This window comes from Pantherophis guttatus, chromosome 5 (assembly GCF_059756535.1).
Source record: "Pantherophis guttatus breed Tessera chromosome 5, ASM5975653v1, whole genome shotgun sequence".
Classification (NCBI taxonomy): Eukaryota; Metazoa; Chordata; class Lepidosauria; order Squamata; family Colubridae; genus Pantherophis; species Pantherophis guttatus.
Genome location: NC_142067.1, coordinates 2,529,205 through 2,671,233, shown reverse-complemented (window position 1 = coordinate 2,671,233; position 142,029 = coordinate 2,529,205). Strand labels below are relative to the sequence as shown.

General features: G+C 45.1%; 4 protein-coding genes across 7 annotated transcripts; 1 reads left to right on the top strand and 3 right to left on the bottom strand.

The window, feature by feature from the left end:
- Positions 1-259: 259 nt before the first annotated feature.
- LOC117678065 (dicarboxylate carrier UCP2) lies at positions 260-17,667 on the bottom strand. Its single transcript, XM_034438764.3, has 8 exons — positions 17,504-17,667; positions 13,154-13,311; positions 9,742-9,981; positions 6,891-7,098; positions 5,015-5,209; positions 3,425-3,526; positions 3,125-3,305; positions 260-1,279 (listed from the first exon to the last, which is right to left on the bottom strand). The coding sequence occupies exons 3-8, from the start codon at positions 9,865-9,867 to the stop codon at positions 1,165-1,167; spliced, it is 927 nt and encodes a 308-aa protein (XP_034294655.2). The 5' UTR covers positions 9,868-9,981; positions 13,154-13,311; positions 17,504-17,667; the 3' UTR covers positions 260-1,164.
- A 3,841-nt stretch (positions 17,668-21,508) lies between these two features.
- On the bottom strand, positions 21,509-32,096 carry UCP3 (uncoupling protein 3). The gene is made up of 9 exons (XM_087895722.1): positions 31,960-32,096; positions 30,523-31,188; positions 29,077-29,310; positions 28,274-28,484; positions 26,893-27,090; positions 26,242-26,343; positions 25,453-25,633; positions 22,679-23,216; positions 21,509-21,697 (listed from the first exon to the last, which is right to left on the bottom strand). Exons 3-8 carry the CDS (start codon positions 29,200-29,202, stop codon positions 23,102-23,104), a joined length of 933 nt encoding a protein of 310 aa, XP_087751848.1. The 5' UTR covers positions 29,203-29,310; positions 30,523-31,188; positions 31,960-32,096; the 3' UTR covers positions 21,509-21,697; positions 22,679-23,101.
- A 702-nt stretch (positions 32,097-32,798) lies between these two features.
- Positions 32,799-115,125, bottom strand: C2CD3 (C2 domain containing 3 centriole elongation regulator). Of its 4 annotated transcripts, none has more exons than XM_060682724.2 (33): positions 114,933-115,125; positions 110,795-111,064; positions 109,683-109,840; positions 108,451-108,635; positions 105,765-105,991; positions 104,920-105,052; positions 102,161-102,271; positions 101,176-101,320; positions 99,526-99,680; positions 97,746-97,973; positions 96,764-96,876; positions 95,495-95,613; positions 94,647-94,769; positions 92,092-92,562; positions 90,011-90,162; positions 87,747-87,990; positions 85,490-85,673; positions 81,817-82,003; positions 79,964-80,136; positions 78,696-78,819; positions 77,122-77,390; positions 75,210-75,287; positions 73,378-74,004; positions 70,449-70,748; positions 64,341-64,479; positions 63,000-63,064; positions 61,362-61,549; positions 60,427-60,527; positions 57,048-57,191; positions 55,618-55,820; positions 50,112-51,057; positions 45,039-45,144; positions 32,799-32,927 (listed from the first exon to the last, which is right to left on the bottom strand). In XM_060682724.2, exons 1-33 carry the CDS (start codon positions 114,991-114,993, stop codon positions 32,919-32,921), a joined length of 6,738 nt encoding a protein of 2,245 aa, XP_060538707.2. In that variant the 5' UTR covers positions 114,994-115,125; the 3' UTR covers positions 32,799-32,918. The 4 variants fall into 4 exon arrangements, with proteins under 4 accessions (XP_060538707.2, XP_060538705.2, XP_060538706.2 ...); XM_060682722.2 differs by lacking the exon at positions 32,799-32,927 and adding an exon at positions 35,880-36,222; XM_060682723.2 differs by lacking the exon at positions 32,799-32,927 and adding an exon at positions 41,647-41,804.
- A 957-nt stretch (positions 115,126-116,082) lies between these two features.
- PPME1 (protein phosphatase methylesterase 1) lies at positions 116,083-140,599 on the top strand. Its single transcript, XM_087895720.1, has 14 exons — positions 116,083-116,358; positions 118,894-118,988; positions 121,339-121,430; positions 125,422-125,479; positions 126,976-127,027; positions 127,240-127,394; positions 127,504-127,594; positions 129,280-129,345; positions 130,822-130,960; positions 132,927-133,056; positions 134,230-134,274; positions 137,138-137,202; positions 138,826-138,893; positions 139,505-140,599. The coding sequence occupies exons 1-14, from the start codon at positions 116,258-116,260 to the stop codon at positions 139,518-139,520; spliced, it is 1,173 nt and encodes a 390-aa protein (XP_087751846.1). The 5' UTR covers positions 116,083-116,257; the 3' UTR covers positions 139,521-140,599.
- Positions 140,600-142,029: the final 1,430 nt, after the last annotated feature.

The window sequence follows — 142,029 nt, the reverse complement described above, 5'->3', positions numbered from 1 at the left end:
TTATAAAACGGAGCAAAACTCAAGTTAACAAAGGTCTCGCTTAACGACAGAAATCCTGGACTCAATTGTGGTCGTAAGTAGCAGCAGCTGAGTCGGCCATATCTTGCAAACTCAGCTAAGGCTGTGAAACTATCTTACTCCACAGATACTACATGAGCGGTCACAAGGAATTAAATTGTGCCACACCGACACCAAAAGACACACACATACACAAAACCCAGATTGACTTCAGCTCTTAAGACAGAGAACAAAAGCAGGGTTCTTTGCTTGAGCTTTATTTAAAAAAAAAAAGATTTGACATTCGTAGCGCATATTTTTCTTTTTTAAAAAAAAAATCAACGCAACATCACAAATAATTTCACAGCAGGCTCGCCCATGGAAAAAAGTGCCATTTTTCTTTTCCCCCAAAAAAATCTGCAGTGGAACAAAAGTGCAGTTAATCCAGATCATCCTTCAATCAGCTCTGTCAAAGACAATAGTTTAAAAGTGGGAAAATCTGGATTCGAGCTTCTTGGCAAATTCTCGGGGTCTGAATTCAGCTTTGTAATGCGAGTTAAGGGGTTTACAAGCCAAGCAGCAACACATTTTAGGCTGCGGCCCCCTCCCCAAATGCCAGCAATTTGGAGACGGTTGCCATTTTTTAAAGACACCTGGGAGACTTAGCAAGCTTTGGAAAAATGGATTCTTTCCCAATTCCGAAAAGGGAACTGATTCAATTTAATTAAAGGGGCCAAGCTAAGCCTTTTGGGACGGCTTGAAGTCGAGTGTGCAAGTGGAACAAAATTCATCCCGTTTGTGTTTTAAGGGGTGTGCAAACTGGTTAGGACAGAAGTTAAGTAAGACTTCAGGTAACATTCTGTAAGATAAGCGCGCGGGGGGGGAATCTTCGATTCTGCAGCGTGTTTAAAAAGCATCCTCTTCCAAACTTTAGCAGGCGTTAAAATTGATGATTGGTCCAGCAAAGATAAATTACTTTTAAAAAAGACAGCAGGAATATTTGCAGATCCTGAAGCAGCAGCTACAGCCAGACCGAGACGTGTAAGCGTAAAACATTTTAAAATGGGGAAATCCACAAGAGTTTTAGAAATCGCGCAGGTCAGGAGAACGGAGGGAACGGATGGATAGGATTGGAGCAAAAGTTTAAACTCTGCCTCGCCGGTCGGCTCAGGATGGGGTCCCCCATGATGCCCGGGCTGCCATCAGGGCACGTTTTAGCTGTTCATAAGTCACAAACATCACCACGTTCCAGGATCCCAACCGAAGGAAGGAAGGTGTAAAGCTACGAGGGAGAAAAAAAAGAAGGAAAATAATTTGCTTAGGGAAATCAGTAGGATGATTTTAAAGCAGCTTTAAGATGGGTGGACTTCAACTCCCAGAATCCCCCAGCCAGCCAGATTCTTTTCCATTTCAACAATTTTCTGGGAAACAATATTAAAAACAGCATAGAGGGGCTCCTGCCACATTCAGCAAATTAATTGCCCCCTTCTTCAGTTATATTAAATAACTGCCCTCTTTTACTGATTGTTCAAGGTTACAATGGCACTGAAAAAGTGACTTAAGGCCATTTTTCACACTTATAAACTGTTGTAGCATCTCCTGTTGGCCACACAGGACCAAAATTTGGACACTTAATTTAATTTATTTATTTAATTTATTTATTTATCAAATTTCTAATTCAATTTAATTTAATATTTAAATTTATATACCGCCCTTCTCCCGAAGGACTCAGGGCGGTGAACATCAAATACAAAATTTAAAAACAATTTAAAAATAAATAAATAAAAACTCGGCAACTGGCATGTACTTATGACGGTTGCAGTGTCCTGAGGTCACGTAAATCACCTTTTGGGACCTCCTGACAGGCAAAGGCAATGGGGAAGCCAGATTCACCTCACAATCGTGTTACTAACAACAACTGCAGTTCCTCACTTAACAGCTGTGACAAGAAAGGTTGTAAAATGTGGGCAAACTCACTTAACAAATATCTCACTTAGCAATAAAATTTTGGGCTCTTGTTTATTTTTTGTAAGCCACCCAGTCTCATAAAGAATTTTTATGAGAAAGCCCTGTGAAGCGGTATATGTCTAAGTGCTATTGTTATTGCTATTGCTATATAGAGGATAGATAGACAGAGGTAGGTAGGTAGGTAGGTAGGTAGGTAGGTAGGTAGGTAGGTAGGTAGGTGGATGGATGGATGGATGGATGGATGGATGGATGGATGGATAATTAGATATGACAGATGATAGAAGAAAGAGATGGATGGATGGATGGATGATAAATAAGATGATGGATGGATAGATGGTAGGTAGGTAGATGATCAGAGGTGGGTTTCAGCAGGTTCTGACCAGTTCCGGAGAACCGGTAGCGGAAATTTTGAGTAGTTCAGAGAACCGGTAGTAAAAATTCTGACTGGCTCCGTCCCCATCTATTCTCTGCCTCCCAAGTCCCAGCTGATCGGGAGGAAATGGGGATTTTGCAGTATCCTTCCCCTGGATTGGGGAGGGAATGGAGATTTTACAGTATCGTTCCCATGCCACGCCCACCAAACCATGCCACACCCACCATGCCACGCCCACAGAACCGGTAGTAAATTTTTTTGAAACCCACCACTGTAGATGATAGATAGATAGATAGTTGATTGATAGAGACATGATAGAGAGAGATAGAGGGAGGGAGGGAGATGTATGACAGAAATACATGATAGAACGAGAGAAAGATGATAGACATATATATGAGAGAAAGAGATGATAGCAGATGGATGGATGGATGATAGATGATAGAAAGTTGATGGATGGATGGATAGAAAGACAGACAAACAGAAAGACAGATAAATAGATGATGGTTGGATAGATAGAGATGATGGATGGATAGGTAGGTGATAGAGAGATGTATGATAGAGATACATGAAAGAAAGATAGAGAGATAGATGATAAGAGAGACAGACCGATATATATGAGAGAAAGAGAGAGAGAAAGATGATAGCTGATGGATGGATGATAGATGATAGAAAGATGATGGATAGATAGAAATGATAGATAGATACATAGACAGACCGATTGTGATTGTAAATCGAGGACTACCTGTAACTAGTCTAGCTACTCCCTTGAGAAGACGGCTGACTCACCCCTTGTAGAAAGCCAGAGGTCCTTCGTCCCGGAGCATCCTGAGGGCACAACTCCCAGCGTTCCTGTACTGGCCGGGAGGAGAGTTCATGTACCTGGTTTTCACCACGTCAACCGGAGAGGCGATGATGGTGGTGCAGAAGCCGGCTCCGAAGGCGGAGAGAAAGTGGCAGGGGATGTCGTCTGCGGGAGGGGACGCAAAGAGGGTTCAAAGCAGGGGTCTCCAACCTCGGCAACTTTTAAGCCTGGCGGACTTCAACTCCCAGAATTCCCCAGCCAGCTTTGCTGTCTATCTTTCTCACCTGTCATGAGACGGGAGTTGAGCAGGGTATCCTTGATGATGTCGTAGGTCACCAGTTCGGCGCAATTCACGATGGCGTTTCGGGATACGTTGGGAAGTGTCCCTAATTTTTTTGGGAGGGGGGAAAAAAAGAGAGATTGTGAAAAAGGGGAAGCCGGCATCCTTTTGGAGATTCAACAGGCCATGTGCAGAGTGTTTGATCACGTTCTGCCCCAGCGACGGACTCCAAAGATTGTTAATTAACTTTCTTAACAGCCTACAAGAATCCAAAGAATAAATAATCGTAATCTTACTATGGTTGGCAGAAAGGCCAGAAGCAATTTGCAGAGAATCCAGACGCGAAGGAGAGTGAACTAAAGTTGTTCCCTACAAATTGCTTCAGTCGGCATTCCTCCTTAAATAGGCTAAGGGAGTGGCCAATTAGCCCCAAGCCTTACTCTCGAGGAGAACTCTTCCTAAGGAGCCACTCCTGCCTTTTGGCAGCTCTGCGCGCCCGTGCATCAAGAAGAGGCTCCTCCTCTTCTTCCTCTTCACTTATGGGACCTTCTGGAGGTTCTGAAGGCCCTGGCTGAGTCCCAGCCTCTGGCACCACATCTTCTCCAGCCTCCTCACTGTCGGACTCGAGTGCCAGCTGCACAGGCTGCTGGCGCAGCACCACACCAGCCTCCTCGCTGTCGGAATCGGCTACTAGCTGCACAGGCCGCTGACGGGCCACAACAGGTCGATGACCGGAGGGCTAAAGGTCCGTAGAGATTCTCCGTCATTCAGATCACGGTTGACACAAAGATGTTTTTTTCTGGAGGCAACTGGACTTTCTGATTTTCCTTTGAAGACTTTTCGCTTCTCATCCAAGAAGCTTCTTCAGCTCTGACTGGATGGAGGGGAAATTGAAGGATTGATACTCCTTGCAGACAGTTGGTCATTTGCATCCTTTTAGAGCAGTGTTTCTCAACCTTGGAAGCTTGAAGATGGGTGGACTTCAACTCCCAGAATCCCCCAGCCAGCACTGCTGGCTGGGGGATTCTGGGAGTTGAAGTCCACCCATCTTCAAGCTACCAAGGTTGAGAAATACTGTTTTAGAGAGTCGTTGAGGCCACTTGGAGGTTTCTCTGTGTCCTCAGGGTCCCCCGAGTGGTGCAAATGGGTGTGGAGGCTTCTTGGAACGTCCGAAACATCCTGAGAAAGCACAACTCCACAACACAATCCTTTCAGCACTTCCAAGAAGACTTCACACCCCATTTGCACCGCTCAGGTGACCCCGAGGAAAACAGACAAACCTCCAAGTGGCCTCAACGACCCTCTAAAAGGAGGCAAATGACCAGCTTTATCTGCAAGGAGTAGAAATCCTTCCATTCTTCACCATCCGGTCAGAGCTGAGGAAGCTTCTTGGATGAGAAGTGAAACATCTTCAAAAACAAAACAAAACAGAAAGTTCAGTTGCCTCCTGAAAAAAAACACACTTTGGGGACAACAGTGACCTGGATGATGGAGAATCTCTACAGACCTTTAGCAATACAATTGGGGATGAAGACCCTTGGAATGGGGCGGGAGGAGGAATGGACTTCCAGAGGAAAAATTGCCCCTTACCCACCTTTCCATAGGCCTCGGACTCCTTCTTCCTTGGCAATGGTCTTGTAAGCATGCAAAGTGCCTTGGTAGCGCCGGCCAGCATCTGTCCGGATCTGGGCCTGGAATCGGACTTTGACCACGTCCGTGGGCTGAGCCACCATGACTGCCATCGCCCCCGTGGTGCAACCCGCAAGGAGCCGGCTGCCCACACTGGCATCTGGCCAAAGTCAGGAAGAGAGAGAGAGAGAGAGAGAGAGCAGTTCACCAGCAGTTCACCGTCGGCACTGTTAAACCTCCTTCCAGAAATTAACCCATTGTTCTGGCAAGGAAGACTGACAACGGAATAATACCCTGGCCAAATTTTACTACAGGAAGTCCTCAACTTACGACAGTTCACTTACTGGCCATTTGAAGTGACGGTGGCACTGGGAAAAAAAAGGGACTTATGACCTTTTCTCACACTTACGACCGTCGCAGCATCCCCACAGTCACGTGAGCAAAATTCAGACTGACTCGTATTTATGACTGTTGCAGCATCCCGGGGGCACGCAATTCCCTTTTGCGACCTTCCAACATGCACAGTCAAGAGGGAAGCGCGATTCACTTAACATTCAGTGATTCACTTAACAACAGTGGCAAAAGAAGCCTGGATAGCTCAACAGACAGAAGCACTGTAATTTAACACCAGCTGTCTGCAATTACTGTAAGTTCGAATCTCGCCAGGCTCAAGGTTGACTCAGCCTTCCATCCTTTCTAAGGTAGGTAAATTGAGGACCCAGTTTGTGGGGGCAATAAGATGACTTTGTATAAAATATACAAAAGTATGAAGGCTGTTGCTTAACGCATTGTAAGCCGCCCTGAGTCTTCGGAGAAGGGCGGCATATAAATCAAATTAAAAAAAAAAAAGGGTCGTAAAACACCAAGAGCCTTAGTGGCGCAGCGGACTAAAGTGCTGTTAAGTAGCACTTAGCTGCCAGCTGCCTGCAATTACTGCGAGTTCAAATCTCACCAGGCTCAAGGTTGACTCAGCCTTCCATCCTTCCGAGGTAGGTAAAATGAGGACCCGGTTTGTGGGGGCAATAAACTGACTTTGTATAAAAAAGAACACCGCTTAGGGGGGGCCAAAAGCCCTACTAAGCAGATATATATAAAAGAATGAAGGCTATTGCTTAACGCATTGTAAGCCGCCCTGAGTCTCCGGAGAAGGGCGGCATATTTAATTTAATAAATAAATAAATAATAAATAAAAACGGGACCAAACTCACTTAACCGCTGTCTTTGCTTATCAACCTAATTTTTGTGTTCAATTGTAGTTGTAAGTCAAGAACGACTAATATATCACAGCAAAGAAGTTAGAAAGGAGAGAGGAGGAGAGGCTAGGAAGAGGAGAGGGAGGGAGAGGAATGGAAGAAAGGAGAGGAGGAAGGGAAGGGGACAGGAGTAGGAGTGAAGGTGAGAAGGGGAAAAAGAAGAGAGAAGTGGGGGAAAGGAAAAAGAAGTAGGATGAGGTAGGAGAGGAGGAAGGAGAAAGGAGAAGAGGAGGGAGGGAAGGGAAAGAAAGGAGGAGAAGAAGAAGGTTTGTTGTGGAATGAGGGAAGAAAGAGAAGAAGAGCAACTCCGAATGCAATTAAAATGTCTTATTTTAATGCTTTCTTTAAGGGAAACATGTATAAGTAGGATTTATTATGTATAAGAAAATGTACACTTTCTATTATGTGGGGAGGGGGAAAGGGTGGGGGGGAGAAAATTGCTTGTATTTCTTATAAAACTTTTCAATAAAATAATAAAAAAAAAGAACGACTTGCATTCCCAAACTCAGCTGGGGAGGGAAATCTGCCCCACCAGTGCCTGCCCAGCAGGCTTCTTGGCACCCCGCCTTGTCCCCGATGCCAACTTACGTTCTGAGCCTTTGGTGTAGAAATGTTTCACCGAGTCGTAGAGCCCGATCCGGACCGAAGCGAAGCTCATCTGGCGCTGAAGACCGGCTACCAACCCGTTGTAGAGACTTTTGGGGCCCTCGTTCTTCACCATCGTGGCCATGGTGCCAAAGACGCCCCTGTACTGTGCCATTTTGGGGGTGACATGGGGCTTTTTCTCTCCTTGGATCTGAATAGGAAGAAATGGTAGAACAATGAGGTTGGAAGGGACCTTGGAGGTCTTCTAGTCCAGCCCCTACTCAAGCAGGAGACCCCACAAACAATTTAGGCGAATAGTTCTCCAACCTCTCCTTGAAAACCTCCATTGATGGAGCACTCAAAAACGTCTGAAGGACGAAGGGCCCCGAAAACAGGAATTACGACCCGCAGCTGCCATGACTGAGCAATGATGATTGAGATCAATCCATGACTGAGATTTTGAGCTAGATGTCTCCATCCCTTGCAGGCAGGCGTGTCCAACCAGCAGCCCTTCTCAACCAGAGGAGGAGGAGTCAAGTGAGGGTCTAGCTTGGAATCCTTGCATAGCCACAAGCTTGAGCTCCCCCCAAGATCCATGAAGGCTTATCTGGTTGTTTCCAGAGGAAACAACAAAAACAAGCAGTCCGTGCAAATTCTTGTAATATGTACGGCAAAGAGTAAAGTTACTGACTTTTGATATTCACAAGAAACTACAGGTAGGCCTCGAGCTAACTTACAATTTGTTTAGTGACCGTTCAATGTTACGACGGCACCAAAAAACATGACTTATGACCCTTTTTCATACTTAACGTCTGTTGTAGCATCCCCATGGTGGCATGATCAAAATTCAAACGCTCGACAACTGATTCATATTTATGACGGATGCAGAGTCCCGGGGTCCCATGATCCCCTTTTGCGACCTTCTAACCAGCCAGTGGGGGAAGCCAGATTCACTTAACAAACGTGTCACTAACTTAACGACTGCAGCGTTTCACTTAACAACCATGGCAAGAAAGGTCATAAAATTGGGACTAAACTCGCTTAAAATTGAGTTTAACTCACTTGTTAAACTCACTTAACAACTGTCTCACTTAGCCACAGAAACGTTGGATTCAATTGTGGTCTTAAGTCTAGGACTACCTGTATGTATGGCAAACAATAAAGTTACCAACTTTAGCTATTCACAAGAAACTATGATATTACCTGATCCAAGAATTTCCCAGCCGGCGTCAGTTTTCTGCAACCTGATGCCTCCTGAAGATGTTGTAGACAGCATCTCCCCTTTTAAAGGACCAGGTTGGAGAAGGCCAAACCTAGTTGACCCTTGAGGTTGAGAGTTAATCCTGGCTTGTAGCAAACACCATCACTCTGCTAAACAACTACCGTATTTTTTGGAGTATAAGACACACCTTTTTCCCCCTTAAAAGGAGGTGAAAATTTAGGTGCGTCTTATACAATGAATGTAGCCCCGCCCACCCACTGGCCCCCACCCTTTGGCCTCTGCCTCGCAGCAGTTACCTCTTTGCAAGCAAACAGCAAGAAGAAACAGCTCCTTTCAGCTTCAGCACAGCCTAATTAGCACAAATTGATTGGATCAGCCTCCCGACTCTCAGCTGTTTTGCTCTCAGCTGTTTTGCACAGGGCTCTGCTGCTTGCTGCAAAGAGGTAAATTGCTGGGAGCAGATTTTTTTTTCCCCTTGTGCTAATCAAGCTATGCTGAAAACGAAAATGAAAGTAAAGCAGGCTGTTTGCTGCAAGGAGGCAAAATTGCTCAGAGGCAGATTTCTTTTTCTTCTTTTCCTCACCAAAAAAGGTAGGTGCGTCTTATACTCTGAAAAATACAGTAATTCCCACAACACTGTCAAACTTCGTAGTAGGGCTATATTACTATTATTATTATTCTCATCTCTCTCACTTATTACCTATTTCGTTAGCTTCTTAGGACTCTAACTTGGTTGCGTGTATCTTACGATCGATATTGTTTTATTTAGTATCCTGGTATGATTTATGTCGATTGCTTATTTGGTATCCTATCTCTGAGTGCTATAGTATCCTCTGGTTTATGATTAATGTATTTTATGATTGTGATCATGATTTATCACTTGTATGACCTACAGGGGTCGGCAACCGTGGCTCTGGAGCCGCATGTGGCTCTTTCATCCTTTTGCTGCGGCTCCCTGTTGCCGGTCGGCTCCACAATTGATAGAGTTTTCGGTTAGGACAGGGAGAGGAAAAAGGATGCCGTGCTAGGAGGAAACTCTATGATGGGGCTTCCGGTCGGTTCCAGAATTGAACGGGGGGCTTCCGGTTAGGACATTTGTGGCTCTTTGAGTGCTTAAGGTTGCCGACCCCTGGATTACACTGAGAGCTCGTGTGAATTCATCATAAGTGTACAATAAACAATTCTGTTTCTGTTTCTGTTTCTGTTGTTTCTGTTGTTTCTGTTGTTTCTGTTGTTTCTGTTGTTTCTGTCTGTTGTTTCTGTCTGTTGTTTCTGTTTCTGTTTCTGTTTCTGTTTCTGTTTCTGTTTCTGTTTCTGTTTCTGTTTCTGTTTCTGTTTCTGTTTCTGTTTCTGTTTCTGTTTCTGTTTCTGTTTCTGTTTCTGTTTCTGTTTCTGTTTCTGTTTCTGTTTCTGTTTCTGTTTCTGTTCCTGTTCCTGTTCCTGTTCCTGTTCCTGTTCCTGTTCCTGTTTCGGTTCCGGTTCCGGTTCCGGTTCCGTTCTGTTTCTGTTCTGTTCTGTTTCTGTTTCTGTTTCTGTTTCTGTTTTCTCCTTCCTTCTTTTTCCTCTCTCCTCCTCCACTCCACTCCATTCTTTGGAAAGCCAAACAGCACAAGACATCATCAGGTAACTCACCTGCAACCGGACTTTAGCCGTGTCCAGGGGGAAGGTGATCAGGTCGGCGATGCAGGCCGCCGTCCCGGCTCCCAAAAACTTCACCGTTGCCGTTGGAGGGATATCGGAGGGCTTGAATCCAACCATGGTGACAGGCTCGGGAGGGTTTTAGGCAGAGAGGACGGAGCGAAGGGTTCGAAAGCAGCCAGCAAAAGCAGCCGTAGAGCGTGGGAACCGAAAGACCAGAGGAAGGAGCTCGGTCTATACGGAGGAGAAAAATAAGAAAATTCATTGTTTGAAGTGTGATCAACGCAGGCGAACCCTAAAATTCACTACTGTATCTTCTGGGGAGTTCATGGATTGGGGTACAGTTCTCGACTTATAACAGCTCATTTAGTGACCATTCGAAGTTACAACGCCACTGAAAAAAGTTTACTTATTTATTTATTTATATATTGGTTCGATTTATATGCCGCCCTTCTCCGGAGACTCAGGGCGGCTTACAATGCTTTTAAGCAATAGCCTTCATACTTTTGTATATACCTGTTTAGTAGGGCGGTGTTCTTTTTTATACAAAGTCAGCTTATTGCCCCCACAATCCGGGTCCTCAATTTACCTACCTCGGAAGGATGGAAGGCTGAGTCAACCTTGAGCCTGGTGAGATTTGAACTCGCAGTAATTGCAGGCAGCTGGCAGCTAAGTGCTACTTAACAGCACTTTAGTCCACTGCACCACCAAGGCTCTTCTAAGGCTATTGCCCTTCCTTCCTTCCTTCCTTCCTTCCTTCCTTCCTTCCTTCCTTCCTTCCTTCCTTCCTTCCTTCCTTCCTTCCTTCCTTCTCTCCCAGTGGTTAGAATAGAGTATTGCAGGCTAACTCTGCCCATTGCCAGGAGTTGACTTCCATCCTTCCAAGGTTGCTAAAATGAGGACCCAGATTGTTGGGGGAAAGAAGCTGACTCTGTAAACCGCTTAGAGAGGGCTGGAAAGCACTGTGAAGCGGTATATACATCTTAAGTGCTATTTATTGTTTGTTTATTTATTTATTGGTTCGATTTATATGCCGCCTTTCTCCGGAGACTCTGGGCGGCTTACAACGCGTTAAGCAATAGCCTTCATACTTTTGTATATATACTTGCTTAATTAGTAGGGCTTTCGCCCCCCCCCCCCAGCGGTGTTCTTTTTTATACAAAGTCAGCTTATTGCCCCCACAATCCGGGTCCTCATTTTACCGACCTCGGAAGGATGGAAGGCTGAGTCAACCTTGAGCCTGGTGAGATTTGAACTCGCAGTAATTGCAGGCAGCTGGTGCTACTTAACAGCGCTTTAGTCTGCTGCGCCACCAAGGCTCATACTTAGGACCGTTTTACACACTTATGACCATTGCAGGATTCCCCCATGGTCACGTGATCAAAGGCTTGGCAACTGACTCCTATTTATGACGGTTGCAGTGTCCTGGGGTCATGTGATCCCCTTTTGAGGCCCTTTGACAAGCGAGAAGCCAGATTCACTTAATAACCGGGTCGCTAACTTATCAACCGCAGTGATTCGCTTAACAACAATGGCAAGAAAGGACGTCAAACGGGGCAAAACTCACTTAACAAATATCTCACTTAGCCGCGGAAATGTTCGGCTCCGTTGCGGTTGTAAATTGAGGACTACCTGTTCTTTGCTTGCCGGAAGTCGGCTGGGAAGATTACACGTGGCAGGTCCCGGGATCCTGGGAACACTATACACGCTGGTTGCCAAAACCTGAATTTTGTTCCCATGACCATAGAGACGGTGTGGTAGTCATAAGTGCGAGGAATGGCTGCGAGGCACTTTTTTCAGTGCCGTTGTAACTTTGAATGGCCACTAAACAAACGGTTGTAAGTCAAGGACTACCTGTATTACTCTTTGTGCTGAATGGAGACCCCCAAGACTGCTGTGTGCAGCCCAACATCTTTCTGACTGGGAATGATGGGGGATGGAACTCTAGCACCTGCATATCGGCCAATCAATCAATCAGAATAGAACTGGAAGGGACCTTGGAGGTCCACCAGTCCAACCCCCTGCTCAAGCAGGAGACCCAAGACCTGTTTTCACCCTCCCCAGGCTCCTAGAAAGACTCTAGAGCCTGGGACGGCGAAAAATGGGCCTACTGGGCCCACCGGTAGCCGTCGCGTTCCAAAAGCGGGAGGAACACAGGGGTTGCGCGTGTGTGTGCCCACAGCCATAATTCAATGCCCCCCGCGCATGTGCATGCAACTCCCCCCACTTTTGGCACGCGATGGCAAAAAGGTTACCGGTGGGCCCAGTAGGCCCGTTTTTCGCCCTCCCCAGGCTCTAGAGGTTTTCTAGGAATCTGGGGAGGGCAAAAATAGCCTTCCCCACCTCCCCGGAGGCCCTCTGGAGGCCGGAAACGACTCGTTTCCCGACTTCCGGTGGGCCCGGAAGGCCCAAAAATCAGGTGGCCGGTGCGAGCAGCGCTGGCTGGGGGATTCTGGGAGTTGAAGTCCACCCATCTTCAAGCTACCAAGGTTGAGAAACACTGCAATAGAGGAAGCCAGATTCGTTTAACAACTGCATGACTCACTTAACAACCCTGGCAAAAAAAAAAAAAAGCTCATTAAAACGGGATAAAACTCACCAACTGCCTTGCTTTAAAAAAGTAAATCCCATTTTTTCAATCTGACAAGCTATGCTTGAGGATGTAAACTTTGGCTGAGGGGTGACATTTTATTAACGTGAAATAATTGCTTAGCTGTGTAAATCTTGGGCTCCGTTGTGGTCGTAAGAACCACCTGTATCGAGCCACATTAGAGTTACTTTCTTTTTCTTTTTTTTTTGAACGTAACATTTTTAAGTTCATTTTATTTAATAATAAAATATAAACATTTTTAACTAAACGTCGTACCATACAGTTCAAAAGAGACGTATTTTCACAAGCAGGTAATAGGACAACGTAACTTAAAGTATGAAGAACTCTTTATCTAAATTAGTGCAATCAAGTCATTGCTGTGATTTTTCCCTCCTGCAATAGAAGAGCCAGTAGTCTCTCCTTACTGTAAACTCTCTGCCTTTTTCTTTTTGCATATTTTGTTTTATTTTTAAACATAACAAAACATAAAACAATCATCATCCATTACAATCTCAGAAAGTGTGTCGATCGGTTAAAAAAATTTGTGCTTAATCCCATATCCACAATTTACAAATTATTTAATTTCCTCTTATTTGACCATTTTATATATCCCTATATGTTTATTCTCATTTAACAATTATTTAATAAAAGTTTGACTCCCATGAAAAAAAAAGGAAAAAGGAAAAAAAAAAGAATACTTCTTATATTTTATCATTACATTAATTTCATATTTCAGACTTTATTTCCATGCCTTATTAATTTAGGCATTGATAGGGTTACCTGTTCAGGATTCGGAAAAAAAACCCCCAGAATTACCTTATTCAAGTATGTCAGGATCGCTCGATCGGTTGGATCAAGCTTCTCTAAAGGTTTCCCATTTGTCAAATTGATTCGACACCAATTCAGCCGAACTCCCTCGATGTGCCATAGAAACAGAGTCAGAAAGGGGACACCGAATAATCATAATATTTATCCTGCAGAAATAAAAGGATAAAGGAAAATACCTGAATATAGCAGACTATTATTTACTGTTCGTTATGACTGATGATTAATGATTGTGACTTTTTCTTTTTCTTTTTAATTTGATTTATATGCCGCCCTTCTCCGGAGACTCAGGGCGGCTTACAATGCGTTAAGCAATAGCTTTCATTCTTTTTTGTATATTTATACAAAGTCAGCTTATTGCCCCCACAAACTGGGTCCTCATTTCACCTACCTTAGAAAGGATGGAAGCCTGAGTCAACCTTGAGCCTTGGAGAGATTCGAACCTGCAGTAATTGCAGGCAGCTGGTGTTAATAACAGGGTGTTTTAGACCACTGTACTACCAAAGCTCATGATTTCCAGATTCAAGAAGAGATTGGACTGACATCTGTCAGAAATGGTGTAGGGTCTCCTACTGGGGCAGAGGGTTGGACTAGATGACCTACAAGGTCCCTTCCAACTCTGTTAATCTGAAATCGGTGTTTTTAAGACAGGTGGACTTCAACTCCCAGAATTCCCCATGGCTGGCTGGGGAATTCTGGGAATTGAAGTCTACACATCTTAAAGTTACTAAGATCGAAAAAAAAACCAGTGCCTTAGATTGAACATTTATTTTATTTATTTATTTTATCTCAAATTTATATACCGCACCTTCTCCCGAGGGACTCAGGGCGGTGTACAGCCAGATAAAAACATACAATACAAACATTAAAAACAATTAAAAGGATATATATTAATCTGGGAGATCCTTAAGAGTCTTGGTGGCGCAGCAGACTAAAGTGCTGTTAACTAGCACCAGCTGCCTGCAATTACTGCGAGTTCGAATCTCCCCAGGCTCAAGGTTGACTCAGCCTTCCATCCTTCCGAGGTCGGTAAAATGAGGACCCGGTTTGTGGGGGCAATAAGCTGACTTTGTATAAAAAAGAACACCGCTTGGGGGGACCGAAAGCCCTACTAAGCAGGTATATACAAAAGGATGAAGGCTATTGCTTAACGCATTGTAAGCCGCCTTGAGTCTCCGGAGAAGGGCGGCATATAAATCGAACCAATAAATAAATAAATAAATCCTGGGAGATCTTGGGAGATCTCAGCAAAGACTCATTTTTTTGACCAGCTGTGATTTGCATCACACCAACAATTTTTGCTACACATTATGACACTCAGCAATTTCCCAGAGACAGAACCAGCTGGCACCAGACCGGAGGAAAACAGAAACTAAACAAACAAACAAAAAAGATCCTTTTTAATAAAACCAGACATTGCCAAGATCGCACCAGATTTGGGGCAGCAGCCAAGCAACACTCCAAAATAATAATAAAAAAATTTAGGCAAACTAGAAAAGGAGGCTGGCAGGTAGACGTAACTTCTTCTGAAGTGAAAAATCCTTCCTTCCTTCCTTCCCCCATTCCTGATTTTATAGGTGCTCCCTAGGAAATCCTGCTTGCCTCAATTTTACCCAGTTTTTGCAATTCGCAGCAAGTTGGAACTACCTACTTACAGGTACTCCTCGACTTACAACAGTTCGTTTAGTGACCATTCAAAGTTACAACGGCACTGAAAAAAGTGATTTAGGATCATTCTTTTCACACTTACGGCCATTGCAGCCTCCCTATGGCCACGCGATCAAAATTCAAAGGCTTGGCCACTGACTCATATTTATGACGGATGCAGTGTCCGCGTGTCACCTTTTGCGACCTTCTAAGAAGCAAAGGCAACGGGGAGGCCAGATTCACTTAACAACCAGGCTACTCACGGCCACAATTCACTTAGCAACTGTGGCAAGAAAGGTGGTAAAATGAGGCAAAACTCAACTTAACAAATGTCTCACTTAACGACAGAAATGTTGGCCTCAAGTTGTGGTCATAAGACGAGTGGGAGAAAGTAGTTTGCTGGTCATCTGTAGGAAACCACAGCGCTTAAAACACAAATTTGCAAAATGGAAGAAAACGCTATTGGCCTTGGTTACAAAAAACCTGCTCAATTTCCCCCCCCCCGAATATTTTAATTATTTTTCCAAACGGTATCCGATAACTTGCATTAATACAAACCCAAAGACCCAAAGAGAGAGCTTATAAAAAATACAAGATTTACTGCAATGTAAATAGAAAAAACAGCCCCTCTACATTTGAACGTTTATCATACATAAAAAACACACCAAATTATAATTGATTACTATTTTATTTATTTATTATTTAAATTTCTATACCGCCCTTCTCCTTTCGGACTCAGGGCGGTGAACAGCCCAAAATAAAACATTTGTACGCAAAAGTTAAAATAGTTTTAAAATAATTAAATAAAGTTTGGCCCATAATTTAAAACATTTCAATTAAAATCAGTATCAATTTTAAAAACCAATATAAAATCAGGCCAGCCCGGCTAACTGAAAGAAATGAAGGTACTATTTACTATTAAGGTAAACCACAAACTCCACCCACATTGGATAAAATTGCTTCTAAAATCCCATTAATTTATCTGTGATTGTTTTTTTTTTTTTTTCCTAAGGTGGGAACTGAAGAGGCCTTTCTAATAATCCACAGCTGCTGGGTTCTTCAATGTCCTGATCAGATGGACCATAAATAACTTTAACCCTCAATCCCCAATTTGTAGAGCAGTGCAATTAACTTATCGGCTTTATTTATTTTAAAAACTGCTTAAACACACACCAAGTATGCTTTTAAACCAAAGAGCAACGTCTTTGGAATTTGAATCCGATTCTTGGAGGTACCCAACAGGTAAACCCGAGATCTTGCTATGCAGCGGCTGGAGATAAACTCAGACAAGCCACGGTTTATTTTAAAGATGGCTTATTGGCCAAACCAGGAAGTTGGGCTCACCCATCACCTCAAAACAGGTAAGCATCATCAAATGGCCCAGTTCACATCTCAACACTGACCCCAAACATTTGTGGGCTAATAAGGAGGAAGAACCCCCCAAAAGAGACAGCAAGGAAGGACTCAAAATGCTGAAGAACAGGCTAGCAAGGCTCCCTGGACCAGAAACCGTGGGCTGCATTCACACAACACATTTAGCCTGGTTACGAAAACTAACCCATTTTGTGGCATGGAGGAATGCCCAAACCACTCAAAGAAGATGCATCCCTCCAATCCCCCAAAGCTTGAAAAGAAACCAAGTTAAAACAAACCAAGTTTTGGACAGCTGGGTGAATGCATCTTTCTTGCCGTCATCTAACCTGGTTCAGCAGGTTGTCTGAAGGCAGCTTCCTTCCTGCGGGAACGATCAGCCCAAAGACCACCTAGGAATGAAATGGGACCAGGGTCTCCTGCTTGAGCAAAGGGTTGGACTAGAAGACCTCCAAGGTCCCCTTTCCGTCTCTATTCTGATTGATATTACAGCCGGGACAGGGAAGGTGGGGCATTGCGGTCGGCCCTTGGAGCCAAAGCGGAGACCCCAGCCCCAATTGCCAGGCAGTGGGGGGGGGCGAAGAGAGGTCAGACTAGAAGACCTCCAAGGTCCCCTTCTGTCTCTATTCTGATTGATGTTACAGCCTGGGCAGGGAAGGTGGGGCATTGCAGTTGGCCCTTGGAGCCAAAGTGGAGACCCCAGCCCCAATTGCCAGCAGTGGGTGGGTGAAGAGGGGTTGGATAGAAGACCTCCAAAGTCCCTTTTTGGCTCTATTCTGATTGATATTACACCTGGACGGGAAAGGTGAGGCATTGCAGTCGGCCCTTTGAGCCGAAGCAGAGACCCCAGCCCCAATTGCCAGGCAGTGGCTGGGCGAATGAATGAGGGGTTGGACTAGGAGACCTCTAAGGACTCTATTCAGGTTGATATTACAGCCTGGGCAGGGAAGGTGGAGCATTGAGCCAAAGCAAAGACCCCAGCCCCAATTGCCAGGCAGTGGGGGGGGGGCGAAGAGAGGTTGGACTAGAAGACCTCCAAGGTCCCTTTCCGGCTCTATTCTGATTGATATTACAGCCTGGGCGGGGAAGGTGGGGCATTGCGGTCGGCCCTTTGAGCCAAAGTGGAGACCCCAGCCCCAAATTCCCGGGCAGCGGGTGGGCGAAGGAGCGGGGGGCTGAAAAGCAAGAGGCGACCCCCGGGAGAAGCGGAGGGAGCGACCCTCCTTCCCCGGGGAAAAAGGCGCAGGAGAGCCCTAGATGGCAAGGGGGTGGGTGGGAGGAGGAGAAGGGCAGGCGAAGCCCCCTCCCCAACCAGAGACTCACCTGCGATGGCGAGGGAAGGGAAGGGGAAGCGAAGCGAGGCGGGCAGCGGAGAAGGCAGGCAGGCAGGCAGGCAGGAGGGACGAGCGAGCGAGCGAGGAAGAGCCGTGCGGGGCCAGCCTTTATAGCGGCCGGCCGGGGCCTCGCCCCCCACCCACCCCCAGCCTCGCCCGCCCCCGGCCGGCCCCCGCAGCCCTTTGCCAAGGACGGGCTGCCTTCCCACCACCAGCGGAACCCGGTCCTCGCTTGCGGCTGCCAGATTTCCCCCGGTCGTCTGGATTGAGGGCTCCGGAGCAGACTCCGGGGTGGGGAGGGGGTGGGGAAGGGGCGGCTGAAAGAATTGGGGGGGGGGGACACACAAAGAACTCTGCATCATGGAGATCCCGCATCTCCCATCTTGGTCTGGAAGTGGTACTACAGGGTTTCCTCTCTGAGCAGGGGGGTGGAGGAGGAGACCTCTGCTCTGATTGATTGATTGATTGATTGATTGATTGATTGATTGATTGATTGGGGTCTCCTGCTTGAGCAGGGAGTTGGACTGGTGGATCTCCAAGGTCCCTTCTCTTCTCTTCTCTTCTCTTCTCTTCTCTTCTCTTCTCCTCTCCTCTCCTCTCCTCTCCTCTCCCCTTTCCTTCCCTTCCCTTCCCTTCCCTTCTTTCCTTTCCTTTCCTTTCCTTTCCTTTCCTTTCCTTTCCTCTCCTCTCCTCTCCTCTCCTCTCTTCTCTTCTCTTCTCTTCCCTTCCCTTCCCTTATTCTATTCTATTCTATTCTATTTTCTCTTCTCTTCTTCTATTTTCTTTTCTTTTTTCTTTTTTCTTTCTTTCTTTCCTTCTCTTCTCTTCTCTTCCATTCTTTCTTCTCTTCTCTTCCATTCTTTCCTTTCTTTCCTTCTCTTTCCTTCTTTCTTTTTCTTTCCTTTCCTTTCCTTTCCTTTCCTTTCCTTTCCTTTCCTTCTCTTCTCTTCTCTTCTTTCTCTTCTCTTCTCTTCCCTTCCCTTCCCTTCTTTCCACTCTTCTCTTTATTCTTCTCTTCTCTCGTCTCCTCTCCTCTCTCTTCTCTCTTCTGTTTTCTGTTTTCTATTTTCTTTTCTGTCTTCTATTTTCTCTTCTCTCTTCTATTTTCCCTTCCAATTCATTCTCTCCAGTCTACAACACAATCCGTTCAGCAGTTCCAAGGAGGCTCCATACCCATTTGCCCCACTCAGGTGACCCTGAGGACACAGGTAAACCTCCAAGTAGCCTCAAGGACTCTCCAAAAGGACGCAAATGACCAGCTGTCTGCAAGGAGCATCAATCCTTCCGTTCCCCACCATCCAGTCAGAGCTGAGGAAGCTTCTTGGAGGAGAAGCGAAACGTCTTCAAAGAAAAAACCAGAAAGTCCAGCTGCCTCTTGAAAAAAAAAGCATCTTTGGGGACAACCTGACCTTGGATGATGGAGAATAATCTCCATTGACAAAGAAATCTACAAGGAACGCCTGGAAGAACCGACCACGCGTGGTGTGATGCGGGAATGAGGGTTTGGGAAGTCTGACCCGTGTTGTGTGAACTCAGCTGTGTACCTGGAACCCAGGTTCATAGCAACATCCAGAGTATGCAGCAATCCATCCAGATGTGAGGACAATCCACCTTCGCTCTGGGCCCTGTAGGGTGGGGGACTACAATGCCAGTAATCCCCTGGCTGTCTTAAGTTGCAGCCCTGATGGGGCGAGGCAGAGGGGGGCCGAGGTCCCCAGATTCTCGAGGGCAGCGGTCTTGGGCTACTAAGCCACCAATTGTGGTTTAGAAACCCCAGAGCAGCATTGGAGAACTTTGGTTGAGAACCCTTTTAGATAAGAACGGGGGGGGGCTGAATTGTCACAGCTGTGAGGGGGGGCGGCGACAATGATGTCACAGGCACAGAATGATGTCATGATGCATTTGCTAGCATTCCCTTGTGTTGTGTGTTGTGTATTTAGAACAGTTGCGGCATCCCAGGGTCATGTGATCCGCTTTTGCGACCGTCTGACAAGTGAAATTATTTAAGGACCGTGTGATTCATTTAACGACGACGGTGGTTCACGTAACAAACCTGGCAAAACAGGTCATAAAATCAGCCGTGGCTCACTTAAAAACTGCCTGCCTTAGCCGCAGAAATTCTGGTCGTAAGTCGAGGACTCCCTGTTCGCCTCTTTCAGCTGCCAGATTCCAGGAGGCTGTTTCACCTGCCTTCCCAAGGTGTGTTGAGAGTAAAAGCAGAGAACCCAGACCAGCATAATTCAGATAATTTTGTCTGGTGGTGAAGGCACCAGGCGAGAAAGCAGGAGCCTCTGAGTTCTAGTTCTGCTTAGATATGAAAGTCGGCTGGGTGACTTTGAGCCAATCACCAGGAAATGGTGAGTTCTAGTCCCACCTTAGCAGTGAAAGCCAGTTGGGTGATTTTGGGCCAATCACCAGGAAACAGTGAGTTCAAGTCCCTTCCTTCCTTCCTTCCTTCCTTCCTTCCTTCCTTCCTTCCTTCCTTCCTTCCTTCCTTCCTTCCCATTCTAATCTTCCTACTTCCTTCTTCTCATCCCTATCTTCCTTCCCTCCTTTCATTCTTTCCCTCCTTCTCATTCCCATCGTCCTTCCTTCCTTCCTTCCTTCCTTCCTTCCTTCCTTCCCATTCCAATCTTCCTTCCTTTCTTCTTCTCATTCCGATCTTCCTTCCTTCCCTCCTTCTCATTCCCATCTTCCTTCCCTCCTTTCATTCTTTCCCTCCTTCTCATTCCCATCGTCCTTCCTTCCTTCCTTCCTTCTTTCCCATTCCAATCTTCCTATCTTCCTTCTTCTCATTCCTATCTTCCTTCCCTCCTTTCATTCTTTCCCTCCTTCTCATTCCCATCATCCTTCCTTCCTTCCTTCCTTCCTTCCTTCCCCTTCTCCTCCCTCTCTTCTCCTCTCCCCCTTTCCTTCTCCCCCCCCTCAAAAGCCAGCTAGGTGACTTTGAGCCAATCACCAGGGGACAGTGAGTTCAAGTCCCTTCCTTCCTTCCTTCCTTCCTTCCTTCCTTCCTTCCTTCCTTCCTTCCTTCCTTCCTTCCTTCCTTCCTTCCTCCCTCCCTCCCTCCCTCCCTCCCATTCCCATCTTCCTACCTTCCTTCCCTCTTTCTCACTCCCATCTTCCTTCCTTCTTATTCCCATCTTCCTTCCTTCCTTCCCTCCTTCTCATTCCCATCTTCTTTACTTCCTTACACCCTCCCTCTCTCCCTCCCTCCCTCTTCTCCTTCCTCTCTTCCCCTCTCCCCCCCTCTTCCTTCTCCCCCCCCCCCTTGAAAGCCAGCTGGGTGACTTTGGGCCAATCACCAGGACACAGAGAAATTTTGGGCTCATCTGTTGTCGTAAGTTGAGGACTAACCGTATTGTACCACAAATAGCCGTGCCAACCAAATTTTAAATCGTATCCTTCCAATTCCTGTAGCCATCTATTTCTTAAAGCCGCCCACTCTTTCAGCCATGCTCAACAATAAGCTGCAGAATACAGTTTCAAATCTAGACGTCCAAACTCTCCTGTTTCTTTAGAATCCTGCAGCAATTTAGTTCTCCATTTCTTGCCTTGCCAGACAAATTTAGAAATATCTTTTTACCCTTGCTTAAGAGCTACATCAGTCATCAAGTGTGATCGGGAATAAAAATAGCATTCTAGGTAAAACATTCATCTTAATCGCAGACGTTCTTCCCAACAATGACGATGGCAGTTTTCCCCATCTCTACATATTTTTTTTTAAACTTCATTCCATACCATAACACAATAATTTTGAAACAACGTACAATTCACATTTTTAAGGTAATGTCCTTTTTCTCAATGTTAAAACCAGATTTATTCATTAGCTCGTCTTGACCCTCTGTAGCCATTTTGCAATAAATATCTTTGGTCTTGTTTGTTAATCATAAAACCTGTGTCAAAAAAATTATATAAATTGTGACTTCTGTTTATAAGAATTGTTCTGAGTAAGCGGCTGATTAAAGTGATACTGATATAAATCTCAGAGATATTTGCATTTTTTAAAAAGTTTATTGAAAGAATACTGGAGACAAGGCAAAGGGCTTTGATTTCATCCCTGAAAGTCTGTTGTGGGAGGAAGCCCTTAGTTTCCCCATGTAATTTATTAGAATTTATTTTTATGGCAGAATTCCCTAGCAGGATTTCAGAAAATAGGCTCTCTTTTTCACCGGTTCCTTCACTAGAAAAAAAAAAGCAGAAAGGAAGAAGGTTTAGTCACAGCAGTCTAAAGTTATACATAATTTTTTTTAAAAAAAATGTTCCAACAAAATAAACAGCAAGTCAATAAATACTTAGGATATTCTGATGAACCAAAACTTGAAATGTTTCAAGCTTCACTGCATTAGAAAATTACAGAAAACCTAAAGCAGCCCTTACTTCTTTATTTTTCATTTAATGTTATCGGAGTAGGAAGAGCAATAATAAGCTAAGTGCTACCAACCACCCTTCTTAGAGAAAAAATGACCAAGAGGATTATTTTTACTTTAAAAAAAAAAAACATGGTAGAGGCTGACTGGGGAGAAAATGCTTCACTGTTGCTTCCATTATTTTCTATGCGGGAAAAAAAGACACACAAATACTTTCAACTTGGGGAATCCAGACTTGCAACGTTTTTGTACCGTTTTGTAATTGATCAGTTTCAGAATTTCATTTTCACCCTTTGCAGAAAAACAGAAGCATTTTTTTCCCTTGCTACCTCAAACAGACTTATGCAGAAGATGTTAACTTTATCACAAGGCCTTTTAGACCCCTGGCAATTGAATTTGTTTCTTCTATTTTGCTTCTTAATACGCAACTATAATTTTTAAATGTGTGTGTGTGTATGTAGTGGCTTTTTCACTGCGTTTTCTTGGGTGTGCAAAGCTATTCCATTGAACAACCTTTGCAAATTGTTACTGAGTTGGGGAAACACCAACCCTGATGGTGCAGAGCCTCATGCCCCCCCCCCATCCCACCCCAAAAATTGCTTTTCCACCTTGGCAACTTGTGGACTTCAACTCCCAGAATTCCCTAGCCAGAATGCTTTTAAGGCAGGGAATTCTGGGAGTTGAAGTCCGCCCGTCTTCCAGCGGCCAACTTTCAAAAACACTGCTTTAACATGTTTCAGAAACACGGATCAAGCTAGGGATCGGGTGGTTTTGTGGCATTTTACAATCCTTACCTCTCGGAATCCATTCGCGTGATATGTGATCCACATCTGGGGTGGCAAGGATACGCAATCCATGTCCAGTTGTGGCTTGTTTATAGGATAATAAGTTTTCTTGCAGTGCCTGAAGTCTCATGGAAGTTTTAAAGAAGAGATTGGGCAACCCTTTGTCTGAAATGGTGTAGGGTTTCCTGCCTAAGCAGGGGGTTGGACTAGAAGACCTCCAAGGGTCCCTTCCCACTCTGTCATTCTATTCTATTCATGCCTTACAGGGCACAGCATTCGTAGCAATTAATATAATTGATAAGTACGCTTGCCATCACAGCAAGAACTGTTTGCAGAAAGTCCTTTGGTTAAAATCTCTCCTTTCCGTGTCTCTCTTCAAGGAGAGACGGTTGCCCCAAATCGGATCAGGTCTGCCGGAGGTGACGCCGAACTTCAGTAGGGGGCTCCCCAAGAAACCTGGGCCAAAACCATCAACCTTTTCAGCTGCTCGTAAGACACAAACATCACCACGTTCCAGGACCCCAGCCGTAAGAAAGAAGGGATGAAGCTGGAAAAACGAGAAAAAAGGAATTTAAATGGCTGGTGCCCGAGACAATGCAGAAGTTTCTTAATCTTTATCTTTTATCTTTTATTAGATTTGTATACCGCCCTTCTCCTTTCGGACTCAGGGCGGTGAACAGCCAAAATAAAAATATTTGTACACAAGTTAAAATAATTTTTAAAAATAATTTAAATGAAACGTGGCCCATAATTTAAAACATTTCAATTAAAAATCAGTATCAAAGGTTAAAACAAACATGGAATCAGGCCAGCCCGGCTAACTGAAAAAAGTAAGTTTTTAGGGCTTCTGTGCTCAGAAGCTCAAAAAAAACCCCAAAACCCCCAATAGGGTAGCCACAAAATTGTGTGTTTGATGTGCCATCTCCTTCTTTAACTTCAGTAGCGTGGTGGATTTCGGATCAGGAGGTCACGGTTGATATTTTGACTCTTTGGATCCCTGCTGAAGATGCTCTTTCTTCTCAAAAGTGTAATTTTGACTCATGGCTGGCCACGAGAGACATATAACCTTAAGAAAGGTCGTAGAATGGAGCAGAACTCGCTTAGCAACCGTCTCACTTAGCAACAGCAGAAAGTTTGGGCTCCATGGTAGTTGTAAATCGAGGACTATCTGCATTGCCCTGAAATTGCCAATCAAAACCCACACCAGAGTGTCCACAAAATGCAGTCAAAATGTCCAGATGGAGGCCGCAACGTTCCTCCTAAAATGGATGGAGCTTTGATCGCACCATGTTGGGTCCCCATCATGGCATTTTGACTGTACCCTGAATCCCCACCATCCCCAAACTCTCTCCCCCCCCGCCCCCCATAGAGGTCTGTAGAGATTCTCCGTCCTCCAGGTCAAGTGTCAGGTTCCGATGTCGTCTCAAATAAATTGCATTTCCAAACAAATAGTCTTTGATGAAATCTTTCATTTATTGAGTACAATGATCTGTCCCCAACTTCATCGTAGCCGACACTGACCCTCTGACCCCCAAACCCTTCCCTTTCCATTCCCCAATTCTCAGCGTCTCATTGGCCATCTTCCAAGTCACTCTCCCCATCTCTACTACTTCAACTCACAGGAATGTCCCCCCTCCCATCCCATCTCCTAGGGGATATTATCTGCAGGGAAAATAAGTAGGTGAAAAGTCAAGGGTCTTCTTCTTTGCATCCTTTTTAGAGAGTCGCTGAGGCCACTTGGAGGCTGATCTGTGTCCTCGGGGTCACCTGAGGGGTTGCAAATGGTTCCTGTAGTCTGCAATTTTTTTTTCCTCTGGAAATCCTTTCTGACTCCCACCACATTCAAAGGGTCTTCATCCCAAATGGTATAGCTAAAAGACCTTGAGGATTCCGACAAACCTCCAGGTGGCCTCAACGACCCTCTAAAAAGGATGCAAATGACCAGTTGTCCGCGAGGAATATAAATCCTTCCATCCTCCTCCATCCAAGTCAGAGCTGAAGAAGCTCCTTGGATGAGAAGCGAAATGTCTTCAACAGAAAAAAATAGAAAGTCCTGAAAAAAAAGGCCCTTTAGAGAAGAGGAGCAGAAAGTCTTATTCTGCCCACTCAGCACATTGTCCAACCTTGTTGTCATTGACCACAGAAGAAGAGGAGGAGAAGGAGGTCAGGTGGACTTCAAGGAATTACGGGTAGTCCTCGACTTACGTCCAAAATTTCTGTCGTTAAGCGAAACGTTTGTTAAGTGAGTTTTGCCCCCTTTTCTTGCCACAGGGGTTAAGTGAATCCCTGCAGATGTTTCTAACCCAGTTGTTAAGTGAGCCTCCCTTCCCCACTAACTTTGCTTAGAACAGTGTTTCTCAACCTTGGTAGCTTGAAGATGGGTGGACTTCAACTCCCAGAATCCCCCAGCCAGCAGCGCTGGCTGGGGGATTCTGGGAGTTGAAGTCCACCCATCTTCAAGCTTCCAAGGTTGAGAAACACTGGCTTAAAAGATCACAAAAGAAGATCACATGGGAACTCCAGGACACCGCAACCATCATAAATACGAGTCAGTTGCCAAGCTTCTGAATTTGATCACGTGACCACGGGGATGTAAGTGTGAAAAACCATCCTAAGTCACTTTTGTCAGTGCTGTTGTGACTTTGGTCACTAAACAAACGGGTTGTAAGTCAAGGACTAGCTGTCTCTCCCTCTGTCCCCCCAGGTGGGTCTCTCGGGGACCCCGAGGACGGATGGGGAGGACAAAGGGACCCTCCTCTTGGTGAGGGGAACAAGTGACTCACCCTTTGTAGAAAGCATTTGGTCCTTCCTTCACCACCATGGTCAACATGCAGCTCAAGGCGTTCTTGTATTGTCCGGCACGGGAGTTCATGTACCGTGTTTTGACCACGTCCACCGGAGACGCCACCACCGTCGCGCAGAAACCGGCTCCGAACGCAGCGACAAAGTGGCACGGGAAATTGTCTGGGGAGAGAAGGGAGGAGAAGACCCTTAGGATGACGGGCATCAAGAATCTGGATAGAAGGTGCTCCTTCTCTCCAAATATGCTTCTTCAGAAAACATTTACAGATGAACAGAGTTGGAAGGGTCCTTGTGTCAGCGTTCCAGTGCTGGCATATGAAAGGAGAGGAGAAGCTTGAACTTTTGCCTACTTAATTCCTTTGAAGATTCTGTTTCCTCGGAGATGGGAGGAGGGGGGACATTCCTGTGATCTGTATCCTGAAATAAGTGCTTGGCCTTATTGCCATGTGCTCAAAAGCCCAATTGGGCTTATTATCAGGAGGTGTCTTATTTTGGGGGAAACAGGGTATCTATCTATCTATCTATCTATCTATCTATCTATCTATCTATCTATCTATCTTGTTTTCCCGAAAATAAGACCCTGTCTTATATTTTTTGGAACCCTGAAATAAGCGCTCGGCCTTATTGCCATGCGCTCAAAAGTCCGATTGGGCTTATTATCAGGGGATGTCTTATTTTTGGGGGAAACAGGGTAAACAAAGCCGTCCCTAAAAGAGGACTGCCTGTAATGCAGAATTTCCCCCCTCCCAATTTTTCTCTGGTTCCCTTACCTGTCATCAGGTGATACTTCAGCAGGATTTCCTTGATGAGGTCGTAGGTCACCATCTCCCCACAGTTGACAATGGCATTGCGAGTGATGTTGGGAAACGTCCCTGCCAGGAAGGGAAGGAAATGTTGGTTAATTGGGTGGAAAAAAATGAAGGTTTTGGATTCAAAAATTGCTTTGGGAAAAGAACAGATGCGAAGAGGCACCTTTCTTTCTTTTTTTCTTTTCTTTTTTTTTGTAAACAAGTTTTATTAGAATTTTTCTTTCATCATACATATTTTAGGAACAGAGTGTTGACTGAGTCACATCTTAAACATAATAATCTTTATAATCTATTCTAATCTTTCCATCTCTTTTATATAATCCTTTATCACAAATTAATCATTTGTCACCGTATCTTATTATTTCAGCTTCTGCCATGTTGTTCTTTTTTTCCCAATCCATTTTACATCATGTCTCTGTTTCCTATTTCAGCCATAAATGTTCTCTTTCCATACTTCTTTATCTTATTTTCTTCTTAATACATGAACAATACCACTATCCGCCCTTAATTCCCAATCTCTTACAATGACATCAATTAATTATCTTATTTCTCTGTTGCTAAATACAGTATATTTCTCAAATTCCCCATCCTACTTTTTAACATTTCAGGTACCTTTCCAGAGTCCTCGGACCCCTTCTTCCCGGGCGATCGTTCGATAGGCATCTACGGTCCCGTTGTACCTCTTGGGAGTCCCCACCAGCTGGATGTGGGCTTGGAAACGGACTTTCACCACGTCCGTAGGTTGGGCGCACGTCACTGCCATGGCGCCGGTGGTACAGCCGGCAAGGAGGCGGGTGAAAATGCTGGTATCTGAGATGTGACGAGGGAGGAAGATGAAGGAAAAAGGATACATGAACCTCCTCGAAGAGCACGGAGGTGGCTTTGGACAAGATACGCGGAAGCCGATAGTAAAACCTGAGCTTAGTCCGGGAACACAGGGAAGGGTGAGAAAGAAACTCAAGATGCCCTTCCTTGAGTCTCTTTGGTATAAGAGGGAGGGGAACTCCCTCAGGCTTTGGAGGTCTTGCTATTAGCACCCAGAGCTATAAGGTAGTTTATTTTTGGTGGACTCCTTGTTTCCTGGCTTGGCCTACTCCGAAGGGCTGAGGGTGTTAGTGAGAAATTAGAGAAGGGGTTCCTTGGTGATGTGGTTGATTAAGCTCTTGACCCTGTTTGTGAGGGGGGGAGGAGGAGGAGGAAGAGAAGAAGGAGAAGGTGGAGGTGAGAATAGGAAGAGGAGGAGGAGAAGGAGAAGAAGAGAAGATGGCGGAGGAGGAGGAGGAAGAAGGGGAGGAGATGGGATGAGGAAGAGAAGAAGGAGAAAGAGGAAGAGAAGGAGAAAGAGATGATAGATGAGAATAGGAAAAGAAGCAGAAGGAGGAGAAGATGGAGGAGGAGGAGGAAGAAGAAGGGGAGGAGATGGCGATGAGGAAGAGAAGAAGGAGAAAGAGGAAGAGAAGAAGAGAAGGAGAAAGAGATGATAGATGAGAATAGGAAAAGAAGCAGAAGGAGGAGAAGAGGAGGAGAAGATGGAGGAGGAGGAAGAGGAAGGGGAGGAGGAGGTGATGAGTAAGAGAAGGAGAAAGAGAAGAAGAGAAGGAGAAAGAGACGATAGATGAGAATAGGAAAAAAAGCAGAAGGAGGAGAAGAGGAGGAGAAGATGGAGGAGGAGGAAGAGGAAGGGGAGGAGGAGGTGATGAGTAAGAGAAGAAGGAGAAAGAGAAGAAGAGAAGGAGAAAGAGACGATAGATGAGAACAGGAAAAGAAGGAGAAGGGGAGAAGAGGAGAAGATGAGAATAGGAAGAGAAGGAGAAGAAGAGGAGAAGATAGAGGGGAGGAGATGGGAGGAGGATGAGGATGAAAAGGAGAAGAGAAGAAGAGGAGGAGATGAGAATAGGAAGAGACAGAAGAAGAGGAGGAGGAGGAGAAGGGACGAAGAGGACAACAAAGAGGAAGAGGAGGAGAAGACACTTATGCTAGCCTCCAGACTTACGCTCGGAGCCCTTGGGCGTGTAGAGCTCCTTCACCGAGTCGTAGAGCCCGATCCGGACCGAGGCGAAGCTCATCTGGCGCTGAAGACCGGCTACCAACCCGTTGTAGAGACTCTTGGGCCCTTCCATCTTCACCATGGTGGTGATGGTACCCAGGACGCCCTTATATTTCACTTGTCTGCTTGCCTTGCAAGTCCTCGATTCCCCCTGAATCTGAGAGGAGAAATGGAGATTGTGTGGCGTTATCATCCTGGCATTGCTCTAAACCAGAGATTCTCAACTTTGGCAAGGTTAAGACGTGCGGACTTCAACTCCCAGAATTCCCCAGCCAGCATGGTTCCTTTTACACTCCACAGTCCCTACTCGATGGCATAGCTCTCTCTCTCTCTCCTTTGGCCACCTCCAAGGGTGCATTTTTTCAAAAGGCAACTGGATTTTCTTTGTTTTTCCTTGAAGATGTTTCGCTTCTCATCCAAGAAGCTTCTTTGGTTCTGGATGAATGCTGGAGGATGGAAGGATTTATACCAGTGGTGGGTTTCACATTTTGTTACCACTGATTCGCCCTGCGCATTTGCGCGCACCTTCCTTGCATGCACCCGGCCTTCCGTGCATATGCTTTGCTCGGGCGCGTGCCTTTCACGCATGCCCCCAGCCTCAAAAGCGTGCCTAAATTGGACAGTATAGCGCTGGGGCAGGTGGTTAGGCCCACCCACAATCTCCGCTACCGGCTGAATGCCACCTCTGATTTATACTCTTTGCAATCACCGTCTCCTTTAGTGACGGTGCCATTCTGATTGGGACCTACCTGGAGCCGGACTTTGGCTGTGTCCAAGGGAAAGGTGCAGAGGTCAGCAATGCAGGCGGCTGTGCCAGCGCTGAGGAATTTGATGGGTGCCGACGGTGGGATCTCGGAGGGCTTGAGACCAACCATCTTTCTCGGCAAACGACAATCTCCACTCCAGAAATCTTCCTTTGGCTGCGACCTATAATTTGTGAGGGTTGCCACAGAAACAGCTCCAGCCTTGAGGAAGGAATGAACCTAGGAGAAAAAATAAAAAATAAAAATTAAAACCGATCACAAGAACCGCTAAGGTTACTACGATGGGTATCGTTTACGTTGGACTGAGATCTAATCCGAAGAGTTTAATCCATGCCAGCTGAACCGATAGGAAGATACCGAGCAAGATGCCTGTGTGCAGTAACAGTGGATCCATCCGATCTTGTGGTAGAGGAGCGCAGAGACGATCTTGTGGAAAATACAGATAGTCCTCGACTTACAACGGTTCATTTAGTGACGGTTCGATGTTATAATGATGAAAAAATATAGAATAGAAGAATAGAATAGAAAATAGAATAGAATAGAATAGAATAGAATAGAATAGAATAGAATAGAATAGAATAGAGGGAGGGAAGGAAGAAAGGAGAGGAGAGAGGGAAGGGAGGGGAGGGGAAGAGAGGAGAGAAAAGAGAAGGGAAGGGAAGAGAAGAGAAGAGAAAAGGAGAGGAGAGAAGAGAATATGAAAATAAGAATAGAATAGAATAGAATAGAATAGAATAGAATAGAATAGAATAGAATAGAATAGAATAGAATAGAATAGAATAGAATAGAATAGAATAGAATAGGAGGTAGGGAAGGAAGGAAGGAAGGAGAGGAGAGAGGGAAGGGTGGGGAGGGGAGGAGAGAAAAGGGAAGGGAAGGGAAGAGAAAAGGAGAGGAGAGGAGAAGAGAATATGAAAATAAGAATAGAATAGAACAGAACAGAACAGAACAGAACAGAATGCAGAATACAACAGAATAGGAAGAGAAGAGAAAAAGGAAGGATGGAGAAGAGAAAAAGGAAAGAGGAGAGGAGAGGAGGAAGGAAGGGAGGAGAGGAGAGAGAAGAAAGGAAAGGAGAAAGGGAAAGGAAGGGTGGGGAGGGGAGGAGAAGAGAAGAGAAGAGAAGAGAAGAGAAGAGAAGAGAAGAGAAGAGAAGAGAAGAGAAGAGAAGAGAAGAGAAGAGAAGAGAAGAGAAGAGAATTCTTTATTGGCCAAGTGTTATCGGACACACGAGGAATTTGTTTCTGGTGCAGAAACTCAGAGTTTAAAACAGCAAATACCATAATAGGTCACAGTTACAATAATCATAGTTACAATAATCAATCATAAATTACAAACCACAATCGAGAAATCATATATAAATAGCCCGTAAGCGACTGATCGCAAATCGAGCTCTACCTGAAACCAAGCAATTAAAAACAGAATTTTTACCTGGACAACTCGAAATAATCGTCTCTCCAGATTCTCAGGCTGGCGTCCCCCCCATTCGCCGCTCGAAGAACCTTCTGGCAAAAATGAAATCTTGGAGATCGTTACCAATGAACCGTCCGTCAATCAACGATCCGGCCGGTCCGAGCGGGGAGCAGCCCTTCCGTCCGGCTCGAACAGATGTCGGGACTCTTTTATTTATCATCGTTGTCGATGCCCCTTTATAAACTCAGCCGGGATGGCATTTCAACAAGATGCCAACGGATGAAAACACCGATCGTGTGGCGGGTCAGCCAGTGAGAGGACTGAAATGACCCCCTCTCCGCCCCCCCGTCCCCGGTCTGTGGGGCCCAAAATAGCCGGTGGGGTAAGTCATTCTGCAAATAACTATATACACAGGGAATTTTTTCACCCCTTATGTGAAAAAAATTGGGTGGTGGGTTTTCTGTGGGCACTGTGGACATGAAACAGGGTTATGGCTGGTCCTTGATTTACGGCCATTCGTTTAGTGACCGTTCAAAGTTACAACCGCACTGAAAAAAATGACTCAGGATCGTTTTTCACACTTACGACCGCTGCAGCATCTCCCGGCGTGACGTGATCAAAATTCAGAGTCTTGGCAACTGGTTCCGATTTATGACGGTCGCCGTGTTCCCCTTTTACGACCTTCTATAATCAATGGGGAAGCCAGATTCGCTTAATGACTACATGATTCACTTAACAGCAATCAACAATCGTGGCCAGAAAGGTTGTAAAATTCACTTAAGAACCGTCTCGCTTAGCAAGGGAAATTTTGGGCTTGTATGTTTGGTCGTAAGTCAAGGACTACCTGCATTCTTTCTGCAAACGTCCAAGCTGCCCATCTCTGCAGTGTAAGGTGGTTGCGTTCACACAACCAATTTAACCAGGTTCCGTGCAAACAAACCAGGGATTGCTGCAAAGGTACCAGCATCCTTAACTCAGTCAGTGTTAAACTTGGGGAAAATGTTTCACTCAGTTTAGCAAAGGATGGGAATTTATTTTTGGGATTCTGCCAATCTAGTAAATGAGTGAATTCAGCTACAGGTGAGTCCTCGACGTATGACCACAATTGAGTTCAGGATTTCTGTTGCTAAAGGAGACAGTTGTTAAGTGACCAGAATTTCCTTTGCTAAGACAAGTTGGTTGTTAAGTGAGTCGTGCAACCTTTTTTGCCATCGTTAAGTGAATCACTGCATTTGTTAAAAATGAATCATGTGGGCGTTAAGCAAATCCGCTTCGCCCCCAAAGTCACAGAGGAAGCCGGATTCACTTAATAACCGTTTCACTGACTTTTAACAGCCGCAGTGATTCACAACTGCGGCATGAGGTTATTAAACGGGGCAAAACTTACTTTTAACAACTGTCTTGCTTAACAACAGAAATTTTTGGACCGAACCCTGGTTGCAAGTCGAGGACTACCTGTATTGGTAGATCTGCTGCAAATCCACAAGCGTGCAACTCATTCGGAACCCGGAGCCGTCCATCTGAAAGGCATCCTTGAGGTCATCTGGTCCAGCCCCCTGCTTACTAAAGGAATTCACATTGGAGCATTCCCAGCCCAGCGCCAGCCACTTCTCTGCGTATTTAGGGACGTTTCTAGGAACAGGCTGTGCTTACAATTTACAGTTGTAACCGCAACCAAGGCCAGGAAATGGTGTGACCTCCGCCACTGTTGTTGCGGACGTCACAAGAAATTAAAAAAAAAAAAGAAGTTTTCTCCATGGCAGGAGAAAATTCCAGGCTCTTCTCGAGTTTCTGGGACGAACAGTTCAGGAAAACACGCTCCGCTTATTTGGGTGCCTCTAGCAACCGAAGAACGTTCCCACAGCCAGCTGGGTTGTCTGGCAAAAATATTAAAATAGCCTCACTGTTAGAAGGTGGAATTGCAAAGCGACACCAAGGGGGAAGAGTAGCATTTTACCTGGGAGAGAACGAGTCAGAAATAATTCGGATTATTGGCACCTCTTATGGGAAATTGGAGGGACGCGGTGGCTCAGTGGCTAAGACGCTGAGCTTGTCGATCAAAAGGTCGGGAGCTCAGCGGTTCGAATCCCTTGTGCCGCGTTAACGGGGTGAGCTCCCGTTCCTTGTCCCGGCTTCTGCCAACCTAGCAGTTCGAAAGCAGGTAAAAAATGCAGGTAGAAAAATAGGGACCCCCTTTGGTGGGAAGGGAACAGCGTTTTCCGTGCGCCTTTGGCGTTGAGTCATGCCGGCCACATGACCACGGAGACGTCTTCGGATAGCGCTGGCTCTTCGGCTTTGAAACGGAGATGAGCAGCGCCCCCTAGAGTCAGGAACAACTAGCACGTATGTGCGAGGGGGAACCTTTACCTTTATGGGAAATCTGCATCCTGCATGCAGGCGACTGGATGGAAAAATCAGGATTTCTGAGAAAACAGAATGATAAGAATTGAACTGTGTATCTTTTCTTGGGGATATGGAGAAGAAGCCCAGAGAACAAGTTAAAACGAGGGGATTTTTCTCTGTAGCAAATCAGCCTCACTGCCTTCCTTCGTAGTATTCAATTCCCACAATCCCCAATTCATATGGTTCACGGCTGGGGGTGATGGGAGTCAGACTGGAAAGCTCTGGAAGGGGAGCAGGTTGGGAAGGGTTGATTTTTGCATTCTCAATTTCAAATTTTCAACAATTTGCGTTTGCAATTTTTTTTTTTTCCCATTGTAGGAATGGACCAGCTGGGTTGGTCGCACTTTGCTCTCGTTTTAATATTAAAATTATGCCTAATTTTTAAGCTGTGGTATGGTAATATAGGTTAGTCCTCGATTTAGGACTACAATTGAGCTCAGTTACGGTCGTAGGTCTTACTGGTTGTTAAGTGTGTCACCATGTGACTGCATCCGATTTGACGATCTTTTTTTACAATGGTTAAAAATTCTAAATCTTCTCCCTTTTTAAATGTAAATTTTAATTTGTTTTTAAATTATGGGGTATTTTAAATTCGTCTCAGCCAAATTATTTAATTCGTTTTTATTCTATTTTAAATTTTTGTATTTATGTGTTTTATTCTGTGGCTGTTCACCGCCTTGAGTCCTTCGCAAGTAGGGCGGTATATAAATCCAATAAAATAAATAAATAAATAAATAAATAAAATAAAAATGAATGCCGATTTTGTGACCTTGTTTGCAATGGTTGTTAACCAAACCCAGTATTTACAATGGGCATTTTTTGAAGGAAACCAGAAACGAATGTGAGTTTTTGAATCTTTTGTGCCTGGTTGAGATCCGCCATAACTTTTGAATTGTTGATAATCAACTGGCCATAAGTCGAGGACTACCTCTAGACAGAACCTGGGTATTATCTTCTCTTCTCAAATTTTACAGCCTCCGGAAGAAAGTGTCAGCATTGGGGAAATATATACTGCAGTGTTTCTTGAGTTTGGCCCCTTTAAGAGGTCTGGACTTCAACTCCCAGAATTCCCCAGCCACCCGTGAATTCTGGGAGTTGAAGTTCAGACCTCTTAAAGGGACGGGACGTTGAGAAACACCCAGTGGTGGGCTTCACAATAATTTAACAACCGGTTCGCCCCAGCACCGAAAATGTGAGAGAAAGCGCACATGCCATTTTGCGCATGTGTTTTGCTTGCATACATGCTTGCACACGTGCACAGCTTAAAAAAATGCAACTCAATAGGATAGCATAGCACCAGGGCAGGTGGGCTGGGTGCTGGTTTGCCAGAACTGATCCGAATCAGCTGAATCCCACCCTGGAAATGCTGCTCTCCTGCCTCAAACGTTACCTTGCTATCGAAGAAATATGCTTGAATTCATAAAAATATCATTTTTATTGTGTAAAAACCCAGAATCACAATAATAATAATAAAAACTAAAACAAAAAATACTTCGTAAATAAATTAGCACGGTTCCATTCGGATGCATTATTTTTCCCCAAAACCTGATATGTTCCCCAAAATTGGAAAAAAACAGGAGAATCAAGGCTTATACAATTGATTAGACGCAGTGTTTCTCAACCTTGGAAGCTTGAAGATGGGTGGACTTCAACTCCCAGAATCCCCCAGCCAGCGCTGCTGGCTGGGGGATTCTGGGAGTTGAAGTCCACCCATCTTCAAGCTTCCAAGGTTGAGAAACACTGGATTAGAGTCACAGATACACCTGTCCAGCTGGATGCAAATTTCCACATCCTACAGTTGACTGCTTTTTTTTTTTTGCTGTGGAAAGCTGGGAAATCTTCCACAGATGGAGCATTTCCCCCGATCCTGTGAGAACGGAGCAGGCATCCTAAATTCATAACTGCTCTCCTACAATCCCTTCCAGTTCAGATTTCATCCAGGATAGCCAGGTAAGCCTCAAACGGGCAAATCTATTGGAGAGGTTGGTGCTTGAAAGAAAAGCAATTAAAAAATGTGGTTCAGGAAAGGATGCCCTTTTTAATCCAGGCTCAGGTGTTCACTTCCAAATTCCTTCAGGCAAAGAATCCAGAAAGGATTATTATTTTTTCCCATGGGAGACAAATGGAAAGAAACGAAAAGGTAAACGAGAGATCCAGGGTGGATTTTTAAAGAGAGAGGAAGGGAGGGAAGGAGGGAGGGAGAGTGCCTTTATGGATCCGAGGTAGCCAGAGTGCAACTTTTTGGAGATCCAACTCTTTGGAACGAATCTGTTCCTCTCCAATGCTCAAAAAAAGAAAAAAGAAAAAAAAAGACATGAAGCCAAAAGGTGGAGATTGGAAAAAAAAGATAATTCTGTTGCTGCAATGCGCTTTTTCCCCCTATCTTCCTATCACTAAGGTGACAATTAATCAGTTTTGGATGGCAGGTAGAATCTCTTCAAAGTGGCACTGATATTTGAGGAAAAACGGGAGGGAGGGAGGGAAAGAGAGAAGGAAGGAAGGAAAAAAAGAAAGAAGAGAGAAAGAAAGCGAAAGAAAAAGGAAGAAATAGAGAGACAAAAAGAAAGAAAAGAGAAAGAGAAAAACAAAGAAAGAGAGGAGAAAGAGAAAAAGAAAGAGAGAGAGAGAAAGGAAGGAAGGAAGGAAGAAAGAAAAAAAGAAAGAATAATCTGGATTTCTCTACTACGAGGGGGTGGAAGGAAGTGGGGTAGATACTAAGGGCCCTCCCCACAGCCATGCCAGGGACCTTGGGTGTCATTTTGCCCAGAGGGGCATCTTTGCAGTTCCCATGCCAACACTGAGGCCAGGAGGCACATGATGCTGAAAAGAAGGCGGTGAGGAAAGGATGCGGCCTGGAGAACAATAGTTTGTCCAGGTGGTGCCCACTCCAAACCCAAAATTGCCTTTCGGATGACTGATGCAGGGGATGCCAATGTTCATTATCTTGGCTCACATGTGTCTCTACGTTCTTCAAGGAGAACAAAGTGCTGGTTTATTAGGTGCTGTTTCAGAAAGAAGGGCCGGGGGGGGGCGCACAGGTGAGTCTTGGGGTCCAGCAGAGGGATCTTGCGCTGATGTGACCCCTCCCTCTCTGCATTTGGGGGTCGGTGGCATTGAGAAGGCCGAGGTCACAGCCTTTGCTGGAAGTTTCATGAAGTGGACTCGGTCCTGCTGGCTTTATACTTTTTCGGAGAACTGCGTGGAAAAAATCCGAGCGATTCTTTTCATTTCCTCTTCGGGCAGCTGAAGAGGCATCGGGCTTGGCTTGGGCCTTCGGTGAGGAATTCCCGGCACCTCACTTCGGCCTTCTCCAGCCTGAAACAGAAGGAAAGGAAAATGGCTCTCAAGAGCTTCTTTGTTGCTCTTATACAGAAATCATCTCAAAAAAACCAAATTTCCACGGTGACTCCAGACGTTGCTCTGGGAGTGAGATGGGCAGTTGCTAAGTTCGGTGCATAGACAAAACTAACAATCAAGAAATTAAAAGTTCAGGAACACAAATTCCTTTTAGGGAACAACTGATTTGCTGGGAGATTCTGAAACCCCCAAAGTCGTTTTGCAAAATAGATGGATGCCATATAAATTAGATAGACAGATAGATAGATAGACAGATAGATAGATAGATAGATGGATGGATGGAAGGATGGATAAATATAGATGGATGGATGGATAAATGGATGGATAGGTGGGTGGATGGATAGATGATAGATAGATGGATGGAAGGATGGATGGGTGGAAAGATGGATAGGTGGGTGGATGGATAAATATAGATGGATGGATGGACGAATGGATGGATAGGTGGGTGGATGGATAGATGATAGATAGATAGATAGATAGATGATGGATGGAAGGATGGATGAATGGATGGATAGGTGGGTGGGTGGATAGATAAATGGATGGATAGATAGATAGACTGACTGACTGACATAGATAAATAGAGAGAGAGAGAGAGAGGGAAAGAGAAGGCTGGTTGGCTGCCTATTGAGTGCAGAGAGACAGATGATTTAGTGATGGATGGATGGATAGATGAGAAGAACAGAGATAGATGATGGATTGATAGATGCAGAAAAGATGAAGAGATAAATAGGAGATAGAGGTGATAGGTAAGATAGACAGGCAGACAGACATGAATGGATGGATATTGTGTGGAGAAAGACAGATGATAGATATGGTAGGGATGGATGGATGGATGGACAGAGAGAATTTAGATGGCGAAAGAAAACTGTGCTTCCTGTCCTCGGGGCTCTGCAGCAGAATCCAGCCAGCCTTTAGTAGATTTTTGGAGCTGCGACTGCTGGGAAGAAAAATGCCTGTCCCCTTGGGATCCTCAGATGACCAGGGAGCCCTTCACGCGATGCTGCAAGAAGGAGAAGCTGGGTGGGAAAGTCAAACCCGTCCGTCCGCCTGCCTTGGGCTCCCCAGGCAGGTGAGGACAAAGGTGAGCCTGAACCAGGAAGCTTTTGCAATCTCCCTCCATTAATACACAGACGGTTAAAACTCTATGTCCCCCACCCTCAAATCGGGTGGAAAGGTTGATACCCTGTTAAGACAGAAACAAAATGCAAAAATAATTCGATACGGCAGAGGAGGGGGCTAATCCTTAAATCTGAAGTCTTCAAACTTGGCCGCTTTAAGACTTGTGGACTTCAACTCCCAGAATTCTCCAGCCAGCTGTGCTGCCTTAAATGAATGAAATTTAATGGAAATATAGCGGGAATCTCTTGCCTTAGGAAAGAAAGATCCAACGTTTTGCGGGAGAAGTCTGGAATTTTGAAGTCCACGCCTTGCAAAGTCGTTGAAAAAAACCTGACTTATGACCGTTTTTCACAGGTACGACCGTTGTTGTATCCCCGTGGCGACGAGATCAAAATTCAGACTTTGGCTTGGCAACTGGCGTGTACTAATGACTGTTTTGGTGTCCCCGGTGTGTGTGTGTGTGTGTGTGTGTGACGTGATCCCCTTTTCCGGCTTTCTGACAATCCGGGGAAGCCGGATTCACTTAAACAACTGTACTGACTTAACAACTGCAGGGGCAAAACTCACTTAAGGACTGTTTTGTTTAGTAGCAGAAATTTCAGGCTCAATTACGGTCGTAAATGGGGGGGGGGGAATTACAGGTATTGTAGAAAGGAGGGTCCCCCTTGGGGCGAGTGAGCCGGATCGCCCGAGAATCACAACAGGCCAACCTCCTGCCAACAAACTAGCATCCTTCCAACACTTTTAACCCCCTCCCACTGCTCTGCAAACACGTTTTTTAAAACTGCATTTTTTACACAGAGGAGAATGCTCTTTTTTCCATCACAGGTTTGAATTTTGCTGATGAAGGATCCTGGCCTGTGTGTGTTTTTTTTTTTTTAAAACAGCAGCCTTGAACTTTGGGGAAAGGAAGGGAGGCGAGCCAAGAGAAAGCACAGCGGTGGGTGGGGTGGCCATTAAACTCTGTTCTGCAATATTAAACCCTGGTTGGGAATAAAGCTCCCTTTTGCAAAAGGGCAGCCCAGCCAGGCAGCTGGTCACAAGCTATTAATGGCCCTCCCACCTTTCACCTACTGAGGGGGCCTGTTTTTCCTCGCTCCCACCTGCACCCTGAAACTCTAGGAAGGGGGGCTGGCCTCTAGAAAAGGGGCCGTTCTCGGCTGAGTTCAGCTTATCCAAGCAATAAACTCAGACGCTAATAATACACTCGGCTGCACTTTCGCCTCCTCTCAGTTCTAGCACCACAGGCACAAATTTTTATTTATTTTTTTTGCAAACGGCTGGATCTCAATCCCAGGGTCATCAAAATATGTGTGCCAGGGAGGAAGGCTGGGGCTTAAAAATATCAGATAAACAGATTATATATATATATATATATATATATATATATATATATATATATATATATATATATATATATATATATATATATATATATATATGGAGAGAGAGAGATAATAGAGATAGATTAATTGATAGATATAGATAGATAGATAGATGATAGATACATGGATGATAGATGGATAGAGATGATAGATAGATATGGATGGATAGATACGAGATGATAGATAGATAGAAAGATGATAGATAGATACATGGATGATAGATAGAGATGATAGATAGATGGATGGATAGATAGATAGATAGATGGACGGATAGATAGATGATAGATAGATAAATAGATAGATAGATGATAGATACATGGATGATAGATGGATAGAGATGATAGATAGATAGATGGATGGATAGATAGAGATGATAGATAGATAGAAAGATGATAGATAGATAGATGGATGATAGATAGATAGAGATGATAGATAGATGGATGGATAGATAGAGAGCTCTGGGGAAGGGAAGGATTGATATTCCTTGCAGAGCTGAAGAATCTCCTTGGATGAGGAGCGAAATGTCTTCAAAGAAAAAAAAAAACAGAAAGTCCAGTTGCTTCTTGAAAAACAAAACCACCACCCACCCCCCTTTGGGACCTGTTCAGGGTGGTTTTCGGCTCCCAAATGCTGTAACTTTCCAGTTGCTGAAAGTTCAAACACAAATGACACACGGATCGGGTGTCGGGCCTCCTATTTATACATGCTTATTCACACTTAAGCCCGAGATCCCTTCAATGCCGACAGGGCTGCTTAAAGCATCTTAAGAGGCTGGCAAAAGAGGGCAGCTGGCTCCCCTCCAGCTATCCTGCAGGCCGGTGTGGTGTTGCTGTCGTAGCCGAAAACTCATCCGGCTGCCACCGGCTGCGGTTCGCCTCTGTACAGCTTGAGTCAGCAAAGGAGGCCAGTTGGGAAAAGGCAGCCAGGTGGACGGAAGGTTTCCCTCAGACTTCCCTCTGCTGATCCAGCCCCTTCAGGTTGGGCCACTTCCACCACAAGGGATCGCAGATGAGCTGGGAAGGATCTGGTGCATTGCCTCAACTTTCTGGTCCTCATGGAGAACCCGTCTGCTCACTGGCCGCCAACATTTTGGGCACCAGGCACCGGTTCCATGGAGAGAAGATTTTTTCCACGGACCGGAGGGAACGTGGTTTCATGTGCTTCCTGCATCCCATGGATGAATGGGGCATCGCTTGTTTGAGCAGCCTGGTTTCTGGCATCTCTCTCTCTCTCTCTCTCTCTCTCTCTGACCCTTTGAGAGCTGTATGCAATGTAATTTCATTTTAATGTATGCCAGTTAGTGTACATTCAAAGTGACAATAAAGTATTCTATATCTATCGATCTGTCTGTCTGTCTGTCTGTCTATCTATCTATCATCATCTGACATCCATCCATCCATCCATCATCCTCAGACATGTATGTATGTATGTATGTATGTATGTATGTATGTATGTATCTATCTATCTATCTATCTATCTATCATCATCATCATCATCTGACATCCATCCATCCATCCATCCATCCATCCATCCATCCATCCATCTATCATCCTCAGACATGTATCTATCTCTCTCTCTCTCTCTCTCTCTCTCTCTCTCTCTATCTATCATCATCTGACATCCATCCATCCATCCATCCATCCATCCATCCATCCATCCATCCATCTATCATCCTCAGACATGTATCTATCTATCTATCTATCTATCTATCTATCTATCTATCTATCCATCATCTATCTATCTATCTATCTATCTATCTATCTATCTATCTATCTATCCATCCATCATCATCTGACATCTATCTATCTATCATCTATCATCCACCTACCCGTCCATCTATCATCTATATCAGGGGTCTCCAACCTTGGCAAGTTTAAGACTTGTGGACTTCAACTCCCAAAGCTTTGCTGGATGAGGAACTCTGGGAGTTGAAGTCCACAAGTCTTAAAGTTGCCAAGGTTGGAGATCCCTGGTCTATATCATCCATCCATCCACCCATCATTTATCTTTCTCACCTCTCAACTCTTTATCTATTTCTCTCTCTTTCTCCTTCTCTCTCTCCCTGTCCATCCATCCACCCATCCATCCATTGTTTTTCTCTCATCTCTCAACTCTTTATCTATTTCTTTCTCCTTCTCTCTCTCCCTGTCCATCCATCCACCCCATTCATCCATCCCTCCATCCCATTGAGAAACTGCCCATCTCGTTCACCTTTGCAACTTCCGATGCTAGAAGTTTAAGCCCGAAAACCTTCCGTCAGCAATGCCGGTGCTTTTAGGGCGATGCTACTGTCTCCCTGCAACTTTGCCATCAGAAAACTGTGTGCTCAAAGGCACCGTGGGAAAAGCCAGGACAAGGATTGAAATCCTTCTCACAGCATTGGAAAAGTTTTTTTTTCCCCCCAGGGACTCTGTATTGTAGTTTTGAGGCTTATTTTAATTTTTTTTAAAAGGGGGAATTCCTTTCTGTTCTGCCTTTAGAGATCGTGGAGAATGGCAATCTTGATTTCTTTCCGAGTCAACCTCTTCCCTGTCTAAATATTTTAATCATTTGTTGCAAGGAGTGGGGTGATGGATGTTAAAGTGGAGTCTTTCTGAGGAGGGGTCCATCAGGATCTAAATCTGGAGTGTCCAACCTTGCATGGCTGGCTGGGGAATTCTGGGAGTTGAAGTCCACAAGTCTTAAAAGTCGCGGAGGCTGGACACCCCTGTCTTAAATCAAGGATTTTCCCCCACGTTTCTGTTCTTTTATAGTTTGCTGTCTGTTGCAAACCTCAGGGATCTTAGTCAAGAGAAGTTCACGGCTCCCTTATCTTGGCCATTCCTTCAGGGTCATTAAAGGTCTATTTTGGGTTTAACCCAAGCGAGATGTTCCCCTCTTTTGCCAAAGCTCTTTATAGATTTTCCAGAGGTCAGGAGGTGGCTCTTAAAATTTGACGCCGGTGGAAGTGACAGCCCGTACGTCACTCGCCTCAGTGAAACTGATCCTGGTGTTCTTGGATTGATGAGGTCAGCATGGAGAACTTTCTGAGAAGGGCTATAAAAAATAATAATAAAAAAAAACCCTCCAATTTTTGGCGCTGTGAGGAAAGAACAGGATGTGATTCTGCACCGATAATGATTCCCGCTTCTAAACTTAACAGATTTGGAGCCCAAATGTCACTCGATTTATCATTTAGACACAAGGATTCCTCCTTGGGTTTTAGCACACGCTCTCCTTGCTGGGAAAGATAATTCCAAACTCAAGGAGGAAAAGAATTAGTTCTAGAAGGTTCTGGGCTTCCTCGCCCTCTCCGACACTTCCCGTTTTTCTTTGTAACAGTTTTTAACCAAATCAAGGCTGCAGTTGGGGAGGGTTGTGCAAAGGAGAAAAGGGTGTAAAATCCATTTCTACCAATGCAATGCAAAGAGTTGAGTTGGGTCCCATTCCTAAGACATAACCTCTTAACCTTTCCAAATATCTTTTTATTCCCACCATTTCTCCTTTTCTGGGAAGGATAAATTTCTGTTATGATACTAACTTCCCAGTTTCTGCAAACTCCACATGCCATCCTAGCTTGGCCGTGCTCCTTAGGTAGAGTGGTACCTTGCTATTCATTGCTAATTGGTTCCGGGAGGTGCGATGAGTACCAAAAACTACGAATATCAAATTCTTTCCACAATGAACAATGTGGTGAGTCATAAGGCAGCCGACACCGACAAGTTCTAGCTTGCACACTGAGTACCAAAGAAACGATGAGTAGTGGGACAACATTTTAGAGCCTGGTAGTACAGTGGACTAAAGCACTGTTAAGTAACACCAGCTGCCTGCAATTACTGCAAGTTCGAATCTCCCCAGGCTCAAGGTTGACTCAGCCTTCCATCCTTCCGAGGTAGGTAAAATGAGGACCCAGTTTGTGGGGGCAATAAGCTGACTTTGTATAAATATACAAAAGGATGAAGGCTATTGCTGAGCACGTTGTAAGCCGCCCTGAGTCTCCGGAGAAGGGCGGCATATAAATCAAATTTTAAAAAAAAGATTGACTCAGCCTTCCATCCTTCCGAGGTGGCATATAAATTAAAGCAAAAACAAAACAAAAACATTTTCACATAAAAATGCATTGAGTATCAAATTCGACAAGTTTCAAAGGAGTTGAGTACCAAAGTACCACTGTATTTCCAAATACAACTCACTCACTTCAGCCTATTCTCTTGAATTTTAACAGCTAGTTATTTTTAAAACAGTAAACAAACAGTAAACAATAGCTCAATCCAGCAACTACCAACTCAGATAAACCAGCTAACAGCAAACAAACAGCAGCCTGATCGAGGAATCACTAAGAATACTCCCACCAACAAAGACAGGGCAAGCCACTTTAGGTAAAATGAGAGCAAATGTCACTCCCTTGTAGCACTGATGATGTTACCTAGTTGGGTAACGAAATGTCTGCAAGGAAACAATTAAGCTTAGAGAGCACCAAGATACTCAGTCCTTTTCCTCCACCTCTCCCACCACTTCCTCCTCCCTTGTAGCTCTGATGATGTTACCTAGTTGGGTAATAAAATGTCTCCAAGGAAACAACCAGGCTCAGAGAGCACCAAGGACCCCACGGTTCTCCTCCTCCTCCTCTCTACAAACCCCACTCTCTCCTAGCACTGACTATATTATCTAGTTAGGTCATGAAACATCTGCAAGAAAACCACCAAGCTCAGAGAGCACCAAGTCCTTGTTCTCCTCCTCCTCCTCTTCTTACTTCTTCCCCTCTTCCACAAACTCTATCCACTTCTAGCATTGATAACGTTACCTAGTTGGGTCGTGAAATGTCTGCAAGAAAATCAGCAAACTCAGGGAGCACCAAGGACCTCACAGTCCTCCTCCTCCTTATCTCCACAAACCCTTAGACTGATGATGTTACCTAATTGGGCCATGAAATGTCTGCAAGAAAACCAACCAAGTTCAGAGGTCACCAAAGACTGCCCCCACGGTCCTCCTCTTCCTCCTTCTCCCCCTCCTCTCCACTCCACACACCCCACTCCCTTCTAGCTTTGACGATGTCACCTACTTAGGTCATAAAACGCCTGCAAGAAATTCTGGCTCTAGGATTGCCCGGTGTCATGGCCGAAGTGCTAAATCAGAGGTCTTCAAACCTGGTGATTGGCTCAAAGTCACCCAGTTGGCTTTCATGACTAAGGCGGGACTAGAACTCACCGTCTCCTGGTGATTGGCCCAAAGTCACCCAGTTGGCTTTCATGTCTAAGGCGGGGACTAGAACTCATTGTCTCCTGGTGATTGGCCCAAACTCACCCAGTTGGCTTTCATGCCTAAGGCGGGGACTAGAACTCACTGTCTCCTAGTGATTGGCCCAAAGTCACCCAGTTGGCTTTCATGCCTAAGGCTGGACTAGAACTCACTGTCTCCTGGTGATTGGCCCAAAGTCACCCAGTTGGCTTTCATGCCTAAGGCAGGACTAGAACTCACTGTCTCCTGGTGATTGGCCCAAAGTCACCCAGTTGGCTTTCATGCCTAAGGCAGGACTAGAACTCACTGTCTCCTGGTGATTGGCCCAAAGTCACCCAGTTGGCTTTCATGCCTAAGGCAGGACTAGAACTCACTGTCTCCTGGTGATTGGCTCAAAGTCACCCAGTTGGCTTTCATGCCTAAGGCGGGGACTAGAACTCACTATCTCCTGGTGATTGGCCCAAAGTCACCCAGTTGGCTTTCATGCCTAAGGCAGGACTAGAACTCACTGTCTCCTGGTGATTGGCCCAAAGTCACCCAGTTGGCTTTCATGCCTAAGGCAGGACTAGAACTCACTGTCTCCTGGTGATTGGCTCAAAGTCACCCAGTTGGCTTTCATGCCTAAGGCGGAAGTAGAACTCACTGTCTCCTGGTGATTGGCCCAAAGTCAACCAACTGGCTGGCTGGAGAATTCTGGGAGTTGAAGTCCACAAGTCTTAAAGCTGCCACGTTTGAAGACCTCTGTGCTAAATGCTAAGAGACTGCTGATAGGATCCTCGGTGGACCGGGTGGATTATTGGGAGATCCACTCTCTTGCCAAGTCAAGCCTGGTCCCGTTTAGGTGGAGATTAAATCTACAAAGGTTTGGAGAAGGACGGCAATTTTTTTCCTCTCTCTATTCAAGGCTGAAGGCCAGGCAGAGAAGAAAATGCAAACAGCTCCCCTATTTATTTTATTCCTTATCTATTATAATTTATCTATTATAACGTAAAGTGGACTCCGGATGGCTTGTAAGTTATAAAACAAATAAAAAAAAAACATAATAATACTTACTTTATGAGTAGCTGCCAGGGGAGAGGAGGAAGCGCTGAGAAGCCTCATGGAGACCTCCAGATGTTGTGGGGGAAGGAAGAAATTGGGCACCATCACCGGCTCGGATCTGAGGAACGGAGTTAAGGAACAGAACAGCTGGGGCGGGCACAGGTAGAGTCCTCGACTTACGACGTTTCCTTTAGTGAACTATAGTGAAGTTACGAGGGCACTGGAAAAAAAAGTGACTTTTCAATTTCAATTATACAGAATGTAAAGGACGTGTGTTTGTGTTTTTATTTCTAGAGTTATAATGTACACCGAAGACGGCATTTAATTTCGTTGTACCATATGCAAGGACAATAAACTGTTTTTTTCACACTTACGACCGTTGCGGCATCCCTGTCACGTGATCAAAATCCAGAGGCTTGGCAACTGATTCGTATTTATGACGGTTGTTGCAGTGTCCCCGGGGTCATGTATTCTGAGACCTTCTGACAAGCAAAGTCAAGGGGGAAAGCCAGATTCACTTAACAACTGCGCAACTGTTGTCGTATGGCGAGGACTACCTGGCGTTCAGTTCTGTGCTGTCTTGGGCCTGGGTGAGAAAGTTTTTTTTTTTCTTCCCACGGTGTCTCTTGGCTGGGAAAATCCCAGAATGCTCTGGGGCCAGGTGAGAGCCTTTATTCATTGGACTAGAGACCCTCTGTTCTGCCCCAGCTACGGACCCCAAAGAACGCAGCACACACACAAAGTCTGTACAAACCTTACTTTACTAAATTAAATCAGTCTTTTTTCAAACAAAGGCTGTTAATTAACTTCCTTAACAGCCTACAAGAAACCAAAGATAAAGTAATCACAATCTTACTAAGGTTGGCAGAAAGCCCAGAAGCAATTTGCAGAGAATCCAGACGCGAAGGAGAGTGAACTAAAGTTGTTCCCTACAAATTGCTTCAGTTGGCATTCCTCCTTAAATAGGCTAAGGGAGTGGCCAATTAGCCCCAAGCCTTACTCTCGAGGAGACCTCCTCCTGAGGAGCCACTCCTGCCTTTTGGCCGCTCTGCGCTCCCATGCATCGAGAAGAGGCTCCTCCTCTTCTTCCTCTTCACTTATGGAAGTTTCTAGAGGTTCTGAAGGCCCTGGCTGAATCCCCGCCTCTGGCACCACATCTTCTCCAGCCTCCTCATTGTCCGACTCGAGCGCCAGCTGCACAGGCTGCTGGTGCAGCACCACACCAGCCTCCTCGCTGTCAGAATCAGCTACTAACTGCACAGGCCGCTGACGGGCCACAACACCCTCCTTCTCCCAGGCATTGATATCCCCTCCTAGCCCCCCTCTTTTCCAAAGAGCCCTGGTAGCACAGTGGTTACTGTGTGATATTGCAGGCTGACTCTGCCCCACCATCGGCAGTTCGATCCTGACCGGCTCAAGGTTGACTCAGCCTTCCATCCTTCCATCCGAGGTGGCTAAAAGGAGGACCCAGATTTTGGGAGGACAAAATGCTGACTCTGTAAACCGCTTAGAGAGAGCTGGAAAGAACCTTGAAGCGGTATATAAGTCTTAAGGGCTAAGTGCTATTGCTGAGAACAAGATGGCTGAGGCTCCATAGAGAAATCTCTCTTAGCCAAGTTATTCCCCAGGTTGCCTCTAGGCCAGATACGGAGTATATAAATTTAATAAATTAATGTATACAACCTAGAGCTGGCACTTGTCCAGAATGACTACTATCAGGTAGCCAGAGTGATATAGTAGGGAAGGCAGCCAGCTATAAAACCAGGAAATGGTGAATTCTAGTCCTGCCTTAGGCATGAAAGCTGGCTGGATGACTTTAGTCCAATAATCAGGAGATGGGGAGTTCTAGTTCTGCCTTAGCTAAGAAAGCCAACTTGGTGATTTTTGGCCAATCATCAGGAGACAATGAGTTCTAGTTCTGCCTTAGGCATGAAATCCAACTGGGTGACTTTGGGCCAATCACCAGGAGACGGTGAATTCTAGTCCCGCCTTAAGCATGAAATCCAACTGGGTGACTTTGAGCCAATCACCAGGAGACGGTGAGTTCTAGTCCCACCTTAGGCATGAAAGCCGGCTGGTTGACTTTGGGCCAATCACCAGGAGACGTTGAGTTCTAGTCCCGCCTTAGGCATGAAATCCAACTGGGTGACTTTGGGCCAATCACCAGGAGACGGTGAGTTCCAGTCCCGCCTTAAGCATGAAATCCAACTGGGTGACTTTGGGCCAATCACCAGGAGACAGTGAGTTCTAGTCCCACCTTAGGCATGAAATCCAACTGGGTGACTTTGGGCCAATCACCAGGAGACGGTGAGTTCTAGTCCCATCTTAGACATGAAAGCCAGTTGGTTGACTTTGGGCCAATCACCAGGAGACGGTGAGTTCCAGTCCCGCCTTAAGCATGAAATCCAACTGGGTGACTTTGGGCCAACCACCAGGAGACGGTGAGTTCTAGTCCCGCCTTAAGCACAAGCCAGCTGGGTGACTTTGGACCAATCCCTCTCTCTCCCAGCCCACCTCACAGGGTTGTTGGATGTGAGGAAAATAGGAAGAGGAAGGAGTATCAGGTGTATTACCTGCCTGGAGCTGTTTATAAAAATAAAAAGGCAGGGAGTAAAAACATACAAGCAAGTATAACTTCCTCATTATTTTCTACTTGATCTGACCTGTAGATGCCAAGAATTTAATCTGGGTGATTTTTCCTGAAGGGCTTTTGTTCTGCCAAAGAATGATGGCTTAGAGCAGTGTTTCTCAACCTTGGTAGCTTGAAGATGGGTGGACTTCAACTCCCAGAATCCCCCAGCCAGCAGCGCTGGCTGGGGGATTCTGGGAGTTGAAGTCCACCCATCTTCAAGCTTCCAAGGTTGAGAAACACTGGTTTAGAGAAATGCTTAGAATTGGCTTCAGCACAACGTCTGCCTTCAATGTAGGGTCTGGATAAGGCAAATGGCGACTACAAGTAGTGATAGACTTACAAGCATTCATTTAGTGACCATTCAGTTACAACGGCACTAAAAAACCAGAACAGAAAATTGCACAGAAAAAATAGTCCTCAACTTACAACAGTTCATTTAGTGACCGTTCCAAGTTACAACGGCACTGGAAAAAAAGGTGACTTACGACCGTTTTTCACACTTACGACCGTTGCAGCATCCCCGTGGCCATGTGATCAAAATTCAACTGACTCGTATTTATGACCGTCGCAGTGTCGCTGGGGGGGGGGGTCCCGTATTCTGCAATCTTCCGACAAGCAAAGTCAATGGGGAAGCCGGATTCACTTAACAACCCTGTGACTAACTTAGCAGCTGCCGTGATTCGCTTAGCGACTGAGGCCAGAAAGGCCAGAACTCACTTAACAACTGTCTTATCTTAGGAAAGGAAAAAAAAATTTTTTTTTTTGGGCTCAATTGTGGTGTTGAGTCTTCGGAGAAAGGCGGCATATGAATTGAACTAATTAAATTAAATTAAATTAAATTGTAATCCTGTCGTTGGTTCTCCTGGTCAGTTTTTGGTGGCTGAATTTAGGACTTCCTGCCTGCAAAACTCAGATTTTTCTCCAAGGACTTAGAAATGTCCTCCTGTTCTTGGAAAGAGGACCTGGGATATTAGTAATCATTAAATCAGACTAATAAACTTGTTCTCCTTTTCTTGGAAACAGTAGGCCAAAGGTTCGGTTACTGAGCCCTGGAGCATGGGCCCAGACTTTGGTCTTTGCTAGCTAAGCATTCTGGGGAATGTAGTCCCGCGTATCTGGGAGGTACTACTAAGCCGAGGAAGGCTGTGCTAAGGGTTTTAGCCAGGAGAAAGTGCCTCACATCCAACAGCTGTTTTACGAGTGGCCAACCCCAAGAGTTACAGGCGATCTTTGACTTATGACTATATTTGAGCCCACAATTACAAGTCGTGTCAGCATGTGACCGCACCCGATTTTACGACCTTTACTGCAGTGGCCGTTAAGTGAAACATTGTGGTTGTTAAACAAACGCCATGGTCATTCAATGAATCCATTGGGCGTTTTTTTTACTCTGGGTGTGTTGTTTTTTTTAACAGAAAGCGGAAGTATAGGTCGTTCTTGACTTACAACTTTTCGCTTAGTGACTGTTCGAAGTTACGACGTCACTGAAAAAAAAGGGACTTAGGAGCAGTTCTCACACTTGCGACCGTTGCAGCGACTCTGCGGTCATGTGATCAAAATCCAGATGCTTGGAAACTGGCATGTACTTAGGACGGTTGCAGTGTCCCCACACCCCCCTTTGGCGACCTTCTGACAAAGCAAAGTCGATGGGGAAGAAGCCAGATTCACTTAACAACCGTGTTGTTACCAGCTTAACGACTGCAGTGATTCACTTAATAATTGCGGCAAGCAAGGTTGTAAAATGGGGCAATGCTCGCTAAACAACGGTATCGCTTAGTAACGGGAATTTTGAGCTCAATTCTGGTCATAAGTTGAGGACTACCTGTAATGGGAGGCCCGGGCAGGAACCCAGCTCTTGTTCAAAAGCTCCCTCACCAACAAAGGAGAACAGTCTCAGGGGTCCTTGGTGCTCTCAGAGCTTCCTGGTTTTCTTGCAGACGTTTCATGACCCAACTAGGGAATGTCATCAATGCTAGAAGGGTGGGGAAGGGTTGTGGTGGTGATGGGGGGAGGAGGAGGAGGAGAACTATGGGCTCCTTGATGCTTTCTGAGCTTGTTGGTTTTCTTGCAGACATTTCATTACTGCACTAGGTAACATCATCAGTGCTAGAAGGGAGGGGAGTTTGTGGAGAGGAGGAGGAGGAGGAAGAAAGGAGGAGGGTGGACTGTGGGGTCCTTGGTGCTCTCTGAAGTTGGTAGTTCGCAAGAAAAGCAACCAAGCTCAGAGAGCACCGAGGACCCCCCTCGAGACTCTCTCAAGTAGGCCAACCTTCCTCAACCGTTGCCTTCCCGGACTTCACCTCCACGACTGCGAGTTGAAGTCAAGTTGAGGAAGAGTCAGTTGTGGCCACGGAGAAGAAGTAAAAAGGAAGAGCCCTCCTCGTGGATGCTCCATCATTTATTCAAAGACGAGGGGGGGTTTCGCGCAGTTGATAAGGCGGAAAAAAGGATACAGTGCAATCATGGGCGCGTTGAACTCTTCCGGGAGGTCTTCCTCGTCTTCTCCAGAGTAGGCCTCGGTCTGTTGCACGGCCTCCTGCGATGTGGGGCAAAGCTGGAGACCCTCTTCTCCTTTCACATTCATTCCTTCTTCTGGCTGGGGGTCTCTGTGCAGGTTTTCTCTTCCTTCTACCGCTTCTGGAGCAGCCCTCCGTGGTCTCGCGAAGTCCCCTCCGCCTCTGTGCGCGGATGACGCTTCTTCGGGTCCTCCTCCCTGGACTTCCATTGATCTTTCTTGATCAACCTTGTGGATTTCCTCAGGTTCCACCCGCTCTGCAGCTGTGGGTTCTTCTTCCCCAGCTTCGAGTTCATCAGCGTTGTCCTCCTCCTCTTCTTCTTCTCTGGAAGGGCTGTTTCCGGTGGATCCGGTGATGCTGGACACACTCAAAGGATCATCTTGGATCACGGAGCTGCTTCTGATGGCGCTCTCTTTTGGTAAATAGTCCCCGTCCTTCGTCCCTTGGGCCTCGTGGATTAGTTCCTGCTCGGTTTCGGAGACGAAGCTGGACCAGGGACTGGTTTTGTCCGTCACGGTGGTGATTTCATTCAGCGTTCTCGGTTCTACAATGGCCTCCTCGTACTCTTCCTCGCTGTGAGACTGAGCAGAGTCTTCCTCCCTGGGGAGGAATCCCGAGGGAGGAGCTTTTGGGGAGTTTGTTGGGTCAAAGAATCCATACGGCGTGTCTTCTGCGGAAGGGCATTTTCCAAGACCAAATAGAGGTCCTTCACCACCTACCCTGGCATTCCAGAATTCATTGCTTGAGGAAATTTTGAGGATCTCGGCCCCGGCGGCGCCATTTTCCTGCCCAAAGAGGGCCTGGTCAGCGCTTGAGAATCTAGGACCGTCTTGATGAACTTGTGAGGGCCCATCAGGGTGGAAAGTCATCTTAGGCCACAGATCTAACGGGAGAAAAGGAATTTTGAAAGAAGTTTTTTTATTTTTATTTCTTATACGCATATTGTAAATGTACATCCTCTTATCCATAATTGATCATATATATACATACATACATATTTTTTCTAACAAAAGCATAAAAATAAGACATTTTAATCACGTTTGGGGTTGCTCTTCTACCCTCTCTTTTCCCAACAAACCTTCTTCTCCTTCTTCTTTCTTTCCTCTCCCTCCCTCCTCTATTTTCTTCCTCTTCTCCTCTTCCCTACTTCCCCTTCCTCTCCCCCTCTCCTCCCCTCTTTTCCTCCTTTCTCACCTTCTCTCCTGCTCTTGTCCCCTATCCTTTCTTCCTCTCCTTCCCCTTTCTTCCATTCCTCTCTCTCCCTCTCCTCCTTTATCTCTCTCCTCCTCTCTCTTTTCTTTGGGAGAAATCTGTGATCGTCTTGATAAATTTGGGCTCTTCAGGGTGGAAAGTCATTTTAGGCCACAGATCTAATGGGAGAAAAGGAATTTTGATGCGTCGTCAGGAAAGGGGAAAGCTTTAAGGCAGAGGTCTTCAACCTTGGCAGCTTTAAGACTTGTGGACTTCAACTCCCAGAATCCTCCAGCCAGCATAGCTGGCTGGAGAATTCTGGGAGTTGAAGTCCACAAGTCTTAAAGCTGCCAAGGTTGAAGACCTCTGCTTTAAGGTTTCAGCATTCGGGCAACTGCCAGTGATACCAGGGTGGCATTAAACTTGCAAAGAAGGAGGTTAAAATTAGTATAAGTAGTCCTCCATTTATAAACGCTGGTTTAGCGACCATTTGAAGTTAGAACGGCACTGAAAAAAGTGGCTTATGATCATTTTTCACGCTTGCATCCCCATGTTTACATCATCAACATTTGGACGCTCGGCAACTGGCTCGTATTTATGACGGTTTCAGCCTCCCGGTGGTCACGTGATCCCCTTTTGCGACCTTCCGACAAGCAGATTCACTTAACAACCACGCTACTAACTTAACCACTGCGGTGATTCACTTAAGAACTGTGGGAAGGAAGGTCATGAAATGAGGCAGAACTCACTTAACAAATGTCTCGCTTAGCAAAAAGAAATTTTGGGCTCAATTGAGGCCGTTAAATCGAGGACTATTTATAAGTATCCTACTGGTAGTACAAACAAACACAGCACCGGCTGCCCTGCAAACCAGGTTTTTTCAAATCATGAGCCAGCCTTGGCTGGGTTCAGCAATTCCCAATTTTCCTCTGTAGAAGCTCTCTGTGTCAACTTGCAAAGCTTTCAAGTTGCCGTGAGCAGGAGGGAGGGAGAACTGATAGAGCTGATTGATTTCCCTAACTGAAGCTGCATTCCATACATTCTTCCTGACCGCAATCAGAAGGAGGGTGTTAGATTTCACAGCCAGCCAAAGTGGTGAATTGGAGAATGTGATTTATGACATGGCCAGAGAGGAGGGGAGAGACAGGGTCGTAGGGGAACGTAAATCTACGTAGGATCAGTCCTAACTGTATCCGAGTATTGCCGGAATGTTGCTCCTAATAAATGGCTGTATTTCCTTTGAAGTTTGGATCATGGCTCATGAATTAATTAGGGCATCTTTCGGAAACTTGACACCCTGCCTCCATTATTACTGCTAACACTAAAATAGTTCTACAGGTAGTCCTTGACTTACGACCGCAACTGAGCCCAAAACGTCTGTTGCTAAACCAGGCAGTTGCTAAGTGAGTTTTGTCCCGTTTTATGACCATTCTTCCCACCGTTGTTAAGTGAATCACTGCAGTTGTTACGTTAGTAACACGATTGTTAAAGCGGATCTTATCTTCGCATGTCAGAAGGTCGTAAAAGGGGATTAGGTGACCCCGGGACACAGTGACCATCATAAATAGGAGTCAGTTGCCAAGTGTCTGAATTTTGATCACGTGACCCTGGGGACACTTACGGTCGTAAGTGTGAAAAACAGTCATAAGTCACTTTTTTCAGTGCCATTGTAACTTCGGACAGTCACTACACTAATAGTTGTAAGTCAACTACTACACTAGAGCCTTGGTGGCGCAGTGGTTAGAGTGCAGTACTGCAGGCTACTTCTGCCGGCTGCCTGCAATTTGGCAGTTCAAATCCCACCAGGCTCCAGGTTGACTCAGCCTTCCATCCTTCCGGGGTGGGTCAAATGAGGACCCAGTTTGTTGGGGGCAAGAGGCTGACTCTGTAAACCGCTTACAGAGGGCTGGAAAGCACTGTGAAGCGGTATATAAGTCTTAAATGCTATTGCTAGTGCCCTTCCTTCCTTCCTTCCTTCCTTGGTGCGCAGTGGTTAGAATGCAGAACTCTGCCCACTGCCAGGAGTTCGATCCTGACTGATTCAAGATTGAGTCAGCCTTCCATCCTTCCGAGGTGGGTCAAATGAGGACCCAGATTGTTGGGGGGCAAGAGGCTGACTCTGCTTAGAGAGGGCTGTAAAAGCACTGTGAAGCAGTATATAAATCTAAGTGCTATTGCTATTATTTATTTATTTATTTATTTATTTATTTATTTAATTTCTATACCGCCTTTCTCCCGTAGGACTCAAGGCGGTGTACAGTCAAGAAAAATATAGACACACAAACATAATAAAATTGCTAATTAAAATTATTACTTAGTTTGGTCAATTAAATAAAACCCAGAATTAGATCACATTTAAAAAATCATTCACATTATTACATGTATTAGAAACAATTTATTCCACTTTTTTTTTTTTTGACAGCTATGGGACATTTCTTCCCGAATTAAAAAAGCTGATTTTTGTTTTTGAGTTTGAAAGTGTAAAACTTTCTGTCCAGGCAGGGCCTGTTTCTCACTTCCAGTTCGTGGTTCTTTGAGCTGTGACCCTCAATTAGGGAGAGAAAACTCCAGAATGGAAGTCAGACAGAAATACAGCACAGCGGCTCCTTTGGTGCACAATTATATCAGGAATAATTGAATGCTCCGATACACACTTAGAACATGGCTGGGGCTCTTTAACGAACCACTAAAACTGCCGATTTGAAAGATGCGAAACAAGAAATACACAATCACAGATATGCCAGGACAGCCTTTTCTAGGCACAAATGCTATTTAATTTCAAAGCACACGTCTTGTTTTCTTGCAGGAACCAAACGTAGGCCAGACTGGTTTTTTTTTTTAAAAAAAAAATGTTTGCTAAGCCACCCAAACAGTTTCAAATTCTGCTTTGCAAGGGAAGCGCAGTTTTCATTCTTTTCATTCTACTTTTATGCTGAGCCAAAAGTCCAGGCCAGTCACTGTTACAGACCAAAGCCGAGAAATGAATCCATTTCATATCCTTGCGAAGTCACAGCTATTGTACGCCTTTTACAATGGGCGCAATTTATTAGGAAATGCTGCTTATTTGTGGAACAAGCAACTTACGGCCCGTTTTTCACACTTACGGCCTCCGTGTGGCCATGTGATCAAAATTCGGAGGCTTGGCAACTGGCATGTACTTAGTTAGTTTAGTTAATTTATTATATTTATATACTACCCCCTCTCCCGAGGGACTTGGGGCGGTGAACAGCCAGCAAATAAAATACACAGATACACAATTTAATATTAAAATCCAATTAAATCAATTTGGCCCATAGTTAAAAACCCTATATTAAACCCCTAATTTTTAAAACAATTCTTTTTAAAAAGAGTAGTTCAGGCCAGCCCGGCTTGGTGAAACAAAACCGTCTTTAGGGCAGTTCAGAAAGCACGAAGGTCAGGGATCCGCCGTATCTCTGGGGGCAACTCGTTCCAGAGGGTAGGTGCCCCCACAGAGAAGGTTCTCCCCCTGGGGGCCGCCAGCCGGCATTGTCTAGCTGACGGCACCCTGAGGAGGCCCTCTCTGTGGGAGCGTACTGGTTGGTGGGAGGCTACCGGTGGCAGAAGGCGGTCTTGTAAGTACCCGGGTCCTAAGCCATGGAGCGCTCTAAAGGTGGTAACCAATATCTTGAAGCGCACCCGGAAGACCACCGGGAGCCAGTGCAGCTCGCGCAGGAGAGGTGTTACATGGGAGCGCCGAGTCGCCCCCATAACCACCCGCGCGGCCGCATTCTGGACCAGTTGGAGCCTCTGGGTGCTCCTCAAGGGGAGCCCCATGTAGAGAGCATTACAGTAGTCCAGACGGGATGTTATGAGGGCATGAGTGACCGTGCGCAGGGCATCCTGGTCCAGAAAGGGACGCAACTGGTGAATCAGGCAAACCTGATAGAAGGCCCCCCTGGGATGGTTGCACTGACCGAGGGGGTCATGTGATCACATTTTGCGACCTTTGGACAAGCAGAGTCAATGGGAAAGCCGGATTCACTTAACAACCGTGTGACTAGTTAACAGCTGCTGTGATTCCCTTAACAAAGGTCGTAAAATGGGGGCAGAACTCACTTAACAACTGTCTTGTTTAGCCCTGGAAATTCTGAGTTCAATTGTGGTTGTTAAGTCAAGGATGAACTAACTTATGCCCACTACCAAATTTCATAGCATTATGCCAGTCATTGCTGACTTCTCCAGAGCCACAGAAGACGGCTGGCACCGCCATGTCAGATGGGGGAAAACATACCGACATGCTGGCTGCTAACTTGAGAAAGCAGATGAATGGGCTTCTTCTGCAGATGATCTTCTTCTGGATCTACCCTCCTGGAGGAAGCTCTCTGGTTGTCAAGACCATCCATGGTGCTGCAAGGAGCACCCAGGTCTGTCAAAGGCCTGGAGAGCTTTTCGCTGAAATACCTCTGGATCTCATCCAGCTCGTTCAGGTTTTTTCTGGAAGAGAATGGAATGGAATGGATTAGAAGAGAACATGAATTAGGAATAGAATAGAATAAAATAGAATAAGAATTAGGAATAGAAGAGAAGAGAAGAGGAAGGATAGAATAGAATAGAATAGAATAGAATAGAATAGAATAGAATATGAATTAGGAATAGAATAGAATAAAATATGAATTAGGAATAGAAGAGAATAGAATATGAATTAGGAATAGAATAGAATAGGAATAGAATAGAATAGAATAGAATAGAATATGAATTAGGAATAGAATAGAATAGAATAAAATATGAATTAGGAATAGAAGAGAAGAGAAGAGGAAGAATAGAATATGGAATATGGAGAATAGAATTGAATGGAAATATAGAATAGAATAGGAACAGAATAGAAAACAGTATAGTATAGTATAGTATAGTATAGTATAGTATAGTATAGTATAGTATAGTATAGAATAGAATAGAATAGAATAGAATAGAATAGAATAGAATAGAATAGAATAGAATAGAATAGAATAAGAACGGAAGAGGGAAGAGAACAGTATAACTTTATTGTTACTTTGAAGATAGGTCAGGTACTAGGTCCCTGACTTACAATCATTTGTTTAGTGACCACTGGAAGTTAGAACGGCAGTGAAAATAGTGACTTATGATGATCATTTTTCACACTTACGACACCTCTAGTTGGGTGATCAAAATTTGGGTGCCTGGCAACTGGTGTCTATTTATGACTGCTGCATTGTCCCTGGGGTCATGTGATCGCGTTTTGAGACCTTCTTACAAAGCAAAGTCAACGGAGAAGTCAAATTCGCTTAACAACCGTGTTACTAACTTAACAGCTGCGGTGATTCACTTAACAACGGTGGCAAGAAAGAAAATGGGGCAAAACTCATGTATCGGTCTTGCTTAGCAAATGGAAGTTGGGGCAAAATTGTGGTCTGGCTTCCCTGACTGCTTGTCGGAAGCAGACCAAATTTTGATCCCCTGACCATGGGGGCGATGCTGCCGCGGTCACAAGTGTGAAAAACGGTCGTAAATCTCTGAATTTTTCAGTGCCGTCGTAACTTTGAACAGTCTCTAAATGAACGGTCGTAATTGGAGGACCTCAGGCATGACTGCTTTTTATGCCCTACATTTCAGAACCAAAAAAAAAAAGCTTTCGAAAAGTAATCCTTTACTCCTGCTCTGCCCACTGGGACATGAATGCAAAATCTTGCTGAGTCTTTTCACCTGAGTGCTCTGAAGAGGGAGGTGTGGGAGGAAAGGGACAGGGAGTCGAGTCCTTCCGTTTGCTCCGTCTTCTCCTCCGCTTGCTGCAACGACGTGTGGAACCGACGGACATTCTGCACATGCTCTTTGTAACGGGATCCAGCCCTGCGGGAGAGCCGGGATTTAGAATAACAGAGGTCCCCAAACTTGGCAGCTTTAAGACTTGTGGACTTCAACTCCCAGAATTCTCCAGCCAGCATAGCTGGCTGGAGAATTCTGGGAGTTGAAGTCCACAAGTCTTAAAGCTGCCAAGTTTGAAGACCTCTGATTTAGAATAACAGAGTCGGAAGGGACCCTTGGAGGTCTTCTAGTCCAACCCCCTGCTTAGGCAGGAAACCCTACACAATTTCAGACAAATGGTTATCCAACATCTTCTTTAAAAACTTCCAATGTTGGAGCATTCACAACTTCTGGAGGCAAAGTTGTTCCACTGATTAATTGTTCTGACTGTCAGGAAATTTCTCCTTAGTTCTAAGTTGCTTCTCTCCTTGATTCGTTTCCACCCGTTGCTTCTTGTCCTGCCTTCAGGGGCTTTGGAAAATAAACTGACCCCTTCTTTTTTTTTTTTTAATTTGATTTATATGCCGCCCTTCTCCGGAGACTCAGGGCGGCTTACAATGCGTTAAGCAATAGCCTTCATACTTTTGTATATTTTATACAAAGTCAGCTTATTGCCCCCACAATCTGGGTCCTCATTTCACCTACCTTAGAAAGGATGGAAGGCTGAGTCAACCTTGAGCCTGGTGAGATTCAAACCAGCAGTAAATTGCAGGCAGCTGTGTTAATAACAGGGTGCGTAGACCACTGTACTATCAAGGCTCTTCTTCTTTGGGGCAGCCCCTCAAATATTGGAAGACTGCTATCATGTCATCCTTAGTCCTTCTTTTCATTAAACAAGACGCACCCAATTCCTGCAAATATTCTTTATAGGTTTTAGCCTCCAGTCCCCTAATCCTCTTTGTGGCTCTTCTCTGCACTCTTTCTAGAATCTCCACATCCTTTTTAACAGTCAAAATAAAATAAAGATAAAAAGCCCTAGTAATAAATGTATTCTAAAAGCCCCTAAACCACAAGTGAAGAAAATTTTAACTTTTAATTTTAACTTTTAGCTTTCTTGCAGACGTTTCATGACCCAACTTGGTAACATCATCAGTGCTAGAAGAGAATGGGGTTTGTGGAGGAGGAGAAAATTAATTTTAACTTTTATTTACTGCTGTTTTTATTGTGGTTGTGCACCGCCCTGAGTCCTTCGGGAGAAGGGCGGTATAAAAATTCAATAAATAATAAGAAATAATAATAAGAAATAAGAAAATGAAATGGTGGATAAAGAACCAAATAAAACAGGTTTGACGGAACACGCTATACAGAACTGAAAATGCACATTATGAAGAAATGTTAGACACGACTAGGTACGGCAGCTCCAAAAATATGCGCACTCGTGTGCCATTAAACAACAGTAAAGAAAGTGGGGTCCTTGGGTGCTCTCTGAGATTGGTTGCTTTCTTGCAGACGTTTCATGACCCTACTAGGTAACATCATCAGTGCTAGAAGGGAATGGGGTTTATGGAGGATGAGATGAGGAGGAGGAGGAGGACTGTGGGGTGATGCCGTCTTGCTTTCTTGCAGACGTTTCATGACTCAACAAGGTAATTTCATCAGGGCTAAAAGGGAGTGGGGTTTGGGGAGAGGAGGAGGAGGAGAACGACTGTGGGGTCCTTGGTGCGCTTCTGAGCTTGGTGGTTTTCTTGCAGCCGTCTCATGACCCAACTAGGTAACTTCATCAGTGCAAGAAGGGAGTGGAGTTGAGGAGGAGGAGGAGGAGGAGGAGGAGGAGGAGGAGGAGGAGGAGGAAGAGGAGAATGACTGTGGGGTCCTTGGTGCGCTTCTGAGCTGGGTGGTTTTCTTGCAGACGTCTCATGACCCAACCAACTTCATCAGTGCAAGAAGGGAGTGGAGTTGAGGAGGAGGAGGAGGAGGAGGAGGAGGAGGAGGAGGAGGAGGAGGAGGAGAACGACTGTGGGGATCTTGGTGCTCTCTGAGCTTGGTGGTTTTCTTGCAGATGTCTCATGACCCAACTAGGTAATATCATCAGTGCTAGAAAGTGATTGGGTTGGAGGAGGAGGAGAAGGAAGAAAAGGTATAGAAATATTAGTGCTATAACACTGGTGATGTTTTGGAGTTGAGTCATGAACCTCCTGCAAGAAAACCACCAAGCTTCAGAGGGCACCAAGGGCTCCACACTCCTTCTCCTCTTCCTCCTCTCCACACACCCCACTCCCTTCTAGCAGTGATAAAGTTACTTTGTTGGGTCATGAAATGTCTGCAAGGATGCAACCATGCTCAGGGAGCACCCAGAGTTTAACCCTGAGTGACAAATATTCTCTACTACCGTGTTTCCCCCAAAATAAGATCCTGTCTTATATTTTTGGAACCCTGAAATAAGCGCTTGGCCTTATTGCCATGCGCTCAAAAGCCCCATTGGGCTTATTATCAGGGGATAATTTATTTTTATTTTATTTATTTATTTATATCCGATTTATATACCACCCTTCTCCCTGAGGACTCAGGGTGGTGTACAGCGAAATAAAAACATAAACTACAAACATTAAAAACTATTAAAAGAATATATATAAATTTGGCCCCATAATCAAAAACAATAACAAACCAATTAAAAACATTTAAAAGTGTTAGGCCAGCCCGGCTTGCTGGAAAAAGAAAGTTTTAAGGGTACGGCGGAAGGCACTGAGGACTTGGATTCTCCTTATCTCTGGGGACAGTTGGTTCCAGAGGGTGGGAGCCCTCACAGAGAAGGACCTCCCCCTGGGGGCCACCAGCCTACATTGTTTGGCTGATGGCACCCTGAGGAGGCCCTCTCTGTGGGAGCGCACGGGTCGATGGAAGGCCGTCGCTGGCAGCAGGCGGTCTCGAAGATATCTAGGTCCTATGCCATGGAGCGCTTTAAAGGTGATAACCAGCACTTTGAAGCGCACCCGGAAGACCACCGGGAGCCAGTGCAGCTCATGCCGGAGAGGTGTTGTATGGGAGCGCCATGCAGCTCCCGTAACTACCCGCCGCGGCCGAATAATGTCTTATTCTGGGGGAAACAGGGTATTGGTAAAGAATATTTATTTATTTAAATGTATGTGCCACCCATCTCACTGTTACGTGACGCAGCAGAGGAGGCAGAATATCAAATTTTAGTGTTTCGGAATTTGGGGAAAACACATCAGATCCACCATAAACGGAAGACCCCTGCCAATAAATGCCTGGGACGAAATAAGTGTAACGCTATGCAGTAATTTTGCAGCCCTGGAAACATCCGCCTCTGGTTTTGTCTTACCTCGCGTGACCGGAAGCTTCCGGGCTCTTCCATGGAGAACCTGAAAGTTTGGGGGCGCCTCTGGTGGAGAAGGATGAGAATGAAGAATACGAGTCCCTGGCCTGCAAGACAAAAGGCCTTAAATGGGAACCTGCAACAACCTACAATTGGACAATCGGTTTATTAGGATCTGGCAAAAGTAGCTTGCCAGAAGTATACAATTTTTTAATTCTTTTAAGTTCTTGAGTTTTCCAGGAAATTCAATATAGGTAGTCCTCGACTTACGACCACAATTGAGCCCAAATTTTCTGTTGTTAAGCGAGGCATGTCTTAAGTGAATGCTGCCCCATTTTATGACACAGTTGTTAAAGTCGCAAGAGGGGATCACGTGACACCCCCCCGGGGACACTGTGACGGTCATAAATACGAGCCAGCATCTGAAATTTGGTCATGTGACCACGGGGGATGCTGCAACAGCAGCAGTAAGTGTGGAAAAAAACGGTCCTAAGTCACATTGTTGGGTGCTGTCGTAACTTTGAATGATCACTAAACAAATGGTTGTAAGTCGAGGATTACCTGTAGTCAATAAAGAAATAGGAAAGAAAGAAATCGAGAATAAATAAATAAACAATAAATAAATTTTTAAAGAAAGTAAAAAAAAAACAAACCAAAAAATAATTGACTGGAATAATAAATAAACGAATAAAGAAAACAATAAATAAATGAATAAATACAAAAATAAACAAAACAAAGCAAAACAAAAATAAATAAAATAAAACAATAAACAAAACAATACATTAATTAAACAATTACACCTTAAATAAAACAATACATAAATACATAAATAAAACAATAAATAAATAAAAAACTTTCACAGGCAGTTTTGTCCGCGCAACAAGCAGACTCGCCGAAGAGAAACGGGGAACGGTACATACAGCGGATTCTGGTGTTTTTACCTGGCAGCTTCTTGCCTGCCTTTCTTCTTTCAGGTGAGCGATATTTTCGAGTGGAGAGACGGCGACTTTGACCTGCCCTCGGCACTGCCCGGTCAGGTCGGTGATGTCGTACCAGCCGCAGATGTACTGGAAGCCGGAGAGCAGGGGGGAGAGGTCCACCGATGCAAATCCTATCACTCGTTCAACGTCTGCAGGGAAAACGGCGTGTAAAAAGCACGCGAGACATCTCAGCAATTACAATTTGCACCTTGCCGTAAGAAACCTTGGTTTGTGCCCCATTCCAAACGTCGGCCTCTAAGAAAGCCAAATGGACAAGGGCACCGAGGGAAAAGGCGGTCGACTGAGTAGAAAATGATCACGTGTTAACTTTGAAGGCTCTAGTTTAATCTACCTTCTTCTAAATGACCCAGACTACAGCTCCCATTATCAGATATATGCACCTTTCAAACAGCAATTAAAAACACCCTCAAACATGGTTAGTTGCAAGCAATTGGGAATTTTTAAAAATATACTTCCCTTGCTTTGTAAAAGGGAAGACTTCATTTTCAAACACAGAAGCTATTTATTCATTTGTTTGTTCGTTTTTTTCCTTCCTTCCTTCCTTCCTTCCTTCCTTCCTTCCTTCCTTCCTTCCTTCCCTTCTTTCCTCCTTTCACCTCTTCCTTCCACCCTCACATTCTTTCTTTTTCTTTCCTTCCTTCCCTTCTTTCCTCCTTTCTCTTTCACCTCACTTCCTCCCACTCGTTCTTCTCCCTCCCTCACATCCTTTTTTTCTTTCCTTCCTTCCCTTCTTTCCTCCTTTCTCTTTCACCTCACTTTCATTCGTTCTTCTCCCTTCCTCACATTTCCTTTTTCTTTCCTTCCTTCCTTCCCTTCTTTCCTTTCTCTTTCACCTCACTTCCTCCCACTCGTTCTTCTCCCTCCCTCACATTATCTTTTTCTTTCCTTCCTCCTTCCTTCCTTTCCTTCTTTCCTCCTTTCTCTCTTTCACCTCACTTCCTCCCACTCGTTCTTCTCCCTCCCTCATATTCTTTCTTTCTTTCTTTTTCTTTCTTTCTTTCCTTCCTGCCTGCCTGCCTGCCACCCATCAAAAACTTTGGGTGGCGTACAATTCCAAAAGTATAAAAACAATGAAAAGGATGTAAAAGCGTTCTAAAAACAATAAAAGCATCCAAAGGAAATACACATGGCTGCCGAGATACTTGGCCAGTTAACAGTACAGGCAGTCCTTGACTTACGACCATTCGTTTAATGCTTCAAAGTTACAACGGCATAGGAAAAAAGTGACCGAGGACCAGTTTTTCATCCTTATGATGGATTGTTGCGGCATCCCCAAAGGATTCGTGTGAACAAACTTTTGGGTGCTTAGCAACTGACATGTATTCATGTTGGTTTGTGTAGCATCCCAAGATCCCTGGGACTATCATTTGCGACCTTCTTAGGAATCTTCTGACAAAGTTAAAGTCAAAGTCGAGAATTACCTGTAGCCATTTACAGCTACACATGAGCAATAATAAATACTAATAGCACAGGATGGATAGTCAGCTAGCTCGCAATCAACCGATTTTTAAGAAAGATTGCTATGTTACGGTTAGAAGTTGCTTGTTGCGAAGGAGTTCCGATTAGTGACAGGGGTACCTGCTTTATGCCATATTTTGAAGACCAGAGTTTTCTGGGAATCCAGCAGCAGTTCCTTGGAGAGTCTGCAAAGAATCAAAAAAGAAATCAGAAATATATTTAAACGACAGCTGGAGGAAATATCACTTCCTAGCATGTTTTTTTTTTTGGTATACGGGCAGTCCTCGACATACGACCACAATTGAGCCCAAAAATTTCTGTGGCTAAGCAAGTCACAGCTTAGCCACAGGGGGGGCCGAAAGCCCTACTAAGCAGGTATATACAAAAGTATAAAGGCTATTGCTTAATGCATTTGTAAGCTGCCCTGAGTCTCCGGAGAAGGGCGGCATATAAATCGAACCAATAAATAAATAAATAAATAAAATCATGTGTTAAGTGAGTTCTGCCCCATTTTACCATCTTTCTTGCCGCAGTTGTGAAGCGAATCACTGCCGTTATTAAGTGAGTCACATGGTTGTTAAGGGAATCTGGCTTGACTTTGCTTGTCGGAAGGTCGCAAAAGGTGATCACGCGACCCCGGGACACTGCGACCGTCATAACTACGAGTCAGTTGCCAAGCGTCCGAATTTTGATTACCTGATGCTGTAATGGTTGTAAATGTGAAACACGGTTGTTAAGTCGCTTTTTTCAGTGCCGTTGTAACTTCGAACGGTCACTGAATGAATGGTTGTAAATCGAGGACTACTTGGGTAGACGCTTGCGTCAATCTGATTCTCTCCAATTATGTTGAAGAAGAAGTTCCTTGGACAGTCTGCAAAGAGCCTTGGTAGCAGTGGTCTAAAGCACCCTGTTATTAACACAGCTGCCTGCAATTACTGCAGGTTCGAATCTCACCAGGCTCAAGGTTGACTCAGCCTTCCATCCTTTCTAAGGTAGGTAAATTGAGGACCCAGTTTGTGGGGGCAATAAGCTGACTTTGTGTAAATATACAAAAGGATGAAGGCTATTGCTTAACGCACTGTAAGCCGCCCTGAGTCTCCGGAGAACGGCGGCATATAAATCAATTTAAAAAAAAAAAAAGTTCTAACAATCCTCCAGGAACCAGGGCAGTCTATCCTATATGAAGAGCCCAGGTTGGCAAAACGACAAAACTGTGGTAGGTCTGGAGTTTACTTCTAATCTCTGAGTTTTCTACCTAGTGAATAATAGTGGGGAATGGAAGGATTTCTGCAAGGAATATATGTAAATCCTTCTGTTCCCTACTATCCTGTCAGAGCTGAAGAAGCTCCTTGGAGGAGAAGCAAAACATCTTCCAAAGAAAAAAACAAGAAAGTCCAATTCCCTCCTGAAAAAAAGCACCTTTGGGACACGTGTCTGACATATTCCTGATGTCTTACATACCTTGTCTGGTGCTGAAAATCCCAAACGGGAGAATCTGTGTTTTCTACTGTTGCGGTGGTGATCGGGTTATCGACATCAGTGGCCACGAAAGACACGTAGCTACAGGGCGACGTTACTCCCCGCTCTGCAAGGGGACTCCCTGAAACCGAATAATTTAGAATCAGTTTGCAGTTGTCAGTTTGCGTTCCACGACAATTTCACGACCAAAGAAACAAAAGTCAATCAGAATAGAGCGGGAAGGGACCTTGGAGGTCTTCTAGTCCAACCCCCTGCTCAAGCAGGAGATCCTATACCATTTCAGACAAATTTGTGTCCAGTCTCTTCTTAAAAACCTCCAGTGATGGAGCACCCACAACTTCTAGTGGCAAGCAGTTCCACTGATTAATTGTCCTCACTGTTAGGACGTTTCTCCTTAATTCCAGGCTGCTTCTCTCCTGGATTAGTTTCCATCCGTTGTTTTAACTTTTAACCTGAATGGTTTCCCGACAACAGGATGATCAGGAAACCTGAAAAATTGCTTTAACAGAACATAGAATCGTAGAGGTGGGGGGGACCTCAGAGGTCTTCTAGTCCAACCCCCTGCTCAAGGCAGGAGACCTAAGGTGAAAGAGGTCTGGGCTGGGAACGACTTTATGGCTCTGGTTTCCTGCACAGGGTTTATAGTGAAAAATCTGGATTTACCAGCCACATTCGGAGTTTAAGTTTCTTTGGAGAAATGGAAGTTGACATTCTTAGCGGGTTAAGCGAGACGTTTGTTAACCGAGTTTTGCCCCATCTTAGCACCTTTCTTGCCGCAGTTAAGTGGATCACTGCCGTCGTTAAGTGAGTCACACTGTCGTTAAGTGAATCTGGCTTCCCTGCTGACTTTGCTTACCAGAAGGTCGCAAAACATGACCCTGGGATGCTCCGACCGTCGTAAAGATGAACCAGTCACCGAGCTTTTGAATTTTGATCTCGTGGCCATGGGGATGCTGCAACGGTCGTAAGTGTGAAAATTGGTCGTAAGTCACTTTTTTTCAGTGCCGTTGTAACTTCGAACGGTCCCTAAATGCACGGTTGTAAGTTGAGGACTCTCTGCACATGTGGTACTCGACTTACAATCATTTGTTTAATGACTCTTCGAAGTAACAACATATTGCAGCATTCCCAAGGTCATGTGATCAAAATTCAGACGGTTGGCAACTGACTTGTATTTATGACGGTTGCAGTGTCCGGGGGAGGGGGGGTGTCATTTGTGATCCCCTTTTGCAAACATCTGACAAGCAACGTCAATGGGGGAGGCCAGATTCTCTCAACAACCGTGGTACTGAAAGGCAAACCTGGCAGGAAAGGACGTAAAATGGAGCAAAACTCACTTAACGGCTGCCTTGCTTAGCAATGGAAATTTGGAGCTCAGTTGTGGTCGTAAGTCAAGGATTCACGACCTCTTTGTTTTCGGTAGTCGCATTTCGCTGCAGATTCTCCTCTAGTGACCAGGGTGCTACAGAGGAGTAAAAAAAAAACAACCCCAGATAATAGTATTAAACTTTTTCCTAGGATGCTAAGCCTGTTTTTCTGCCCTGGGTGGCCTTTTGACTCCTGTTTCTCTTGCACCAATGGCTGGCCTTCTCCAGCCCCTGCCCACTGTACTTTCAACTAAGGCATGTCCTCATCCTTGCCCAAAGAAAGGTATTATATAAAAATAAGCAACTCTACCCACTTCTGGTTTTTACTGCAAAATCCTGGATGCTCTTGTAATAAAACTCTGCAGCTATGGCCTTGACCAATATGGAGTGGAGTGGAATGGAGTGGAGTGGAATAGAATAGAATTAGAATAGAATAGAGAAAATATATAGAATAGAATAGAATAAGAAATAGAATAGAACAGAATAGAATAGAATAAGGAATAGAATAGAAATACAATTAGAAGAAAAGAGAAAAGAATAGAACAGAATAGAAGAAAGAATAGAAATGTCAGGTTTCCAAGTGATGAAACCCATTCAAAAAGAAATGGACAAAATCCATCTTCCAAAACAAATTTCTTTTAAGAATATTAATAGAATAGAATTAGAATAGAATCAGAATAGAATCAGAATTAAAATAGGAGAATATACACCAGGCATTTGTCTCTGGTGCAGAAGCTCTGAGTTTACCAAGAAACAACTACTAAGTGATATAATCATAATGATTACACCAATAAGAGAAGGTAGTAAAAAAAGATGAGAAGGATAATAGTAATCCAGCCATACTACATATCTAATATAACGAAACATCTAACATCTAACACAGATTTGTAGGGTAGATGGGTCTCAAAATTGAAGTCAAAAGGATGGCCACAGCGATGCCACTGAAGCCACCGTTTTCACTTCTCTTCCCCCCCCGAAAATACAGCCTTTATGACAAGCATATCATTGCCACACACATTTCAAGAGGGTGATAAAGAATAAAGATTGCAGAGAGAAGAAAAAAGCTGCTGAAACAAGGTAAAAGTAAAGTAAAAATAAAGTAAAGCATTAACATTATAAAGAATGTTTTGACAGCTCGTTTTTCCTTTCCTTCCAATAGTTAATAATCACTAAGTGTTTGTTCTTGAAATCTGGGAGGGTGTTTCTTATTTAAACCATTTTATATAATGCTGTTTAACTGATCTTTTTTTTTTTTTAAATGTATTTCAAATGTCTAAACTGGCCTTGTTTTATGACATTATCTTATTTATTATTTATTTATGTTGTCGCATTTCTATGCCGCCCAACTCCCAAGGGACTCTTATCATATATGAGGAGACAAACTTGGTTAAATTTAGTGAAATATATACAGGCAGTCCTCCACTTATGACCACAATTGAGCCCAAAATTTCCGATGCAGCAGTTAAGTGAACCAGTGCAGTCTTTAAGTGGGTAACATGGTCGTTAAGTGAGTTTTGTCCCGTTTTACCACCTTTCTTGCGACCGTTAAGAGAATCACTGCAGCCCTTAAGTGGGTAACATGGTTATTAAGTGAGTTTTGCTCCATTTTACAACCTTTCTCACCACAGTTAAGTGAATCCCTGCAGTCCTTAAGTGGGTAACATGGTTATTAAGTAAGTTCTGCCCTGTTTTACGACCTTTCTAGCCACAGTGGTTAAATGAGTTACTGCAGCTGTTAAGTTTGTGACACGGTCGTTAAGTGAATCTGGCTTCCCCATTGACTTTGCATGTCAGTAGGTCGCAAAAGTTGATCACATGACCGCAGGGCACTGCAACCGTCGTAAGTATGAACCGGTTGCCGTGCATCCAAATTTTGATCACGTGACCACGGGGATGATGGAAATCCCCGTTAAGTGTGGAAAACGGCCGTTAAGTCACTTTTTCCCCCAGTGCCGCTGTGACTTCGAACGGTCACTAGAGCGGATGGTCGTAAATTGAGAAAAAAAAAATCTTGTATAAATCCTTTCTTTTCTGATCAATCTCTCCTCCCTACAGAGATGAGCCTGCATAAGAGGCTTGGTGGTGCAGCAGACTAAAGCGCTGTTAAGTAACACCAGCTGTCTGCAATTACTGCGAGTTCAAATCTCGCCAGGCTCAAGGTTGACTCAGCCTTCCATCCTTCCGAGGGAGGTAAAATGAGGACCCGGATTGTGGGGGCAATAAGCTGACTTTGTATAAAAAAAAGAACACCGCTTGGGGGGGGGGGCGAAAGCCCTACTAAGCAGGTATATACAAAAGTATGAAGGCTGTTGCTTAACGCATTGTAAGCCGCCCTGAGTCTCCGGAGAAGGGCGGCATATAAATCGAACCAATAAATAAATAAATAAATAAATAAACAACCGGTCAGTTTCAAATAGTTCTGATCCAAGCTGAGCTGCAAGTGGACAAATCTGGCCTTTATTTCGTATTTGTAGGAACAACTCCTGAAAAAGACAATTTGCTGGAGCACTTAGTAGTTCCTCCTGAAAGCAGAAAAATAAAATAAAATAATAAAAAAAAAAACTTAGGAGGAGGAATGTGTTAGCAGTGCAAGAATGAGGCGGGCAGGGGGTACTTTGAGCCACGGGGAGGAAACTCTTGAGCATAATTTCCCAACTGTTCTTTAACCCGGTGTTAAGCTGTACCGCTCTGGAAGCCAGCTGTTGATCAAAAAAAACCTTCCTTGGGAGAAATATGGAAAAAGTTGCTTCCTTGATTAATCCAGTTTAATCTAGTTGTGTGTGCTGGCATTCGGCACGGATTATTGGAGCGCATCAGGATGGAACGATCGGGAGGTTTTTTGAGAAACGGATGTTCTTGGAGCACAGCGCAAGGAAAGGCCAAGACAACACACTGATGTGGGAGGAAATTCTAGGAATAAGGTCACCAGAAGCAAAAAGCAGAACAAAGGGTTGTTCCGTGGCTGCCCTCTTCCACCTCCAGCTTGGATGGATTGCAAACGCTTGCATTTTATTGTACAGGTAACAACACCTCACTTGGGGCCCGTTTGAAGTTACAACGGCACTGAAAATAGTGACTTATTTGGCTAATAGAAATAACGTCGGAAAAAATATATTTATATTTATATTTGTTTCCATTTCTATACCGCCCTTCTCCAAACAGGACTCAGGGCGGTGAACAGCCAAAGTAAAAAACAGAACATACAAAATTTAAAAACAGTTTAAAATAATTAAATATTTTGGCCGTAAATTAAAACAACCCAATTTAAAATCAATTTAAAATTTAACTCAGGCCAGCCCAGCTAGTTGAAATAAATAGGTTTTCAGGGCCCGACGAAAAATCCGGAGGTCTGTTATTGTGCGTAACTCTGGGGGAAGGTTGTTCCAGAGGGTGGGCGCCGCCACAGAGAAGGCTCTCCCCCTGGGGGTCGCCAGGCGACATTGTCTGGCGGACGGCACCCTGAGGAGGCCCACTCTGTGCGAGCGTACTGGCCGGTGGGAGGCTATTGGTGGCAGAAGGCGGTCTCGTAAATACCCTGGCCCTAAGCCATGGAGCGCTTTAAAGGTGGTCACTAACACCTTGAAGCGCACCCGGAAGACCACCGGGAGCCAGTGCAGCTCGCGCAGGAGAGGTGTCACATGGGAGCGCCTCGTCGCCCCCAAAATCCCCCGCGCGGCCGCGTTCTGGACCAGCTGGAGCCTAGAATTTAAACCAGAATTTTTTTTTAACTAGGGATTATTAAAGAAAATTATAAAAAAAGAAAGAAAGTACTTAATACTACGTATAATCACTGCGGCCAGATTGGGGTTATAGCTCAATGTTGGAAAACTGATCAACTTGCCAACAGAACAACTGATAATCCCCCCCAAAAAATCTATAATTGTGTGGAAATGGATAAATTAACCTTTGAATTGAAAGATAAGGTAGACTCAAAATATTATATAGCATGGAATAGATGGTATGATTGGATAAATCGGAGAAATGAAGGGAAATGTAAAATTCTGAATAACAAAAACTAAAAAAAAAATAAAAATGCACCGTCAATAAGACAATGGATATGTGACTAAAGTCACTTTTTTTTTTTATTAAAATGATTTATATGCCGCCCTTCTCCGGAGACTCAGGGCGGCTTACAACGCGTTAAGCAATAGACTTCATACTTTTGTATATTTTTATACAAAGTCAGCTTATTGCCCCCACAAACTGGGTCCTCATTTTACCTACCTTAGAAAGGATGGAAGGCTGAGTCAACCTTGAGCCTGGCGAGATTCGAACTTACTTTAATTGCAGACAGCTGGAGTTAAATTACAGTGCTTTTAGTCTGCAGAACTATCCAGGCTCCTGTTTTTCTTTTTATGTAGTGTTGTTTATATGGATATATATGTGTTTAGTGTATATATATGTAGCATTTCGTTTTTAAATGTTTAATAAAGTTTGTTTTTTAAAACCAAAAAAAGAAAAAAAAAGAAAATAGTGACTTATGATCGTTTTTCACACTTTGGGGCTGGTCCCCCCCCCATTGAACGATGGGGGTGGGGGTGGGGAAGCAGCGATGAGAAGTGTCTGGGAGGGGAAAATTATACCTAGGGATTTGGCACGCAATTATCAGTTCTGGCTTTTCTTTACACTTGACCTTTAGTAGACGATACCTTTCTCAATGAAGGGAGTCAAGGGTCTTTCTCGCTTAGAGGTTCCAGATGAGGCAGGACTGACACCTGCTTACCTTTTAAGCTTAGGTGCATGGCTCTTTCCACGAGAACGCTCACAGCGAACGTGTTCTCCGGGTCACTGGCAGGAGGTTTGTCCTGGGGGACTTCGTCGACGGAAGGATTTGCTTCCGGGCGGACTTCCGGTTCCTGCTCCGCTGCCTTCTTCTCTTCTTCAACGCTGTTGCTGCTGCTGTCCCTGTCATCTTCACGGTTCCCAGGTCCTCCACATGGACCAGCAGGTGTCACCGTAATGTGAACACGCAGCGCGGCTCCCCCCAGGTTGGCAGCGTTTCGTCGGAACAAAGGAAAGACACCTGCGAGAAGGGGAGGAAGTGAGGCTCATTCGAAAGGCAGATCTCGCCCCTGTGAGAAAAAACTGCTCTTAAAACAATTAGTCCCAAACAAAGCTATTTTATTATAACAGCTGAGAATTACTTCATACCCAGCTTAGTCCCAATTAATTCCAAAACAAGTCCTTCAGAAAAAGTCCTTCGGCCTTATCACAAACTTTTATCTTCTTTGGCACCCTGCCAAAGGCCTTTCTTTCCTGGCAAAGCCTCACGAAGTTCAGAAACAAGAGATGCTGACTGGAAACAGATTTAGCAACGTTGCTTTCCTACAAAGAGCCCAAGAGCCTTTTCTGCTCTTTTAAGCCATATGGGAGGGGCCAATCATCTCCCGGCCTTACTCCCGAGTCGTCCCTTTTGTTTTAGCTGCTCTTGCCTTCTGGCAGCTCTGCGCATGCACGCACTAGGAACAGGCTCCTCCTGTTCCTCTGCCTCTCTGCTGTCCGACTCTGGGGGCTCTGGAGTCCGCGCATCACTCCCAGATGGCCCTGGCCCCATCTCTGCCTCCGACGCAGAGCCCTCATCCAGGCCTCCCCAGACTCCAGGACTGGCCCATGGTCCTCCCCAGCCTCCACACTGTTCAACTCTGCTGCCAACTCTGCAGGCTGCTGGTGGACCACAACATGACCACAGTTGAGCCCAAAATTTCCATTGCTGAGCAAGGAAGTTGTTAAATGAGCGTTGCTCTACCTTACTACTTTCTTGCTACAGCCTTCTCACAAGTAGGCACTAAGGCAGAAGCTTGTCCACCCCAAAGATAAAACACCCAGACACAAACTGAACAACGTGGTACATGCAGTAAGCCAGGTGTAGATCTATACACTGGGGAAACAAAACAGCCACTTCATAAGTGCATGGCACAACAGAGGAGAACAAACTAGGACTAGATTCAGCAGTTCATCTGTGTGTTTTTTTTTTACAAAAAGGCCACTCTTTTGAAGACAGCAAAGTCCACATTTTGGACAGAGAGCACTGCTGGTTTGAAAGAGGAGTCAAAGAGGCCGTCTAGGTCAAAATTCAACAGGGAGGAGAAGGATATGACATCATCTATCTTCAGTCTACCACACAGTCCTTTCAGCAGTTCCAGGAAGGCTCCACACTCATTTGCACCACTCAGGTGACACAGGTAAACCTCCCGGTGGCCTCAATGACCTTCTAAAAGGATGCAAATGATCAGCAGTCTACAAGGAATATAAGTCCTTCCATCCTCCACCATCCAGTCAGAGCTAAAGAAGCTTCTTGGATGAGAAGCGAAACATCTTCAAAGAAAAACCAGAAAGTCCAGTTACCTCTTGAAAAAAAAGGACCTTTGGGACAACCCTGACCTGGACGGCTGAGAATCTCCAGAGAGAGCCTTCTCACGAGCAAACCCAATGGGGAAGCCACTTATAACTGTGTGACTACCGTGTTTCCCCGAAAATAAGATCCTGTTTTATATTTTTTTGAACCCCAAAATAAGCGCTTGGCCTTATTTTCGGAAAGGTCTTTTGGGGCGCGTGGCGCAAGACGGGGATCCTCTTGCTGTGTTACCTGATTTCCAGCTCTGTCTCCCTAACCCTAACCAGAGGAAATGGTGGGGACCAGCTGCACATGTGGTTTAATATTTTCGGGGAGGGCTTATTTTCAGGGCAGGGGGGGGCTTATTTTAGCACATGCACTCAAAAGGCTGATTGGGCTTATTATCCGGGGAGGTCTTATTTTCAGGAAGACAGGGTAACTTGACAACTGCCGTGAGTAACTTAACCACTGTGCCAAGAAAGATCATAAAACGGAGCAAAACTCACAATTTTGGCCTCAATTGTGGTCGTAAAGTCGAGGACTACCCATTTTTCTGAGAACCAGGCTAGCGGATGCCTCTAAAACCATCATTATTTATTTATTTTTTATTTATTTTTTTTATTATTTTATTATTTTATTTTATTTTATTTTATTTTATTTTATTTTATTATTTTATTTTATTTTATTATTTTATTTTATTTTATTATTTTATTTTATTATTTTATTTTATTATTTTATTATTTTATTATTCTATTTTATTATTTTATTATTTTATTTTATTATTTTATTTATTTTATTTTATTTTATTTTATTTTATTTTATTTTATTTTATTTTATTTTATTATTTTATTTTATTTTATTTTATTCATTCATTCATTCATTCATTCATTCATTCATTCATTCATTCATTCATTCAATTTATATGCCGCCCCTCTCCGAAGATCCAGGGAGGCTCACAATACACTCAAAAAATCACTATAAAAACACTTAAACATTAAAAACATTAAAGACATTAAAACCCATTCACGCCATTCATGGCCGGATCTCGCCGGATCGCAAGAGCGAGATCAACGGCCCCAGGCCTGCCGGAAGAGCCAGAGTCTTCACTGCTTTCCGGAAGGCCAATAGGGTGGGGATGGTCCGGACCTCAGGAGGTAACTGGTTCCAGAGAGCTGGGGCAGCCACAGAGGAGGCCCTCCCCCGCGGGCCCACCAGCCGGCATTGTTTAGCTGACGGGACCCGGAGGAGACCAACTCTGTGGGATCCTACCGGTCGCTGGGAGCTATGCGGCAGAAGGCGGTCTCGAAGATAAACATACCACTGACAGTTTTCTTTTTCCGTGAACTGTCCACCAGCGGCGCCAGGTCCACGTAGGCTGATCCAATCAAGCGGTCGGTATCCAGCGGCCTTTCCACATCGCCATCTTTGCCATAAGCTCGCCACACCTGGACTTCCAGTTTCTCTTCCCTAAAGTACCAGAATAATGCTGGACTCGACCGGAGCTCCGTTCGGTTGGGTTTCCTAAACATCACAATCCCGTGTTTTTCGCCTTCTGTTAACTTTGGCCTCCTAAGTGAAGACCAAGTGGCTTCTTGATCGTAGAGTTTGTAGCGAAGGTAGCAATAGACGCTTTTATTTAAGTGTGCTTCTCCTGCGAGTAGCATGCTCTGTAGCGGTAACCACAACCGAGGAGTAGAAATAGTCACGTGGACCGGTGTCGAAGGGGCCTGGCCTTCACTCTCGCTATCCTCCCACGGATCCTCAGAGTAGGTTTCCTTCCAGTTCCACCCTAAACGGTTGGCAGTCTCCAGAACACGCTCTCGGTCTCCGGGGTGAACAAAAGCAACCGAAATCTCCAAACCTCCGACGATGCTCTGCGTGACGTTAGAAGGCTGAGATGCCAAGAGATCCTCTGGGAGGATGACGGGGTACCAACCTCTCAGACCTGCGAGGAAACGCAAAGAGAAGAAGTTCTTGTCATAAAAATAAAAAATATAATTTCTATCGTTCGTTTTGCAAAGGCCCTTGTTTGATCTCTCCTTCCAGCCTGGCTGGCAATTTCCTAACTGTCTCTCAGATATCCAGGCCCTACACAAGGATTTAGAGCAGGGGTCTCCAACCTTGTCAACTTTAAGACCTGTGGACTTCAACTCCCAGAATTTGCTGGCTGAAGAATTCTGGGAGTTGAAGTCCACAAGTCTTAAAGTTGACAAGGTTGGAGACCCCTGATTTAGAGGCCGACTGGCATTCCGGGCACTGCTCAAGCAGCAGTGCTGGCATCTAAGCATGCTGACATGCAGCCATTCCTGAGGGCACCGCTGAATTTCGATGCAGGGGTAGCTTCTGGGTAGTCTTCAAGGGTGGCCCCCCATGAAAAGTGTAGTCATGAGGTGACCAGGGCATGAGTAAATGTTCAAAGGGCTACCCAGTTCAGGAAAGGGAGACAGTTTGGACTATTGGTTGAGGTGCCAAGCTAGAGAGTAGGAGACTATGAGTTCTAGTGCCGCCTTAGGCATGAAAGCCGGCTGGGGGACTTCAGGCCAGTCACCAGGAGACTGTGAGTTCTAGATTTGCCTTAGGCATGAAAGCTGGCTAAATGACTTGGGAGCCAATCACCAGGAGACAGGGAGTTCTAGTCCCGCCTTAGGCATGAAAGCCATCTGGATGACTTTGGGCCAATTACCAGGAGACAGTGAGTTCTAGTCCCGCCTTAGGCATGAAAGCCATCTGAGTAACTTTAGGCCAATCACCAGGAGACAGTGAAGTCTAGACCTGCCTTAAGCATGAAAGCTGTCTAGATGTCTTGGAGCCAATCATCAGGAGACGATGAGTTCTAGTCCCGCCTTATCCATGAAAGCTGACTGGGTGATTTTGGGTCAGTCCCTCCCTCTCACCCCAACTCACAGGGTTGTTGTTGTGGGGGGAAACAGGAGGAAGAAGGAGTATTTGTTAAGTTCACTGCCCCCAGGTATTTCTAAGAATAATAAAGGCTGGATGCAAAAATCAATAAATAATAATAATGATGAAGGGCGCGCCCGGTGAACCTATGCAAAAGACCACCCTCCTGGCCACAGATGCCATCTGCTCCAAGTTGTGCACCCGTCTTGTGACGAGTGTAGAGGTCATAGTGTGTAACCAGGTGGTCTTTACCTGATCTTCGAATCAGCAGGTCTCTGGTAGGAACTCTCACGGTTCCCAGCAAGCAATCTTTTAGCGCTTCCCTTGGAGCTGCAAGAGTAAATAACGGTTATGACGTAAACTTTCCATCGTCATAATGGGAATTCATCCCCCTGGGAACTATCGATATGAGAGCAGGGGTCTCCAAATTTGGCTACTTTAAAGACCTGGGGACTTCAACCCCCAGAGTTCCATTTTGAGCGCTTGGCAACCGATCTGAATTTATGCCCGTCTCTTGCAAGTCGCATCACCACAACTTATGATGGTTTTGCTGAAAACCGTCATTTATTTCTGGTTCTTTGGCAAAAATGCTCCACAGCAACCAATAAGCTCGCTTAATGACCGCACTGTTTGCTTAACAACTGCTGCAAAAGAAGGTCGCCAAAAATCGACTTGGTTACATGATGACTCGTTTTACGACTGTCACAATTTATGGCCATAATTGGCAGGTTCTGTTATGGTTGTAACTTGAGGACTATCTGTACTAGTAAGCATACAATTAAGCTGTTCAACTGCAGGTGGTCCTTGACTTACAATCATTCGTATAATTATAGTTATAGTTATAGTTATAGTTGTTATAGTTATAGCCTGTTTCACCTAAAATAAGGCATCCCCTGATAATAAGCCCAATCGGACTTTTGAGCACATGGCAATAAGGCCAAGCCCTTATTTCAGGATTCAAAAAAATATAAGACAGGGTCTTATTTTCGGGAAACACGGTAGATAGATAGATGCAAGGGAGGGAAGAAGAAGAGAAGAGGGAAGGAAGGAAGAAGGGAGGAGGAAAGAAATGATAGATGATAGATGATAGATAGATGATAGAAAGATAGATAGATACCCTGTTTCCCCCAAAATAAGACACCCCCTGATAATAAGCCCAATCGGACTTTTGAGCACATGGCAATAAAGCCAAGCGCTTATTTCAGGGTTCAAACAAATATAAGACAGGGTCTTATTTTCGGGGAAACACAATAGTTATAGTTATAGTATACTGTGTTTCTCAGAAAATAAGACCGAGTCTTATTTTCTTTTAGATTTGAAAATAAGCACTTGGGCTTATTTTCGAGGCGGTTTTACTTCCCTCAGTCTGTGCAGTCTGTTCCCACTCTCCATTTTTCTCCCGCGAGCCAAAAAGCATCCCTCGAGCCTCCCAAAAAGAGGGAAAAAGCAAAGCAGGAAAAGCGGCCGAACATGCAGAAGCGCTGTGCCCAGAAAGAGAAGGGCAAAAGCGGTATTTGTGCTGCCCCATGGAGCCAGCGGGCTGCAGCTGCAGCCGGACAGTTGCCCCCCCCTCTGCCCCGCCACTCATGCTGGCCATGTCCATCCCCCTGGGCTTATTTTCGGGGTAGGGGTAATATTACGCTACCCCTAAAAAATTAGGGTTGGGCTTATTATTGGGGTGGGTCGTGTGTTCGGAAAAACACGGTAGTCTAGTCGTCTACTCTACTAGGTAGTATAGAATAGAGAAGAGAACAGAACGGTATAGGAAAAGAATAGAATGGAGTGGAATAGAGTAGAATAAAATACAGAATAGAATAGAATAGAATAGAATAGAATAGAATAGAATAGAATAGAATAGAATAGAATAGAATAGAATAGAACAGAACAGAACAGAACAGAAATATGGGATAGAATAGAATAGAATAGAATAGAACAGAAATATGGGATAGAATAGAATAGAAAATAGAATAGAATAGAATAGAATAGAACAGAACAGAACAGAACAGAACAGAACATCTCAATCAGGTGAAGGGAAGCTGTTGTGCAAAAGCACCACAAAACGTTCACAACCGAAGACGCGTGGATGCAGCCATGCCCCCCTCCCGCCAGCCTTTGGGCTCAGTTGTGCAGTTCAACGACCGGAACCCCAATTCGTTTGTCGCACCTGAGTTGAGGGGCTGGTGATAGAGGTGGAAGACCACCTCCGACCGCTGCAAGAGTTCCCCCAGGCAGCAGGCTTCTCCGCTGCTCCTCTGGACCACGAGATGGCAGGGCAGCTCCACGTGATGGTCGAAGGCGGGGCAGAAGGAGCGAGCCACGGTTCGTGTCCTGCGCGGCTCGGCCCCAGGAAGGAAGGGGAGGAGTATCGAGACGTAGGTGTTGAGACCAATTTCCGCACTATATCGGAACGGAGGGTGCTTTTCGGCCAGCGCCCTAAGCGACGAGAAGGAATGATTTTTTTTTTTTTTGAAAAAGTGTTTTATTCTTTTCTCTCTCTCTCTTTTTTTTAAAGTAATCTTCATTTTATTTATTTTATTTATTTATTTATTAAATTTATATACCGCCCTATTCCTAAGGGACTCAGGGCGGTGAACAGCGAACGATAAAAATACATGTAATACAAACGTTAATAATAAAAAAACCAATTAAAATATACTAAACATTCTGGTCCTAGATAATTCAAGACATCCTAGTTTAAAATAAAATAAAAAAAATAAAATTAACCCACAATAATGGTTGAAAAGCAATATAGGAAGCGAAACATAGAAACACCTAAACACAGGACTAAAACCCTAACCCTAACCCTAAAAATTTGTTTTTTTCTTTTAAACATATCTTAAATGATCAGTTTCTTATCTAACATACATATTTTCTTTTAACTTTCCTACTAATACAGTCTTCATCCTAAACAATTTAAGTATATTGGGGGTTGCTCTTCTACCATTTCATCTCCCTTGTTTTACAACAATCCTTCTTCTCCCTCTCCTCTCTTTCATCATTTATTTTTATGTGATTTATTCACACAGGTTGTCCTTGACTTACAACCACTTGCTTAGTGACCATTCGAAGTTACAATGGTCGTGAAAAAGGTGACTTACGGATGTTTTTCAGACTTACGACGTTGCTGCACCTACATGGTCTCTTCGAAGTCACAACGGCACTGAGACTTGTGAGTATTTTCACACCTACGAGTGCAGGTGTGAATTCAGACCCTTGGCAACTGACTCATAGTTGACGGTCACAGTGTCACAGGATCATGTGATTCCCTTTTGCAACCTTCTGACAAGCAAATTCAATGGGGGAAGCCAGATTCACTTAATGACCGCTTGACTCGGTTAGCCACTGCAGTGATTGACTTAACAACCACTGCCAAGGAAGGTCGCTAAATGGGACAAAACTCACTCAACAACGTTCTTGCTTAGCGATGGAGATTTTCGGCTCGATTGTGGTTATAAATTGTTAAGTGAATCACCGTGGTTGTTAAGTTAGTAACAACACCGTCGTTAAGCAAATCTGGCTTCCCCATCGACTTTGCTCGTCGGAAGGTTGCAAAAGGGGACTCCGGAACACTGCGACCGTCATAAATATGAGTCAGACCGCAGGAGTGCTGTAAATGGTCGTAAGTGTGAAAAACGGTCCTCAGTCACTTTTTTCAGTGCCGTCGTAACTTCAGACCGTCACTAAATGAACTGTTGTAAGTCAAGGACCGCCTGTATCGGGCTTTCGCTGCCTTCTCACCTGGCTGCTGCTTGCAAGCCAGCCGCTGCATGGATTTGGAGGGAGATGGGAACAGTCTGGGCCGCTAGCCCGTTTTCGGTTATTTTCAAGCTGCGTCGGTACTTTACGCTCACTTGGAACAAACCTGGGAAAAAGGAGAGGGAGAGAAGAAGAAGGCGGGTTCAGCTTTCAGTGGCTAAATACAGCAGGTCCTCGGCTTACAACCACCCAAAATTTCTGCTGGTACGTGAAAACGTTTGTTAAGTGAGTTCTGCTCCATTTTGGGACCTTTCTCTCCACCGTGGGCTGTAAATGAATCACTGCAGTCGTTAAGTTAGAAATGGTGTAGGGTCTCCTGCTTGGGCAGGGGGTTGGACTAGATGGCCTACGAGGTCCCTTCCAACTCTGTTAAAATACCTGTATGGAAACTGGTTGAGTCTTATCCAGATCTAATCCTGATTAGCTTTCAACCGGCTGGATGATGCCATTGGAGTGCCCGTCCAGGTAGATTTTTGAGCCAGAATTGATCGATTTATTTAAGAAACACAAATATTAAGATAATATTGTAATACATAGCGCAAATGCCCATGCAACACGGGTGGTCCTTGATTTACAGCCACAATTGAGCTTCAAATTTCTGTTGGTAAGTGAGACAATCATTGAACTGAGTGATTGACTGCAGTGGTTAAATTTGTCACACGGTTATTAAGTGAATCTGGCTTCCCCATTGACTCTGCTTGTCGGAAGGACACAAAAGGAAATGGAATGGAATGGAATAGAAGAGAATAACAGAGTTGGAAGGGACCTTGGAGGTCTTCTAGTCCAACCCCCAGCTTAGGCAGGAAACCCTATAGCAGTGATGACTAACCTTTTTGCCATCACGTGCCAGGAGCAGGGGTGTGTGTGTGACACGCGTGTGTGTGCCCACACCCATAATTCTATGCACCCTGTTCCCGCGTGTGACCCCCCCCCCATGTTCCTGGCACGCGACGGCACGGCCACCGGAAGTTGGCAAACTGGCCTTTTCTGGCCTCCATGAGGTTGGGGGGGAGGCCATTTTCGCCCTCCCCAGACTCCTAGAAAGGCTCTGGAGGCTGGGGACAACAAAAAAACGGGCCTTCTCCACCCCCCCCCCACCCCCAAGGTCCTTTGGAGGCAAAAAACAGCCTGTTTCCCTACTTCTGGTGGGCCCAGAAGGCCTGAAAATCTAAGCTTCTTCTCGGGGCAGATGGTTTCTTGCCCCGATCAACCCTCATCTTAGCTCTGGGGCAGCAGGTGTCTCCCCCTACCTGAAGACCGAGGATGGAGCTCGCCTGAGCTGCCGATTCTTGGCATGACAGGCAGGTGGAAAGTCTGGATCCCCACTTCCTGACGGTGTTGCATGGTGACCATGGCACAAAGACGGGAGAGGGGCAAGCTCGCCCTGGCAACCATCTGATCTCGGACGTTAGGATAGTAGTACCTGTGGAAGAGATGACACCAAACGGTTGCAAAACTACAATCCAGCTGGAGAAAACAAGAGAGAGCCAACGTGAAAGGAAACTAAGTTGCTTGGGTCAAGGGCAAAACACAGTAAGAAATGAACTGATAGGATATTTGTGGCTCAGGGTTGAAATGTGGGGTCCTTGGCGATCTCTGAGCTTGGCGGTTTTCTTGCAGACGTTTCATGACCCAACTAGGTAACGGCATCAGTGCTAAAAGGGAGTGGGGTTTGTGGAATGGAAGACTAGGAGGAAGAGAGGGGAGGGGAGGCAGGATTATGGGGTTCCTTGATGGTCTCTGAGCTTAGGAGATTTTCTGGCAAACATTTCATGAATTCCAACAAGGGAACATCATCAGCGCTAGAAGAGAGTGGGATTTGAGGAGAGAAGGAAGAGGAAGAGGAGGACGACAGCAGCTGTGGGGCCCTTGGTGCTCTCTGAGCTGGGTTGTTTTCTTGCAGAGGTTGCATGACCTAATTAGGAAGCATCATTTTAATTTTTAGTTTAATTTTAAATTGATTTTAAATTGGGTTGTTTTAATTTACGGCCAGAATATTTAATTATTTTAATATTGTTTTTAAATTTTGTATGCTCTGTTTTTACTTTGGCTGTGCACCGCCCTGAGTCCTTTTTGGAGAAGGGCGGTATAGAAATTTAATTAATAAATAATAATAAATAAATAAATCATCAGTGTTAGAAGGGAGGGGGGTTTGTGGAGTGGAGGAGGAGGAGGAGGAAGAGGAGAAGGGTTGTAGAGTCTCTGAGCTGAACTGGTTTCTTTGAGACGTTTCATGAGCCAACTAGGGAACATCATCAGCGCCAAATGGTAGTAGGGTGTGTGGAGGATGAGGATGAGGATTATGGGGTCCTTGGTGCTCTCTGAGCTGAACTGTTTTCTTGCAGACATTTCATGACCCAACTAGGTAACATCATCAATGCTAGAAGAGTGTTAGCAAGCCCCACTCTCACTGGCACTGATGATATTCCCTAGTTGGCGGATGAAACATCTGCCAGAAAACAACCCAGTTCAGAGAGCACCAGGGCCTCTCAAAGTCATCCCCTTCCTCTCTCCACCCACCCGCTTTGAAGACTGGTTAAAAGATCTGGGTGGGTTTGGCCTACAGAAAAGACAACTGAAGGGGAAGATAGGACAGGAATCTGGAGCCTGATGGTGCAGTGGACTGAACTGCTGTTAAAGTAGCACTTAGCTGCCAGCTGCCTGCAATTACTGCGAGTTCAAATCTCACCAGGCTCAAGGTTGACTCAGCCTTCCATCCTTCCGAGGTAGGTAAAATGAGGACCCAGATTGTGGGGGCAATAAGCTGACTTTGTATAAAAAAGTACACGGCTTAGTGGGGGGCCAAAAGCCCTACTAAGCAGGTATATACAAAAAAAGTATGAAGGCTGTTGCTTAAAAGCATTGTAAGCCGCCCTGAGTCTCCGGAGAAGGGTGGCATATAAATCAAACTAATAAAATAAATAAATAAATAAATTTGGGTATCCCATCATCCTCGGCACCATGTGATGCAGAGAGAGAGAGAGAGAGAGAGAGAGAGAGAGAGAGAGAGAGAGAGAGAGAGAGAGAGAGAGAGAGAGAGAGAGAGAGAGAAAACCAGGCTGAATGCTGGGAGGGGGTCGCCCGTCAGCGGTGAGAGACATACCTGCACCAGATTTCGAAATGAATCCCTCCTCCTTCTCCCGCTAAGCTCCGGGCAGAGAAAGCGTTGAGTAGCAGCCGCTGAACTGGGACGTCAGCTGGGACCAGCAGAGAGTGATGGTGCTCACCGCGGAAGGTGGGATCGGGAACGCACAGAGTGGTGGACGTGCGGAAGGCCTTCAACTCAAGGTCTGAGGAAGTAAATAAAACTCCGGTGGTTTCAATCAAGAGGCAGACGGAGAGCAAGGGAAGGGAAGAAGGGCCCAAGAGGGAGTTATAATTCACCCTGGAGTAAAGCCACACGTTTCTTCAAGATCACTCGTGCTTCGTAAACAATAGCTTGTATTTTGAATGAGGTGTGCTAGAGGGATTTTTTTCCCCCAAAAATAAGACTGGGCAAGCATTGGACTGGGTTTGGTATGAGACTCTTGCCTTAGGAGGAGGGCGTGGCCAGCGCCCGGTGGCACAATGCTTTTCTTGGATGCTCCCGAGAAAACATTGATATCGAAGTCGTTTGGGGTCTTTATTGACCGAAAACTGTGACCAAGAAGGGCACAGACTGGCTAACGCAGGGAAATCGCAATTCCCTGGTTAGTCAGAAGCAGCCCTTCAAATAGACGATCTAGAATAGACAGAGCCTGAGTGGCGTAGGAGGCTAATGCCTCCTACTAAGGCAGCATTTAACATCCAGCTGCCTGCAATTACTGTGAGTTCGAATCTCGCCAAGGCTCAAGGTTGACTCAGCCTTCCATCCTTTCTAAGGTGGGTAAAATGAGGACCCAGTTTGTGGGGGCAATAAGCTGACTTTGTATTAAAATATACGAAAGTACGAAGGCTATTGCTTAACGCACTGTAAGCCGCCCTGAGTCTCCGGAGAAGGGCGGCATATAAAAAAAAAAAAAAAAAAAAATAGAAATTGGCCATTGAATGAGCCGCAACAAAGCTGGGGCGGTCACAGCCGGACTGGAGAGGCAACGGATGTGGATTCATCTGGGTGGAAAAGCCGACTGATTTGAAGTTTTCTTTGCATAAACCCCTGGAAACAACTTGAAGGAAAGTGAAGGGGGAAAGAGAAGAGAGGAGAGCAGGGCGTGTGTCAACTCTCTACCCTCAGCTGTTTAGCGGCGAAGAAAGTGGATTGACCCAAGCGGAAGAAATGAATTGAATGAAGGAACAACATTACTTTGGGGAACAAGAAAATAAGAACAGGAAGCCTGATTGAATACTTGTAAATTTTGGATTTATGCGAAATTAATGAGACTGAGTGGAAATTATTGAAAGAAGTAGTTATAAAACTTTTCCTATTTTCCCCCCTTTTTTTCTACTTTTCTTCTGAGTGAAAGTGTTTTGCAGCGCCATCTACAGAAACGAATAAAAAGACTTTATTTTAAATAAACTGATGGAGAGGACCGGCCTTGAGATTGTAGGCTCGGACTGGTAAGAAACAGCTCCGTCTGGCAAGAACTGGCTATTGAGAGAGATGGCCTTAATAGAAGTTTGAAATAGGGTGCCTTGTGAAAATTTTGAAACAGAAACTAAAACGAGGCTCTTGCCGTGAGTAAGGGGTTGGACTAGAAGACCTCTAAGGTCCCCTCGAGCCCTAGGATTCAATGTTCTGTGTGTTTTAAGACTTGCGGGATAAACTGCACAAAACGTTCATCACAAATTTCTCTAATGGACCTTCTCCTAGGCCCGTGATGGCGAACATGTGGCACATGTGCGCCAGAGGTGGCACGCAGAACCCTCTCTGTGGGCATGTCAGCTGTCGCCCCAGCCGAGCTCCACCGCGCATCTGCGCCTGCCTCCCACCAGCCAGCTGGTCTTTGGGTCTCTGCCGTGCGTATGCAGGGCGCCTGCGGGGGACACACATTTATTCATTCATTCATTCATTCATTCATTCATTCATTCATTTATTTATTGGTTCAATTTATATGCCGCCCTTCTCCGGAGACTCAGGGAGGCTTACAATGCTTTTAAGCAATAGCCTTCATACTTTTGTATATACCTGCTTAGTAGGGCTTTCGGCCCCCCCTAAGCGGTGTTCTATTTTATACAAAGTCAGCTTATTGCCCCCACAATCCGGGTCCTCCTTTTACCTACCTTAGAAAGGATGGAAGGCTGAGTCAACCTTGAGCCTGGTGAGATTTGAACTTGCAGTAATTGCAGGCAGCTGGTGTTACTTAACAGCACTTTAGTATGCTGCGCCACCAAGGCTCATGGGGGTGGTGGTGGAGGTGCAGGTTGGTGCAGGAGGCTTTCCTTGCCCAAAAGGGGCGGCGGCGGGGGCCTCACATTGCATTTTGGGGGTTCTGGCACGTGTGCGTGCTTTGGGCACTTGGCACCAAAAAGGTTAACCATCATTGTCCTAGGCCAGTGATGGCTAACTTTTTTGCCGTCATGTGCCAAAAGCGGGAGTCATGCGTGCGCCTGCCCATACCCATAATTCAATGTGCCCCACTCCCCGCACATGCGTGCACGACCCCCACTTTTGGCACGCAATGGCCCGGTGGGCCTGTTTTTCGCCCTCCCCACGCTCCAGAGGCTTTCTTAGAGCCTGGGGAGGGCGAAAACTGCCTCCCCAACCCCTCCAGAGGCCCTCTGGAGGCCGGAAACGGCCCATTTCCCGACTCCTGGTGGGACCAGAAGAGCCCTTTTTTTGCCCTCCCCAGGCTCCAGAGGCTTTCTAGGAGCCTGGTGGAGGGCGAAAATGGCCTCCCTCCCCCCGGAGGCCGGAAACAGCCTGTTTCCCAACTTCCGGTAGGCCCGGAAAATCAGCTGGCCGGCGCGCGCATGTGCGTTGGAGCTGAGCTAGGGCAACCCTTGCGTGCCCACAGATATGGCTACGTGTGCCACCTGTGGCACGCATGCCAAAGGTTCACCATCACGGTCCTAGGCAAAGGCTCAAGGCATCAGACTCACTACCAGAAAGGACATAGGCAAATACAGGATACAGAATGGCGTAGTGATTTATTATGTCCGTATTCTGTCATTTCTCCAAGGGTTCCCAGATGATGTTCCTGGATTCTCTCCACTCCATCTCCTTTTATCCTCATCACAATCCTAGATCGGCCCGAAGTCCCTACCTCAATGGGGTCCTCGGTGCTCTCTGAGCTGGGTCGTTTTCTTATAGACGTTTTATGACCCAACTACATAATATCATCAGAGCTAGAAGGGAGTGGGGATTTGTGGAGTGGGGGAAAATGAGGAGGAAGAGGAGGGGGAGGAGGAGGAAGAGGAGGAGGACTGTGGGGTCCTTGGTGGTCTCTGAGCTTGGCTGTTTTCTTGCAGATGTTTTATTACCCAACTAGGTAACGTCATCAGTGCTGAAAGTGTGGAGTGGGGATTGTGGAATGGAGAAAAAAGGGAAAGAGGATGATGATGATGTTGTGGAGGAGGAGGGGGAGGAGAAGGAGAGGGGGAGGACTGTGGGGTCCTTGGTGCTTTCTGAGCTTGGTTTTCTAGCAGACATTTCATGACCCAACTAGGTAACATCATCAGTGCTAGAAAGGAGTGGGGTTTGCTCTCTGTTTATATCCAAGTGGCTTCCTCTGTCAGTGTTGGTGGGGGTGTCCGGGGGTGGTGGGGAGGGGCTGTTCCTTGATTAGGCTCTTGTGGATGCTCCTGAGTCAAGGGACCAGTGGAAGCCTGTCTGAAAGGGGCTTTTCTTATGAACTCACCTTTCTCGCTGAACTCCGCATCCCGGAGCGTCTCGGATTCCGATTTCTGAACCGGGAAGTGGTACTGGACGTAACAGTCGGCTTCTCCCCAGACGGTGGACTGGAGGGGCGTCAGGCCTTGGACCCCCTCAATGTGGATCTCAAAGGTGTGTTCCACCAGGCCTTCCTTTTCCCTGCTTGACAGCTGAAGAAGGCAAGGGGGGGAAAAGGGAGTGGAAGAAAAAGGGGGCAGAACGGGTGGGATATATTGCAGGCATAAATTAGACTTAAGGAAGGCACTTTGAGGCATCCCAGAAATGCTACAACCCTTATAACAGCTCGTCCTCGACTTACGACTCCAAAATTTATATCGCTAAGTGAAACATTTGTTAAAAGTGAGTTTTGTCCCATTTTACGACCTTCCTTGCTGCAGTGGTTCAAAGTTAGTAACCTGGTCATTAAGTGAAACTGGCTTCCCTACTGACTTGTCAGAAGGTCGGAAAAGCGGATCACGTGACTGCAGGACGCTGCGACTGTCGTAAGTACAAGCCAGTGGCCGAGCATCTGAATTTTGATCACGTGACCCGGGGGGGGGGGAGATGCTGCAACGGTCGTTAAGTGTGAAAAACGGTCATATTGCTTAGCACATTGTAAGCTGCCCTGAGTCTCCGGAGAAGGGCGGCATATAAATCAAATTAAAAAAAATAAATAAAAAAAAAAAGTCACTTTTTTCAGTGCCGCGGTAACTTCGAATGGTCCCTAAATGAAGTGTTGTAAGTTGAGGACTACCTGTAGTTCTCCCGTTTAGTGTCGTATCCTTAAAGACTGGGTCTCTAGGAAAAAGCTGACAGGTGGTCCTCGACTTACGACCACAATGGAGGCCAAAATTTTTGGCGTTAAGCAAGGCAGTCGTTAGGTGAGTTTTGCTCCCATTTTACGGTCTTTCTCGCCAGAGTTGTTAAGGGAATCGATGCGGTTGTTCAGTGAGTCACACGGTTGTTAAGGGAATCTGATTTTCCCATTGACTTTGCTTGTCGGGAGGTCACAAAAGGGGATCGCGTGACCCCGGGACACTGAAACCGTCATAAATAGGAGCCAGTTGCCATGCATCTGAATTTTGATCGTGCTGCAATGGCCGTTAAGTGTGAAAAGCAGTCGTAAGTCCCTTTTATCAGCGGTGCTGTAACTTCAAACGGTCACTAAACTTTACAAAAAATTGCTGAGAGAGCAAGTGGCTAGTATATAAACAGGCAGCAAGCCTCCCCTCCCTTCTAGCACTGATAACGTTACCTAGTTTGGTCACGAAATGTCTGCAAGAAAACTACCAAGCTCAGAGAGCACCAGGGACCCTACAATGCTCCTCCAACTCCATCCCCTTCCAGCACTGATGACGTTCCCTAGTTGGGTCATGAAACGTCTGCAAGAAAACTGCCAAGCTCAGAGAGCGCCAAGGACCACACAGTCGTCCTCCTGCTCCTTTTCCACAAACCCCATCCCCTTAACACTGATAACGTTACCTAGTTTGGTCACGAAACGTCTGCAAGAAAAAAACCCCAAACTCAGAAGTTTTGACACGCGTGTCATAAGGCTGTGCTAATCATCCCTGGATTAGAACTAGCAAGACTCAAATTGAAGAACTCTCAAGTCAGATCAGGCTCTTTCACACCTATTCTTTTTCTGATTTAAAAAAAAAAGCTATGTGTGTGTGCCACTTGAAACTTTGGGGGGAATAAATATAGACGCACAGATCCCGTGGCCCCGAAAGAGCAGAGGCCCCTGGTCTAAGAGCCTTGGTTGCGCAGCGGACTAAACTGCTGCTGTTAAAGTAGCACTTAGCTGCCAGCTGCCTGCAATTACTGCGAGTTCAAATCTCACCAGGCTCAAGGTTGACTCAGCCTTCCATCCTTCCGAGGTAGGTAAAATGAGGACCCGGATTGTGGGGGCAATAAGCTGACTTTGTATAAAAAAGAACACCGCTTGGGGGGGGGGGGCGAAAGCCCTACTAAGCAGATATATACAAAAGTATGAAGGCTGTTGCTTAAAATTAATTTATTCATTAATTTAATTTGTATACCGCCCTTCTCCCAGAAGGGACTCAGGGCGGTGAACAGCCAAAATTAAAATACATACAATACAAAAGTTAAGATAATTAAAAAGAATTAAATCATTGGCTTCCCAATGTTGCTTAAAAGCATTGTAAAAGCACTGAGTCTTTGGAGAAGGGCGGCATATATAAATTGAACTAATAAATAAATAAATAATAATCATGTGGACGCACCTCAGAGGCGGGTGCAGGGAGGGGATCCAGAGCGTGTGGTGGGCGTAGCACAGCCGGGGATGCCCGCCCTTCTTCCTTCTTGACCCTCTGCAGCGCCAACACCTGGTCAGCTGAACCCATGGCTAAGATGGTCTTCAGAGTGCCATTCTTTTGGCCGGAGAAGACGTCAACCACCGGCACAGGGCCGTCCACTGCCAGCACCGGATACTGAGCCTGGAGCAGCAGGCTGGAAACTTTGGGGTCTCTGCAGGGGGGAAAAAAAGAGGCAGAAGCCATGAGCAGGCCTGGCTTGCCGTATTCCTCGACAGGGGGTCCTTGACTTACGACCACAACGGAGCCCAAAATTTCTATGTTCCTGAGCGAGGTTAAGTGGACTTTGCTCCGTTTTACAACCTTTCTTGTCCCCCGTTGCTAAGTGAATCGCTGGCAGTTGTTAAGTGAATTTGGCTTCCCCCATGGACTTCTGTTTTGTAAGAAGGTCGCCAAAGGGGATCCGATGACTCCGGGACACTGCAACCGTCATAAATGTGGGTCAGTTACCAAACATCTGAGTTTGGATCACGTGACTGAATTTGGGGATTCTGAAATGGCTGTAAATGTAAAAAACGGTCATAAGTCACTTTTTTCATCCAGGGTTAGCTACCTGTACAGGTATTCGTGACTATCTGTACATAAAGACTTGTATTTATGATGTATTTGTGACACGCACTCCTTGACTTACAACAGTTCGTTGAGTGACCATTCGAAGCACTGGAAAAAGCAACTTAAAAAAAAAGATGATTATGTTGGGATTAATAATTAAAATTAGGATGATAATGTTGGGATAAACAGCAATGAAGATGACTATATTGGGAGCAACAGTGAAAATATTGTTTAAATGCTTTTAATAATTGTAGTGATTTATATTTTTAAAATACATTCGTCTAAGTAAAAAGAAAAAGAAAACATGAAATGATATTTGGTTAGGATTTAAAGATTTAAGTAACAGGTTTTTGGGATAACGGCATTGTTAAATAGACAGAATTTAGGGAAATAATTAAGAATTGTGTAAAATATTAAGTTGTGTTAATTGAAAATTAAGATTTGTTAGTGATTTGTACCAATTTATGACCGGATCAATGCTTCGTTTTGAAAAGATGTATTTTATGTTTATGTTTTAAAAAAAGAAAAAAAAAAGAAAAAAAAAGAAAAAGCAACTTAGGACTGTTTTTCACACTTATGACAGTTGCAGCGCCCCCATGTTCACAATTCAGACACTTGGCAACTGATTCATATTTATGACGGTCACAGTGTCCCGGGATCCCCTTTTGCGACCTTCTGAGAAGCCAAGTCAATGGGGAAGTCAGACTCACTTAACAACCCTGTCACTAACTTAGCAAATGCAGTGGTTCACTTAACAAATCCCAAAGGTGCTTTTTTTTATTTTCAAGAGGCGACTGGACTTTTCTGGTTTTTCTTTGAAGACGTTTCGCTTCTCATCCAAGAAGCTTCTTCAGCTCTGGTTTTCTTTGAAGACGTTTCGCTTCTCAAAAGAAAAAAATAGAAAGTCCAGTTGCCTCTTGAAAAAAGCACCTTTGGGACAACCTTGGAGCCTTGGTGGAGCAGCGGACTAAAGTGCTGTTAAGTAGCACTTAGTTGCCAGCTGCCTGCAATTACTGCGAGTTCAAATCTCACCAGGCTCAAGGTTGACTCAGCCTTCCATCCTTCCGAGGTAGGTAAAATGAGGACCCGGTTTGTGGGGGCAATAAGCTGACTTTGTATAAAAAAGAACACCGCTTAAGGAGGGGGGGGCGAAAGCCCTACTAAGCAGGTATATACAAAAGTATGAAGGCTATTGCTTAACGCATAGTAAGCCGCCCTGAGTCTCCGGAGAAGGGCGGCATATAAATCGAACCAATAAATAAATAAATAAATAAATAAATAAATAAATAAATAAATAAATAAATAAATAAATAAATAAATGAGTGAGTGAGTGAGTGAGTGAGTGAGTGAGTGAGTGAGTGAGTGAATAAATAAATAAGTGAGTGAGTGAGTGAGTGAGTGAGTGAATGAATGAATGAATGAATGAATAAATAAATAAATAAAGCAAGCATGACTTGGATGGCTGAGGCTCTCCATAGACATTCCCTTAACTAATGCGACAAGTGGTAAAAATGGGGCAAAACTCAACTGTTTTACTTAGCGACATACATTTTGGGCTCCACCGTGGCCGTAGGGCGAGGACTCCCTGCAACTATGGCAGAATAGCGAAGGCAGTTTCTTACTTGAATGAAACGTAGAACTGATGGAGGGGAAGCTTGGCCAGTCCCAGCAGCCGGTCGCCTCCGGGGCTGAGCACCTTATTCCACACCTCAATCACCATGACGTTGTTTTTCAGACGCTCCAGATGTTTCGATGTCAACGCAACCGGAGTGATCTAGAGGGTGGATTGGGCCGTTAGGGGAACAGCTGACAAAATCCCCAGGAAGGTGAGAGGCAAGGCAGACGTTTCATTCTGCCTAGGAACCTGCTCAGCTTTTCAATCAAGGAACGATAAAAGGGCTCTTTCCTTACGGGTAAAAAACAAATAAATAACAAGTATATCTTCAATTTACAAGCAGAATTGGGACCAGACTTTCCATTGCTACGTGAGGCCGTTGTAAAGGGAGTCCCGCCTTTTTTTCGCTGTTAAGAGAATCACAGCAGTTGTTACATGAACCATGCGGTCATGAAGCAAATCCAGTTTCCCTCGCTGACTTTGCTGGCCGGAAGCCGGAAACGACGGCAAAAAAGGTCATAAGACGCGGGGTGACTCACTTAACAACCATCATGCTTAGCAATGGAAATTCTGCTCCATGGTGTGGTCGTAAGTCGAGGACTTACCTGTATGAAAACGTAGTTGAGATGCTATTTGCATGATTGAAGGTTTGAGGAGTCCTTGGTGCTCTCTGAGCTTGGTTGTTTACTTGCAGACGTTTCATAACCCAACTAATTAACATCATCAGTTTTAGAAGGGATTGTGGAGTGGAGGGACCAGGAGGAGGACTGTGGGGTTCCTGGGGTTTCTCCGAGCTTGGTTGTTTTCTTGCAGACATTTCATTACCCAGCTAGGTAACAGCATCAGTGCTAGTCTAGTCTAGTTTGGGTAATGAACTCTTCCTTCTTCCCCCTTCTCCCCTCCGCAAATGCCACTTTCTTCTAGCACTGATGTTACCTAGGGGTTGGGTACAGTGGTGAAATCTAAAATTTGTTACTACCGGTTCTGTGGGTGTAGCTTGGTGGGGGGGCGGGCGGGGGGGGGTTGGGTTAATGTGACTGGGTGGGTGTGGCCAATTTTTTTTTTTTTTACTTTTAAAACCATTTTTTCTACAACCTCTTCGGCGAAGAGGTTGTAAAAAAATGCTTCCAAAAGCCTCTGACGATCCCAGCTGAGTTGCCTGATCGGCAGAGACTTTTTTTCTTTTAAATGCCTCTGCCTCTGGCAACTCAGCTGGGATCATCAGAGGCTTTTAAAAGAAAAAAAAGGGTTTTTTTCTTTTAAAAGCCTTTGACGATCCCAGCTGAGCCACTCGATCATCAGAGGCTTCTTCTTTTTTTTTTTTTTTTACTTTTAAAAGCATTTTTTTCGGCCGAAGAGGTTGTAGAAAAAATGCTTTTAGAAGTAAAAAAAAAAAGCCTCTGATGATTGTGCGGCTCAGCTGGGCGTGGTGGTGGTGGTGGGGGACAGGGATTTTTGCTACCGGTTCTCCGAACCACCCGCCTCCATTGCTACCGGATCGGGCGATCCGGTCTGAACCGGTAGCATTTCACCCCTGGTTGGGTAATGAAACATCTGCCAGAAAACAACCAAGCTCAGACAGCACCAAGAATCCCACAGTCCTTTTCTTCCTCTTCATTTATTTATTATTATTATTAGTTTGATTTATATGCCGCCCTTCTCCGGAGACTCAGGGCGGCTTACAATGCGTTAAGCAATAGCCTTCATACTTTTGTATATACCTGCTTAGTAGGGCTTTTGGCCCCCCCTTCTCCCCCCTTCTGTTCCTCCTCCACCTCCTCCAATCCCACTCCCTTCTTGCATTGACAATATTACCTAGTTGGGTTATGGAACGTCTGCAAAAGACAACCAAATTCAGAGAGCACTAAGGATCCTTCATTTCAACCCTGAACTACCAATATTCTATTTTTTTTTGACTGAATGTGTTTTTTCCCCAGCTTTCTCTCTATCTGGGCCTAATTGCCATTTGTAAAATAAGCTGCTAACGACTTTTCCGTTTATCCCTCAGTTCTTTATGTCCGTTCTTCCTTCTGCTACTTTCTCAGCCCTACACTTTCTCCACAACGTTAGGCGTTGCTTGGGACTTGCCTGAGAAAAATGGAAGGCGGGTCGCGAGGTCCCCCACGCGACGGGAGACCTCGTGGCTTCCTCGGTGCTGAAGAGCTTGCAGATTAAATACAGGTTGCAAGAGCTGTCCAGACTGCCGTTGGGAGGGAGAGCGATCTCCCCCTCCGAGACCATCAAAAGGACATGGAGCAGCATCCCTTCCTCTTCCGAGGAGGCGCACATCTGGGTCAGGAGGTTGCGGGAGACAGGCAGAGGGACCGGCGGCTGACCCACATCCTTGGGGGACCTCTGAAAAGCCGGAGGCAAGGGATCTTCGCTTCTCACTGGGGTTTTGCAGTTGCTTTGAGGGCTGCTGGTGGAACAAGGGGCGATTCTTTCAGCATCCTGGAAAATTGCGCCGTGGCCTCTGATGGAACCGACGGGGGCTCTTGGGGACGCACTGCTCGCTTTGATGTTGGAGAAGTCTTTGTTAGCGGCTAGTTCCACGGATACCTGTCACACAAGAAGTTAGAAAAATTGCCATCAATAGGTGGATGGACACCTTGGCTGCTCAGGAAGCTCAAACCGCCCAAGGAGCTTTCTGATCCAGTTCTACAGAGGAATGATTTGAGTCTGTCATCTGCACCTCCGTAACTGTCTGGTTTGGCTCTGCAACCCAACAAGACAGACACAGACTTCAGAGGATAATGGGCTGGTGCCTTGGTGGTGCAGCGGACTAAAGTGCTGTTAAGTAGCACTTAGCTGCCAGCTGCCTGCAATTACTGCAAGTTCGAATCTCACCAGGCTCAAGGTTGACTCAGCCTTCCATCCTTCCGAGGTAGGTAAAATGAGGACCCGGATTGTGGGGGCAATAAGCTGACTTTGTATAAAAAAGAACACCGCTTAGGGGGGGCGAAAGCCCTACTAAGCAGGTATATACAAAAGAATGAAGGCTATTGCTTAACGCATTGTGAGCCACCCTGAGTCTCCGGAGAAGGACGGCATATAAATCGAACCAATAAATAAATAAATAAATAATTAGAACTGCAGAAAGAACAATTGCTACCAACCTGCCTTCCATGGAGGACCTGTATACTGCACGAGTCAAAAAGAGGGCTGGGAAAATATCTACAGACCCCTCGCATCCTGGACATAAACTGCTTCAACTCCTACCCTCAAAACGACGCTATAGAGCACTGCACACCAGAACAACTAGACACAAGGACAGTTTTTTCCCGAACACCATCACTCTGCAAATAACAAATAATTCCCTCAACACTGTCAAACTATTGACTAAGTCTGCACTGCAGTTGCTAAGTTAGTCATACGGTTCTTAAGTGAATCTGGCTTCTTCATTGACTTGGTTTGTCAATGTTGCAAAAGGGAATCAAGTGAGCCCGGGACCCTGTGACCGTCATAAGTACATGCTAGTTTGCCAAATGTCCGAATTTTGATTACACGACCACATGGAGATGCTGCAGTGTGAAAAACGGATCATTAGTCACTTTTTTCCCCCCAGTGCCATTGTTAACTTGGAATGGTCGCTAAACAAATTGTTGTAAGTCGAGGGCTACTTGTACCTCTTTCTATCATTTTCTACTCATTTTCTACGATAGACTATGCCCGTGATGGTGAAGCTATGGCACGTGTGCCAAAGGTAGCACGCAACGCCCTTTCTGTAGGCACGTGAGCTGTCGCCCCAGTTCAGCTCCGCCGTGCATGTCCACGCGCCTCCCACCGGCCAGCTGGTCTTCAGGTCTCTGCCCCACATGCATGGGGGGAGGGGTGGGTGTGGGGGGGGCATGCACAGGGTGTGTGCAGAGATGCATGTGCGCTTTGCATTTTGGGGGTTCGGGCGCACACTTGGTCACTCGGTCCGGAAAAGGTTAGCCATCACTGGACTATGCAAAAGAGACCATCAACCAGCCCAAAAGAGAACAAAAAGACTCCGGCACTTGGATCAGCATAGATCAGTGTTTCTCAACCTTGGCCGCTGGACGATGTGTGGACTTCAACTCCCAGAATTCCCCAGCCAGCTCTGCTTCTTCTGGGAGTTGAAGTCCACACATCGTCCAGCCCCCAAAGTTGAGAAACACTGGCATAGATTAACCCCATCAGGCCAACGATCACGTAATCAACACCCCAATCAAGAAACTACCGAAGAGCCATCGTTGAACAGCCCAACCAAAGAAGACCGGCCCCGCACACACAGACAGGCAAGGCACCAGAATATAAACTGACAGCAAACAACACTCCTTACAAGCACTGATGATGTTCCTTAGTTGGGTCATGAGACGTCTTCAAGAAAACAACCAAGCTCAGAGAAGACCGCACGTTTTCTACTCCTTTTCTTGTAGATTATTTTGTGAAACCGCAAGTGACCTTCCCAGGAATCTTAGCCCTACTTGGCCGAGCCAGTTGGATAATGTGAGAGGACCCACCTGTACCTTTAGGAACAAATCGGCCTTAAATGGGTTGTGCAAATACCATCCTGAGCTGCTCTTCCGACCCATGAAAACTGCACGTGTTAACAAAAAGTGGAACGATTGAAGAAAGGACCTTAGAAATAAAAAAAATGTCGGAAGCAAATTCTATACCTGTAAAGGCCCCAATGGGCCTGGGATGACGTCTTCTTTCACCGGCAATTCACGGCTGACGAATAAGTCCTCGGACTGAAGGACGTCGCGCAGGGGAAAGGCTGCTGCGCCGATCAGCACTGGCTGGAGATCACAAGGAGAGAAATCGCAGGCATTCTGCACAGTCCTTTTTCTGAGGTTACACAATCTGCATTGCACAGTATTCTCTATTCTATTATTTTCTATTTTCTATGCTATGCTATGCTATTCCATTCCATTCCATTTTCTATTCTCTATTCTATTCTATTCTATTCCATTCCATTCCATTTTCTATTCTCTATTCTATTCTATTCTATTCTATTCTATTCTATTCTATTCTATTCTATTCTATTCTGTTCTGTTCTGTTCTGTTCTGTTCTGTTCCATTTTCTATTCTCTATTCTACCCTATCCTAATTAATCCTATTCCTATCCTATCTTAATTAATCTTATTCCTTTCCTTTCCTATCCTATCTACTCTACCCTATCCTTTTCTAATTCTAATTAATTCTATTCCTATCCTATCTTAATTAATCCTATTCCTTTCCTACCCTAATTCTTTTATAATTCTAATTAATTCTATTCCTATCCTATCCTAATTAATCCTATCCCAATTAATCCTATTCCTATCGTATTCTATCCTAATTAATCCCATTCCTTTCCTTTCCTACCCTACCCTATCCTTTTCTAATTCTAATTAATTCTATTCCTATTCCTATTCCATTCTGGTCCTGCCGTGGGATGAATCATAAAATAAATCCCCTTCCCCTTCCGTGTAACAACTCTTCAGATAGTTTTCACCCAGAAGGATAATATGGAAAATGACAGTACCTTCCTTTGGGTGCCCTTTTTCAAAAACAAGTGAAAATCGAGGTGCGACTTCCACCAATGGGTGATCATGGAGCCACTGAAATGGACAGGGAATACGTAACGTTGCTGAAACTTCACCCCTGCAGCGGGAATTGGGATAGGCACAAAAGCAAAACGAAGAAAAAGGATTTTCTAAGTCAACGTTTCAAAGGTTTAGTGGAAGAAGACTCAAGAAAGAACCTAAGATTTCTTTAGTGGTATTAAAAAAATAAAAGACTAATCAGGATAGACCCAGGACAGAGATAAATTCTCAATTTGCAAAGTAGCAGCTGGTGGTTCGGCAAAACCACTAGCTGCTACTGGTTGGAAGGGACTTTGGAGGTCTTCTAGTCCAACCCCCTGCTCAAGCAGGAGAAACTATACAATTCCAGACAAATGGCTGTTCAGTCTCTTCTTATAAAGTTCATGTGATGGAGTACCCACAACTTCTGGTGGCAAGCAGTTCCACTGGTTAATTGTTCTCACTGTCAGGAAATTTCTCCTTAGTTCTAGGTTGCTTCTATTAGGTTATGTTTGGGATAGCAATAGCAATAGCACTTAAGACTTATATACCGCTTCACAGTGCTTTCCAGCCCTCTGTAAGCGGTTTACAAAATCAGCCTCTTGCCCCCAACAATCTGGGTCCTCATTTTACCGACCTTGGAAGGATGGAAGGCTGAGTCAACCTGGAGCCTGGTGAGATTTGAACTGCCAAATTGCAGGCAGCCGGCAGAAGTAGCCTGCAGTACTGCACTCTAACCACTGTGCCACCGAGGCTCATAGGATCTTGTTTTTCCTCAAAAATTCAGTCCAGTTGTGTTTTCAAAATAAAAAACCGCTTTTGATACAACTGTTGACCTGGAGAATCTCCACAGACACGTGGCAGAAAAGGTTGTAAAATTGAACAGGGCTCACTTATCACATCAAGTAGCACTGATAATGTTACCTAGTTTTGCAAATAAAACATTTGCGTTCCTCATTTCAACCCTGAGCTACAAATATTCCCTTTCAGAGAGTTTACTTAACACCACTTTTCTTAGCAATTTCCCCCAATTGAGACCATAAATTGAGAACCATCTATATACGATATTTAAATTCCTGCAATGAAAACATTTCTTTATAGAGTTGCTTAGTTTCAGCTTAGTTTATAAAAGGGATGCTTCTGCAGTCACGGTGATTGTGACAAAAACTCGGCTCGATTCAACATACGATTATGGGAAAAAAAATGGTCTCCTGCCCCCTTGGTCTTACCGTCTGCTGAGAATCTACTCGAAGCTACGCGAACAATTTCCGTAGTCACGGCTGTCTGGCCGACCCCGTTCTTTGAAGTTCCCACTGGAAAGTGATACTCGACAAAGAAGGTCCTGGGAAGAGAAGAAATGGTGGAAATAAATTGAGGGAATTCAACAAAATTCGGTGTTTTTAATAAGACCGACTAAAACTTTGCAGCCTTAATTCATTCCCCGCATAACAACAACCCTGTGAGGTGGACTGGGCTGAGAGAGAGGGACTGTCCCTAAATCACCCAGTCGGCTTTCTTCTCTTAAGACGGGACTAGAACTCACCGTCTCCTGGCGATTGGCCCAAAGTCACCCAGACAACTTTCATGTCTAAGGCGAGAATAGAACTCACTGCCTCCTTCATGATTGTCCCAAAGTCACCCAGCTGCCTTTCGTGCCTAAGGTGGGACTAGAACTCACCATCTCCCAGTTTCTAGGCCAGCATCTTAGAACTAGAACTCACCGTCTCCTGGTGATTGTCCCAAAGTCACCCACTGCCTTTCGTGCCTAAGGTGGGACTAGAACTCACCATCTCCCGGTTTCTAGGCCAGCACCTTAGAACTAGAACACACCGTCTCCTGGTGATTGTCCCAAAGTCACCCAGCTGCCTTTCGTGCCTAAGGTGGGACTAGAACTCACCATCTCCTGGTTTCTAGGCCAGCACCTTAGAACTAGAACTCACCATCTCCTGGTGATTGTCCCAAAGTCACCCAGCTGGCTTTCATGCCTAAGGCAAGACTAGAACTCACCGTCTCCTGGTTTCCATCGTGGTGCCTTCACCACTAAACCAAACTTCCAAAACTACTGATCTGCAACCACCTTAAATGTGGTCTTTGGAAGAGGCCTTCCCCCTGCATTATCGCTGGCGGGACCCTCTGCTCTCTGATTAAAAGAACAATTCATCTGAAGTCCAGTGAAGGGGACGAGTCGACAGTCCTGATTAAAACTCTCACCTCTTCTTAGCCAAAGCTGGCCTGGGGGGTTTCCCACCGGGGCTCTTTTGACTGGGGGTACTCTGAGAGCTGTCTTCAGGAGGGACCCCTCTTAGGCTCTCAATCACAACTCTGGCTAAGCGGATCCGACCCAGCGTGGCCAGCCTGTCAAGGCTCAAATTGACAGCTTGGATTTCATCGGTGGGCTCCGGGAATGTCTCACGAGAAAGGGATTTAGCAGGGGAACGGCTGAAAAGAGAAACGAGAAACTTCAGAAACTTTTAAGTGCCACGGGCTAAAAACGTTATTAAAGCGCTTGCAAGCATCATCAGGTGCATTGCAGGTAGTCCTAGACTTACAACGGTTTGTTTAGTGACCGAAAATTGGAACAGTGCTGAGAAAAGTGACTTATGACTGGTTTTCACGCTTGCGACTGAAGGATCACCCACTGGTGGAAGTTGCACCTCGATTCAACCCAAAGGAAAGTAATGTTATCTTCCAGGCCTCCAGAAGTTGTGAACGCTTCATCGCCAGAAGCTTTGAAGAAGAGATTAGACAGCCTTTTGTCTGAAATGGTACAGGCTGCTTGAGGGGAATGGGGGTGCTGTTGGACTAGAAGACCTCCAAGGTCCCTTCCAACTCCGTTATTCTTTTTAATGAAAAGAAGGGCTAGGGGAGACATGATAGCAGTCTTCCCATATCTCAGGGGCTGCCCCAAAGAAGAGGGAGTCAAGCTATTCTCCAAAGCCCCTGAAGGCAGGACAAGGAGCAATGGATGGAAACCAATCGAGGAGAGAAACAACCTGGATCTAAGGAGAAATTTCCTAAATGAGGACAATTAGCCAGTGGAACAGCTCACCACGAGAAATTGTAGGTGCTCCATCACTGGAGGCTTTTAAGAAGAGATTGGAGAGCCATTTGTCTGAAATGGTATAAGGCAGAGGTCTCCAACCTTGGCAACGTTAAGCCTGGAGGACTTCAACTCCCAGAATTCCCCAGCCAGCTGGCTGGGGAATTCTGGGAGTTGATGTCCTCCAGGCTTAACGTTGCCAAGGTTGGAGACCTGTGGTATAAGGTCTCCTGCTTGAGCAGAGTGTTGGACTGGAAGACCTCTAAGGTCCCTTCCAACTCTGGTATTATTACAAAACGTTATTGTTTTGTACTTAAACAGGCAATTCAACCTATCTGGATACAAGCTTCAGATAAGAGAAGAAAAGAGAGTCCTGGGGAAATTGTGTTCTTTACTGACCAGCAAAGGTGTATTTTGAAAATATGCAATGCTTAGGTTAAAGGATGGGATATGAAATGAGCCTTTAAAAAGTAAAGGTAAAGCTTCCCCTCGCACATATGTGCTAGTCGTTCCTGACTCTAGGGGGCGGTGCTCATCTCAGTTTCAAAGCCGAAGAGCCAGCGCTGTCCGAAGACGTCTCCGTGGTCATGTGGCCGGCGTGACTCAATGCCAAAGGTGCACGGAACACTGTTACCTTCCCACCAAAGGTGGTCCCTATTTTTCTACCTGCATTTTTTACCTGCTTTCAAACGGCTAGGTTGGCAGAAGCTGGGACAAGTCATGGGAGCTCATCCTGTTATGCGGCACTAGGGATTCGAACCGCTGAACTGCTGACCTTTCAATCGACAACCTCAGTGTCTTAGCCACTGAGCCACCGTGTCCCATACTATGATATACATATATACATATGTATATCATATATGATATACATAAATCTTTACTGGTGCACAAAATCAGCCTCAGAGGCTGCCCCATGGCAGAGAGGAAGAGAGTCCAGAACAATCATTTTACCTGTCTCTTGTCTCCAAGGTCTTCTTTTTCCGCCTGTGAGGACTCGACTCTGAAGCCTTTGGTGACCTCTGAAGTTTTGGGCCCTGAGGCCGACTTAGTTTTCCAGCCTCGTCCTCCTCATCACTAAAAAGGTCGCTGAAGCTGCCGTCAGATTTCTGAAGAAAATTGATCAAGACAAACAAAAGATGACAAGAGAATATTTGTAGCTCGGGGCTAAGTTGTGTTGTCCTTGGTGCTCCCTAATCTTGTCCGCTTTCTTGCAGACGTTTCATGACCCAACTAGGGAACGTTATCAGTTGTAGAAGGGAGAGGGGTTTGCTTTCTGTTTTTAAACCCTCCTTTCTAGCACTGACAATGTTCCCTAGTTGGATCATGAAACCTCTGCAACAAAACAGCCAAGCCCAGAGAACATCAAGGACCTCACAAAACAATTATATTATATTATACACTTAAACAAGGCAGGGAAAACTGGAGTAGAGTTTCTGGTGTTCTTTCCAATTCCTTTACCAGCCACAGTAGCCATAGGAAGTTCCTCTACTTATTCGGGGAATTTATTTTGTTGTCCAGCATGGAAAATAAGCCACGATTTACCCAACCAGCTCCATGAAATCCAACTTTAACCCAAAGAGGAATTAATTGGGAGCAAATGGGCCTGTCAGTTTATGCCAACTGGCAAGAGATACTGGAGCCTGAAATACAGATATTTTGCTAGTGCTGCCAATGCAGTCCAAGTTCTTGCGAGCATGAAGAAGAAAAAAATCTGTAGCAGAGCGATATCACTGCCCTCAAAACAGGCAAAGGCATTGTCTATAACCAGGGGTGTCTAAACTCGGGGACCTTAAGACTTGTGGACTTCAACTCCCAGAATTCCTCAGCCAGCTGTGCTAGCTAGGAAATTCTGGGAGTTGAAGTCCACAAGTCTTACGGTTATCAAGTTTGGAGACCATGGCTGAGGAATTCTGGGAATTGAAGTTCACAAGTCTTAACAGTTCAAATCCACAAGAAATTTGCCAAGTTTGGGGACCCCTGGTGTACCCAATGCTGGCTGAGGAATCCGGAGAGTTGAAGTCCACAAGTCTTAAAGTTGTCAAGTTTGGAGACCCCATGATATACATTGTACACTAATGTGTCAAAAGTAAGACTTTTCCTTTTTCTCAACCCTAAAAGCAGACTTTCTAATCAATATATCACTCTCCTGTGCGGTCATATTCTTAATCAGCATTGATGTTTTCTGCTTGTTTATTTTGAAACCTGCTAAAGACCCAAATGTCAGACTTCGATGCTATCTCCAAATAAATGAATTTCCAAACTGCCAATCTTTAAGGAAATCTTCTCTTTATTCGAGCACAGCAACCGGATCATGACTCGATGCGGACAAGACTGACCTTTTGCCCCCCAATCCCTCCCTTTCCGATCCCCAATTATCTGCTTCTCATTGGCTATCTTCCAAGTCACTCTCCTGACTTCTTGTCTCGTCATTTCACAGGAATGTTCCCCCCCTCTTCATTTCCACGGAGACCGGGCTTCAAAGGGATTTAGCAGGCAAAAGTTCAGGGCTTAACTCCCTTTCTATGTCAGCGCTGAGGTGCTGACACCAAACTCATTTAATTCCCTCATCAAATATTCTATACACACACCTTTTCTACTCACCTGAGCTGCGTAGAACAAATTTTCCAAGAGACTCTGGTCGTAGTGTGGGTCATTCAATTCGCTGTCGTACAAGTGACTCGAAGGGGAAAGAGATTCAGGAGGGGAGCCTGCCCCGTCCACGAGATGATCTGGAGATAAATCGGAACTGTAGATATAAAAAGATAGAAAAGTTTCACGTGTGCACTTAAAAAGCTGGTAGAACTTACTGCATTTTTTGGAGTATAAGACGCACCTTTCCCCTACCTTAAAATGGGGTGAAAATTTAGGTGCATCTTATACACCGAATGTAGTCCCGTCCACCCACTGGCCTCTACCCTTTGGCCTCTGCCTCCCAGCAATTTACTTCCTTGCAGCAAGCAGCCCATTTCAGCTTCAGCACAGTCTGATTAGCACAAGTTGATGATAGGTTGGATCAGCCTCCCGACCCTCAGCTGTTTCAGGCTGCAGGGATTGCCGTGGCCTATTGCTGCGGGGGCCTCCGCTGCTTGCTGCAAGGAGGTAAATTGCTGCGAGCAGATTTTTTTTTTCTTGTGCTAATCAAGCTATGCTGAAAACGAAAATGAAAGTAAAGCAGGCTGTTTGCTGCAAGGAGGAAAATTGCTGGGAGGCCGAGGCAGATTTCTTTGTTTTCCTCCCCAAAAAAGGGCAGGGGAGTTTTATAATCCGAACATTTTATACTCCAAAAAATACGGTACCTCCTGTATTATAGGTAGCCCTCAACTTACAACTATTTGTTTAGTGGCTGTTTAAAGTGTCTCCAAACTTGGCAACTTTTTTAAACCATGTGGACTTCAACTCCCAGGATTCCTCAGTCAGCCACATCACTTAAGCAACTGCCTCACTTAGCAACAGAAATCTTGGGCTCAATTGTGGTTGTAAGCTGAGGACTACCCCGGAAACATAAATTTTGGGAAATTCCTGAGGCAATTCTCCCCCCTCCGCCCCCAAAATGGGAGCCGGACCAAAAAATATATATATATCTCACCTGCCCAGCAGAAGCTCGACGGCTTTCTTTTCAGCATCCAAATCAAATTCGGAACATTCCCGCCATGGCTCATGAGGGCCTTCGCACATAAGAGCAGGATTCTTCAGAGTTCTGGATAGAATATTAGAATATAGGAAAGAAAGGAAGATGGGAGGGATCGAACACTTATCGGAATCAAAAGCATTTTGTGGAGGGAAAATGCCATCCTTTATAGTGAGGTTAAGAACAATAATTCGCCCAATAGTTTGAACAGGATATTTTTCAGTGTAGCCCTTTCTAGATCTGCCTAGGACAACGGGCAACAGAAGCCAAAGGTGTTTTTATGTAGGAATTGGGATATAAATGAAAGTCTTAATTATTTAGACCAGAGGTCTTCAAACTTGGCGGCTTTAAGACTTGTGGACTTCAATTCCCAGAATTCTCCAGCCGAGAGTTGAAGTCCACAAGTCTTAAAGCTGCCAGGTTTGAAGACCTCTGGTCTAACTAGTTGGTCAGGCATTATATAAACCATTAATATAAGTTTGCAGTCAAAAGGTATTATATTGCTTTAAGATTGTATTGCATCGTTCTGTATCCTGATTGGCTAAGCTCTGTAGCCAATGTACGTAAGGGGAAGCTTGAATCATGGTTTGAGGGCTATATCATTTTATCTGTTTATTTGCTGCTACTCTTTACCTGTTCTCTCTGCATGATCACTGTTTGATCATTGCTACTACTTGTTGCTTTCTACTATTTATTGAATGTTTTAATGTTGAACTTGTTCCTATTTGAAACTCAAGAAGAACTGTTTTATTGTGTAATGACTACAACAACTGGTAAGAAGACTTTGTACTTGGAATATCCTTGGATTGATATCTTGATTATCGCTTTATCTGTGTATGACCTGGATTGTTTATTGGACTTTGCTTTAATTTTTCCTAAAAGTAAAAGAATATCACAACCCAGTGTGTCTGTGTATTAACTGTGATTATTCCTAAACACTCTCAGTCATTTTCATGTGCATACCCTTGGTACTCTGTTTAATATCCCATAACATCGGTTATGGACCCAGAATACACTTAACATTGGGGGGATATGACAGCCCACTCTCAACAGGAGAGGGATACTGCATCATCTATCTCTGTCCTTTCAGCAGTTCCAAAAAGGATCCACATCCATTTGCACAACTCAGGTGACCCTAAGGACACAGGTGGCCTCAACGACTTGCTAAAAGAATGCAAATGACCAGCTGCCTGCAAGGAGTATCAATCCCTCCATTCCCCAATGTCATGTCAGAGCTGAAGAAGCTTCTTAGATGAGGAGCGAAAAATTTGATAGAAAGATCAAGATATTTGATTCTACACGTATTAACAGCGGCAAGAATTGCGTTCGTGCAATATTGGAAGGAACGCAATACACCCACCAGAGGGATTGATCGTTCAGAAGATATATGAATGTGCCGAAATGGATAAACTTACCCTAGAACTAAAAGAAAAAGATGATTCGGAATTTTATGCGGTTTGGGAAAAATGGTACACTTGGATAGATAATAGAAATAAAAATTGGGAATATACGTAAGGCTATCGAGGACTAGATATTGAATGCATATAATGTATATATTGTTGATCGGAGGTATACAAAAATGACCCAGTCTGTTGATTATGTACTAGAGTTGTGTAAAGGAAAATTGTAATAAAAATTATTTCAAAAAAAAAAGAAAAGAAAAAAAGATGAGGAGAGAAATGTCTTCAAAAGAAAAAAACCAGAAAGTCCAATTGCCTCTTGAAAAAATAAAGCACTTTAGGACAACTGTGACCTCCATGACTGAGAATCTCCAAAGCCATTTAGATTTAAGGAAGGGACACGTCAACCGTCACTAAGTCCATGCAAGTTGCCAGGCGGTCAAATTCTGATCACGTGACCAGGGGGATTTTTTTTTGGTTAAGTGTGAGAACTGGTCTGTTAGGAAATGGCTATTGCCTAACTGGTTGGGTTGGCAATATATATAAACCATCAATGCATGTTTGCAGTCAATATGTATTGTATAGCTTTAAGACTGTAATGCTGTATCGCATCATACTGTATTCTGATTGGCTAGCTCTGTAGCCAATGTACTTAAGAGGAAGCTTGAATCATGGCTTATTGTTCTTATTACATTATTATTGCTATCTCTGCTCCTCTCTGCCTGTTCTCTCTGCATGATCACTGATTGATCATTGCTACTTGTTGTTTTCTACAGTTTTACTGATTGTTTTACTGCTGTACTTGTTCCTGTTTGCAATTCTAAAAAGAACTGTTTTACTGCATATGACTACAACAACTGGTAAGAAGACTTTGTTCTTGGAATATCCCTGGATTGACATTTTAACTATCTTTATATGTGTATGACCTGGATTGTTTATTGGACTTTGCTTTGCTTTTTCCTAAAAGTAAAAGAATATCACAACTCAGTGTGTCTGTATTGACAGTGCTTATTCACAATCACTCTTAGCCGTTTCTCATGTGCACACCCTTGCTACTCAAGGGTTACTCTGCGCATATTCCTCAACATGGTCCATAAGACACTTTTTTCAGTGTTGTTGTCAACTTTGAGCCATCAGTAAATGAATGGCATTTCAAGGACTACCCATAACAGAAATTGACAAATTGGATTTTGCCTTCCCTTCAAGTTACTCTGAAAAGTGTCGCTATTTTGAAACTCTTTTTACCAACACACATTCCAAGAAGGCTCCCGTTTTCTTGGGGGACCCAAACCTTCCCTCTTGCCTACCCAAACTCACTTTCCAGCTTGTCGGGAGAGGTCCTGCTTTACCGAAGGTTGAGCCTCATATCGTTCAATGACGGGATCCGGATTCGATATCATGACGGACACAGCCATAGCATTTCGCAACCGGTTTCCTCGATCCAAAAGGTCTTGAAAGCAGAGAAAGCAGAGTCAGACAGTGAGGAGGCTGGGGAGGAACATGGGCCAGTCCTGGAGTCTGGGGAAGGCCCGGACAAGGGCTCTGCATCGGAGGCAGAGATGGCGCCAGGGCCATCTGGGAGTTATGCGCGGACTCTGGAACTTCCAGAGTCAGAAAGCAGAGAGGCAGAGGAACAGGAGGAGCCTGTTCCTAGTGCGCACATGCGCAGAGCTGCCAGAAGGCATGAACAGTTAAAACAAAAAGGACGACTTGGGAGTAAGGCCTGGAGATGACTGGCCCTTCCCATAAGGCTTAAAAAAGGAGCAAAGGCACGTGGGCCCTTTGCAGGAAAGCAACGTTGTTAATTCTGTTCCCAGTCGGCATCTCTGTTTGACTCTGGACTCCGTGTGACTTTGCCAAGTCGGTCTTTGGCAGCGTGTCAAGGGAGATAAAGGTTGGTGATTATCCCGAAGGACGTCTCCCGAAGGAATTTTTTTGCAACTAATTGGGACTCAGCTGTGAATGAACGTAATTCACAGCTGTTGCAATAAAAGAGGTTTTTGGGACTATTCGTCTATCTTAATGACTCAGTAAGCCTAAATCACAACAGCCAATATGATAATTCCAATAAAAGTATTCTTTGAGGAATCTACCTGCCTCGGAGGTTTGCTTGCTATGGGTCTATGAGTTGGAAACCTGACATAGTGAGGTTACCTGCTTACCTGTAAGGAGATCCTTCGTAGCTGGACTGTTGCAAGGAAGAACACGGACAGGCCGTGTGGTTTCCTTGCCCGATTTAATTTGCGCCTCTGGATCAGAGCTGTTCAAAAACATTTTGTGTGGCTTGGGATCCTTGGCGTTCAAGATGTAATCCAGGGGTGGGTGAGATCCACCAATGCTTCTTTGGATATTCTCCGAGTTCTCCTGGAAATATAAGTGATCTTTCCCCCTGAAACATAAAGCACCACAGAGAAAATCAATTCGGGCTGACCCGAGATCCCTCTGGTGGCTTCAGGCGTTCGTACGAATCGTGGACATGTGATTGTGGCAGGCTGAAACCGGTCGTAAAGGCGAAACAGTTGCCCAGAGCCCAAAACGAAATCATGTGGCTGCAGGGAAGAGGGCGTGAATTTGCAGGAGTGTATCTGCCTCTTTTACCATATCAGATAGGGTGGTATAAAGATAATCCTTGACTTACGACCACAATTAGACCCATAAATGGAAGGATTTATACTCTTTGCAGACAGCTGGATCCACACCCATTTGTGCTGAGTGTCAGCGCCTTAGCGCTGGCATAGAGAGGAGAGAGATAAGCTCTGAACTTTTGCCTGCTAAATCCCTTTGAAGCCGGGTTGTCGTGGAAATGAGGAGGGGGGGAGACATTCCTGGGAAATGATGAGACAAGAAGTCTGGAGAATGACTTGGAAGATAGCCAATGAGAAGCAGAGATTTGGGGATCGGAAAGGGAGGGATTGGGGGGCAAAAGGTCAGTCTTGTCCGCATCGAGTCATGATCCGGTTGCTGTGCTCAATTAAAGAAAAGATTTCCTTAAAGATTGGCAGTTTGGAAATTAATTTATTTTGAGATAGCATCGAAGTCTGACACTGAGTAGCACCTGACCCTGACCCTGAGGATCCAGACAAACCTCCAAGTGGCCTCAAAGACCCTCTAAAAGGATGCAAATGACCAGCTGTCTGCAAGGAATATAAATCCTTCCATCCTTCCCCATCCAGTCAGAGTTGGAAGAAGCTTCTTGGATGAGGAGCGAAACGTCTTCAAAGAAAAACCAGTTGCCTCTTGAAAAAGCACCTTTGGGGAGTGATATGTCTAGTTTAATATGATTAAAGCAGCTCTCTGGCTTTTGCAGCCCTCTCTAAGCGGTTTACAGCATCAGCACCTTGCCCCCCAACAATCTGGCTCCTCATTTTACTGACCTCAAAAGGATGGAAGGCTGAGTCAACCTTGAGCCTGTCAGGATCGAACTGCTGGCAGTGGGCAGTGAATTAGCCTACAATGCTGCACTCTAACCACTGTGCCACCAGGAAGGAGAATGAGAAAGGGAATAAGAGAAGAAGCAAGGAAAGAAGAAAGGAAGGGATGGAGGGAAGGAAGGACTAGCAATAGCACTTATATATACCACTTTACAGTGCTTTCCAGCCCTCTCTAAGCGGTTTACAGAGTCAGCATATTGCCCCCAACAATCTGAGTCCTCATTTTACCCAACTCGGAAGGACGGAAGGCTGAGTCAACTTTGAGCCTGTCAGGATCAAACTACTGGCAGTGGGCAGTGAATTAGCCTGCAATACTGCATTCTCACCCACTACATCACCATGGAAGGGAGGAAGGAAGGAAGGAAGGAAGGAGGGAGGGAGGGAGGAAGGAGAATGGGGGAAGAAGGAAGGAAGGAAAGAAGGAAGGAAGAAAGAAGATTTTAAGCTGTCCATTGTTGTACAAGAGTGAAATGGGTGGCATATACAATATATTTAATAAATGAATGAATAAAAATAGGAAAAGGAGGGAGGAAGGAAAGAAGAAAACAAAGAAAGAAGGAAATGAAGAGGAAGGGAGGTAGGGAGAAAGGGAGAAAGGAAGGAAGGGCAATAGCAACAGCACCTAGAGTTATATACTGCTTTATAGTGCTTTTACAGCCCTCTCTAAACGGTTTACAGAGTCAGCCTCTTGCCCCCAACAAGAGTCCTCAGGGAGAAGGGCGGTATATAAATTGGAAATAAAATACATAAATAAATAAAATAAACAATCTGGGTCCTCATTTTACTGACCTCGGAAGGATGGAAGGCTGAGTCAACTAGAGCCTGGTGAGATTCGAACTGCCAAATTGCAGTCAGCAATGCAAGTAGCCTGCAGGACTGCAGTCAAACCACTGCGCCACCGTGGCTAAATAATTTACGACAGCAATGTAACGTGACAACACACCATAAAATAGAACCTCACACACCTACATATATACGTATTAAAAGCATAAGTATCCTGTGAAGCAAGCAAATTCTTTTCCCCAAAGGTAGGAAATAGATGTTTTTGAGATATGTTTTTGAGGACCCGGATTGTGGGGGCAATAAACTGACTTTGTATAAAAAAGAACACCGCTTGGGGGGGGGGCGAAAGCCCTACTAAGCAGGTATATACAAAAAGTATGAAGGCTATTGCTTAAAAGCATTGTAAGCCGTCCTGAGTCTCCGGAGAAGGAAGGAAGGAAGGAAGGAAGGAAGGAAGGAAGGAAGGAAGGAAGGAAGGAAGGAAGGAAATAAATAAATAAATAAATAAATAAATAAATAAATAAATAAATAAATAAATAAATAAATATTGGGCTGATTTTTATTTATTTTTTTAAAACCCCGGTAGACAGAAAATAAAAATTAAAAAAAAACACACACACACACACACACACACCTTGGAGTACTTGCTCTGCTGCTGCCCAGAGACTCTCTTCCGTGAAGGTGGGTGCCAGTTGGTCTGTGAAGCTGGGACGGAGCGAGGGAGTGGCTCAAATCTGCAGCATCTTTGTTCGTATTTGTGTTGTGGGCGGTGTGTTGGCTCTCGTACACGTCGGACAGAGGTTCCAGAAACAGGGAAATCTGCAAGGTGTCATTCGAGCAAGCCTGTGAGAACCCCTCTCTATTCCCACGATCTAACACAGGTCGTCCTCAACCTACGACCACAACTCAGCCCGAAATTGACGTTGCTAAGTGAGAAATCTGTAAAGTGGGTCTTGCCCCATTTTATGACCTTTTCTGCTAGAGTTGTTCACTGAATCACTGCAGTCGTTAAGTGAGTAAAACGGTTGTTAAGTGAATCTGGTTCCCCCCCCTTTGACTTTGCTTGTCTGAAGGTCACAGAAGGGGATCGCGGGACCCTGCAACCGTCATAAATGTGAGTCAGTTGTCAAGCATCGAAATGTTGCTAAGCAAAACGTTGGTTGAGTCAGTTTTGCCCCATTTGGCGACCTTTCTTGCCACCGTTGTTAAGCGGATTGCTGCGGTTATTAAGTTAGTAAAATGGTTGCGAAGGGAACGCGGCTTCTCCGTTGTATTTGCTTGCCTGAAGGTCGTAAAAGGGGGAATCACGCGACCCCAGGAAAACTGTGACCGTCATAAATAGGAGTTAAGATGCCGAGCGCCTGAATTTTGATTGCAAAAGGCGATCACATGACCCTGGGACACGCCTGACTGTCGTAAATGTGAATCCATTGTCCACTGTGCAAATTTGGACCATGGAGAGGCTGCAATGGTCATAAGTGTGAAAAATGTCATAAGTTCCTTTTTCCAGTGCTGTTTTAACTTTCCAACGGTCACTTAACGAGCTGTTGTAAATCGAGGATTACCTGAAAATCCTCCATAGCCCCAAAAGCCTGCTTTAGAACAGGAGTCTTCAACCTTGGCAACTTTAAGCCTGGAGGACTTCAGCTCCCAGAATTCCCCAGCCAGAAAAGCAAAGCTGGCTGGGGAATTCTGGGAGTTGAAGTCCTCCAGGCTTAAAGTTGCCAAGGTTGGAGACCCCTGCTTTAAAACATCCAAACTATTACCAATAACATTCTGTGCATTTCAAACTGATCCACATTTACAATACCTGGAATTGAGGCAGGGCAACAGGGGGAAAAAAAAACCCAGTTAATTCTGAATTACCTGCAGCTCTCCCATCTTTTCGGACGACGGCGAAACGATGGTGAAAAATCCACTGATTGGATGGCTGGGGGAGAGCTGGGCCAGCCCCTTGATTTGAACCCGTCCAATTGGAAGGTGATCAGATTTGGTCATTACTTCCAGGATAAGAGCCCCCATATCTGCAGGAAGCAGGCGAAGAAAAAGACGGAGAAAAGATGACCAGCTTGGTCTAACTGGGTAAACAACACATTAAGGGTGTTAATTCTACTTCAAAACCAAGGGGGTGAAAAACCCACCATTATTTAAGGCACCCCTAAATGCAAACTTTGTTCCTCATTTCCACACCTACCATGATGGAGCAAGATACCGAGAGAAGAGAGTAACTATAGCTCAGGGTTGAACTCTCGGTATCTTGCTCATGCCAATAGAATATAAACTGAGGGCAAACCCCTCCCTTCTGGCACTGATGATGTCACCTAGTTTGGTAATAAAACATCTGCAAAAAAACCATCACCAAGCTCAGAGAACACCCAAGGACCCCATAGTGAATATGATTGTTCCAGGGGTGAAATGCTCCCGGTTCGGACCGGATCGCCCAATCCGGTAGCGATGGCGGCAGGTGGTTCGGAGAACTGGTAGCAAAAATCCCTGCGCCCCCCCCCATGCCCAGGTGAGCCGCGCGATCATCAGAGGCTGTTTTCTTTTTACTTTTAAAAGCATTTTTTCTACAACCTCTTCAGCCAAAAAAATGCTTTTAAAAGTAAAAAAAAAGCCTCTGATGATTGCACGGCTCAGCTGGGATCATCAGAGGTTTTTAAAAGCATTTTTTTCTGCAACCTCTTAATGTTGTAGAAAAAATGCTTTTAAAAGTAAAAAAAAAAAAAAAAGTTGGCCATGCCCACCCAGTCACATTACTCCCCCCAAGCCACGCCCTCAGAACCGGTAGTAATAAATTTTAGGTTTCACCCCTGGATTGTTCTCAACACTATTTAATCATTCTAGTTTTTCACCCTAAAAATAGCAATGTTGTGGGCCATTTCCAGAGGAGGCAGTCTCTGTGGACTGACCACATCCAGGGCACAGCCCCACATTCAACCTAATTCACCCAATTCATTGCCAAGGGACAGCCGTACCTGTCAGGTAGGAGGCAAACTGTTTGGGCCCACATCGCACCGGGTAGCAGGTGGTGGTGTTCAGAATTTTTTGCTCCGGCTGGGAAGCATCCTGGGGAACGAAGACGGTGCCATTGGTGGTTTCTCCCCACCATCTCACCCGGACAAGGGACGAGGCTGGCGGCTTGGCGACCATCCATACAATTTTGCTGACTGTTAGTTTGAGGAAGCAGCGCAGTTGTCCTTCCACAAGTGGGGGTAAACTGGTAGAAGGGGAGATGTCACTCAGAGCTGCAGAGGAATAATAAAAGCACCCAGGAAATTAGATTAGATTAGAAATGAGAGATGATGGATAGAAAAAAAAGAGAGAAAAAGATCCTCCATGAACATATTTTACCAAAAACAATAAGCTGACTTTGTATAAAAAAGAACACTGCTTGGGGGCCCCGAAAGCCCTACTAAGCAGATATATACAAAAGTATGAAGGCTATTGCTTAACGCATTGTAAGCCGCCCTGAGTCTCCGGAGAAGGGTGGCATATAAATTGAACCAATAAGTAAATAAATAAATAAATCTAAGATCATGGCATCTGGCCCTCTCAATTCTTGAGCCTGGATAGCTCAACAGACTAAAAGCCTGTTATTAACATTCAGCTGTCTGCAACTATTGCATGTTCGAATCTCCCCAGGCTCAAGGTTGACTCAGCCTTCCATCCTTCCGAGGTAGGTAAAATGAGGACCCGGATTGTGAGGGCAATAAGCTGACTTTGTATAAAATGAACACCACTTAGGGGTGGCCGAAAGCCCTACTAACCTACTAAGTTACAACACCCCCTTATTCAAGAAAGTAAAGACTCTTGAAACTTCTGGGATTCTGGGAGTTGAAGTCCACAATCTCACCAGGCTCAAGGTTGACTCAGCCTTCCATCCTTTCTAAGGTAGGTAAATTGAGGACCCGGTTGTGGGGGCAATAAGCTGACTTTGTAATATATACAAAAGTATGAAGGCTATTGCTTAACGCATTGTAAGCCGCCCTGAGTCTCCGGAGAAGGGCAGCATATAAATCTAATTAAAAAAAAATATAAATCCCTGGCAAATAGATAGGGAAGAAATGGCGGTAGTGACAGATTTTATTTTCCTGGGCTCCAAGATCACCGCAGATAGGGACTGCAGCCAAGAAATCAAAAGACGCTTGGTCCTGGGGAGGAAAGCTATGGCAAATCTATACAGCATACTAAAAAGCAGAGACATCACCCTGCCAACAAAAGTGCGTATAGTCAAGGTGATAGTTTTCCCAGTTGCAATGGATGGCTGTGAAAGTTGGACCATAAGGAAGGCTGAGCGCCAAAGAATTGAGAGGCCTTGGAACTCTGGTGCTGGAGAAGACTCCTGCGAGTCCCTTGGACTGCAAGGCGATCCAACTGGTCAGTCCAAGAGGAGATCAACCCTGACTGCTCTTTAGAAGGCCAGATCCTGAAGAGGAAACTCAAATGCTTTGGCCGCCTAATGAGAAGGAAGGAAGGACTCCCTGGAGAAGAGCCCAATGCTGGGAACGATGGAGGGCAAAAGGAGAAGAAGGGGACGGCAGAGAACGAGGTGGCTGGATGGAGTCACTGAAGCAGTCGGCGTGAGCTTAAATGGACTCCAGAGGATGGTAGAGGTCAGGAAGGCCTGGAGAAACTTTGTCCATGGGGTCGCGATGGGTCGGACACGACTTTACAACTAACAACAACAAATTATTAAACATGCATAAAAATATTATGATTAGGAATGAAATGATAAAATTAAACAATGGGTGATTAGATAATGAAAGAATATACTGTAAGCATGTGTATTAATAGTAGAATCACACAGATTGGATGATTGGAAAGAACATGAACAGATTTACTTTATATGTTTAAATGATTGTGATTGGTACCAGAAGTGTACATTGAAACACTAAACAGTGAAAGAATGAAGGATGAAACTTTAATATACAGTAAATAGACGTGAAGAGCTAAATAAGGGAACTATGAATAACAAAGCAGGTGAAAGATGGAAAGATAGAAAAGAAACGTCTTTGAATATTACGGTGACATGGAAAAAAAAGTTAAAATAGGGATAGAAATAAGAGGGGAATAATAGTATATATATATATATTAATATATATATATTAATATAATAAGATATATGTAATAATAAGAGGGAGGTTTAGAAATTGAAGGGTGGTAGTATTAGGTATGTTTAAACAATAAGAAAATGAAATGTAATAACTATGAGTAATAATATTGTCTATTTGTATCAAAATGTATGATACCCAGGTATCACACTATTCATGCATTAGTTTGTATAAATAATATAAAATAAAAAACTTGGGGGGAAAAAGAAATTTGATTAGGATTATTTCTTAAATTCATATGCTGCCCGTCTCAATGTTACAGCAACTCTGGGCATCTTACAGAACAATAAAAAGTAAAAAAAAAACAATAAAGGTACAACTTGACTTGACTTACAACTTGACTTACAACTATTTTCTTAGTGACCATTCAAAGTTACAGAGGCACAGAAACTTATGACCGTTTTTCACATTTACAACCGTTGACACATTCCCCACAGTCATGTGATCAAAATTTGGACTGATTCATATTTACGACGGTCGCAGTATCCCAGGGTCACGTGATCCCCTTTTGCCAACTTCCTGACAAGCAAAGTCAAGGGGGAAACCAGGTTCACTTCACAACCCTGTTATTGACTTAACAACTGCCATGATTCACTTAACAACCGTGGCAAGACTGGTCGTAAAGTGGGGCAAAACTCACTTAACTCTTACTAACTTAACAACTGCAGTGATTCACTGAACAACTGTGGCAAGAGAGGTCGTAAGATGGGGCAAAACTCACTTAACAACTGTCTCATTTTGCAGAGGAAATTTGGGGCTCAATTGTGGTCATAAGTCAAAGAGTCCCTGTAGTACAAAATACTTAACATTCAAAAGGTTATGCAATAAATTATTAAAGATTCAATAAGAAATAAGCCAAGGATCTGATTCACTGAGATGTATGTTGTATCTTTTGGGTGCTTAAAAGGACCCACAAAATAAGAAATGGGTCTCCTACCCCTTTCCTCCTAGGCTAAGGTCTCCCTCCCATTCTCCTGCCCTCTGGGATCTCCTGGTGGTCCCCCATCCATCTCTTCAGCTGAGAAATTATTTGCAGCAGCGGGAGAGAAAAGGCAGAATTTCTCCTCCCATGTCTTCTGCCTTGATCGACAGCGGGTCGCCCAGGCTCACTTTGTCCCCAGGACAGAACTCGAACTCAAAACCAGTCCTGGAACTTCTCCTGGTATCTAGCCTGCCGCCATTCCCCATTACATCAATTGACTCTCCTTCATAGTACATAAAAACACAGGCATTTCCCGCCACCTTCTCTCTATTCTCCTGCCCTCTGGGATCTCCTGGTGGTCCCCCATCCATCTCTTCGGCTATTTACAGCAGCGGGAGAGAAAAGACAGAGTTTCTCCTCCCATGTCTTCTGCCTTGATCGACAGCGGGTCGCCCAGGCTCACTTTGTCCCCAGGGCAGAACTCGAACTCAGAACCAGTCCTGGAACTTCTCCTGGTATCTAGCCTGCCATTACATCAAGGCGCCTCTCCTTCCTAGTACATAAAAACACGGGCATTTCCCGCAAGGCGTTTTCCCCACCCACCTTCCTCTATTCTCCTGCCCTCTGGGATCTCCTGGTGGTCCCCCATCCATCTCCTCAACCAAGAAACCATTTGCCGCAACAGCAGGAGAGAAAAGGCAGAGTTTCTCCTCCCAAACGTCTTCTGCCTTCATCCACAGCGGGTTCCCCCAGACTCACTTTGTCCCCAGGTCAGAACTCGAACTCAGAACCGGCCCTGGAACTTCTCCCGGTATCTAGCCTGCCGCCATTCCCCATTATATCAATTGATTGTCCTTCATAATACATAAAAACACAGGCATTTCCCTCAAGGGGTTTCCCCCCACCACCTTCCTCTATTCTGCCCTCTGGGATCTCCTGGTGGTCCCCCATCCATCTCAGGAGAAAGGGAAACAAACAAACAAAGCATCTATTCCCAAGGTCTTCTGCCCCTCCGACCCCAGAATTGTGGGAAGGCGGGAGAGGGAAGGACCCAGCCCGGCCTCGACCTCCCTCACCCACCCTTCCGACGACGGACGGCCGAGGCCCGGCCCGGCCCGGTTTTACTCTTCTTCGGCTTCATCTTCGCCGACAGGCCCGGAGCCGCTGCCTAGCAACGGCCGCCGCCGCCGCCGCCGCGGGCGCGCGCTGCCTGATGGGAAAATGGCGGGAGGACCGCTGCCTCGAGCGGTCGCCGCTTCAACTACCGCCCCCAGAAGGCTTTGCGAGGGAACGTAGAGATACGAAAGCCTTCAGGATAAGACGACCAGGGTTTTTTTTCCCCCCCAACGTGGAGCAGAATCCCAATCAGAATCGAGCTGGAAGGGACCCTGGAGGTCTTCTAGACCAGCCCCCTGCTCAAGCAGGAGACCCTCTACCATTTCAGACAAATCCTTTTAGAAAGTTTTTAGAAAGAACAATTAATCAGTGGAACAACTTGCCTCCAGAAGTTGTGAAGGCTCCAACACTGGAAATTTTTAAGAAGATGTTGGATAACCATTTGTCTGAAGTGGCACTATAGGGTTTCCTGCCTGGGCAGTGGGTTGGACTAGAAGACCTCCAAGGCCCCTTCCCACTCTGTTATTCTCCTCTCTTCTCTTCTATTCCTAATTCTATTAATTCCTTTCCTTTCCTTTATTTATTTATTCTATTCTATTCACTATTCTATTCTATTCTATTTTCTATTCTATTCTATTTTCTATTCTATTCTATTTTCTATTCTATTCTGTTCTATTCCATATTCTATTCTATTCTATTCATTATTGTATTCTATTCAATTTTCTATTCTATTGTTCCATATTTCTATTCTATTCTATTCTCCTCCTCTCCTCTTCTTCTCTCCTCTTCTCCTCTTCTCTTCTCTTCTCTACTCTTCTTGTCCCTTCCTTTCCTTTTCCATTTCTATTCTATTCTATTCTATTCTATTCTATTCTATTCTATTCTATTCTATTCTATTCTATTCTATTCATTGTATTGTATTGTATTGTATTGTATTGTATTGTATTGTATTGTATTGTATTGTATTGTATTGTATTGTATTCATTATCATATTCTATTCTATTTTCTATTCTGTTCTGTTCTATGGCTCCACCTCGCCGCTCTCGGGCGGACCAGCCCTCCCGTTTTAATACTCCGTCTCCCAGGGTGCCTTTCGGCGACTTCCGGCAAGGAGCGTCGTGCGCCGCCGGACTGCCTTTCCCGTCGTGCCTCGGGGCGGGAGCTCCTCCCTTTCCGGCGAGCGGGCGGCCCGGCGGCTCCTTGCGGGAAGGCGGGGGCCGCATCCAACACGCCCCTCGGCCGCTGAGCTGCGCTGCCCGCCCGCCTCGCCCGCCCGCCTCGCCCTCGCCATGTCCGCCCTGGAGAAGCAGCTGCAGCTCGGCCGCCTGCCCCCCCGCCCGCCGGGCCCCGCCGGAGGCAGCAGCCAGGCCCCTCCCAAGATGCGCATGGGGTAAGGGCGGCCGCGGTGACGTCACGGGAGGCCGCCGCGGTGACGTCACGGGAGGCCGGCGGTGACGTCATGGGTGCTGGGAGTGGGACGCGGAGGAGGGGGCGGGGGGGAGGAGGAGGAGGATGGGGTGTGGGGGGGGGAACGCCGAATGGACCCAGGGCCCTCCGGGGATGCTGGACTACAACTCCCATTATCCCCAGCCAGCCCGGCTAGGGCGTTGCCGGGCTCCCACTTGGCCCAAAATCTCACTGGATTTGATTCCATGGATCAGCCGCCCATTAATTAGAGATTAGCCTATGGAGGGTCTCCCCCCCCACAGCTGGATCATGAGGAGGGTCTCTCCCCCCCCCACAGCTGGATCATAGGATCTCCCCCCCTTGGATCATGGGGAGTGTCTCCCCCCCTTGGATCATAGGATCTCCCCCCCTTGGAACATGGGAGGGTCTCCTGCCAGCTGGATCATAGGATCCCCCCTTGGATCATGGGGAGGGTCTCCCCTCCTTGGATCATGGGGAGGGTCTCCCCCCCTTGGAACATAGGATCTCCCCCCCTTGGATCATGGGAGGGTCTCCTGCCAGCTGGATCATAGGATCCCCCCTTGGATCATGGGGTCTCCCCCCCCCCTTGAATCTAGGGAGGGTCTCCCCCCAAGCTGGATCATGGGGAGAGTCTCAGCTGGACCACAGCCCATTTTTCCCCCTTGGGTGCCTGATCCCTCCTAACTGCCCCTCCCCTTGAAAGACCCCCCCCCTTTGCTTTCCCACCCCCAACCCCCATCCTCATCCTACCCTGTTTCCATCCCGCTCTCACCATCTCCAACCAGTCATGGGGGCTGCTCTAAGACGCCAGACATGCTCCCTTTGACGGTGTGTGTGTGTGTGTGTAAGGGAAAAAGATCCCTAGGAGAACCAGCACCATGGATAGAGCTCCCCACCCCATCCATGGACTCCCAACCCCTCCAACCTGTAGGGTGGGGAGTAAGGCCTGGAGGATGGATGCTGTGGGCGGGGGGGTAGGGGGGAAGGGGTTGGGGGCCCCTGTTGGGAAATGCATTCGGGGGTTCTTTATACTCTACACATGTGAATCATGCAGTTGTTGAGTAAATTGGGCTTTCCCCCTTTGACTTTGCGTGTCGGGATCCACTGCGAAGTTTACAAATGTGATCACATGAACAGTCAAGCTTAGAGAGCATCACGTCCTCCTCCTCCTCCTTCTCTCCACAAACCCCTCTTCTTTTCAGCACTGATGATGTAACCTAGTTGGGTCATGAAATGTCTGCATGAAAACAGCCAAGCTCAGAGAGCACCAAGGACCCCATTGTTCTCCTCCTCCTCCTCCTCCTCCTCCTCCTCCTCCTCCTCCTCCCTCTTCCTCCTCCTCCTCCTCCTCCTCTTTTTTTCCCACTAGTGATGTTAGCTAGTTGGGTAATGAAACATCTTCAAGAATACAACCAAACTCAGAGAGCACCAAGGATCCCACATTCCACTCCCTTCCAGCACTGATGATGTTTTCTAGCTGGGTAATGAAACGTCTGCAGGAAAACCAACAACCTCAGAGAACATCAAGGACCCAGTCCTCCTCCTCCTCCTCCTCTCTATACACTCCACTCCCTTCTAGCACTGATACTGTACCCTAGTTGGGCCCTGAAACGTCTGAAAGAAAAGAACGAAGTTCAGAGCACCAAGGACCCCATAGTTCTCCTCCTCCTCCTCCTCCTCAAACCTCACTCCTTTGTAGCACTGATGATGTAACCTAGTTGGGTCATGAAATGTCTGCAAGAAAACCACCAAGCTCAGAAAGCTTGGGGACCCCACAATTCTCCCCCTCCCCCTCCTCGAACCCCTTCCTCCTCCCCCTCCATCATTAATTTTTCCAAGGGGTCCCATGAGAAACTTGAACTTGAAACTTGAACTGTTGGGGAGGGCCAAACCAATAGGGTGTATGAAATTGCGTAGGCATAAATAAGTGGTTGCCTTCTAAATAAAAGCCAAATGGATAAATTAACTCTAGAATTAAAAGATAAAGAAGACTCAAAGTATTTTATAGTATGGAATAGATGGTATCAGTGGATAAACCAAAGGAAAAAAGGGTAAAGATAAGAATTAGAGGAAATGAAAAAAAAATGCGCCGTCAGATAGATAGAAAAGGTAAATAAGTCACCGTCTGTAGATTTGTATATATGTGTTTTATATAATCATATGTACTTAGTTTGTTAAGTGTAATTATGGATTGAAAATGTAAATTTTAAGAGAAAATTTGTATATTCTCTCTCTTCGTTTTTGTTTGTTAATATTTTTAAATTCAATAAAGTTTGTTTTTAAACTGAAAAAAAAAAAAAGCCATCTATGGGGACCTGGGCAGAGCCAGCCAAAGCCCCAAATTTAGCCTGGAGGCCATAAAATTCCCAGGTCTGTTTTAGAGTCTTTTTAAAAAAATAAAAATAAAAATCTAATGGCTCCCTCATCCCTTGATGGTGGTTGGACTCAGATGAAGATTTGTAAAAAGTTAAATACCTTCTTTTCCTTTTTTTCCCAGACCTGGAAGGAAGCGCGATTATAGTCCCGTTTCTTGGAACCAATATTTTGAATCTATGGAAGATGTCGTGGTTGAGACCGACTCCGGCAAGGATATATCCTTTTCTTTTGGCCTCTTGCTTTACTTATTCCACTTGCCGACTCTGGATTAGGCGGTTAATATTTAAAGCTAAGGATTGTCCCAGCTCCGTTCAGGTCACACGTGTTTTTGCTAGCCTAATCTTTTCCCCTTTTAAATGTAAATTTTAATTTGTTTTTAAATTATTGGGTGTTTTAAATTTGTCTCAGCCAAATTATTTAATTCGTTTTTATTCTATTTTAAATTTTTGTATTTATGTGTTTTATTCTGTGGCTATTCATCGCCCTGAGTCCTTCGGGAGTAGGGCAGTATATAAATCCAATAAAGTAAATCCAATAAAGAAAGAAAGAAAGAAAGATGGCTTTCGAATTAAAAACGCAAAACCACTGTGGGCCAGCCATTGCTTCCTTTTTGAAATCAAGAAGAAAGCTATAGGCCTTATAAGTCACCTCTATTAATTAATACAGGTTGTCCTCTCATTACGACAAATCACTTAGCAATTCTTCGTAGTTACGGTTAACCTCCTTAGGGGTACTTCCAACCCCCTAACCCTCTTGGTTGCTCTTCTCTGCACTCTTTCTAGAGTCTCCACATCTTTTTTACATCGTGGTGACCAAAACTGGATGCCGGATTCCAGGTGTGGCGTTATTACCAAGGCCTTATAAAGTGGGATTAACACTTCACATGATCTTGATTCTATCCCTCTGTTAACGCAGAGGGATAGAATCAAGGATCAAGGTTGGAATGGGAGGAAAGGGAAGAGAATACAGAAGGGAATAGAATAGGAATAGGAATAGAATAGAATAGAATAGAATAGAATAGAATAGAATAGAATAGAATAGAATAGAATAGAATAGAATGCAGAATAATTAGAATAGAAATAGAATAGAATAGAATAGAATAGAATAGAATAGAATAGAATAGAATAGAATAGAATAGAATAGAAGAAAAATGTAGAATAGAATAGAATATGTGGAGTGGAATGGAATGGAATAGAATAGAAAAGAATAGAATAGAAGAAAAATGCAGAATAGAATAGAAATAGAATAGAATAGAATAGAATAGAATAGAATAGAATAGAATAGAAGAAAAATGCAGAATAGAATAGAATATGTGGAGTGGAATGGAATGGAATGGAATGGAATGGAATGGAATGGAATGGAATAGAAGAAAAATGCAGAATAGAATAGAAATAGAATAGAAATAGAATAGAATAGAATAGAATAGAATAGAATAGAATAGAAGAAAAATGCAGAATAGAATAGAATATGTGGAGTGGAATGGAATGGAATGGAATGGAATGGAATGGAATGGAATGGAATAGAAGAAAAATGCAGAATAGAATAGAAATAGAATAGAATAGAAAGAATAGAATAGAATAGAATAGAATAGAATAGAAGAAAAATGCAGAATAGAATAGAATATGTGGAGTGGAATGGAATGGAATGGAATGGAATGGAATGGAATAGAAAAGAATAGAATAGAATAGAATAGAATAGAAGAAAAATGCAGAATAGAATAGAATAGAAATAGAAAGAATAGAATAGAATAGAAAGAATAGAATAGAATAGAATAGAAGAAAAATGCAGAATAGAATAGAATAGAAATAGAAAGAATAGAATAGAATAGAAAGAATAGAATAGAATAGAATAGAATAGAATAGAATAGAATAGAATAGAAGAAAAATGCAGAATAGAATAGAATATGTGGAATGGAATGGAATAGAATAGAATAGAATAGAATAGAATAGAATAGAAGAAAAATGCAGAATAGAATAGAATAGAATAGAATAGAATAGAATAGAATAGAATAGAATAGAATGCAGAATGGAAAGGAATAGGAATAGGACAGAGATGGAAGGGACCTTGCAGGTCTTCTAATCCAGCCCCTGCTCAAGCAGGAGAACCTACAGCATCTCACACAAATGACTGTCCAGTCTCTTCTTAAAAACCTCCAGTGGTGGAATGCCCACGATTTCTGGTGGCAAGCTGTTCCCCTGGTTAATTGTCCTCACTATTAGGAAGTTTCTCCTTAAGGCCAGGTTGCTTCTCTCCCTGATTAGTTTCCATCCATTGCTTCTTCTCCTGTCTTCAGGTGCTTGGGAGAATAGCTTGACCCCCTCCTCTTCATGGCAGCCCCTCAAATACTGGAACACTGCTATCATGTCACCCCTAATTCTTCTTTCCATCAGACTAGCCAGACCCCAAAACCCATTCTTCATATGGTTTACTCTCCAGGAGACTAGGTCCCTTCTGGCCCTAGGATTCTATGATTCCGTGCAGTAGTATTATATCTTCCCCCTCCTTTATCCCTTAACCTCAAGTCTTCCCAGAGAAGGTTGTCCTTCCTTCCTTAACTGTTCATACACTTTTCGAGTGTACAAGAGTGGCTCCGAAGGTCCAGTGTTGCTCCTTCTTCACGGTGGAGGCCATTCCGCGCTCTCCTGGGCCGTCTTCACCGTAAGTCCCCTGTTTCTTTGTTTCTTGATCAGAAATAATAATAATAATAATAATAATAATAATAATAATAATAATAATAATAATAATAATAAAGAAGAAGAAGAAGAGGAAGTATTTAAAGTAATTAAGGGTAACAGTGATACCCATCGTCATCGGGGCACTTGGTACCATGTCCAAGAATTTTATAAAATACATCAACAAATTGCAGCTTCCTGCAATAACGCCAGTGGAACTGCAAAAGACTGCGCCACCCGGAACTTCGTACATCTTAAGAAGATACTTGGTTGATACCTAGGACGCTGGCAGCAACCCGTATCAACCATCAGTGCCAGTTACTCATATTTGTGACACATTTTTAAATGTTCAGCTGACTGAGTTTCATGTTTAATAGAATAAAACACAACAACAACAACAACAACAACAATAATAATAATAATTATTATTGATGTACATGGATGATTTGAAGCTGTTTCAACAAAAGCTGAACTGAATTTATTAATTGAAAACACAAAAGAATTCAGCCAAGACATCGGTATGCAGTTTGGAATTGACAAATGTGCAACAATAGCAACCAAAGCAGGCAAGATCAAAGAAGAGGATGGAATAGAACTAGAGAATGAAGAAATGATAAAGGCAGTAAAATCAGAAGAAGGCTACAAGTACTTGGGGATTTTAGAAGCCTCTGACTTAATGCATAATAAAGTCAAGGAATTAACTTCAGCCAAGTACATTTGGCAAATTCGTAAGATATTAATGTCCAAATTGAGTGGAGGAAACATCATAAAAGCCATAAATACCTGGGCTATACCTGTGATTAGATACTCTGCAGGAATAATTGACTGGACCCAGATGGAGTTAGACTATTTGGACAGAAAAACAAGGAAGCTTATGACAATGAATCATGCCTTGCACCCTAAAAGTGATGTTGACCGATTATATTTACCAAGAGCAGAAGGTGGTCGAGGACTCCTACAAGTAAAGCAGACGGTGGAAGAAGAAAAATGCAGCTTGAATGATTACATCCAGAAAAGTGAAGAACCAATGATTAAGGAAGTAAATAAAGGAGGCCTTTTAAAGACAACTAAAACAAAAGCAGAATATAAGAAAGAAGTAATTGAGCAGCGAGCTGAAAATTGGAAACACAAAGCTCTGCATGGCCAATACTTGAAAAGTATTGAAGGCAAAGCTGACCAGAAACTAACTTGGAACTGGTTAAGATCAGGAGTACTGAAAAAAGAAACAGAAAGCTTTATTTTGGCAGCTCAAGAACAAGCCCTAGCCACAAACTGCATGAAGGCAAAAATTCAACATGTTACCAGCAACAGCAAATGCTGCCTCTGCAATGAGAAAGATGAGACAGTTGACCACCTGATCAGTGGGTGCAGCAAAATTTCACAAACTGACTACCTACAATGCCATGACCGCGTTGCTAAGATCATTCACTGGAAATTGTGCCAGAAGTTTGGATTTGAGTACAGCAAAAACCACTGGGAACATCAGGTGGAGAAAGTTTTAGAGAATGAGAAACTCAAGATCTTGTGGGACTTTAGGATTCAGACTGACAGGCACTTGGTCCACAACACACCTGACATAACAAGAGTTGAAAAGAAAAAAGTATGGTTCATTGACATTGCAATACCTGGTGATGCACGGATTGAAGATAAGCAGCAAGAAAAAAATCACAAAGTACCGGGACTTACAAATTGAAGTTGAGCGACTGTGGAAAAAGAAATCGTGTGTTGTCCCGATTCTAATTGGAGCCCTCGGAGCAATACCCAAAGGGCTACCCCGCTATTTAGAAATCCTAAATTTGCCGGACTTGAACATTTTGACTCTACAAAAAACCACCTTACTCGGAACAGCTTACATCCTCCGACGATACCTTAACAGTTCCTAGGTCCTTGGTTAGGACTCGAGCTGCTGAGCTATTAACCAGCCTCAAAGGCTGTGAATCTCACCAAAGATTAAATAATAATAATAATAATAATAATAATAATAATAATAATAATAATACATATTCTTAATTCAGATGAATGCTTGCTTTAAAACCACCCCTCTACCCCACAAAGTGACTCTGGGCATGTTGCTCTACAGGCAGTCCTCGACTGAACGACCACAATTGAGCTCAGCGTTTCTTTCGTCAAGCGAGACGTTCATTAAGTGAGCTTTGCTCCCATTTTAGGACCCGCCACCATTGTTCAATGAATCACAGCGGTGATTAAATGAGTGACAAAAGTTGCTAACTGAATCCCTGCCGTTGTTAAGATAAGACGTTAAGTGGTCGTTAAGCGAATCTGGCTTCCTCCATTGAATTTGCTTGTCCAGAAAGGGATCGCGTGACCCCGGGATGCTGCGAATGTCATAAATACGAGTCAAAGTTGCCAAGCGTCCGAATTTTGACCCCGTGACCAACTGCGGGGGATGCTTCAACGGTCGTAAGTGCAAAAAACGGCCGTAAGTCACTTTTTTCAGTGACGTCGTAAGTTCGAATGGTCACTCAATGAACTGTCGTAAGTCGAGAACTGCCTGTACTCTGCCTTGTGGCATCTCGTTGACCAGGGGCACCTTCATTGGTTTACAACCCCTCCCCAGCTGTCGTTTTTATTTTTGCAGGAAAAGCTCCTTTTTGTGTTGTTCGTTTTTTTTTGGGTCACGCGCTCTTCCCAACAAAAACCTATTTTTAAAACAGCCTCTCAGCAGAAATGTCTCTTCATGGTGTCTGTGCCCAAATTAACACATTTGTATAAAAAGTGTGAAGTGGCAGGGATATATCATCAGGGTGTCATCGGCGGTGGGCATTGGCAAAGCTTCGTGCCCGGAGGGGGAGGGAATGGCCTGGGGGTGGGTGGGCATATGGAACACAAGTAGTCCTCGACTTACAACAACTCATTGAGTGACCGTTGCAGCGGCACTGAGAAAAATGAACATTTCTCACACTTACAACTGTTTCAGTATCCTCACGATCAGGTGATCCAAATTCAGACTCTTGGCCACCTGACTCATATTTATGACGGTCGCAGTGTCCCGGGGCGACCTTCTGACAAGCACAGTCACTGGGGAAGCCTGATTCACTTCACAACCGGGTTACTAATTTTATCAATGGCAGGGATTCACTTAACAACTGTGGCAAGGAAGGTCGTAAAATGGGACAGGACTAACAAATGTCTCGCTTAGCTGCAGAAATTTTGTGCTCGATTGTGGACATAAGTCGAGGACTACCTGTACTGAGGATTGACTTAGAGCAGTATTTCTCAACCTTGGCAATTTGAAGATGGTGTTTGGACCCAGCTCCCAAAACACGACAAACCCTCTGTATTTAAATCAATGATTCCTTTATTCGGAGCGCCAGCAGCCCCGGCATAAAGTTTCCCTCTCACCGCAGGCTAACAAGTCTGTCCGGGAGGGAGGTGAATAGTTGTCTGCCCCATCTATTCATCTGTGCCCCCTGCCTTTTATCTCCAGAGCCAGGGTGGGGCGTCGCTAGCAGCGGTGGCTCTTCCGTCCCGAGGACCGGCCCATAGATTTCCACTGCTCTCCTCTCCTCTGCCTTCTGCGCATCCGCATATCAGGCACAGGACCCAGCTGTTCCTCCTCCTCCTCATCAGCCACCTCCAGACCTGGGGGCTGTTGACCCTCCATCTGACGGCTGACGGACGGCCCAGGCTCTGCCTCTGTTTCCCTCTCTGTGCCAGCTCCATTCCCTCTTCCCCCTCGGAGCTCCCGGGTTGCCTTGATTCTGGCCCTGACTCCCACGCCTCCTCCTCTTCCTCCTCTGATTCGGCTGCTGGAGGGGCCAGCGGCCGACAGGCCACAACAAATGGATGGACTTCAACTCCCAGAATTCCCCAGCCACCAAAGCTGGCTGGGGAATTCTGGGAGTTGAAGTCCACCCATGTTCAACTTGCCAAGATCGAGAAGAATGGATGATTCTGGGGACTTTAACCTCTCTGATTTTACTCTAACTATTTGGGTCATCTTATCTTTTCTGCAGGCCGCCATCGTGAACCGTATCCAATGCAGGATCGTAGCTTTGGATTTAAGAGGACACGGTAAGCCGTTCCAAGCCCGAGACTTGATTCTTTTGGGGATTTTACAGGAAATCAGAGACGTTTTCTCGGCAGGAATGCAGGTAGTCCTTGACTTACAACAGTCCATTTAGTGACTGTTCAAAGTTACATTCTCAGCTTAGTCCAAATTAAGTCCAAAACAAATTCTCCGTAAACAGTCCTTCGGCCTTATCACCAACCTCTGTCTAATTTGGCACCCTGCCAAAGGCTTTTCTTGGCAAAAGTTTAGAAGCAAGAGACTCCAACAAGAAACAAATTTAACAACGTTGCTTTCCTACAAAGAGCCCAAGAGCCTTTGCTGCTCTTTTAAGCCTTCTGGGAAGGGCCAATCATCTCCTGGCCTTACTCCCAAGTCGTCCCTTTTGCTTTAGCTGCTCTTGTCTTCTGGCAGCTCTTCTCATGCATGCATTAGGAACAGGCTCCTCCTGTTCCTCTGCCTCTCTGCTGTCAGCCTCTGGAGGCTCCAGAGTCCGCGCATCACTCCCAGATGACCCTGGTCCCATCTCTACCTCTGACGCAGAGCCCTCGTCCGGGCCTTCCCCAGACTCCAGGACTGGCCCATGGTTCCCCCCCCCAGCCTCCTCACTGTCCAACTCCGCTGCCAGCTCCACGGGCTCCTGGCGGACCACAACAGGGGGAGAGGCTGGGCCTTGTATAGAGAGAGGGGAGACATTCTTTTTTTTTATTTATTTATTTTAAAAGTTTTACAAATACATTTCCCCCCCGTTTTTTCCCCCCCAAACCCTCCCTAACCCTCCCTCCCCCCATGACTTCCTCAAGATGAAATCCAAATCAAAATCACATTTTATAATACCATAACCCCTAACTATTCCACCCCCTATGTGCTATTCATTTCTTCGTAATTAACATTCAGTTATTCTATCCCTATATAATACATTCAGCTAAAAGCTATCTGATACTTCCTAGTTTGATATTTATTCTGCACATAATCTATCCACTTCTTCCACTCCCATGCATAAGTCTCTTGAGTCCGGTCTTTTAAGTATGCTGATATCTTCACCATTTCTGCAAAACTGGCCATCTTCAAAGTCCATTCTTGAATTGTAGGCACATCAACCCTTTTCCAATATTGACCAATCAGTAACCTGGCTGCTGTCACCATATACAATATCAATTTTGCTTCACCCACTGAAAAGCCCTTAACTATACCCAGTAAAAACAATTGAGGAGAAAATTGAATTTTTTTTCTTCAAAACATTTTGCATAACCCACCAAATTTTTATCCAAAAAGCCTTCGCTTTCTTGCAAGTCCACCATATATGATAATATGTAGCATCTAAACAATCACATCTCCAACATTTCGGTTGAACATTAGGATACACGCACGACAATTTCTTAGGATCTAAATGCCACCTATAGAACATTTTATAAAAATTTTCCCTCAAATCTCCCCAGAGAGGGGAGGCATTCTTAATTCAGGTGAATGCTTCTTTTAATTTGACTTGGTTTCGTTGCAGGTGAGACCAAAGTGCGGAATCCCGAAGACCTCTCTGCGGAGACCATGTCCAAGTATGTGGCTCCCTAATTTGGGGGGGAGAGGAAGGGGGTGTTTTAAAGTTTTCAATCTGGGGTTCGGTTGTCAAGTTTGGATACTCCCATCCTAGGGGACCAGTGGGGTCCCTTTGGCCAGTTGCTTGGCCACTGGGAGAACGAGCAAAATGGGTCTGGGGTCCCATCCAGCAGGATACGGCTTATGTTCTCCTGTTCTTACGTTCTCCTAGAGACGTTGGCAACGTGGTCGAAGTTATGTATGGCGACCTCTGCCCTCCCATTATGCTGATTGGACATAGCATGGGAGGGGCCATTGCTGTCCACACAGCAGCGTCCAACCTGGTGCCAAGCTTGTTGGGCCTCTGTATGATCGACGTGGTGGAAGGTAAGCCCACCAGGATGTTCTCCTCTGCATCAGCCTTTCCTAACCTTGCATTAGCCACGATGCATGTCAGTTTGTTTAACACTGAGTGTCCCTCTTGTCACTGGTGCAGGGACGGCTATGGATGCCCTCAACAGCATGCAGAACTTCCTTCGGAGTCGCCCGAAGACGTTCAAATCTCTGGAAAACGCCATCGAATGGAGGTAACGTTAGAACCATGTCGGTCTGTTTGTGCTTCCCATCCCAATAAGCCAACTTTGTGCTCTGTCTATGGATCTAGCCACTCAGAGTTGCTGCAAACTGTGAGCTGGGCGGCAAAAATAAAATCAACAATGGAATACAATTAACCAGTGGAATGGATTGGACAGCCGTTTGTCCAACACGGTATGGGGCTGTAATGGCGAACCTATGGCACACGTGCCACAGATGGCACGCAAAGCCATATCTGTGGGCACGTGAGCGTTGCCCTCGCTCAGCTCCAGCACGCATGTGGGTACCAGCCAGCTGATTTTCGGGCCTTCCAAGCCCGCCAGAAGTCGGGAAACAGGCTGTTTCCCGACTCCGGAGGGCCTCTTGGTGAGTTGGGAAGGCTGTTTTCGCCCTCCCCAGGCTCCTAGAAAGCCTCTGGAGCTTGGGGAGAGAGAAAAATGGGACTTCCAGTCCCACCAGAAGTCAGGAAACGGGCCGTTTCCGGCCTCCAGGTGGGTTGGGAAGGCTGTTTTCGCCCTGCCCAGGCTCCAAGAAAGTCTCTAGAGCCTGGGGAGGGTCTCCTGCTTGAGCAAGGGGTTGGACTAGAAGACCTCCAAGGTCCCTTCCAGCTCTGTGATTCTGTTAATTCTGTTACAAAGATATCAAGTGCCAACTCTGCAAAGAAGCTGAAGAAACAGTGGACCACCTGGGCAGCTGCTGCAAGAAGATCGCACAGATTGACTCCAAACAGCGGCATCACCAAGTAGCAACAATGGTGCATCTGCAAGAAATATCACTTGCCTGCAAGCAAGAACTGGGGGAAGACCGTAAAATAGAGAAAGAAATAGAAAATGAAGAAGCTAAATTGCTCTGGGACTTTAGAATTTTAACAGATTCTACTCTGGAAAGAGTGCAGAGAAGAGCAAGAAAGATGATTAGGGGACGGGAGGCTAAAACATATGATGAACGGTTGCAGGAACTGGGCCTGGCTAGTCTAGGGAAGAGAAGGACCAGGGGAGACAGGAGAGCATCTTCCAATATTTGAGGGGCTGCCAACAGAGAGGAAGGGGGGAGGGTCAAGCTATTCTCCAAAGCACCCGAAGGCCTGACAAGGAAGAATGGATGGAAACTGAACAAGGAGACATTCAACCTGGAAATAAGGAGGAATTTTCTGACAGTGAGAACAATCAACCCATGGAACAGAAGTTGCCTTCGCAAGTGGTGGGAGCTTCCATCACTGGAGGCTTTCAAGAAGAGACTGGACTGACATCTGTCAGAAAGGGTGTAGGCAAGGTCTCTTGCTTGGGCAGGGGGTTGGACTAGATGACCTCCAAGATCCCTTCCAACACTGTTAAATCTGACTCTGCTGCTAGATCTGCCGGCATCTGACGGGCCACAACACACTTCCATCCAACACCAACATCTTCCTTGGTCCTAGGTATAGAAAAAAAATTCCAAGTCCAGTCTGAACATCTGGCTGAGCGTGCGACGAATCAAAATAAACGATAATAAAAAGAAAACTAGAGACGGGGAGTTCCACATCGGTTACTTTGCCTTTCTCTGAGAGGGGACAGGTGGGACTTAATTCAAAATTCAGCAAATCATCTTTGCTGTTAAAAAAAAAAAAAGAAGGAAAATTAAAATGGCACTTGGGGATTCCGTGTGGGTGACGACTTCTTGTGTGTTTTTTTTTTCCTAGTGTGAAGAGTGGGCAGATCCGAAATCTCGACTCCGCCAGGGTGTCCATGTTCGGCCAAGTCAAACAGTATGTCGACCTTTTTTTTAAACCTCCCTTCCCTGCCTTCTTACGTACATGAAAATCCTTGCATCTGGGCCCTTTTGATGGAGCTCAGGGTTTGCTTGCAAGCGTTTCATTACCTAACTGGGTACCATCATCAATGCAAGGGATGGTGGGATATGCTCTGTATATAGAACTAGCTGGAAACCTGTCCTTCACTACGAAACTATGTGCTCGGGCTTGATAAATTGACACTTGCAGCCTGAAACTTAATGTAGAATGTGTAGCTCCGTAGCGTCAGAGTGTGTTAATATAATGCAACTGGCAGTTGGAACAGAGTGGGAAGGGGAGTAGAAGGTCCTAGTCCGCAGCATCCATCGGTATTCATCTGGCTAGCATCCTGTCAGTGTGTGAGAGAGTTGAGGGGTGTTTGGAAACTCAAACAGTATTGGCTGTGTGAGCAAGAAGGAGACAGGAAGGAGGCTGGGCACGGCTTAAGCTCAAGTGTTTTGCAGTAAAGCTGCTTGCTGCTGTGAAAGTAAAACTGAAAGTGAAACTCCTCTCCTCTGCTTGTGTTTTGCATTCGGAACAGATTTCTTTTCAGGTGGGGAGGGGGAGTAGAACTCCTTAGCATCAGAGCGTATTCATAATAATAAGAGGAAATACTAATGCTCTGATGGTCATTTCGAAAAATCCTTTCTTAGTGAGCACCTATAAGCCATGGGGAACATCCATGGCAAATTTCAAATTTGTAGGCTTTACAGTTCTGGAGATTTCATGATTACGGCGTGAGTGGTTTTCGCTTTTATATATATAGAATGGATTGCCCTGCCAGTGTTCGGTAGTTTTCTCCTTGGTAGTTCCTTGCTTAAGAGTATTGTTTTCTGCTTGATTGTTTGCAGGGTGTTAATCCCTGCTTATCTGGCTGCTGATTGTTGGAGAGGAAGTGTTATGGTCTGTTGTTTCCTTCTTGGCTTTTTTATTGACTACTTTGAATGGTGTGTACTCGACTTATGACCACAATTGATCTCCAAATTTATGTTGCTAAGCGAGACATTTGTTAAGTGAGTTTCGCCCCATTTTACGACCTTTCTTGCCACAGTTATTAATTTGGCTTCCCCCATTGACTTTGCTTGTTGGAAGGTCGTGACCCCGAGACGCTGTGACCGTCATAATTATGAGTCAGCTGCCAAGGCCGTAAAGTGGGGCAAAACTGACTTAACAAATGTCCTCACTTAACCACAGAAATGTTGGGCTCCATTGCGGTCGTAAGTCGAGGACGTAAGCCTGGAAACACGGAGAAAGGGGCATGGCCATGAGCGAACCGTCCCAGGCATACGTTGACCTGGAGAATTGCTTCGGCGGGCAATTCCGAGATCCCGTCAACGTTCCTTTCGCTAGCCATAAAGATCTTTTTCCCGGAATTTTCTGGTGTTCTGAGCTTGCCAATCTGGAAGCTCTTCGTTTTCATCTCATTTTTCTTCACAAACTTTGCAAACTCAGGTGCGAAGAAGCCACGAGCCCCGGCGGCCCCCGAGCCATCGTGGAAGGGATTATAGAAGAGGAAGAAGAAGACGAGGAAGAGGAGGAGGGCGAAAACGGGCAGTCTCTCAACAAGAAGAAGAAAGACGACGACGTGGAGGTGAGAAACTTTTTAAAGCCATTTTCTATTTGCCACAATCTGGTCTTTTGCGTCTGAAGCCTGCGCAAAATTTTCTGGAGCTGAGATGCTCCAGTGTTAGAAGCAGTGGTGGGATTCTGCCGGTTCGAGCAAACCGGTAGTTAAATTGTTGGCTGGATCCGCCCCTCCCCTTCCCGCCCCTTCCAGGAGTCCCCATCCGCCCCATTTTCACTCCCAGGAGGCTGCAGGGAGGCCTACTAGGCCCAAACAGTGCACGGGGATGGGCCGTGCGTCCCATCCCCCCCCATGCCCCGTTTTTGCTCCTAGGGGGGTGCAGGAGGCCAAGTGCTGCCTGTCACACACCCCTGGCCACGCCTACCCTGGCCACGCCCACCCAGCCGGTCATTAGGGCAGAGAACCGGTTGTTAAATTATTTGAATCCCACCTCTGGTTAGAAGGCGTCATTCTGGATATATGGGTAGTCCTTCGCATACAACCATTCGTTTAGTGACCGCTCGTAGTGGCAAGCGCTCTGAAAAAAGTGACTTACGACCGTTTTTCACACTTAACGACCGTTGCAGCATCCCCAGGGTCACGTCGTCAAAATTCAGACACTCGGCAACTGGCATGGACTTATGACTGTTGCAGTGTCCCTGGTCCTGTGATCCTCTTGGCGACTTTCTGGGAAGCCAAGGAGCCCCATATTTCTGTTGCTAAGTGAGGCAGTAGTTAAGTGAGTTTTGTCCGGTTTTACGACCATTCTTGCCACAGTTGTTGAATCAATCAGATGTTACGTCAGTAAGTGAATCTGACTTTGCTTGTCAGAAGGTCACCAAAGATCACATGATCCCGGGACACTGCAACCGTCATAAATACGAGTCAGCTGCCGAGCTCCTGAATTTTGACCACAGGGAGGCTGCAACGGTCATAAGTGTGAAAACCGATCATAAATTACTTTTTTTCACTCCTGTTGTAACTTGGAACACTCACTAAACCAACTGTTGTAAGTCAAGGACTAGTCTGCTTACAACCACAACGAAGCCCCAACATTTCCGCCGTTAAGTGAGATATTTGTTAAGTGGATTTTACCTCATTTGACGACCTTCCTTGCCACCGTTGTTAAGTGAATCATTGCCATGGACGGGTTTGTAACTCAGTTATTAAGTGAAATCTGGTTTCCTCGTTGACTTTGCTTGTCCGAAGTTCTCAAGAGGTGGTGGATCATGTCATCTCTGGAAGGCTGCAACCTTCCGTCATAAATATGAACCAATTGAATCTTAAGTGTCCGAATTGCGATTGCCACGGTCCTAAATGTGAAAAACGGTCCTCAGTCTCCTTTTTTCCATCTCGTTGTAACTTTGAACTGTCACTAAACGGACTATGGTAAACCGAGGACTACCTATGAATACCGAACTGAGGCTCTCCTTGGGATAACTTTTAAACCCCCGAATAAATATCCGTGTGAATTGCAATCCCACTGGTATTTCCCGTAACTCCTAACGCAGAGGTCTTCAAACTTGGCGGCCTTAAGACTTGTGGACTTCGACTATTATTATGAACACGCTCTGATGCTAAGGAGTTCTACTCCCCCTCCCCACCTGAAAAGAAATCTGTTCCAAATGCAAAACACAAGCAGAGGAGAGGAGTTTCACTTTCAGTTTTACTTTCACAGCAGCAAGCAGCTTTACTACAGAACAGTTGAACTAAGCCGCGGCCAGGCTCCTTCCTGTTTCCTTGCTCAAATACTGTTTCACTTTCCAAACAGCCCTCTGATGCTAAGGAGTTCTACTCCCCCTCCCCACCTGAAAAGAAATCTGTTCCAAATGCAAAACACAAGCAGAGGAGAGGAGTTGAAGTCCACCAGTCTTAAAGCCGCCAAGTTTGAAGACCTCTGTCCTAGTGTCTGCTGCTTGCAAGCAACGCGGCTTCTCGGCCTCCTGCACGGTTGCATATTTGCCTTTTTTCTCTCCCCCTCCCCCCCCTCCAGACCAAGAAAGAAGCCACGTACACCTGGCGGATTGAACTGGCCAAAACGGAGAGATACTGGGAGGGCTGGTTCAGTGGTCTCTCCAACCTCTTCCTCAATTGCCCTGTTCCCAAACTGTTGCTTTTGGCAGGTAGGTGGGGCTGCCTCCCCCTCCTTCTTCTTCCCCTCCTCCTTCCAGGAATTCTTCCCTTCCCTCTGCAAGCGCCCAAAGACGGCTCTCCAACTTCCTGACGCTTATTTATTTATGTATTTATTTGTATCCCGCCTTTACTATTTTGGCAAATATTGCAAAGAGGCGAACCTATGCGGCACGCCTTCCTCCTGCTATTTCGCCTGCCCCACAACCACAATCCTAGGAGGTTGGGCGGAGAGAGAATGACTGGCCCAAAGTCACCTAGCCGGCTTTCGTGGCTAAGGCGGGACTAGAAGTCACGGTCTCCCACTCTCTAGACTGGCGCTTTAACCACTAAGCCAAACTGGCTCTCACAAATTTTTCCAATGTATTTTGCAGATGGGTTTACATGTGAGTATGTACAGGTAGTTCCCAAGTTACAACCATTTGGAAAGAAAGAACGAAAGAGAGGGAGGGAGGGAGGGAGGGATTGATTGATTAATGGATATTGAGTGGAGAAAGATGAATGATAGGAATGGATGAGAGAGAGAGAGAGAGGAGAAACAGATAGATGATGATAGATAGATAGATAGATAGATAGATAGATAGATAGATAGATAGATAGATAGATAGAAAAAAGGAGAGAGATAGGAGATGAGGATGGATGGATAGATGATAGATTGATAGAGAGAGATTAGATGATAGATAGATAAAAAGGGAGATAGAGATAGGAGATGATGGATGGATGGATGGATAGATAGATAGATAGATAGATAGATAAAAAGAGATATAGGAGATGATAATGGATGGATGGATAGATAGATATAAAAAAAGAGGAGAGATAGGAGATAGAGGGATAGATGATAGATTAGATGATAGATAAAAAGATAGGAGATGATGATAATGGATGGATTGATATATTGATTAGATGATAGATAGAAAAGATATAGGAGATGATAATGGATGGATTGATTGATTGATAGATTGATTAGATGATAGATAGAAAAGATATAGGAGATGATAATGGAAGGATAGATTGATAGAGATAGATAGATTAGATGATATAGATAGATTGATTGATTCAGAAATGCAAAGAATGAATTCAAAAGTTGGCAAGAGGATTGGATTAACATACAGGGGCCTCCCTTCTTTTCTCCCTCCCGTCCTCCGACTCCCCCCGTCCTTTTCTAGGTGTTGACAGATTGGATAAAGATCTCACCATTGGCCAAATGCAAGGTAAAAATCTTCAGCATTCCGATCTTTTTCTTCCTTTAAAAGAACTCAGTTTCTGCCCCCCAATGACTTGGCATCCAATCCCCAGCCTTCAATTCATTCATTCATTCATTCATTCATTCATTCATTCATTCAATAAATAAACCTACCGAGGCTATTTTCTGATGCATTAGCTGGATTCTCAAATGAGAAAAAGAGGCCACTTAAAGCACTGATTTCCTCAAATGTGTGTAGACGCTGAAAGAGAGCCGTGTTAGTGGCCCCAAATCATTAGTCTGGTCACCTTTTTCCAATTAACCAAGGTTATTAAAAGGTAAAGGTGAAGGTTCCCCTCGTACATATGTGCTAGTTGTTCCTGACTCTAGGGGGCGGTGCTCCTCTCCGTTTCAAAGCCGAAGAGCCAGCGCTGTCCAAAGACGTCTCCGTGGTCATGTGGCCGGCATGACTCAACGCCAAAGGCGCACGGAAAACGCTGTTCCCTTCCCACCAAAGGTGGTCCCTGTTTTTCTACTTGCATTTTTTACCTGCTTTCGAACTGCTAGGTTGGCAGAAGCCGGGACAAGTCACGGGAGCTCATCCCGTTACGCGGCACTCAGGATTCGAACCGCTGAACTGCCGACCTTTCGATCGACAAGCTCAGCATCTTAGCCATTGAGCCACCGCATTCCTTAAAAGGCGTTAGCTTTTTAAAAAATTGTTTAGTCAGAAAAGGGGCTATACTGGATCCTTGATTTTGGTCACGTATGCAGTTTCTTACTGTATTATCACTGCTACATTCTTGTGGGTACTTGTTAAGTGTGAGTTTTGGTACTCAGACTTCACAATTAATTTTTTTTTAAAAACCCCAGTCCTTTTATAGCCACGTTGGCAAGCAAAAGGGGTCCTTTCTCATTCTTTGTGTCACACAAACACAAATTATCTGTGTCATTACGCAAAGACACTTCACTTGCCAATTTTTTAAAAAAATTTTTGCTGCCATTTGTGTGAACTTCATCGCTGCCAATTTTGTTTTTTAATCCAGGATCTGTGAAATCACCCAGATTTAGCTGCATCCAATTATCTTGTCTCCATGTATTATTACACATTTTAATTTTATTTATGCTTTTGAATCCGTCTTGATTCTGGGCTTGTAGTCAGTCAATCAGTCAGGTTTTTTGTTTTTATTTTTTTTATATTTTATTTATTTATTGGTTCGATTTATATATGCTGCCCTTCTCTGGAGACTCAGGGTGGTTTACAATGCGTTAAGCAATAGCTTTCATACTTTTGTATATTTTATACAAAGACAGCTTATTGCCCCCACAATCCGGGTCCTCATTTCACCTACCTTAGAAAGGATGGAAGGCTGAGTCAACCTTGAGCCTGGTGAGATTTGAACTCGCAGTAATTGCTGGCAGCTGGCAGCTAAGTGCTACTTAACAGCACTTTAGTCCGCTGTGCCACCTATATTATAATATAGTATAGTACATTTATTACATTTTTATTTATTATATTTATTTATTGTATTATTTTATTGTATTATTTATTTATTATTTTATTTTATTTTATTTTATTTTATTTTATTTTATTTTATTTTATTTTATTTTATTTTATTTTATTTTATTATTTTTTCATGCCGCTCTTCTTCCCTATGTCAGGGTTCCAAGTAATAATCCCAGAGCAAGCCAAACTCCGAGGCAGGTGAATTCCTCAAAGATTACTTTTATTGGAAATATCAAATTGGCACAGAGCTGGTGAAAACCGACTCTGAAAACTCCCCCGGTTTTTCACCTCATGAAAAGTAAAAGATTTTCTACTTTCTCAAAACAATCAGTCCCACGGTCCAGTCGCTGTGCAGTCCGACAACTTCGGGGGGGGGGGGCATCACTCCACCTTCCTCCAAGCAGGTGCGAGAATGTCCTTGGTTCCCAAGAGAAAGTATTTTGTTTTGACTACAATAATCCCCTCGATCTCAAATCCCCCCTCCCTGATCACCTCAGTTCGTTCTTTCTTTCTTTCTTTCTTTCTTTCTTTCTTTCTTTCTTTCTTTCTTTCTTTCTTTCTTTCTTTCTTTCTTTCTTTCTTTTTCTTTCTTATATTATATTATATTATATTATATTATATTATATTATATTATATTATATTATATTATATTATATTATATTATATTATTTATTATATTTCTATACCGCCTTTCTCCCGTAGGACTCAAGGCGGTGTACAGTCAGTCAAGAAAAAATATAGATACACAAATATCATAAAATTGCTAATTAAAATTATTGTTATAACATAGTTTAACCCAATTAAATAGAACCTAAAATTAGATAACATTTTAAAAACATTCACATGTTCATGAATAGTGAAGAGTTCCAGTGGCAGCACTGAAGCGGACAAAATGGCTTCGGTCAGGCCAGCTTCAGGGTTGACGGCCTACAAGGTGACCCTTATCCTGGTGATGTTTGCTGAAGTTTCTGAGCTGGGCGGGTGAAACCGACTCAAAATCATCCAGCTGGCTTTGGTGGGATCCAGGCGGGACTTGAACTCATAATTTCCCAGTTTCTAGCCCGATGCCTTAGCCACTGGCCCAAACTCGGCTCTCTTCTCCCTTCCTGTTGTTCTGCCTTCCTTGTTGTTCTTCTCCCTTCCTGTTGTTCCCTTCCTGTTGTTCCGCCAGGCCGGACTATCAACACAATAGTTTTAAATTGGGGTATTTAAATTTTTTGGGGTTTTAAATCTGAGCCAATTTATTTAATTATTTTAAATTTTATATTGTTGTTTTGTCTGTGTTTTTAAATAGGCTGTACACCGCCCTGAATCCTTGGGGAGAAGGGCAGTATAGAAATAAAATTATTATTATTATTATTATTATTATTATTATTCCCTGCAGGGAAATTCCAGATCCAGGTTCTCCCACAGTGCGGCCACGCAGTCCACGAGGATGCTCCGGAGAAAGTGAGTAGGGTGGTCGTTTGACTTCTGTGTGCTGGATTCCAAATTAGGTTGCTCAAGGGGGAGCCTAAGCTGGTTGTCCCCCCACAACCCCGAGGGGTGAGTCCTTCAGCCCCCCAGAATTCCCCAACCAGCAGGGCCCTTGTTTTGGTTGCCACGGTATAGAAAAGACGTTGAACCATAGAAAGAGCGCAGAGAAGAGCCACTAACATGATTAAAAGGCCTGGAGACTAAAACTTACCAAGAATGGTTGTAGGAATTGGGTATGTCTAGTTTGACGAAAAGAAGGACCGGGGGGTGACTTGATAGCCGTCTTCCAATATTTGAGGGGTTGCCACAAAGAGGAGGGGGTCAAGCTATTTTCCAAACCACCAGAGGGCAGGACAAGAAGCAACAGATGGAAACTAATCAAGGCAACCTGGAATTAAGGAGAAACTTCCTAAGAGTGAGAACAATTAACCAGTGGAACAGCTTGCCACCAGAAGTTGTGTGGGCTCCGACACTCGAGGTTTTTAAGAAGAAACTGGATAGCCATTTGTCTGAAATGATATAGGTAAGGACAAAGATGGCTAACCTTTTTGCCATCGCATACCAAAAGCAGGGGGGAGTGGGGGGGGTTGTGCACCCATGTGCCCACACCCATAATTCTATTCGCCCCCCGCGCATGTGTGCGCGACCCCCACTTTTGGCACGCGATGGCAGAGTGGGCCCAGTAGGCCTGTTTTTCGCTCTCCCCAGAGCCTTTCTAGGAGCCTGGGGAGGGCGAAAACGGCCTTCCCCACCCCCACTGGAGGCCCTCTGGAGGCCGGAAACGGCCCGTTTGCCAACTTCTGGTCCCACCGGAAGGCCTGTTTTTTCACTCTCCCCAGGCTCCAGAACCTTTCTAGGAGCCTGGGGAGAGCGAAAAACAGACCTCCCTCCACCCGGCGGCCAGAAACAGCCTGTTTCCTGACTTCCGGTGGGCCCAGAAGGCCCAAAAATCAGCTGGCCGGTGCACGCATGCTCGCCGGAGCTGAGCTCGCGTGCCCACCGATATTACTCCGTGTGCCACCTGTGGCACACATGCCGTAGGTTCACCATCACGGGTATAGGATCTCCTGCTTGAGCAGGGGGTTGGACTAGAAGACCTCCAAAGTCCTTTCCAGCCCTAAGATTCTATGACACACCGTGTTTCCCTGAAAACAAGGCCCCGTCTTATATTTTTTTTGAACCCTGAAATAAGCGCTTGGCCTTATTGCCATGCCGATTGGGCATATTATCAGGGGGTGTCTTATTTTGGGGGGAAACAGGGTAGATGGATGATACATAGATAGATAGACAGACAGACAGACAGACAGACAGAGATAGTGAGACAGACAGGCATGACTGATAGATGGTTCATGGACAGACAGATCAATGGAACTACCTCCCGGTGTTGTGGGTATTATTATTATTAATTATTATTATTATTAATTTTATTTCTATACCGCTCTTCTCCTGAGGGACTCAGGGCAGTGTACAGCCTAATTAAAAACACAAAGAAGGTGCAGAATGCAGGGTTCCCAAATGTTTGGGGAGGGTCTATCCCAGGGAAAGGGGGAGAGCCTCTTTCATTCTCCCCACCACCACCCGGTCTCTCTCTTTCAGGTAGCGGAAGCCGTGGCAACGTTCCTGATCCGTCACAGGTTCACAGAGCCCATTGGCGGATTTCAATGGTAAGGCCGGCACTGGCGGTCACCCCCCACCCCACCCTGGACTTCACCGTAGTTAGTTTGGGGGGGGGGTCTTGAAATTGCCACAATCCCCCCAAGATAACAAGGGAGCTTGGAGGGACATGGCTGGCGTGGAGGACTCTACAGGTAGTCCTCGAATTACGACCATTCATTCAGTGACTGTTTGAAATTACAGCGGCGTTGAAAAAACTGACTTACGACTGTTTTTCACACTTATGACCGTTGCAGCCTCCCCGTGGTCATGTGATTTATATTCGGTTGGCAACTGGTTCATATTTGTGACGGTTGCAGCGTCCCGGGGTCATGCAATCCCTTTTTGCGACCTTCCGACAATAGGGAAGGCAGATTCACTTAACGAACGCACCAGTAACTAAACAACCGCAGCGATTCACTTAACAAGCGCAACAAAAACGGTCGTAAAACAGTGGCGAGCTGTCGTTTTCACAACGGCCTTAACAACAAAACTCGCTCGACAACAGAAACTTTCACGTTGAAATGTCGTAAGTCGACGACAATCCGTAATCCACGATACGGCAACGCTAAATCGAGGTACGCCAGCTGACACATCTCCTCTTTTCCTCCTTTTTTCGCAGTGTTTTTCCTTGTTAATACCCCCGGCGGGCCCTTCTGCACCTCTTGTAAATAAACCAACATCGGACGCACCGTGGCATGTCCCGTCTCCGTCTCCGTCTCCTTCCCATTATCCGCACTGACCCATCGGCACAAATCCTGTGGCAGAGAAACCGGGTCTCGGGCACGGCTCGGGTTTTCCGTTTCTCCCGCCATTTCATCCTGGCTGAGCCACCCTCCCGTTCCTTCGTCTCTTCCTGAGATCGTCAAGAAAATCCTGGCTTGTTTCTTCCTTAACTGCTCCCGGCGGCTAATCCGGGATGTCGGGTAAACTCAGGCTTTGGGAAAAAAAATCTCGGCAAACCTTCCTCGCTTCTTCGCCCACTCCCCGCTCGTGTGTACGTTGCCACTGTTTTCCGACAGCTGAGGTTTTATTCTCCCACGCATGAAGGGGGGGGAGCGGCCTTCCCCAAACCGGGCGCCATCCGAAACACCCGGCGCAACAGTTTCCAAAATTGCAACCCCAGCATGTCTGAACAGTGCCAGGCTGGGGTAGCCTCACCTGGCGAATTGTTTTCTCTGTGTCTGCAGTGTTTGGGCACCTTAAGACAGGGGGACTATAACTCCCAGAATTCTGGGAGTTATAGTTCCCCGGTGTCTTTAAAACCGCCGAACACACACGGCATGAGGAAGCCTGGCACAGCACAACCAGGAAAGGATGCTGCCCCTGTTGAACAACTGCCTGCTTAAATCATTTGCTGATCCTCCGTCAAACCGGTCCCCTCCCTTTTAGATCCAGATGCCGGAATGCAGCCAATTTTTTCGCGGCCACAAAAGGTTTCCAGATGTTGCCCCTGGAATCACTGGCTTTCCCTGGGAGATCACAGGCCAAACGCCTTCTTCCCTCTCCGAATCTGTCAACGCTTTTGTTTGGGAACAAGGGAGAGGGGGGGGAATTGGGGGGGGGATTGAGGAGAGGCATTATTCAGGGGCGGCTGCAGACCCCTCCCCTCCCCAAAGCCTCACTTTTTTCTTTTTCCTGTTCTTCACCTCTGGTGGCCAAACCGTTTTTGGGGAGTGGTGCCTTGAATTCAAATAAAGTGGAAAGAATCTGCAAAGAAGTCTGTGGTTTGTTTGTTTTTAAATTATGATTACCATCCGGCCAGATGTTCCGGCTGAATTTGGCATTTTAATCGACCTACGGCAGGGATGGCGAACCTTTTACAGACCGAGTGCCCAAACTCCCAACCCCAAAACCCACTTATTTATCGCAAAGTGGATAACGGACAATTCCAGCTGGTGACCACTTGGTGGCAGTGTTCTCCACTTCCCATGCTTGTAAAGGCCTCTTCATTTTTTTAAATTTAAGCTCCCTTGGCAGCCTTAAGCGTTCGCAGGGATTCACACCGGCCTTCGAACTCCTCCAGCAGCTTTCCCCTCTTAGCGAATTTCCCGTATGGAAATCTGTCACCTCCTTTACATACGATGAAACGATTTCGTGATCGTAGTCTGGATTCATTTATTGGGGTTAAGGCAGCATTTCTGCCCCCCTGCCCCCAGCAACTTTTAAGAGGCACAGAGTCCATGGTGGCTGGGGACATTCTGGGAGCTGAAGTCCATTCGTGTTGGCTTGGGTATTTATTATTTATTTATATATATATATATATATATATATATATATATATATATATATATATATATATATATATATATATATATATATATATAAAATTTCTATACCGCCCTACTCCCGGAGGACTCAGGGCGGTGAACAGCCAAGATAAAATACAGATAATACAAACATTAAAAGTCCATTAAAATTATTAAATATGTTGGCCGAAAACAAATTTAAAACACCCAATTTATAAAACAGATTAAAACAATTAAAAAATTTAAAAGGGAGAGTTAGGCCAGGCCAGCCTGCTGAAATAAAAATGTTTTGAGAGCACGACGAAACGTGCGCAGATCCGGGATCCTCCGTATCTCTGGGGGGAGCTCGTTCCAAAGGGCAGGTGCCCCCACAGAGAAGGCCCTCCCCCTGGGGGCCGCCAGTCAACACTGTTTGGCCGACGGCACCCGGAGGAGCCCCTCTCTATGGGAGCGTACTGGCCGGTGGGAGGCTATTGGTGGCAGAAGGCGGTCTCATAAATACCCCGGTCCGATGCCATGGAGCGCTCTAAAGGTGGTAACCAAAACCTTGAAGCGCACCCAGAAGACCACCGCGAGCCAGTGCAGCTCGCGCAGGAGGGGGGTCACATGGGAGCGCCACGTCGCTCCCACAACCACCCGCGCGGCCGCATTCTGGACCAGCTGGAGCCTCCGGGTGCTCCTCAAGGGGAGCCCCATGTAGAGAGCATTGCAGTAGTCCAAGCGGGAAGTAACGAGAGCATGAGTGACCATATTTAACGAGTTTATTTATTTGGAAATTCTATTGCCGCCTATTCACACATGGCGACTGAAGGCGGCTTACAAGGATATAAAACCTCACGTGAAAACAATAAAACTAATCAAAAGACAGGATCATCTAATAAATTATTAAAATAATAAA

What these genes read in the sequence shown, in the direction of transcription:
- LOC117678065 (XM_034438764.3), bottom strand. Translation starts at nt 9,867, where the DNA reads ATGGTTGGATTCAAGCCCTCCGATATCCCTCCAACGGCAACGGTGAAG. An exon ending in CAACTCCCGTCTCATGACAG is followed by an intron (nt 3,306 to 3,424) that starts GTGAGAAAGATA and finishes CCCCTCCCGCAG; the next exon opens with ACGACATCCCCTGCCACTTT. An exon ending in CCTCTGGCTTTCTACAAGGG is followed by an intron (nt 1,280 to 3,124) that starts GTGAGTCAGCCG and finishes TCTCCCTCGTAG; the next exon opens with CTTTACACCTTCCTTCCTTC.
- UCP3 (XM_087895722.1), bottom strand. Translation starts at nt 29,202, where the DNA reads ATGGTTGGTCTCAAGCCCTCCGAGATCCCACCGTCGGCACCCATCAAA. An exon ending in CAGCCAAAGTCCGGCTCCAG is followed by an intron (nt 28,485 to 29,076) that starts GTAGGTCCCAAT and finishes TTCTCCTCTCAG; the next exon opens with ATTCAGGGGGAATCGAGGAC. An exon ending in CACGCCCAAGGGCTCCGAGC is followed by an intron (nt 27,091 to 28,273) that starts GTAAGTCTGGAG and finishes GTCACATCTCAG; the next exon opens with ATACCAGCATTTTCACCCGC.
- C2CD3 (XM_060682722.2), bottom strand. Translation starts at nt 114,993, where the DNA reads ATGAAGCCGAAGAAGAGTAAAACCGGGCCGGGCCGGGCCTCGGCCGTC. An exon ending in GTTTGCCTCCTACCTGACAG is followed by an intron (nt 109,841 to 110,794) that starts GTACGGCTGTCC and finishes TGCTTCCTGCAG; the next exon opens with ATATGGGGGCTCTTATCCTG. An exon ending in TACGAAGGATCTCCTTACAG is followed by an intron (nt 105,053 to 105,764) that starts GTAAGCAGGTAA and finishes TCTGCTTTCAAG; the next exon opens with ACCTTTTGGATCGAGGAAAC.
- PPME1 (XM_087895720.1), top strand. Translation starts at nt 116,258, where the DNA reads ATGTCCGCCCTGGAGAAGCAGCTGCAGCTCGGCCGCCTGCCCCCCCGC. An exon ending in TTTGGATTTAAGAGGACACG is followed by an intron (nt 125,480 to 126,975) that starts GTAAGCCGTTCC and finishes GTTTCGTTGCAG; the next exon opens with GTGAGACCAAAGTGCGGAAT. An exon ending in AGAAAGACGACGACGTGGAG is followed by an intron (nt 130,961 to 132,926) that starts GTGAGAAACTTT and finishes CCCCCCCTCCAG; the next exon opens with ACCAAGAAAGAAGCCACGTA.